At 33.7% G+C, this 144,179-nt stretch overlaps 14 protein-coding genes across 16 annotated transcripts; 6 read left to right on the top strand and 8 right to left on the bottom strand.

Annotated features, from left to right (window-relative positions):
* Positions 1-39,069: 39,069 nt before the first annotated feature.
* vnc (GNAT family N-acetyltransferase vnc) lies at positions 39,070-39,817 on the bottom strand. Its single transcript, XM_070110928.1, has one exon. The coding sequence runs from the start codon at positions 39,815-39,817 to the stop codon at positions 39,215-39,217; it is 603 nt and encodes a 200-aa protein (XP_069967029.1). The 3' UTR covers positions 39,070-39,214.
* On the bottom strand, positions 39,604-40,526 carry LOC106623946 (small integral membrane protein 13). Its single transcript, XM_014243583.3, has 3 exons — positions 40,318-40,526; positions 39,886-40,069; positions 39,604-39,826 (listed from the first exon to the last, which is right to left on the bottom strand). The coding sequence occupies exons 1-2, from the start codon at positions 40,394-40,396 to the stop codon at positions 39,933-39,935; spliced, it is 216 nt and encodes a 71-aa protein (XP_014099058.1). The 5' UTR covers positions 40,397-40,526; the 3' UTR covers positions 39,604-39,826; positions 39,886-39,932.
* Positions 40,527-42,486: 1,960 nt separating this feature from the next.
* On the top strand, positions 42,487-44,273 carry Dronc (Death regulator Nedd2-like caspase). The gene is made up of 2 exons (XM_014243579.3): positions 42,487-43,206; positions 43,268-44,273. The coding sequence occupies exons 1-2, from the start codon at positions 42,778-42,780 to the stop codon at positions 44,123-44,125; spliced, it is 1,287 nt and encodes a 428-aa protein (XP_014099054.1). The 5' UTR covers positions 42,487-42,777; the 3' UTR covers positions 44,126-44,273.
* Positions 44,274-44,537: 264 nt separating this feature from the next.
* Positions 44,538-48,025, top strand: LOC106623941 (NF-X1-type zinc finger protein NFXL1). Its single transcript, XM_014243577.3, has 11 exons — positions 44,538-44,811; positions 44,869-45,485; positions 45,555-45,713; positions 45,768-45,881; positions 45,944-46,060; positions 46,125-46,256; positions 46,345-46,556; positions 46,614-46,812; positions 46,887-47,087; positions 47,176-47,430; positions 47,492-48,025. Exons 1-11 carry the CDS (start codon positions 44,622-44,624, stop codon positions 47,912-47,914), a joined length of 2,619 nt encoding a protein of 872 aa, XP_014099052.3. The 5' UTR covers positions 44,538-44,621; the 3' UTR covers positions 47,915-48,025.
* A 170-nt stretch (positions 48,026-48,195) lies between these two features.
* Positions 48,196-50,491, bottom strand: LOC106623944 (solute carrier family 66 member 3). The gene is made up of 4 exons (XM_014243581.3): positions 50,052-50,491; positions 49,092-49,351; positions 48,520-48,640; positions 48,196-48,450 (listed from the first exon to the last, which is right to left on the bottom strand). The coding sequence occupies exons 1-4, from the start codon at positions 50,194-50,196 to the stop codon at positions 48,320-48,322; spliced, it is 657 nt and encodes a 218-aa protein (XP_014099056.3). The 5' UTR covers positions 50,197-50,491; the 3' UTR covers positions 48,196-48,319.
* A 921-nt stretch (positions 50,492-51,412) lies between these two features.
* LOC106623938 (RNA-binding protein 45) lies at positions 51,413-61,673 on the bottom strand. Its single transcript, XM_070111977.1, has 12 exons — positions 61,216-61,673; positions 60,961-61,155; positions 60,512-60,888; positions 60,390-60,453; positions 60,229-60,326; positions 60,052-60,158; positions 59,797-59,967; positions 59,670-59,738; positions 52,435-52,582; positions 52,305-52,376; positions 51,749-52,242; positions 51,413-51,683 (listed from the first exon to the last, which is right to left on the bottom strand). Exons 1-12 carry the CDS (start codon positions 61,548-61,550, stop codon positions 51,516-51,518), a joined length of 2,298 nt encoding a protein of 765 aa, XP_069968078.1. The 5' UTR covers positions 61,551-61,673; the 3' UTR covers positions 51,413-51,515.
* LOC138855593 (modifier of mdg4) lies at positions 53,150-55,529 on the top strand. The gene is made up of 2 exons (XM_070112054.1): positions 53,150-53,813; positions 53,885-55,529. The coding sequence occupies exons 1-2, from the start codon at positions 53,343-53,345 to the stop codon at positions 54,938-54,940; spliced, it is 1,527 nt and encodes a 508-aa protein (XP_069968155.1). The 5' UTR covers positions 53,150-53,342; the 3' UTR covers positions 54,941-55,529.
* Positions 56,380-58,176, top strand: eIF1 (eukaryotic translation initiation factor eIF1). The gene is made up of 3 exons (XM_014243582.3): positions 56,380-56,572; positions 57,103-57,260; positions 57,321-58,176. The coding sequence occupies exons 1-3, from the start codon at positions 56,545-56,547 to the stop codon at positions 57,465-57,467; spliced, it is 333 nt and encodes a 110-aa protein (XP_014099057.1). The 5' UTR covers positions 56,380-56,544; the 3' UTR covers positions 57,468-58,176.
* A 419-nt stretch (positions 61,674-62,092) lies between the features above and the next one.
* Positions 62,093-69,221, top strand: LOC106623948 (ribosome biogenesis protein BRX1 homolog). Its single transcript, XM_014243585.3, has 5 exons — positions 62,093-62,291; positions 62,351-63,146; positions 63,238-63,396; positions 67,966-68,139; positions 68,257-69,221. The coding sequence occupies exons 1-5, from the start codon at positions 62,178-62,180 to the stop codon at positions 68,736-68,738; spliced, it is 1,725 nt and encodes a 574-aa protein (XP_014099060.3). The 5' UTR covers positions 62,093-62,177; the 3' UTR covers positions 68,739-69,221.
* Positions 63,389-67,599, bottom strand: Ctl1 (choline transporter-like protein 1). Its single transcript, XM_036364403.2, has 10 exons — positions 67,540-67,599; positions 67,286-67,490; positions 66,200-66,582; positions 65,980-66,128; positions 65,688-65,917; positions 65,305-65,602; positions 64,694-64,973; positions 64,346-64,508; positions 64,064-64,285; positions 63,389-64,010 (listed from the first exon to the last, which is right to left on the bottom strand). Exons 2-10 carry the CDS (start codon positions 67,397-67,399, stop codon positions 63,786-63,788), a joined length of 2,064 nt encoding a protein of 687 aa, XP_036220296.2. The 5' UTR covers positions 67,400-67,490; positions 67,540-67,599; the 3' UTR covers positions 63,389-63,785.
* LOC106623949 (uncharacterized) lies at positions 68,758-70,471 on the bottom strand. Of its 2 annotated transcripts, none has more exons than XM_070111794.1 (5): positions 70,352-70,471; positions 70,016-70,292; positions 69,823-69,928; positions 69,032-69,146; positions 68,758-68,932 (listed from the first exon to the last, which is right to left on the bottom strand). In XM_070111794.1, exons 1-5 carry the CDS (start codon positions 70,469-70,471, stop codon positions 68,792-68,794), a joined length of 759 nt encoding a protein of 252 aa, XP_069967895.1. In that variant the 3' UTR covers positions 68,758-68,791. The 2 variants fall into 2 exon arrangements, with proteins under 2 accessions (XP_069967895.1, XP_069967896.1); XM_070111795.1 differs by having other exon boundaries at positions 69,835-69,928.
* A 67-nt stretch (positions 70,472-70,538) lies between these two features.
* Positions 70,539-73,287, bottom strand: LOC106623939 (phosphatidylserine lipase ABHD16A). The gene is made up of 10 exons (XM_014243576.3): positions 73,053-73,287; positions 72,936-72,989; positions 72,502-72,815; positions 72,280-72,440; positions 72,061-72,219; positions 71,719-71,981; positions 71,480-71,661; positions 71,266-71,408; positions 71,041-71,165; positions 70,539-70,978 (listed from the first exon to the last, which is right to left on the bottom strand). The coding sequence occupies exons 1-10, from the start codon at positions 73,110-73,112 to the stop codon at positions 70,868-70,870; spliced, it is 1,572 nt and encodes a 523-aa protein (XP_014099051.3). The 5' UTR covers positions 73,113-73,287; the 3' UTR covers positions 70,539-70,867.
* A 294-nt stretch (positions 73,288-73,581) lies between these two features.
* MED14 (mediator complex subunit 14) lies at positions 73,582-80,628 on the top strand. Of its 2 annotated transcripts, XM_036364255.2 has the most exons (16): positions 73,582-73,665; positions 73,813-74,152; positions 74,261-74,393; positions 74,454-74,753; positions 74,814-74,946; positions 75,003-75,506; positions 75,582-75,789; positions 75,868-76,027; positions 76,092-76,350; positions 76,437-76,702; positions 76,778-77,096; positions 77,754-78,058; positions 78,132-78,323; positions 78,388-79,629; positions 79,696-79,965; positions 80,035-80,628. In XM_036364255.2, exons 2-16 carry the CDS (start codon positions 73,986-73,988, stop codon positions 80,176-80,178), a joined length of 4,602 nt encoding a protein of 1,533 aa, XP_036220148.1. In that variant the 5' UTR covers positions 73,582-73,665; positions 73,813-73,985; the 3' UTR covers positions 80,179-80,628. The 2 variants fall into 2 exon arrangements, with proteins under 2 accessions (XP_036220148.1, XP_069967894.1); XM_070111793.1 differs by having other exon boundaries at positions 73,601-74,152.
* A 947-nt stretch (positions 80,629-81,575) lies between these two features.
* Positions 81,576-97,190, bottom strand: LOC106623937 (SEC14-like protein 2). Its single transcript, XM_036364513.2, has 8 exons — positions 96,019-97,190; positions 85,186-85,255; positions 85,075-85,118; positions 83,650-83,767; positions 83,260-83,550; positions 82,978-83,177; positions 82,161-82,470; positions 81,576-82,088 (listed from the first exon to the last, which is right to left on the bottom strand). The coding sequence occupies exons 1-8, from the start codon at positions 96,067-96,069 to the stop codon at positions 81,943-81,945; spliced, it is 1,230 nt and encodes a 409-aa protein (XP_036220406.2). The 5' UTR covers positions 96,070-97,190; the 3' UTR covers positions 81,576-81,942.
* Positions 97,191-144,179: the final 46,989 nt, after the last annotated feature.

Genomic DNA, 144,179 nt, shown 5'->3' with positions numbered 1-144,179 from the left:
AGGTGTGGCCCAAATCTAACCTCAATACACCACGAACCGAAAAGAAAAAAAGAAAATTTTAAAATGTGAGTTACTATAAGAGCACAAACAACTTTTCAACAAATATACTACGAATGATTGATCTCTAATTTACAATTATGTTGTATAGCCTGAAGTATTTGCAACATATAGCAAGACAGTTTATCTAAAGTGCTTTCCCAGCGCCAGCCAAAAAGACATAATTATTTCATATTCGAAGCATGTTGTGAAGATCTATGCCTCTGAAGTTGGCGAAGAAAAATTTCAAAAAGCATATGATGAAACGGTTGGGATATCAGGGTTATACGAAATAGCTAAGGCAATCAGTATCTACCTGTTTGTCGAATAAATGTGTAGGTACATTTTTTTAGGTAATTCATGGATGGCTTGAACAATGTTGCGACCCTAAAGTGTACTTTAAGCTAAAAAATTATTTTTCAAACCTAGGCTGGTCTAACATTTCTAGTTAATTAACAAAGATTCACTGTTTACGTTATACTATTTTAATGTAGTTTGAATCAATTCTAAAAAAACATTTCTGGGATATTGAATCAATGGTATATAGTGCGCACCGTAATTTTAACCGCCAAATGGATAGGGCGACAAATTTTAAGACAAGATTGTACAATGAATTTATTGAAAAGTTTTTATGCACTGAAAAAGGTACGGCAATGTCAGAGATCCTAAACATATAATATATAAATCAACAGTGTGACGAGCTGATGGCCATCTGTCCGCCTCACTGAATGGCTGATATCAGACAAATGTAGAATATTGCTTCCTTACAACTGTTTCGTCAAAATCAAGTTTCTATTTGAAAAAATTTTTTGTTTGATCAGATATCTTCACGAAATTTGGCATGGATTATTTTCCAGGGCAACGCTACCACTTTTAGAATAAATTTTTTAAGTCGTACTACTATAGCATATTTTCATACAATTTTTTTATTGATGTGATGTTTTGTTGTGATTTATATGTGGTATTATAGCCTCGGTGCAGCCGATGTTAACGTTGTATCTTGTTTTATTATATATTAATTATTGTTTCAGTAAAAAATTACATTTTATGAATTCACATTGAAAAGTATTTTTTCATATTATTTCCTCTTTTACTAATTTAATAAATTACTGTTATATTAAAATTTTATTTTCCTACAAATAGTTTAGAAGTTTCCAATTAATACTAATATTTTGGCTTCATAAGCGCATAAATACGAATGGTTTCATATATGGTATATGAGTGTGTATATGTGTATTCATACTCAATTAACTGTAGTATCCAAATAGTTTCATATTAAAGCGAACTATCATTAAAACTTTATTTGCTCGTTAAAGTGCATATCAAAAATGTTACCGCGCAATACAAATACAACAAAACAGCGTAGACTTCGCTTTAAGTGCGCAAATATTGTCAAACAAAGTAGAGAGAGCAGTTAAAAAAATGTCAGCAATTCCGACAAGTGCGATTTAAGCAATAAAAAAAACGACACACTTCAATTGAGATTTCCAAATTTGCGCTTTTGTTGTTATCCGTTGACTGCCGCGCCGCACTCAACTCATTCCCAGCGGAGGCCAAATTGAGCCACTCTACGGTAAGGCGCGGCACGACTCGGCACGGTGTGGCGCAAAAGTCAAGGCACAACACGGCTAAAGTGAACAACAACAACAACAACGGCAACAACGAGTAAGGCAAATTGAAGCGCGCGAGCATTCTATTCACGCTTGATTGCCTGCATATACAGGCATACGTGCGCTCACATACCCACACACACAGACATTCGCTTACATATACATATGTATATATATATTTTTGTACAAAATAGTATGTAATTTTGCTTGTATATATCGTTATATATATTACATGTATGTATGTATATATGGTAAACAACTGACTTGGCGCAAATATGTACCGTATGTGTACCGCCAACCCCTCTCCCCTCTTCTCATACGAGCATAGTGAAGCTAATAAATTTGCATATTCATGGCAATTCGGTGGAAATTGTTAAGTGTCTAATAAAGAATTCCATTTCAAAAATTTATATGAGCGCATGAGAATCGCATCGGCTTTACTTTCCCCGTTGTTGTTATTGTTTTTGTTGTCTTTTTTTAATTTTTTTTTGCTGTTTTCGGTATTTTCGAATTTCGTTGCTCGTTTAACTTTTTGGCGGCATCATCCACAAAACACACACAAACACACATGCTCCTGCATTTATTCGCACACACATGTACATAGACAAAGTTGTAAGTAGTTATGTAAAGCATTTAATAAATGAGCAAATAAACAAATAAATAACACGTTTACACATACTTGTATACTATGTAGATTACACATGCTTGCATGAATTGAGATGTGAGTATACACACACATGCATATATAAGCAATTTTGTATTTGTACCCATGGGACACCTTTGTGTTAATATTAGTTCATTTTTTTAGTAAGTGCAGTACGTCTATATTGTCTATATGTATGTGCGCTGCTGGGAAATTTATAATTTTTGATGGGCCATTCGGAGTCATTAAATAAGTATTACACTGAATTTAATTTCATTTCACTTATTTACAGGTATTCGCATGTACCACATGTATTTTACATAATGTTACGTTAAATTAATTTGAGGTTATGTGTTGGTTTATTTATTGAGTGGATTAGGGTTAAATACGATTAAAACATGTTGAAGGGCAAATTTAACTAGAAAGTTTAAATTAGATTTTAGGTGGATTTCAGTTTTTACTTTGAAACCCTAATGATAAATATTTAGTTTAACAGTGTTGCCAACTATTTTATAGAAACTTTTGAAACTGATTAAATTCCTATTTTCCAGAAATTGAATTATTGTTTGAGTTATTTTCAGAACAGATGAGCTTTTGAATATTCAAAAACCAAAAATTAAAAGTCAAAAATTAAAGATTAAAGAGAAATTAAAAGTTAAGAATTAAAGATTCAGGATTAAAAATTAAAAATTATTAAATTAAATTAAAATTAAAATTTAAAAACAAAGATTAAAGAGTTAAGATTAAAGGTTAAATATTAAGTATTAATAATTTAAGATTGACATATTACAAAAAAATTGTAAAATTAAAAACTTATATTTGAAAATTAAAATTTAAAATCAAAGATTAAAGATTTAAGATTAAAGATTTAAAATAGAAGATTAAAAGTTAATGATTAAAAATGAAAGACTAAATATTAAAGATTTAAGTCTGAAGATTGATAATTATTGATTAAAAAGTAAAGATTAAAATTTTAAGATTAGAGATTAAAAGATAAAAGTTTAAAAACAAAATTTTAAAATAAAAGATTATAGATTAAATATTAAAAATTAAAGATTATAAATTAAAATTTAAGATAACAGATTGAAGATTATAAATTAAAAATTTAGGAAGAAGGATTATACAAGTATATTATATATTAAAGATGATAAATTAAAGTCTAAATAATAAAGATTAAAAATTAAAGATTAATATATTAATATTGAAGATTAAAGATTACAGGTTGAAGATTAAAAATTTTAAATTTAAGAGTAATTACTAGAGATTATATATTAGAATATAAAGATAATAAATTAAAACCTAATAAAGATTATAAATAAAGATTACTGATTACAACTTAAAAATTAAAGCTTAACGAATAGAAATTAAAAATTTAAGAATGAAGAATAAACATTATAAATGAAAGATTAAAGGATAAAAACTAAAAATACAATTCAGTAAATAGTTAAAAATTAAAAAATTAAGAATAAATATTGAACATTACAGCTTAAAGATTAAAGAACAAAGAATAAAAAATAAAGATAAAAAGTAAGATTTGGACATCGCGCTCGCCCTATATTATCGAGTTGATAGTATTATCTTAAATTTTATAATATTTTTATTTATTTTTAATTTTTAGGTGACAACAAACGTATAATAAGATTGTAGAGTAAGCCAATTCCCATAACAACAAAAACAAAATACAAACACCCAAATACAATAAATAAATTAAATAGTAGAAATTAAATTCATAATATGCCGATTAACAGCTATAAAGTAATAAATGCTTCTGCAAGCTATAAAAGCAATTAATTTAAAAGCTTAATATTTTGATTGACTCATTAACACCAATGTTGCACATTTTACAAACAACCGCAACACTTAATCTGACATTTAGCCAATATCCACATGGATAATAGCAATTTATGCAGGCATTCACACAAATATGTGCTCGCACGACTTCTTTGTGTATGTGGCCATTTGTTTGTTAGTTGCAGCTACTGTCAAACGTTCAACACAAGTGGCAACATTGGCCGCAGGCCATAGCTGCAGCTGCCGCACACACAAAGTCAACTCTCAGCTCTTATAGGGATGTTGGTATTATAGTTAGTGTGTGAGTGTATGAGTGTATAAACGCACACATGTATGCTTGCATTACAGATATATGTTTGGATGTATGTCAAATACTCACCTATAAGGCACACAGAATGCAGTGAGAAGTTAGTTGCCGCATTACAAACGCTTTTTGTGCTTAGTGCAGTGCTATTGTTGTTGCTCGCACTGTTTGTTTTTGTTCTTGAGGCTGCTACTGCTGCCACTACTCTATTGTCCATATTGCCGTTGTCGCCGCCATTTGTCTTTGTTTCTGTCGCCTACTGCTGGTGTTTGTCCTCGCCAGCTGCACTTAAGACGACACGGCGCAGCAAAGGCATTGCAAGACGACCCAAATCGTGTTTCTTTTTTTTGTCGCTGCTGTTGATTCTTCACTTTGCGTCTCTTCGCATTTATGCAGCTTTGGCTGCTTCTATCTGCTCAAGCTTTTGCTGTAGCTCAACTGCCACTCTGCTTGAATTCCTTTCTTTTGCCATCCTATTATGTGTTTTTTTTTCATGCAGTGCACGCGAGTGTGTTCGTGTGTCGCTTTCCAGCTATGCGCTGCTTGGAGTGTTTGCGACTGCTATGCCTATGCACTTTTGACCCAATTTGACAGTGCGCTGGAATGTTGCTTTTGCTTTCATGACTTTCTTTCTTTTTGCTTCTAAATTTGTCTTTTGTTTGTGTTGCATCCATTTTTTTTTGTAGAATTGTAAGGTTGCGACTTCCTAAGTAGTTGTTGCATTCTTCAATTTTGCTTTCACACTCAAATGTGGTGGAGAATATTTATTGACACAATTTAATTTTTAAATTAAAGCAGTTCTAAGTAGAGTCTTCATTCTAGTGATTGGGTTTTTAATTATAAAATGATGTACTTTTTCTTCTACGCATTAAAAATAACCTCAAAATATCACATATTGTCACATAATTCTTGAAAATCGCACATCCGACTTAGTTCCCGCACGTGTTGCATAGATTTTTTATCATTTTTTACGAAATTCGTTCAATTTTTTTTTCTGTACCATCAACCGCTTACCACTGCATAGTCAGCTTTTGACAAACTGACCTTATATTATTGCATGCAAAATTTCAGACTCTTACTTTAAACACAATACAATAAAATCCCAGTTAACTCTGAGCATGCGTGCTCATTTGCTCTCACTTTGACTCAGTTTAAATATTTGCTGCGAGTCGACTGTTATTCCGATGCTCACCTATTATGTAACAAACGCTTAAGACTACTTGCTGTTAATTGCTAGCTGTTAACTCCGCTCCTTCTACTCTCTCAACAATCAGCTGTCTTAAACAGTACTCGGCTTACATCGTTATTATTCGTATTAGCTCCGACAATACATATAAAAAGCACTCAAGTGCAATGCAGGCTATATTATCTCATGTCGAACAAGCATTCCCAGTATTCTACAACAAAAAATGACAAAATTTGACTCTAAAGCTTTAAAGCTGTAAAGCCCGATATCTTAGATGACAAATAATTGGGTATTATTTCAGTTACTGTCACTTTAGCGCTTTCCTAGATAAACTTACCATGAATTTAAATTAAATCTCTTGCAATTCTTGCTACGCTGCTCATGCAAGTAAGTGAAAGAATCAAAATAGAGAGAAAGAGAGCGAGAATGTTGGCGTAAAAGTAGTGAGCTTACTCCAGTTACGCCTCTCTCTCTCACAGCATGTCGAAGTTATTTAATTCAATTTTATGCCAATTTAACAGCTGATTTAAGAAATTTATGTAGGTATGTGTATGTATGTATGTAAATACAGTGCTCCATACTCGTGTTTTGACAAACATGCTCACCGATATATACTTGCACACATGCCTGTGTGAAAATAATGCAATTATAGCACGTAGAGAAATCCTCTGCCTCTAGCAATTCGTGGAAGATCGAATCATAGCGGTCACATATGTTTAGTTTACGTAGATAGCCGGCTCTTTAGACAACATATATATCTGAATACATACATAGATATATATAGTATATCTCATACCGTTATTGCAAATTTCTTTCCATTAGTTATGGTTTATCATTTCACGGAGTGATGCTTTCGTATTTCCGATGAAGCAAATCGTTTTAGCAAGTTTGGTATATTATTGGGTTCATCGTACATCAGAAAAATTTCCCTCGAATTTTGTGGATAAAATTATATAAAACCAACATTACTATTAATAAATATTGCTCAAAGCTTTACTTTATTTACAGTACATCTTCCAGGAATTATATTATAATTTTGAACTGGGTTTTAATAAACCATCGTCAAATTTTTTTAACAAATCCAGTTAACTGAGAGATTATTATATAAGTTGTTTAGATTTTTACATTGGTGAGAGAGAGAGATCGTCCTTTTTTAAATGTTGTCCTATAATTTAGTGTAATTATTTGCATTTTGTGGTGATATTCCCAGCCACATTATTTCGTATTCAATCTGTCATTTTTATCGAACGCAATTAATAATTTTTATTTCGCGCCGAAACTTAGGCTATTTTTATTATAGTATTAACCAGAAGAAACTTCAAGCCACTACAACAACTGTAATAAGTCAATGAATGGGTATAAGAGTAAATACGGCAGCTGAGTATCTTCCCAATTAAATACCACACTACAACTTAAAGCAAGCAGGAATAGCCTCAAGAGAGCTCTATTCCAATTTCTGGTTTTCCCAAAAATACATATAAATTATAAGTAATAGACTTTATACATAAAATATGTAAGAGTATTTATACAACAGTTAATGGCAAATATTATTATATAAGCAGGAATAATATTTCAAGTAATATATGCATTTTAGAGCAGAAGCATAAAATGTGTTAATCGACCTTAACTATTCAATGACTTTCAAAATTTCTACCTAAACATTTAACTTAAAAACTGATTAAAGTTTTTTACTTGTGAATCACGTTACAGCCTGTGTCTTCTTTTTTGTGTTCGTGCGATATTAAACGGTTAATACTTCAGGGAGGCAATACGAGCTCTCTCATAGCAGCACTGGCAAACAAGTTTTTGAACAAACATAGTAACAGATTCACTTTCCATCCACTTGAGGACCTTGTTGTTTGCTTACGTCAATCTACACTACTATTAAAGAGGGAAGATTTGTGTGTATGTTTGTAATGAATAAACTCAAAAACTACTGTGCCGAATTCAGAAATAACTTCCTTATTGGAACACAGGCTATATTTATTGCTAAAAAAGTTTAGAACTCCTTACTAAAATTTAATTCATATAACCCAAGGTGTAGAAAAAAGTGCGCTAAAACGACTTTAGTCGCATGCGCTGCGTAAACTGTTGACAATAGAACAAAAGTTTGTTCTACAATATTAAAGGACATATCAATCATATCCAGAACGGTTTATTACTATTGAATTTGATTATATCAGGATTTTTAACCATTGTCATTATAAAAACACACAAAATAACTTATAGAATTATAGAAACGAATTGAACAGCGCGAAATCAGAACAGCGCATGAAGCAGAAAAAATATAACCATTTCAAATTGAGAATGTTACATTTTCACACAGGTATGTTTAATAATATAATAGGCACTCTTAAAGTTGGTATTATCATAATTTCTGTTAAATAATACTATGCTAGTGTATTTCTCAAACTCGTGTACCGTAATAGCTCCAGTACGCAACGATTAAATTACTACCGTCTGGTGTTTTCCAACAGATCGGGAATTCTTCGCTTTATTTTTAAAACAAGATTAAAAAAAGTTTAAACAGTCGTTCTTATGGTAAAATGTTGAAAATTGACCATAAATATGCGTATGCAATCGCAAATTAATGAACCAGCATAAATATATTCCGAACAATTGCTAGAAATTGTAAATGATATAGTAGAACTGCCGCCAAATACTCAATGTATTATATTGCCAGACAATTATGCACTGCTCACCACAAAAATGTATTAATTCAGAGTATTTTCCTGGAAATTAAAATTAATTACTTAGATCATATCAGGCTCAGTAATCGGGCTACAATAGCGGTCACAAATGTAGATGCTAACGAAATTTATTTCTAGATACAACAGCTGTTGGCAGGTGATCTGATATATTAAATCGATCGCTAATTTTTTTGAAGGCAATGAAAATGAAAAAAATGTCAAAGTTCGTTTCTAAATCCTACAGATATACCCGTAATATCATCACATAATCCTCGGTTGAAAATTGGTACACCTATTATTCCTTAGCGTAATTTGAATTCAACTCGAATATGCAACGGTACACGTTAATCACGTTGTTAATCAAAGAGATTACAGTAAACGTTATTGAAGCAACCATTATGACTGCATAAATTTTAAAGAAAAATAGTCCTGTTGTCGCAAATTCCAATCGCACTGTATCGCCTATAACGTTTTCGTCTTTATTTAAAAATACCATTTACTATATTGAATAGTTTGTAATAATATAATTTAATCTATACGTTAGCCACAGCAGCGCGTGGTCTGGTCTTTAAGTAATAAATAAATCAATTTGGTTATCAAAAGTATTTCCAATAACCCTTGCTTTAATATTCAAAGTGTATTTACCTCATTTATTATTGTAATATAATGTAATTTATTTTAAAATAATTTAAATGTGCGGTTTGTTACATAAATGAAGCATCGTAAAATTGTTAAACATATCCCATAGGCTTAGGGATTAATTTAAAAACTTTCTTCATAGAGTTTTATATTTTTATTGAATAAAAGGTTTGGGACCAAACAACACGAAGAATAACATTTTTTACTATTAATCTGCTTGGTGGAAAAACTAGTTTTTCTCTTTCGCCAAGAATACATTACTGATGAATCAATCGGATCTGTCAAAAATTTCTTTCAATTATAATACAGCTAAAAATTTTATAAATTTGTACTGCATTTAACGATTGAATTCATTTTACACTTTTTTGGTATTTGAACATACACTAGGGTGAACCAACAAAATTAATATCGAATTTATGTTTTAAAATCAGGGTTGCAATTTGTTTTATTTAAAAATTTTGGATTAAAAATTACGCTTTCATTTTTTAATTACCAAAATTTTTTATTTTATTTTTGAATCCCGTATTTGGGATTAGAAAACAACAAAAATGTATTTCAATTATTAATTAAATTACTTTTTTAATTTATTATTTTACTATCGTGGTTAAAATAAACTTATACACAGAGAAAAAATAAATATTAAGTAAATTATATACTAGAATACTAGAAAAAATATACAAATACACAAAGTTATAGCAACATTCCGGCGTCATAATAGCTACTTATAACACGCAATGTATCAAAAAACCCAAGTAATCGCATGGTAATTAAGTGTCTCAATGTTATTTAATTATAGTATATAAATTTTTTACAGCAATTTAATTTCTGAAAACGAAAGAACGCCACTTAATACCGCCTGCAAGCTTCAACTTCGCTGCACAAAAACTCTACACTTTACACTTGCAACACGTGCCACCCCACGTCAATCCCAACAATCGTAGCTCGCGCGTACCACGTGTATAAAAAATACACCAACAACAACAATCACTCCACCAACAAATCAACTCTATATGTATAGTATAGTACATTGAAGGTAGTAGGTAAGTAAAATACATAACTAGTTCTGTAGGTAAAAAGAATACCGTATACGGCTGATTAAGCATTGCCATCCATTAAGGTAATTAGAGCTAAATTGAAGCAGCGCATAAAAAGTGTAATCCCAGCTAACTTGCCGCTTCAAGTATGGCAGGTGACGACGGAAGGTGGATGGAGGTAGAGCAGTGGCAAAAAGTCCATTCCCCTGCAGTGGCACAAAATGCAACGGGAAATCGCATTCAGCGACGCCGACCAAAGTGCCGGAATGTGCCGAAGTGCGCCTGCGGGAAATTGGTAGCAATTGTTGCATGCCGCCGCCACTGCTGCTACTGCTGCTACTACTATCGTTGTTACTAATGCGGCACGAAAAAATATTAAAACAAAAAAGCGGAAATAAAACGGAGAATAGAAAATTGAATTCCCGCCTACGCGCCGCCATGCTTCACTCCGTTCGCCACGAAAATGTGCGTAAAGCATTGAAACTTTTTCTCACTCTATGGAAGTTGTACCCAGCGTATGTTAAAATGGGTTTTTTGAGATTTTTTTTACATTTAATGTAATAAATAAATTTATGTACTTTAATAATTGGTGATCATTTTGAAACATTTTAGTTTTTCTTGCTCACGTAGCCGATCTCCAGTATAACCTTCAAAGCAAGGATTCTGGCAATAAGAAAGAAAACTATCACAGACCTAAAAACCAAAAACACAGTTTATTAGTATAGATCAATACATGTAATGATCGAAATCCTAGTTTAAATTTTGATTTTGGTTAAATGACGGCTTCTTAAATAAAGTGTTTTTCGTATAAAAATTTACAATTCAGAGTGACTTAAAAAATTTAATTATAGTCAAAAATCTTATTTCTTCGAGCAATTTTTCACGAAAATGATTTATGATACGAAACATTTTCTTCTTCACTCAATTTTGGCTCAAATAGGCACTGATTACTAAACCATAATATTATTTTTGTTGCCTACCTTTAGGCGTATTATAAAAAAGTAATACCTTACAACGGAACTTTACTAAACATCTATATTTTACTTATATATTTCTGCATTATTTATGGTGATTACGCTTTACATTCAAATGAAGGTTATGGTAAAACCTAAAGCTCGTATATTTAGTAAACTTTGAAGTAATAGAGATTACTGATCACCTTAAAAAATATTTCTGAAATAAAACTAAAATTTCAGTTGACCACAAATACTAAGACTCGCTATCTTTCTACGCGCACTGAAAACTTATTTTAAGAGCAAAGTCATTACAATTATAATACCAACGACCGGTATTATCCACTGGGTATAATAGGTGCGCTTTCACCTAAACTTACATTGGTTTCTTTACTTATTATTTCTATTATTACTTATTTTTTGTGTGGCTCATACAATTCCAATTCAAACTTTGCGCTCGATCGCATTCAACATGCTTTTTGCTTTTTTTGTTGTTTTTTTAGTTGCTCTCTAATTTCTTTCTAATGCTTTTATAAATCAACGAAGTAGCCGAGGGAACGCGCAAAAGCGCGAGAGGGAGTGGGAGTTAAAAGCCAAAGCTAAATGTGGCAAGTGGCTATTGAGTGTGCGAGTTTAGCGTTACAATGAGCGTAGCTCATTTGTTGAAATTGTGGTTAAGTATCCTTTTACTCCTTATATACATACATACATACTGTATGGAACTGAATTGAATGTGTGTGCAAATGCAGAGGTAAATGTGAGATTTGTGCTTGTGTTTTTGTGTGTGTGTTTATAGGTGGCTAAGTTTATTCACTTTCCGCTTTGGATGCGCGCTTTTCACTTTGTGCATAATTTAATTCAATTCTTCTAGCCACTAAAACTATTTCTAAACATTTGTGGGTATTAAATGCTCTAAGTGATGGGCTGTTTAATTAAATGAAGTGGAATTTTCCGAAATATGGTATTACTAGTATTTGGAATTAAGCTCTTAGTAGCCGGAAATGAAATTGAGCTAGCCGAAAAAAGGCCGCTTAAGTCATTGTCACCGCTAAAATTTCATTTGGTCGAATAATGCGTTAATATTTAAATATTATGGAGATATTTTATAGAATATCATAGAATATTAAATTCCAACATAGCGCATTATATTTCGAATAGACTGACTAAGTGTTACAAATAATTTTAGGTAATATTATTAAAAAACAGCTACTTCCTTACAATGGTTCTGAAAGTATAATACCTTTGACGACGACTTGAATAATAGTTGAACTACTACTTGGCCCCCAAAAATATACTACAATGCTTAATCCGTACATACACTACACTAATCCAAGGAACAGCTTATATTGGATGGTTTTTGAGAACTAAACCAAAACTACTATATCAATTGTTGAATACTTCAACGGCACTAAAAAATGTCCTCCACTGCTCCAATGATTTCGGCTTCTCCGTAGATAATAGTAGAATGAACTACGATCGAAAAGTAACAAAATGGCGTCATTTATAAATAAAAATTTATTTTACGAAAATTTTTGGTTGATTTTGTGGTCGGAGTAATTAAGATCGGACCTCCGAGAAATCACTGAAGTAAATTTATAAATTTCAAAAGTGTAGTTTTGAGAAAAACGCTTTTTATGATATACTGATGGAGCTGATTGAACTGATCGGCTGCACTTTAGAATGCTGTAACACAAAACTATTAAAGATATCAATGTAAAATGTTCGTTATATGGAGAAAAGCGAGCAATCCACTTTTAGATGTTTAAGGATAACACAAAGGACAAACATCTGGCTTAGTGAGATTCATCGATTAGGATCAATCCTACGACCTAACCTAGTTTTAAAGCGATAACATATCGAATTATGAAAAAATTCAATTTTTATTTTAATTTCACACTTGGTGTGCCGCTTAAGTTTGTGGTTGCCACCTACTTCGAAAGACTTAGAATTGAAATATCACTATACGAAAAACACTATCATCTAAATTATTAGACTCTGAATCTGAACGGGTCTTTATATATACTAATATTCGAAAATTATTGTTGCTGTAAACTTATTTCTTTTAGGCTTCTGTGTGTGGTTGGAGTTTAATAGCCTCCAAATACTTTTTGTTCCCTATTTCATGAAGGAAAATTAGATTAACTTTTCTACTAAAAAAAAAGTTAATCAAAAGTTGTCAAATATGTCGATCCGCTAGGCAAATTGTTTCGTGTGAATTTTCAACAAGCTATTTTAAGACGTCGGTATTTGTTTAACAGCTACTGAAAGCATTATACGTTTCAACTTCAAAGAAAAAATTAGTCTTCTGGCGCACTTATTAAGAAAATCTTCAACTTACCAATATTTAAAAATAATAGTACAACATTGCAATAAATTAAAGAATGGCAGTTCTCTTACTTTTTACCTTGAAGTCAATGGCCTCATCTGCTTTTATAGTGATTTGACATGAATTATTCTTGACATTACAAAAAGGTTTCCTGCGCCTTTGCCACTTAAATTTAATTTCCTTTGACAATTTCGGTGGCAGGTCTTTTAACTTTACCAAGAACCTTTCACGGCAGCAATTTTTCAAAACTGCCATTCACCAATTCTACATGCCGGAAGGAAGTACTCGTAACTTGGTCGTAAATTTTAATTGTTAACCCCAAACATATGAGCGCGGCAAGAAAAATATTTTAAAAGACTGGTTTGTGCAGCAAATCATTAGTGCATAAGAAATTTATGGTGTCACCAAAGTTAGTATGTTAAGGTCAGGAGCACGAGAAAAGCGTACTTCGGTGAATGACTTCTACATATATTATATTACATTAAGATGAAGAAGAAAAAGAATAGGAAGCAGTAGTAGAAGAAGCAATAGAAGGAGCTGCAGAAGTACATAGCAGCACCAGTTGATGAATATGGACAGCCTCCAGTTTTTATTGCGAGCACCAACATTACTTACGCTCTTGCGGACACACCAAAATATGCTTCCTGGCAAAGTATAAAATTTACGCCCCCAACCGCAAACATACCCGCGTAGGCTAACAAAGCGGCGTCCTAATTTATATGTCAAACATGCTTGCCTGAAATAGTTAAGCAGCGTTGCCAGCCTAAATGTTCAAAGAATGCATGAAAGCCAAAATATACATACATACATCCTAGACCTTTTCGGTTGGTTGTTCTAAGCGTATTAATGGCGTACACGCCTCACATTCAACGCATTTTTCGACACTTCCCTAGGCGCCCCTAAGTATGCTACAGCTGTGGAGTTTTTCGCTTGAAGCCAACAACATGCGTGGATAAGGGAATTTTGCGTGGTTTACTGGCTTTATTTATAAGGTCCAGCCACTCTCCATTATCCCAGTGATATGTGTCACAATTGCGCTTTGTGAAAAGTGGTCATCACATAACTACGTACATACAAAAAAATGTAGCGACATAGTTTATGTGCTTTTAGGCGCAAATGCGTGTGCTTGTATATGGAATAGTGGCAGTATGTGTGTGTATCATCGTCTTATAACTCTAAAGTCCTGTGATTCTATATGCGTATAAACATATATATGTGAGTGTATGTGCATCTACATCTACCAAGAGGCAATAAAGCAATACATAAACAATGAAATGAATGTAAGACGTCTCAAATTGAGAAAAGATAAAATATTTAAACGGAAAATAAACGAAAAAATATATAAATTTAATGTTCGTTGAGGCGCAAAGAAAGCCATAAAATTAAGCCTAAACTGATTGCCATAGTGGTAACAACAAGCGAAGACCCTAAAAGTCGTACATTTGCCTGATTTATGTGAGGAATGATGCTATCGTGGTGAATAGAAATGCATAGCGAGTCGCAAATGCCAAATATGGAGCGCAACAAATAAGCGCACAGCCACACAAATATATACACACATACACACAATTGTATGGACATACTTGCGTAGCATCCAGATTTCATTTAAAGTTCCTTAGTAATAGTATTAAAGTTGCCAGACACATGACTGTAAGACACACGGTTAATAAAATTTAAAGGTCAAGCTATGACGGCTACCACTACTACTGCCATTTCACGCACACACGCACACACGTATGAATATAAATTCCAAACTGAAAAAAATAAATTAATAAAATTGCTTACTTTTTTTTCAAATTTTTTTAGTTTTGCCCACTTAAACACGTGCTTTCAAGTTATCTCTTCGCACAAATGTTCGCTCAACTCGAAAAGAGCGAGCACAAGTTATATTAATTTGAGCCGGAAAAATTAATTCAATATATTTACTGTCTCGTAGCCAAGGATATGTCTGTCTGTGAAAATATCTTACGAGTCTTGAATGAAGCCACGAAATAGTATCACCGCAATACAATGTAACACACCCAAAGCCGCTAAATGCGCTCGTATTTGTTATGTAAGAAGGTAGGTACATGGAATGTAGACAAAGTGATACGAAAATTTGAGTAGTCAAAGCATTTCTAGTGGAATTAATTTTCGGCTTTTCGCATTAAGTTACTAAGCTGGAATGTACTTGCTGAGAGGTGTATTGCCGGCAAAATCAAAAAAAGTACAATAAAACACAATGAAAATTGTGAAAAGCATTTATGAACTTTTGAAACGATTGAGTATAGTGGCACGTAGTTTTTAATATGAGCTTTTAGAGTGTGAAAAATTATGCCGATATTAGCTATATAACTCGCTTGATTCTAAGATTTTCTATATCTTGTTTACAAATTTATATTATAATCAATAATAAGATGAGGTACGAGATAAGTATGCTGAGGCTTAATATCATAAAAACTTCATTGCAAGCATTAGCAAATTAAAGACAATTTTAATATAATAGTTTCCAAACCTACTGATTACCAGCTCTAGGATTTAGGAAAAGCTTTAATATACGGCTACTTAAAGCATCTGAATATTAACTCTATTTACAGCTTTCAAACAAGTAGGAAAAGGCAAAGTTTGGGACTGCAAATGAACATCATATTCTCATAGATTTTTTAAGGCGTAGAAATACTTGTATTTAAATGGACCTACATATTTACTGAGTGAAATTTGAACTCATTGAACTCATTTTCGTTACCAAATTAACTTTACAAATAGAGCATTCCTACCCAGTTACATGGAAATACCTTACTTAATATCGGATATTAAATACAATATATGGAGTCAATTGAATACCAAAAATTAGTATATTAATCATATAAATGCTGGAAGAAGATATGGACTGTTAACATATTTTTGCCTATGAAAATATGCTCTCTTGATTTCATTAGAATATATGTCATATTAATTTATTCATACGGTATGCAGTCAACAGAGAGTTGGGCCGATTTCAACCACTTTTTATGGCAAATCATATCAACAGGATTTCATTGATATATTGGAAAGAAGGCCATACCCACGTTCGATAGTTAAAGTTTGGAAATATATGGGCCTTTGCTAAAATGTTGTTAAGTTTGGCAAAAAAACTAGAAGTGTCTATTTTCACAAACTTCTCTTAAGGCGAATTATTCACCAGCAAAAATCGTCAATTCTTAGTCGGCCACCATTTAGGCCGACTCATCGCGATTCGACGTCCACAGTTTTAGCTTGATTTCGGCGCCATAACCCATTTTTTATCATCAATAACCAGCCGTTTCGGAATAAAATCGTGTTTTTTGGAAGGTCGCAGTACAGATCTCAATTTATTCCAACTGTTAAAGCTTATCAGAAAACTTCCGGAGCAATATTCAAATAAAGCAATCATACAATTAACTGCAGACCATCAAGTCGATATGCAACTTGTCCACGTACATATTTAAGTTGTTTTCTTTTAGCAAGAATATCCTTCATTTTCATTTTTATGCTTTAATTAAACGTAAGACGAACGCATAAAATACATAATTACATATTTCAGCATAAGTACACGAATATAAGTGAAAGCCAATGACTTATCCGATTAAAGTTATCGCCACAACCAATATATGTACACTTACACATGCACATAGCACGGTTGCAAGTGAAATGGTGGCCACCGATAGAGTTATTGCTTTAACTTGCAACTTGCAGTTGGCAACATGTCAGCATCAGTGGTTCTTCAACGCCATCCAGAGTGAGAAACAATAAGAAACGGAGCGTGTGGCATACTGGCAGCCAGCAGAAGAATATAAGCGTAAAAGTATAAAAAGGATTAAGCTTTATTTCATCCTTAATTATATTTTTGCTTGTTTGCTGTTGCCCAATGACCGCGGCCCAATCAGCAGCGCCCGCACACAAGGTTCAATATATGTATGTGTTCTACTTGTGCGAATGTGTGTGTGTGTGCTTGCACGTAAGTAATGTAATGAATGCATCAGATAATTAATTAACGGTTTACAATTTTATACGTGTACACCGCAGATGAAGCGGAGGTGAGAGCGAAGTAAATAATATTGGAGTGTTAAAAGATAAGCTCTTCTGTGTCTTAAGCGGCTGCGACAGGCGTGAAACATACATTTATACTATGTATGCGAATGTATGCTACTGCTCAGACTTAATTTACGACTTGTCTATAAATTATAAAATATGATTAATGCAAGACTTGCGTGGAAGATGTTCGCTCTGCTTACATGTGATGGAGAAAGAAATTGTACTAGTATGGAGGGCAATTAATCTATTTTTCTCATCATAAAATATTTTTGTGGTTTTTGTAGAGTTTGTGGTAAAGCATATTTCAGCTACAGCTTAAAAAATAGTCAAGTATGATACAGTACGGCTAGCCATGGACAATCGAGCTTATTTCTATGCTTTCACAAAAAGTCGAGAGTTCAAATTGCTTTCGCTGTACCTCTACAGGCAACATGAAACCTTTAAGCTAATTTTTGTTATAAAAAATGTTCTCATAAAATCCATCAGCCGTAAATAGAGAGGCTGAAAACTTTTAGAACTCTTAACTTATAATATATTATTAGTATATATTCTCACTATAAATTTTGTATCATTACAGCTCCAACAAAATTGTATCTTTGTACTTTACTCTGTCGATATTTTTCAACCTAATATTCACATCTTTTCAAACTTTAGCTCGATTTTGTAATAAATATATTTATATATTTATATACTACACGCATACGTGAGTTCAACTAATTTCGAATTTTTATCATTTTTATATATGCTGCACATTCAAATATGCATTTATCATTTTTCTTTTCATTATTTTTCAACATCATCAATGCGTATGCGAGCATGTGTATATTTTAATGTATGGATATAAGAAATGAAAAATTCTCTTAACGAGGAACACATAACATCTTGGAAATAACACACATGTTAAAAAATATCCATTTGTAATTCTAATTTTACATTCTCAACTAAGAATTAATAATTTGCTTGAAATAGGAATATCTTATAGGTGCTTATATGTATATATAATACACATATATTAACCTCAACTCAATCTCAACCCCAACCTCAACCTCAGACCTTTATATCAAACTAAACCTCAACATCAGCCGAAGTTCAATTTCGGTTTCACCCCTACTTCAATCAATCTTAGCTTTAACTTTAATATGACTTCAATGCGAGCTGTTGCTGAATCTCAACTTGTAATACGACACACATAGAACACCTGAATCACGTGACTTTAAATATGCGTGTGTATGCATAAAATATATCTGTGTATGTACTCCAAAAATAAATACGCATTTGTATGCACGGAAAATAAGAAATAAAATCTGAATATATATGCCAAAACAAAAACCTGCAACGAGATCACAACTTCATGAATTTGTCGCATGAGCTACCGTTTGTGTGCACATACCACTCACAGCATTACATACTCGTATATCTATATGAGCGCATATTTTATGCAATTATGCTGACGTCACGTGCCGACTTTTCCCGTTAGCTTTACTTTTTCATTTCTTGTCTCTTCTTTTTCAATTTAAAGACACTTTATACCTGCATATCTACTTGAGGTTACAAATAAATATATATGCCAGCTGTACATAACATTTCTGAAACTTTCCCCTTAAAAGAAATGTCGAGTTGCATATTTTCAAGCACATAACTATATGTTGTACTAGTATATAAGGAGCATTGCCTTTATATATAACAATGGGATATTATTTTAAAATATTGTTATGGTAAAAATACCGTTATGCTAAAAGCAGTGTATTAAATTCCAGGATTTTCTCAGCAAGTACAATACGTTAAAAAAATATTTAAGTATTTAAGAACATCCTTCTTGTAATTATTAGATGCCATTGCGTATACGCAACCTCAAAATATTGCTTCAAACAGTAAAACGCAGAAATAATACAAAAATAAATATTTTTACATAAATTATAAAAATAATAATAACATCATGTACAAAGTCAAAGTTAAAAAACTTATAAAAAAATTAATAAAAATTAAATTATAGTAACACAATATACTTTATTTTCTCCTCATGTGTCGGTGTTGCAGAAGCCATATATTGTACAATCCATAGAAATTTAGTGCGAAAGTTTTCGATTATTATTAATATTAATCGATAATTTTTTCCTCTGCGGAAATGTCAAAAAATATATAACTTTATTGTAGGTTAATAATTTGATATCATCAGATGCCATTGCGTATACGTAACCTGAATTTACTTCAATGTAATGAACGGAATGAATGAACATATTATATTAGCTTAAGAGGTTATATCCAATTGTAAATTTAAAAAAAAAACGATTTTTTTTATACATATCGAATCTGCATATATTTGAGAATATTATTTTTGAAGTTGATACGCTAGATAGTTTTGCAGATATAATCGATTTTACAAGAATGTTTAACTCAGTGTCGGTGAGCAAAATTTCTTCGAAACAGCAGGGGCCGATAGTATTCTTATATATATTTGTCCGGTTGTGATCGAAGGAAAAATATTTTTGATGAGAATTTCGATTTTTCAGCCACTCTAAAGTTTACATTTTTCATTTTGACAAAATTCAAAACTTTGACTAGTCCTCCGACCATTGCCTGTATTCATATACAGTTTTAATACTTCTTTTTGAGGTTTCGAGTGTGAGATAATTTTAATCAGAAAAATCATCCTCACCGCCCGACAAATTCTCGGTGGCTCTCCAGGAAATCGGCTACGATATGAGGAGAACCCGAAATTTTTCAAAATGAATTGCCCACTTTCTTTTTAGTTATTTACTAAATAAAAATTATTTACTAAATAAAATGTCTCTTCCAAAAAATTCAGAAAAAACGCATTTTTTTGACTTGAAAGTGGATATAACCCTTTAAAAGGGTCGTCTACCTTCACACTGAAATTTTTGACAGTAGATTACAAAACAACTACACATTATATTTGCAAACAAAAAATTTATTTTATTAATTAATTGCTAAACTTGGATATAGGAAAAAATACAATCACTTTTTCAAAGCTTTGCCAGAACAGTACCAAAGCTTAAAAAAATAAAACAACACTGCTTTTGGGGAAAGCGTTTAAATAACTCTGAGCAACGTGAACATTCAGCGCGTCGCCTAATTTGGAACTCGATAATTCGTAAAACAACATGCACTCGATTAAATCGATTATAGGGCATGTTTTTAGTTTTGCCTAAATTATAAATTTGCAAAAAAATCAATTTTTTCAAACAGCGAAGGTACACATTCGCGGGCTGTCAACCATTTTTTTTAGTTTATAATGAAAATGTTTAAACAATCCATCCAACCAGAATGGCACGCTCACAGAACAATAATATTTTTGAATGTTTTTTTTACGATGTCCTAAACTGACCAAATCACCTGGGCCAGCCAACTCTTTTTTTTTTGAGACGCTCACTTCAGTGCTACGAAACAACAAATTTCAAAAAGACAAAAATAATTTTTTTCTACACTCTGAGATACTATTAAAACTATATTGCAGATTAAACTGATTGAATTTTATTTTTTCCAAATAAAATATTTCCAAAAAATCATTAAAAAAAATGCCAGACTACTTACTACCTTAAGAAATATTGATCAATTTGGCATTCATTTTTAATATATTAAGTTTAATAAATTAGTTGTGTAAAAAATTGTACGTGTTAACTGCTTGCTACTAATTTCAACTTGTACAATTTAACCACACAATCAAAATCAATTTTCCTTTCCTACATTTAAAATGCCATCAAACAAGGCCAAGGCGTGTTGTAACATGAAACATTATTACACACAAATACAAATTTGTTCACCTGCAAAAAAATCTTAAAAAATAAATAAAAACGATTTATGTGCAAGCAGCAGTAAATTTTTTTAAGAGCACATATAAATTATATTTATTTGCTACCGCGCTCCGGTGTAGTGTTGGCAAACATGCAATCATTATATTTCCCATAATTTTAAGTACCCGATGTGTAGTCAAATGCAAGCTTAAGGGAATGGCGAAATACATATGCAAGTACACATACCAGCAAATCACTCCACTAATATAACATATGTAATATAAGTATGTAAGTGTATACATCTGTATGGATATGTGTGTGTGCTGGAAATGTGCGCTACCATCGCCAGTCTCGTTTTCTTGATTGCCCGGGTGCTTTTGCCGGTTATTGTGCAATTTTCCAATTTATCATTTGCGTTAATATTTTCTTTCCTCTTTTTAGGTAACACGGCTGCACACGCACCGACACACACACGCACATTTATATGGCAGAGAAACAAGCATTTCTTAGTGCGCTTGCATGTAATGATATGCCAAGGCGTTATGCAGTTGTGTCATTTGTGCATGTAATTGCCACATTTGGCGCCGTTAGAGCTTGCCCCTGCAACCCACCCCCCCACTCACTACCCTCTAAATATATTACGTTAACCGCAAAGGCAGCAGATGTGTGCCGTTACTTCCTTGCCGCCTCGGTTTCTTGCTCTGTTTAATGGTTTGCACTTTTCCTTCGTCACAACTTTGACTTATACAAACTTGATGTGTGGCTTCAATGTCGTTGCATGTCGTAAGTGATTCACGCCCACACTTTCTCCTGCACACATTTATAGGTACATGTATGTTTTTCAGTTTTTGCTAATAGCGCGATTTTGAGCACAATTTTTGCTGCCAAAGTAGATTGCGCTTCAGATATGCTAACCTATATTTACGTATGTAAATATGTATATGTTATGTACATATGTAGGTGTGTGTTGTTGAAAATGAAATTGTGGCAATCTATTTGAAGGTTGATGCTAATTTTCACGTAGGTAGAAAACGAAAAAATTGTAACAAGCGTGTATCTATATCAATGCCTGCATTCAACCTGAAATTCGGACTCAAAAAATACTATTTAACATATATGACCTCTTATCTGATTATACAAATTATTTGCTCAACGGTTGAAACCATACGAGCTCGTCTAACTCCAATTTTTAATTTTTCACAAGTTGGGTGGATGCATCTCCGTAAACCATATGGAAGTGGGGCATAAGGCAAATTAAAGGACAACTTTTTATTCTCGAAACTTCAATTAATTTTTAAGTATTTTACTATAAATCTTTATTAATGCCTTCAAAAAAGATTACTGAGCTAATATAACCATGCCTACGTTTAATCCAAGTTGCCATTCACTTGTTATATGTATGCCTTGGCTATGATGGCCTTCAGTGATATTTGATTTTCTTTCGGTTTAATTTTTAGAGCACCGTTCACTAGATTGTTGATCTATTTTGACGTCGTATTCATATATTTCTGATGCAAATAAAACGATTTTCAAGGCCTTTTTTTTTACTTTTACGATGTTATCGGCATTAACAGAGGACGACTCGCATGAGGTAAGTTTTTGATGACTTGTGACAGTGATTCCATTGGAAACACAGAATTTTGAGCAAACTCGTTTTTTATTTTTATTTTTATGGGTTAAATCGCCATACAAACTTTTGATGCCGAAGCACAAACTAATTGACTTATGTAGACAAAACTTCACACGAACATGGACTAAGACCTATCTAGAAACATTTTTTATCCGGGTCATATTTGAACAGATGGCAATATAACCTTTAAAGATTCACCCGACGAATTCAGACAAAAAAGTTTTTAAATATCAAAGAACAATAAAAATTTCCATATTTATTATATGTATTTGAAGAAATCTCATTACGCTTCTCAGAATTTTTCAACCTTTAGTATCTTGGTATATGGTACTTTGCCTCGCCATTTCATATTGACTAAATAAAGGCAGTTGCAAAATAAACAATTGAAAAATGTGTCATAAAATGACATAATTTGATGTAACTAAACATAGCCCAATATAACAGAATATGACATAACATACACAGTATAGCAAACATAGCAGAGCAGAATATAGCACATCAAATATAAAAACTTATCATAACATACAATAACATAGAATGACAGACGTAACATTATGTAACTTAACATAGCATAGCAAAAATAACATAGTGTGACATACATAGAATTATAAACGTAGCTTAGCATAACACAACATAACATGACATGACATGAATCTACATAACATAACATAGTAGAAAATAGCATAGCATAACATAACATACAGTAGTAAAATAACATAATATAATATAGCGGAAATCTACATAACATAGCATGGTAGGAAGTAGCATAGCATAACATAACATACAATAGTAAAATAGCTTTGCATAACATATAATAGCATAATCCAGAACAACATATCATAACATGATATATATATGGTAGCATAATGTAACATAACGTAGCTTAACATAGCTAAACCTAGCATAATTTATCATAGCATAGCATAACAAAGTGTAACTTAGCATAACATAACATAACACAGCATAACATAGCATTTATGAAGATATCGTAGCTTGGCTTAACACAACATAGTATAACATAATATAGCATAACATAGCACAGAAACGCATTACAAAGCACAGCAATCACATACCCAAGCCATAGCTCAGTAAAGCTGAATATGTATGTATGTACATATGTATGTATATACGAATTTCGCATGCGAATGCAGACACTTTCACTTAATCAAATCACATATTCTATCTGCTAGAGCACTCACTGTGATTTACGTGAATTTAGCGCCATCAAATCAGTTGTAGCACTTTGTAGCTGTCTGCATTCTGCGTCACGCTTTCTTTCCAATTCACCTCGCACACACTTTTCTGTGTTTTTGGTGCAGCGATTTGCATAAATGCATTGCTGCCTCACTTACCGCAGACACAGACACACTTAAAACGCCATAAAAAAAAATTGCAACACTGACACACAAGCAAACAAAGTGTTTCAGCAAAAGAAAAACTACACAAACAAACAAACGATGATTTAACAAAGTCAGACACGATCACGTGCGAGTGCATAGTGTGTGTTTCCGAGTACACTTTCCCTCCGGCTACAAAGACGTACGTGTGTACACACCCACCCACAATGTGCGCATAAAAACAAATGCACTCGACGGTAAGCTACTTCTTTCACGTTAACAGACACACACACACACACACAGATAAATGCACACAAACGCACTATTATTACCGTTTTTCGTTTTTATCGCATGATTTATAATAAAATTATACAGTTTAGTAGGGCGAAAATTATAATGCCGCGCAGGCACACAACTTAAACACACACGCACACACACAAGGATTCAAACACTCGGAATACCCGCAAACACACACACACAAGCGTGCAAATCTTCATTCTTGCCGCGTAAACTGTGACTCAGAGGATTTACGAGTGTGTGCTGCACATGCAAATTGCACGGTGTGTCCTCATAATTGAAAAGCAACACACCTACCATTACGCACCTACAAGTACTATTGCTATCATTAGTTACATTGTTGCGAGTAAGTATATATATACTCGTTAACACACACATTGTCCGCGGCTCACTCGCTGTAATTTATGGTTAAAATGTATCGTGGCGTTTTCGATATTCATCGGTGTGAAATCAATTTGGTGGATTTGGGCGCTGATGGCCTGATTGAATTATACAGCGCAATATACATATATGCATTTCGAAACACATACATATATATTATATATAAAGTAGTGTGTAATTTTTGTAATTTTGCCGGCAAACCCATCACTGCACATACATATCTATAAATTGGAAAAGTAATAATTACGGAATTTACATTCATTATGGGCTTTATTGAGGGAGTTCAGGTTGAGTGATATATGTCCAACATCTAAAATTTGTACATTTTGATTAAAGAAGTCATTTCTTCTTAAACCTTAGTAGTAGTTGATAAAAAAAAATCGAAAATGAGTAGTATATATTTTTTAAATAGTATCTACTTTTGGTGTTGCCGACAGTGACTTTAACTCATGTTTTTAGATCTTTCAGATAATATGCTCGACAAAATCTGCTATGATAAGTAGGCTCATTCTAAGATATTTGAAACAGTTTCTATAATCAAACTTATTTTAGCAGGCATAAAGGTCAGTCGACATGCTTCACTTACCGAACCTACTTAAATTGATCAAGCATCTATCTAATTAAACTTGTTGTTTAAACTTTGTTGTTATTTACTTCTACTATAGCTACTTGAACTCCCTTATAGTTGAACGATGGAACTATAAAATTATTTCTACATATTTGACAGCTGTCTACATACACCGTTTTGTGTATCTCGATCTAAGTACGCCATGAACTTGAATGACCAAATATTTTGCCCCAGTCTCGAAACCTACTGTGAGTCACCATGACTTTTGACTTTATTTCGGTCTATTATTATTTTAATCTCTTCAATAAATACAATTTGCTAATTTTTTCTAAAAGCTCGCGTTACACCTAATCGTAACATTAAGAGAGTAATCGGGTGTTGCTGTCCATTATCGGAAATACCGTCATGAAGGCTTATTTCTCGACAGCATAGCCAAATGTGACTTCTTTTCCCAACCTTCCTATGAATGCCGATTGAAACTTGACTTTACTTTAATCGGTAAAATTTGCGCTGGTTTATATTACTGTTTTAGTATAAAATGTAAGGTTAACTTGCTTTTACGCCACTACGTCCATTGACCTCTTGAATAGCTTTGACGACAGTATTTGTATTCCCATGTAAAACAATAAACTGAGGAAAGGCACTCATTCCCAAGACACTCGGGTTTTACCTAACCGGAACAAACCGGATTTATATCCGGTCATAAACTGTCGATTCGTCAGAATTCTTCAAAATTATTTGTGAAACGTTTTCTGCCACTATAACAACAATAGACACCTTCCCTTTGACAATTTCCTTGCTGTCTTTTCACGCAATGGATTATAAGCCGCGCGGAGGTTCGCTTTAAAAGTGAACATGTGTTAATGGCAAACCGATTGCTCCCACCCAACAGCAATCGTACCTCTCGCTTGACAGAGTATGAAATTAAGCAATTATAATTGGACAGAGCTCTTCAAATTAGTATAAAACATTTATTTATAAAATATAATATGATATATGGTGTGTCTTCTGAGAAGATAGAAGGCTTTTTATAACTTCTTAGATAAGCGCAAATGCCAAAATAACAAACTGCCTGTGGCTATTTTTCCAAGTCTAATGAAACGAAAAGTTCTTTCACAGCTGCAGAGCAACAACAAACACACAAGTGCAATTAAGCGAAAATTCTCAACTCTGGCAACGTCAAGTAATAAACTAAACTAACCCAAACTTTGGTAACTCAAGCACAGCCCTTATCATACCACTCGTAACTTGTTTCGGCCAAGTTTGAACGCCACAGCCATGCTACAGTGGTGCCACAGCCATAAACTAACAACATATACTTACACAAACATACAAACGCCTTCATACATCAATTCTTAAGCGGACAATGCCGATTGTTGTAAAAACACAAGCACAGACCAACACACTTCCACACACTCAAACATATATGTATATGCATGTACAAATTATTTTGTTTATAACTGTACATGTGCTGTATTTGCACAAATATTGTACATACACATTTATGCTTTAATCGCTATAAGAAACGCATTTTCACCTTCTCATCCGGCACTTGCCATTCGCATCTTTTTCAACTCATTGGCTGCACTCGACCTTTTTCCGAACGATTGCATTTCGTATGCTGAAGTCGAAACAAAAGACTAGCCGGCCAGTGAAAGTGAATAAATTGGGTCGTTATTATTGAGCGAGAAACTTTCGAGTAGAGCACTTGTGTACGAAGAAAACCACTAAACCCTCGTGGAATTACGTTGTGTATCAAAGCGCGTCGAAACTGTAAGGGAAGCGAGCGGCTAGTGTATTTCCTATTTTATACCCGTATCTATAGTATCAATGCTGTCAATAGCAAAATATACAAGTGGCTGCGCACGAAATTCGAAATACCCACAAACATACAAACTTCTACTACACAAACATATTTACAAACAAATAAGTAAGCGCTAAATTCGGGTGTGACCGAACATTTTATACTCTTGAAACTTGCAAGTGTAGAAAAGCTTTACAAATATATTAAACTAGAAAAAACGTTTACTTCAGCAGCAACGAAGCTCTAATACCCTTCACAGGAACACTTCTTGTGCTGTAAAAGCGTATAAAAAGATATTTATCTTAAAGTTGATCGATCAGCTTGTATAGTAGTTATATGCTATAGTGGTCCAATCTGAACAATATTTTCATAGATTGTGGTGTTGCCTTGGACAACCTTGGGATGGAGGTTAATGACCCCATTGTTTACATTTTATGAGGTCAATGGCACTGTTGTTTACATTTAGCCAAGCCAACCACCTTTGTTTACATTTGGGTTCAATGACCCTTTTGTTTACATTTTATGGACTCAATGACCCCTTTGTTTACATTATGAGGTAAATGACCCTTTTGTTTATATTTTATGAGTTCAATGACACTTTTGTTTACATTTAGCCAAGTCCGCAACCTTTGTTTAGATTTATCCAAGTCAACAACATTTGTTTACATTTGGGTTCAATGACGCCACACATACTCTCACACATTTATTTATTGATTTATCGCATTTTTAGTAGTTTTTAACAAAACCGTTGTATGGAGAATGGGTGGGATTATTATTCGATTTTACCTATTTTCACACTTTCGTAAGAGGTGTCAAATGTATTTGTCCCGCGTAAGTTTGGATCATCCATTTACAATACCGAACTACCAAGAAACATGTATAATAAATTTCTTCAAGATATGTGAGAGGTTTTACCCAAGTTGCAGCTTGCACGGACAGACAGTCACTCGGACTTCAACTCGTCTCATCATGATAATTTATATATTCACAACCCTATATCTATCTCGATTAGTTTTAGGTGGAACAAACAATCGTTAGGTGAACAAAACAATTATACTTTATAGCAAGATATTGCAAGGGTATAAATACCTATATGAGATACTTAAATATTTGAGTTTCATCCAACCAAGCGATGGCGTCGACATATTCTTTTCAATTATTCATATACTACAACATCGAATTTCGAGTATTATTTAGAAAGTTTTCTATTACTCATGGCTGAAGTGGCGAATGCTGGATTTTATGTTTTATGTGCAAGTGTGTGTGTGTTGTTTCTGTTGTCTGATAACTCACATACAGAACCGCAAACAGATTCGAGTGCAAGCCAAAGATACTTTCGACTATTTACATTCAGCTCAAAGTTCATCAATTTATGTAGATGCACCAAAGGGTGTAACAGTATTGGTCTGTCAGACAGCCACTTGTATGTTACAATTTATACAGTTACATAGGTGCATTTGAACAGCTATTTTGTTGGAAAATTACAAACTTATTCACTTATAATTTTATAGCAGTTGTAATAGCGACGCTACTCCCCCAACCACACCTGTGACCACTTGTGGTGCACTCAATTGCTACCGTTTTATGGGCGTTTAAATATTTGATTGCAATTAAATCAATGAAAATCGTATTGGTGCAGCAATTGCAAGTGGCAATAGGGGTGTTCCTTTTTCGAAATATTTACTGTTTTTCCTAATGAAAATTTCAGAATTGTCCTTAATGGACAAAAGGGTTTTTGACCTACAAAAATTCGATTTTTTGTTACATCAAATAACTGGTAGGCCATTGTTTGGAAAACTATATATGTACTCACTCAAGTAAATTTTAAATTGTATTAAAATAGATTTTAAAATTTAATTGAGAAAATCACGTTTAAGGAAATTCCTGCTGACGGTTACTCCAACACTGTTTGAGACATCCATTTAAAATGTTAGTATTTTATTTTTATACCTTTTGAAAATAGAAAAAAAATATATATTTTTTAAATTCCTACACCTATAAAAACTTTAAAATACTATATGAGTATTAATGAAATAATTGATATCTTACGTTCAAGTGAAATTCTCAAGCCTTTTAGTTCTTATTGACTACATGAATAAATTTGTATAACTTTTGAGCTTGAGTATGAAGAACGAAGAACCCAATTATTAGATGCGGTTGTGTATACGTTTCTACAATCGTTTTATAGTATATCATTTTAATATATTCTAATATTATTTTACTTTAGATAGAATGAATTTCGTTACTTAGCTGAAAAGGAAAATGTAGAGGACACAAGCAGCCACTCTTAAGCCTAGAACAGGTGCCTCCAGGCATAACTAAACATTACTCAACATCTCGCTAAAGCTCAACCATTCTTTATTTGAAAATAATTGGCTGAAAGCTGGGCATTCTTAGAAGTCCTAACACTATGCCTATACTAGCTTATCACCAACTTTTTGAAGAGGAAACTTCAAAAATAGACATCTACCATACAAGGTTTTTGGAATTTTAACCAAAATTTTGATTTTTGGCCTACCAAAATTCAATTTTTGATCAGTTAGGTCATTGTATGGAGAACTATAAACTAAACATGCATTTGGATAGTGATTCCATAAACACTGGAATGGCTTCAACATGAAATAAGTAATTAGTTTGAATTGTGAAAGAAGAATATATGAATTTAAATTGAACATGCAAGTAGGGTAAAGTCAAGTGATATCCCATCTTATTATATAAATAAATATCATTTACAAATTTTTCCGCTTTTGTTCGATTTTCTTTCATTTTTAGTATAATGAATACCATATGTGAAGAGAGACTCCTAGTCTAAACACGATAGCAACATCGAAACAGAGACTAGTTAGTGCAACAATAATAACAATAAAAGTTTGCATTTTACTTTGAGTGGAAAACACATCAAAATTACAGCCCAAATACATGTATAAAGAAATATTTATAGGCACTTGCATAAAGATCTATTGTTGGGTACAATGTGCGCAGACATTTACACTTCAAACTAAAAGTCAACATTACTCACAACCATAGCTGGCTTTTGTAAATGTGTTTATTTGAAACGGCAGGCGATATTGATGTGCCATTCTGCAATATGAGAGAATCAATGGCGTCGACGACCTAAATTCCGCGTAAAATTTATGAACACCAATTCAGAACCAGGACGTTATGTCTGCGGAAGAGGCATTTTCTTCTAAATACAATTATGTCTTGTCGGCAAAGTTATATGTTGAAAATTGTATCGTATAAACATATTAATTTAAAAAAGAATGAAAAAATGCAATTTACAATACAAAACTTTACTGTTTTAAATAGAATAACTTCAATGTTGAATACACAGATCTCTAGATATTGCAATGTCAACAGAACCAACAAGGCTTTCAACAAGTTAAGAGTTACCAACAGACCTTATATATATTATATTGTATTTACTTGTGTACCTGTCAAAGTCATCTGACCATGTTGACCCATTTCTACAGGAATATTTTTCAATAAATTGGAATTCTTAGTCGTGTTTATACTGACCGATGAAATTATAATTCCACAAGAGGGTAATACAAAATTTTGTCACCAGTCACTGATTATCAGTTTTACCTATTTGCCAAAAATTAGTTACGAAACGATCTTCGTAGAGTAAAGAGTACCGAATTTCCATTTTAAAGTTTGTTTTTATAGATGTGCATACACTAATACATATCCATAAAGTTTGCTGGTTGCAATGGTAAATACTGCTTTTGAAATGCTCGAGCTCTAAATTATTACTCTTTTACATACATACTGTGTACGATTACATATGTACTGTACAGGAATTCTCCCCCAACTGGTAGGGGTCAGAATTTGCCCGCGGTAAGGCATGCCTGTCGTAAGAGGCGACTAAAATCCATATGCACTATATCTGTTTTTCAACTTTGCCAAGAAATATCATCATAGTTATGTCAGAAGTAGTGCTATAATACTCAGCTTGAACCGGTATTATAGACGTAGAATGAGATTCCTTCTAATGAAAAGACATTTGAAGTTCAAGCGACAAATGTCACCAGTCATTGAGTTTGATGGTAGCGCAACTGACTAGTCCGTAAAAAGTGGAAAACGATTAGTCTTTTTCTTTAACCTTTCGGTTATAAAAGTATGTAATTAGTCTCTTTATATGGCATGCTGGTGACAGAGTCGAGTATGGAGACCCAAGTTAGACCACAACTGCATTTGAGAATGCCATTTAGTGGAGTACTCCCATAGCATACAAATGAACCAAGTGGTCCAATAATTTCTCAATGGCTGTTGTCTATAGGCGTGTTTGTGTGTGTGCATTTAATTGCAAATGTGCAGCCCCTTACGAATCATAATTAATGACCTACAAAGGTACAAGTGAAACATTCCGCATTACAACAGCGAAAACGAAAATCGCAAAATGAAAAACAAGAAGCGGCTACATGCGGCACACAAGTGCACAAGTGCAACAGCTTTTGCAGCGCCACGCTGAACAATGTTCGAAATTGCTGCATTGCTACATATCGATCACAATGTGTGCTCCGGCGCCACTCCACTACGCGGTTCTCTGTATTTGCTGTTCATCTGCATATTTCGTTGTATGTGCCTACCACCGCACACACACACACACACACATCCCTTACACGTCTGTGTGCGTGTGCAATTTAGTGTCCACACAGCTGCGTGTGAAAATTTTCAGCTGTCAATATTGGTGGACACAGCATTGTAACTTTTTATTTTATTTTTGTTTTTATCCTTTTGTTGCTGCCTTGCTCGTTTTGTTGTTGCTTTTCTCGACAATTTGATTAAGTGTTATTGAAATGTGTTAAATAATTTAAATTGCGTGACTAACAATATTTGTCGTTTTGGGTTTTAGTTTTCAATTGCGAAGGCAAAGTAAATTATATAATACCGTTACATACATATATCTAGTGACTCACTATAGAATTTTTTAAATGAACATAATTGAATAAATCCAATTGTTATTGTATCCATTTATTGAAGGTATTCAGAACAAGTAAAGATTACGCTTTATTCTTCATAAATTGTCAACAAAATCTAGAAATGTATATTTTTCTAGTAAGCGTACAAAATATGGCGAAATTCAAAAATGTTTATTCACTGAAATATTTTGGTCTTGAATAGTAGCTAGCATATGTGTATACATACCTACATGCATATAAAGTATTTGTGCTATCATTCTTGCAATTAGCCTCAGATTATAGCGGTATACCATCTGATCAATCATTTGACTCGGACTGGTCCATTTAAACTGCGCGTGCAAACCGAATCGATAATTTTTTCTTTTAGATTGGAACACAATTTTTTTATATTCGTGTGAAGTTTGATTTCCATATGTTAATTAGTGTGTTTTTAGCAGTTGTCTGTTTAGGAAGCTGGTGATGTCATCGAAAATGTCATCCACCTCTGTTATTACCAATAACATTGAAAATGTTAAAGAAATAATTCTTGGAAATCGTCGTGTTGGTATCAAAGAAATAGCAGAAGAACTTGAAATCTCTTATGACGAGACTTGGGTTTACGAACATGACGTCAAAACTATCTAAAAACCGCAAAGTCAAAATTTGCTGAAGGTTCTGAATGCCATTCCAGCCGAGGCTTATAACAAGTGTATGGAAAATTGTATCAAGCGTTGGCATGATTTTTGGCTCAGAAACCTTCAAATCAAACCAGTCAAATTTGATCAGTATTATCCAAACATGTTTTAACATTGATATAATTTAACAGTAATTATGAAATTTGTTCTGCGAAACGTTCATAAATTTTCTCGAAAGATTTAATCTCATTTTTACTTCAGATTTTTTTTTTCTAAAATGCAGATCACAAGTATTTTTTCTTAAACTTTTGCTGCTGCAAATTACAACACAAATTACAACGCAATCGCTGATGCCGACTATTTTCGTACGTATAACGTGGGAACGTTATAATAAAACGTACAACACTCACTTACAAAATGCCTCCAAAACGTTTGAACAATTTCCATAAAACGAAACAACACCCAAATTTAGCACCTCACAACAACAACAAAAACACACATGAAAAGTAAAAGAAAAAGCCTTAAATAACAATTTAGCAATTTGTGTCAAACTCAGCCAACTGGCGGGCACATAAAATATAAAACGAACGACTTCGCAAAAGTTACACCCTTTCATGAGAATGTGATTACGGAAATGGCAGAAGGTGAAATTGCAAACGGCACCTGCAGTGCAACAATTACTTACGAAATAACTTTCTGCTGAGGTGCTCGGAGAAAAAGCTGCTTGACAACAACAAAAAGTCAAGTCAAAAAGATTTGTGTTTGCATTAGTACTTTTGTGCGTGTGTTGGTTAAAATACATAAAATATTGTGTTAACTACTTATTCAAGCTCTTGTGGGTAATGAAAGAAATAATAGTAATTGTTGGAATTAAGTGACTCATAATACTTTGATCTCAAAACTAACAGCAAAACCATATAACAACAACCAAAACAAGGAAAATTTTATAAAAATATATGAAATGTATTGTAGTTCTGTTCTCAATATTAAAGGGCCTCCAAATGAAGTCAAATAATAATAATAAGTTCATAATCCAAACTAAAAATGGAAATTTTAAGATATTTAGATAGTGATCGAAAAATCGGTTATTAATTAGACACGTGCCCCGAAAATGGCTACCGCGAAGATAACAACTTGATACCCATTGTTTGATGCATTTTTGCATTGTTTCGTGACTATATAATAACTTTTAGGCGCCAATACCAAGGAATATTTGATGAACCAATAATAGTCAGAACAGTAGATTACACCCAACGAATCCGCTCCAAAGCGAAGACTGTCCAGAAAAGTGATGAACGTTGCTTTCTAGGCTTGATAAAGTGTCATCAACATCGACTATCTGGAAAACGACAAAATAACGAAAAGCCTTTAGGCTATGTACTGCTGGCCCATCCACCGTATTTTCCAAATTTGATCGCGTGCGACTTCCGTTGGTTTCCAAAATTAAAAAATGAACTCGTCGAACAAAAAGTTAAAAATTAATTATTAAATTAATTAAATAAGGAACCATCTAGGAACCCTAATATTTGAACGCATTCAAGATGTTGGATTATATGTATCGACCTAAACGAATACTATGTTGAGAAATACCATCTGATCAATTCTGACCCAAATCCATATAAACAGCGCAAGCATACCGAATCGATAAAAAAATCTTAGATTGGTTCAACCTTTTTTTATATTCGTGTGAAGTTGGATCTAAATATGTCAATTTGTGTGGGTTTGGTAGCTGTTAGTTCACGACTCGAAAAGTTTGTCTGGAGATTTTTACCATGAAAAACAATTTCACAACGAGTTTGCTTGAAAGTTTGTGTTTCAAATGGAATCATGACTACGAAAATTATTGAAAATGTTGCAGATGTACAATCGTCGTGTTGAGAGGAAAGGATCTCAACATCATTTATGAATCGACTCAACACATTTTGGTTAATGTTTTGGGTATGAAGCGTGTCAATGCTAGACACCAAAAGGTCTGAATATTTTGTTAAAAGGTCGAGTAGAGGCGACAGAAAAGATGCTTAATAATGTAGCTGAGCACTCTATCATTACTGGGGAGAAGACGTGGACTTATTAACATGACTTCGCCAACAACAAAAAACCAAAACTCGTTGAAGGCTCTGAAGGCCATCCCTGGCAAAAAGTGTATGGAAAATTGCGATAATAAGGCTTTGTATTAGAATACGTGAAAATATATGTTTGTCAGGTTGGGCTAAATGTGTCAGATGGTAAACCTGCATTTCTTAGAAAATTTTATTTTATTACTAAATACGCTTTAGCTCTAACTTAGTCCGTTATTACATGTTATAGTTACATATTGTATATTCATTTTATTCGCCACCAAATTAATGTTCTATTTTTAGCGATTCAGAACTGTACATATGTATGTATCCTTATATTTAAAAACCTTAAAAACATAAAAATGTGCTAAAATACCACTAAATGGCTTCAGTATTGCTTAACTTGCTTTCTATTTTATTACATTATGAAGTCTTAGCCGCTTGTGTTGACAAATTAGCCCTTTTCACATTATGACATAACCTCACTAAATACATGACAGTGAGCACATGTAGCGTTCCATATATGTATGTATGTACACTATAACAAAACTACCTTTATGGGCTATTAATTCCTCACTACAACGAAAGCCAAAAAAGCGACTTTCATGTAAGAGTCTGCGTGTACACTTATAACTATGTGTGTTGTAAAAGTCAACCGTTTTACTTTAAATCAAGTGCAAATTTATACTATATACATAAAAAGTTTTCTGTGTTTGTGTAATTTTCAGTTTCATGAATTTTGTTTGGGTTTTCAAGTGTAAGTGAAAGTGTTTTTCCAAAAAGCTCAGCGCTCTGAAATGCTGGTGACTCTACAATATATACATGGCAATTAATGTTTACTTCAAGCGTAATGAGAAGTGCATAATTTCATGCACTCAAACACACATTCTATGTACATATGTAAGTATGTAGATATATCTGTATATGAGACGAATGCATGAAGTCAAAGTAAGCAAATTAAGTACTCTAGAATTTCAAACAATAAAGGCAGCTCGCATGAAAATAAAGTTCGTGAGAACTTTGTGAAGGAATTCTTTTAACATACATACATATATGTATGTACATATATAAGTGCACACGAACATACTTTTAAAAATACATTTAACAGGCTGAAAAGTTCATATATTTCTATGAGAAGAAGCCACTAAAATTTGAGTGAGGTTATACCTAACCTTTACAAGTCATGTGTACAAATTGCACAGCTGTTGGGCAATTGCTACGGACGAAAACATGAAATGATCCACAAAATGATTTTTTATGACAATAAAAAGCATGTTAATCGGAATTGCTGGCACGCTAAAATGGAGATGGATTTGGGCATCAAATTGCTTACGCATCCAGCATATTCTCAGAATCTAGTCTGCAGCGACATTTTTCAGATCTCAACAGAACGTTCGCTGCTAAGAAGTAAGGACTTTTTTGAAGCAAAAGATTAATGGGAGTACGAAAATATAATTTATGTAGAATCAAATTTAACCCGGACTGACAAAAAAACATTCTTGTATTTACGCATTTCAATACAAATCTCTATTATCGCCTACAAAATAGGTTCCTTTCAAGCCAATAAATGCCGCTCCAATTTTCCATAAACTTCTTTTAAGCCTGGGATAGCCTTCAGTGCTTCAAGCATATGTTTTGCGACCTCTACTCGACGTCGGTTCTGCAAAAGATTCCGGTCTTTTAGTATGAATCTAGCATTGACACGCTTCATACCCAAAACATTAACTAAAATGTGTTGAGTTGATTTATAAGAGATGTTGAAATTCTATGCTATCTCACTGCTGCCAACACGACGATATTCAAGTTACCACCTTCTTTGAATGCTTTGTGCCGCTCAAATACTTCTGCAATAAGCTTCATACCTTCCGCAAGACCCTCTGTTTCTTGAAATACCTATATAAAATACAGTGAGAGTATTTCGTCTAAAACTGATGACTTGCACTCATATCTTCCCACAGCTCCGTATAAACATATTTTGGAGCGAATCAAACAATCGCACACATTTTTAACGTTTTTACTCTGCTCTTGTCGCAAGTAACTACACTGCGTATGAGTAATGTAAATTGTTTAAATATTTTGTATGTGTGGGTTTGAATGTTGGAGTAAAAATTTAAATTTTCCACACAGTCTATAATAAAAAACTTCAATACTATCCTAAATTAAAAAATTCTGCATTTATATATATATATTTTTTTTTCGTCACTCAAAGTGTTCCAAATGATATTTATGTTTATATTTAATTGTAATATTTCCAACGTTACATTGGCAAAAATAAGCATAAATAAATATAAAAATTCACCGTCAAGTAACATTGCGACTAACACAACACTTATAATGTTACGAAAGTAGCTACAACCGCTTAACATCGTCATCCCACTTCCCCTGCGTTTGAACGGTGTCACCAAAGTGGCGGACAAACTTTTGCACAAATGCTATTAACATTTTTCGTTTCGTAAGCAATATAATGGTCATGTCCTGAGGCCAACTGTCAAATGCATTAATTCAAATGCATGCAAAGTAGAACGCAGAACGGTGATGGAGAGGACGGCGGCGCTGAGTGGCGCACATAAATGGTTAATCGGCGCGTACCTAGTCGAAACAAAACTTTTCGCATAAATTACTTGCGTACGCTTCGTAGTCAAAAAGGGAATTTTAAAAAAGTGTACAAGTCTACATTTAGTAGTTCAAATTGATCCACTTTTTTCTGCTTTTTGCCATGAGAAGTCAGCTTGGTGACAGTCTAAAGTTGAAATTAAGCGAATTTCCTGACATTTGCTGAGGGTATTAAAATTATATATTTATACATATTATATACATATTTATGTTATGTATATACATAGCGTGATTTATTTCGCTTTAGTTTCATATAGACAAGGAACAGCTGGAAAATTAATGATTAAAGACACGAAAGAACTTTGTCCTTCTTATTGGGCATAAAAAAAATAGCCCTCTATGTCGAATATCCTGAAAGCCCCGTAGATTTTTTTCGTAAAAGCTTAGAGCTTAAGGGAATCGTATATGATTCACCACCCATTGAGGACGAGCGCGAGTTGCTTCGCAAAAATGCTATAGCAGCTTAAACTCCTACTTCTGCAAAATCGACCCTGACATACCAAACATATGGCATACAAGGAGTCCCCGCATGATTCTAACCATCGCTAAGCTTACCTCATATATGGTACCCACCTAAACAGGGCGTAATCAGTATAGACCGATTGGTCCCTAAATATTGAATGTGTGCTCTTCCGCTGGAATAAAATCGGTCAATATTTAGGTCGTTTAAGGTAATGTAAGTAGATATATCAAAATAAGGAAAACTGAAGAACTGAAAAAGAAATTGCCAACATTGAATACCTTTTAAGTAAATATATATATACATTATTCATTATTTAGTTACGAACGTTTCCATCTGACTAATTTACCAAAAGTGATCTTCAAAAGAATCCGTGCTCATTGAACACTTTATGAATTTTTCAAGTAAATTTATTTATAACTTGTTGGTTGTGTAATATTATTTCTATGTATGTACTTAGTCTTGCCATAAATTCTGTTACAAAGTTTGCAATGCATGCAGCGAGGACAAATTCGCTGCAAATAGTGCCGTTATTTTTTATTATATTTTGTATGCAGTGTCATATACATATAATAATCAGTTCAGTGTTTGCTTTCGTTTCCTAAGATGGAGAGGGGAGCTATAGCAAATCGTAGTACATAAGATGGTCATTTCGAAATATATTTTGTACATCGTTCATGTAACATACATACATATGCATTAATAAATAAAATTAACTTTATTAAAAAATATGTTTTAATTTCATTTTTATAACGGCCTGAACTATTAACAGAACTTATGGCAGTACTAAATAATTGTAATACCATAAATGTGCGTAAACGGTGCATTCTTAAAAATTGATACTTAATAAACAAATTTTAAGATTCTTTAAAACCGTCAATGTTAATTTTACGTACAAAGTAATTCAATTCTAATAAACTTAGCTGCTATTTTAAATTCACTTGAACGTTTTCTTTCATTCAGTCAGTGCTGAAATTCACAAAGGCTGTGCTGCCAAACTATCAAAATGTTTAGTATTCCGGTGTATTATGGGGGCCAACTCTTATTAGAACGATCTGCATAATTCTTCGTGTAAACCAGAAGTAGTAGCGCCAGAAAACATTCTTGAAATAATTTCGAGGAATGGTGCCGCATTGACAGTCATATAACAGTTATCTAATTTCATTATAAAATAAAGTTGTATACAAAGGCGCTAGTTTACGTCATACTCGTTAACTTTTATTAAACTATTTTTAATCTGGTTATCAGTATTGTCGGTACATTAACCAATAAAAAATTTGCAAGATGTCTATCAAAGTGTAGTCATACACAGTATCACATGTTTAAAGTACTGGCCATATTATTAGTTACCGAAAACAAATTACAATACAAAATAAAAATCTATAAATTGTATATTACTCATATTTTATATTTATAAATCCATCAAGGACTATTACAAATTTATTGAGATATTAAAAATTCCGAAAAATATATAAATACAAAATTATACCCGAATTGCATAGGAACACCTTAAATTCTAATAACGCGTTGCTTTAGCAACAATGTCCATCATGCCCGCTGTGATCATGCGTGATTGCTTGCCTATAGTTGATTTTATCCTTTTCACCGCCATCTGCTGTATTAGCTTTGGAATCAAGTGCCGACTCCTCGGAACTTTCTTTTTTTGAAAATTCACTAAGATCACGACGCATCGCATATGCATCTTCGCCATCGGCATAATATTTCGGTTCGATTTCAATTATTTTGAATTTTAAAGAATCTGTGTAGAGATTGAGTGCGGCGCGATTGCTTTTACGCACATGCAGCGAAACATATTGGGCATCAAAACACTCAACCATCGCTTGTGAGGCTTGATTCATCAGCTTTTGTGCTAATCCCAGTCGGCGGTAGGACCGTTTTACGGCCAATGATGTAATGTGACCATGTTTACTTTCTTCACCAGGTTCAGGTTCCTCCATTTTGGCCAGCACATAGCCTACAATATTACCTTTGTCATCTTCAGCAACATAGCTGAGCTGCGGCCAAGTAAGCCCGTGATAAAAGTAATATTTCATTTGGTAATTTTCAGGCAGGCAGAGCAAGTTGCAGTGCTGCATACTCATCAAATCATCAGGTTTAGCACAGCGGATATTCATGTTGTAGCACTTTCAGTATAAATTCTTAGTAAGACTTAAAGTTATTTGATTAAGTTATTTTTAACTACTTTGCCTATTTTCGATTGTTCGTGGAACTGTTCACAGTTTACTAATATTAATCTCGGCGTATTTTTTTCGCTCTTATATGAGGTTGCTGCTCTATAGGTTGCACCTCATCACCGTTTTCTTGACCCAATAATTCACGTACAAGTCGGAATTTTGATAAAAATGCTTTCCAAATGAGAAACCAGCCTAAAATTATAAGACAAAAATTAGTTTTGTATATGCCACATATTGATTCATGTCATAATACAAAAAAAAAAGGAATCTAATTGTTAACATTTCTAATATTCTATTACTGAATAGGCATAGGGTTCAATGTACCCTGACAGCTACTAGGGGGTCAAAGTTTGTATGAACCAATTATTACGATTTAGTTGTAGTTTTTCTCACAAATATTAAAGGTCAATACAATACATAATCAGCTATATAGATCTTACCTAGCAAAATTAACACGGTTACGACGGAAACTGACCCTATAACAGTAAAGACTACTGCTAAAATTGTATGAAAATTCATTATTTCATTTATTTAATCTAAATATAAAATCAAAACCTTAACGAAATAGAAACAGAAAATTGTTCAGAACATAGCAAAACAAAACAACCACAATTCAGCTTTTTTTAACACCATATGTACTTTCATTGACAAATCAAAACGTAGTAATTTATTTCACGTCAAAATGGTTGATCACATCCACACACGCGTTTAACAAACTCATGCAGGGATGCATTAGGGAATACATCAGATATATTTGAACACTGAACATACTCCTTAATGAATATTGGAAAATTTTACTTTACATTTTGCATGATTTTAATGTTGATATTTTATAAATACAATTTAAATTTGTTGCTGAAAATTGCTCTTATCAGAATTATCATTTATCGCAACTGTTATATAGGCCAAATTCACTAAATAACTTCGAGGTTAAGCATCACATAGATGTCTGGTTTTAACAAACAAACGGTCATATGATGTTGTAAAAGTAATTCACATAAAATAGCGGTTGTGAGAACTTACAATAGTAAAATTATTTCTTAAATAATTTCAAAGTCTTATTAATTTTCTTCACAAATAAATAACTTGATGAATCTTGCACGCGCTACAAAGGAGAATTTGCCGATTTTCTTCCCCTTTTCTTTGACATTTTTCTTAGGGTTGCTAACGAGATTATGCTAACTATACACTAAAAGAATGGAAGGATTAAGTTGATATATTAATATTCATAAATTATTAATTTTTAACAAAAATAACCAATATATTTAGATCAACATTCATTAAATGTAGTAATTGAAACGTAAAAATCATTCAAATTTATAATAAACCAAAAATATTTGATAGTTGTCAAGAGTGAATCCGCCTTGAGTATTTCTGAAATTACTAGAGCTGCAAAAATATCGATAGTTCGCCCTCGGCAGTTTGGATAGTTTTTAAAAAATATATTTGATAGGATCGATAGTTTTTTCCTTAAAATTTACTTACTTTGCGCTGGTTTAAATTAAAAGACCTTGGCTTTGTAATCTTCATTTTTATAAAATAATCTTTGAATTTATTTATAAAAACAAAGCGTGAACAATAACATAGAACACACAAAAATTAATAAAGTTACATAGACAATTTTTCATGTTACTGCTCTGAGAGATCAACGTTTCGGTAGAATACTTTGTTCCTCAATAATCCATTTGTTTTTGTTTAAAAATGGTAATTTGTTGACGTTTTTAACCTTTAGTGCAGTTCTCCTAGCTGATATTAGTAATCCAGCCTGGCTAAACATTCACTCCGACTATGTAAAATTAAAATTAATTAATGTGGTATTCGTTTATTGCACTGTAGGCAGACTAGTGCTTTCGTGTGTATGTACATATATTGTGATATTCGAATGTTCACATAGTATGTTTCAATTTCATAACTTTACTCTCCAAAATCAGGAGTACAAAATAAAATGGAGTTTTCCTTACAATTATTATTTTTCCACGGTTCTTCATTCTTATTACAATATTGGAAACCCGTAGTGAAAAAAATTCTGAATTGCGTCTGCATGTATGAATAACTGAGGGTATGTGCAGCCATCATTGCAGAGCATTAGAAATTCTTACCTAATTTTAAATATTACCACAACATTCTTTCTACCGCATACAGCACCTAGTTAAATTATTAAAAATAGTTAAATTTAATAACTTGTATAATATTTTAAAATTTTTCTGTACTTACGAATATGAAACCAAGCCAAGAATAAAAAGATTATGTTGAGGCTACCATATCTGTTAAATCAACGGCTAATTAATCAACAGCGCTGTGAGAGATTCTGTTAAAGGTTCTATGAGTTTCTTTAGTCGCAATTGAAATATCTAACCGAAACTCTTGTGTACGTGTGATCGTTCATCTCTTTCTTAATCTCATCTCTGTATTCAGTTTCCGTGCGGACTTGCTGGGACTCTTCACATTTGGTATTACCTGACTATATCATTATATATATATATTATATACATTTATAAAAATTGTTGGTAAATATAATACAGGCATAAACCATCGATAGACAAAAAAAACTATCGATATGTGATGAAAATAAAACTATCGATAGTCCCATCGATTGTTTTGCAGCTCTAAAAAATACCATTGTGTAGTGGTGAAATTGTAAATTGTGCAGGCCTTTGTTGATCATAAAGGAGCAACATTTTATTAAAAAAGGATAATTCGATTACTGTGAAAAGAATATAACGAATTTTAATTGCAAATCATATTTGGTGCTTAATAATACAAACATTTTGCAAGCTAATATAGTCGAATATTCCCAGGAATTAGAGCTTTTTGTTCTAGGCCATTGTCATTGTCAACATTGCTACCATTTTAGCTGCTGACTAATTTAATTTCATTGTCAACCACTTCTAACGCGAAAAATGGATGATAAGCATCAGAAAATAATAAAAGAAAACATTAACAAACTTGTACAGCACACTGAATTGAAGCCTCTACTTCAAGCTTGTAGGAGGGAGGGTTTACTTTCCCAGCAAATGGTTTGTAATCTTCACTTGGATTCTAAAAGTATGGTAGATATTGGAGGATCACAAACTTTAGATCAAATTATGCACAAAAAACTTTTTGACAAAATTACTCACCGAGGTCCGGAAGCATTCGAAAAATTGAAGCAAATTCTTAAAGATTTAGACAATGTTGAAGCGCTTCAAGTTTTGGAAAGACAGAGAGAATTTAACGGTATCAGAGAATATCGCCAGAATTTGCCACAACCTATGCAAAGTATTACAGAGAAACCAATTGAATTAATTCCAGCGCAGGCGACTGACATACCTGATAGCGTGCACACAAGGGTATTCGTTAAAATATTTAAGTTATAGGAGTGAACTAATATATTCGTTTTTAAATTTCTAGGTTGATGAAAATTCTCCATCTAGCTTAACAGGGTTCTTGGAATCAGTTGATCCAAAAGTAAAATATGAAGTTACAAAAGCCAACCATATCAGTACATGTGAACGAATTGGAACGTATAAAATGCAGTCGAATCAAAACCGAGGAGTCCTTTTAATAGCCAATTACATAGAATTTGAGACGGATTATCGCAATGGTGCCTCAAATGATAGTGATATACTCGTATATGTGTTCAGACAATTGGGCTTTAAAATATACCGAACCACAGATGGTACTCAAAAGGGATTTTTCGATTTACTGGAAACGTTGTTAAAGTCGGATGTTACACTTAAAACAGAATCTTTTGTCTTAGCATTTATGAGTCATGGCGAACTCAACGATAAAAATGAAGAAATCGTGCTATTTAGTGATAAATCGGTCGTAAAAGTGCAAGAAGTCATTGATCGTTTTTCCAACCGAAGATGTCCCAATTTAATGCAAAAACCAAAGGTTCTTATATTTCCGTTTTGTCGTGGTTCTATGCAAGACAAGGGAATAAAAGCCAAAACAGAGACTGATACCATTCCTTTTACTTCAAATGAGAAACGCAATCCAGAGTTGTCGGATTTACTAATTTGCTACGCCACTAATAAGGGATTTAAATCTTATAGAGATCCGGTTACAGGTTCTTGGTACATTCAGAGACTTTGTAAGGCAATAGCTGAACATGCGCATGATACACATTTTGAGGATATATTAAAAATTGTACAGAGAAACATAAGTGAAATCTGTTCTGAAAACGGAAGTATACAAATGGGAAATTTCCGTAATATTGGTTTTAATTACAAATTATTTTTTAATCCTGGTTATTCGCAAGAGTAGCAAGAAGCAAATATAAATGTAACTGCTACATACCTACTATAAGTATAAATTTTGATATATACATAATGTTATATTTTATAAAAATTTTGTGTTATCATTTTTACACATATACAACGAAAATAAAATGTGATTTATATTTTATAGTAAATATATATTGTTTTTCTATTACGATACAGAGGTCTTTTTTAATAATTTATTACACTAAATATTTATCTCTATTAATTTGGATACTACGGAATTTCTATCAATATATATTATATAGAGATTTTGTTAAATTTAAATATAACATTTATTCCATGAAGCATATATTAATTATTATTATAACGTTTAAGCGTCTAAATTCATAGTTAATATTTCTGTTGGCAAATGAAAAATACCCTAAAAATTAAATATCTTACAAATTTCTGGTAACCTTGAAACGGCTCCGTAACAGCCGGTTCAGAAAATTGTTTTAATTCCCACGTCAGAAACAGAAAACTTCACAACTTCTAAAAAAATGTCTGTTTTTTCTGCTAAGAACGAAAAAATGAAAGGAGGCTCCAAGTCAAATCAACAAAAACCGAATGGACCAACTCGTTTTGAAGAAGTACATGCCAGAAATATAGCTGCTGCAAAAAAGATAGTAGAAAAATATTCTTCTAGCTCGGATGAAGAGGAAGAGGAGCTTAATGAATCAAAAATATTAGGTATTCTTTACTTATATTTCCATGAAAATACAGATAAAATACATTTATTATTGTTAGATTCCCTATTTAAGCATTACAAGTCTGACGACAGCCGTTTAGGTATACAACAAGCGCTACAACAAAAAACTGCTGCCTTCTTTGAAAACGCTTTGCACTCAGGATCAGCGACTTGTCTAATTTGTATTGGTAGCGTGCGCCGAGCTGACTCGATATGGACTTGTAAACATTGCTATTGTTTCTTCCATTTGAACTGTATACGACGATGGGCAAATGATAGTATCGCGCAGCTGAAAGCGTCTGCTGAACAAACAAGCAATGAACAGGGTTACTACAATAATGTTGGACAATTCGTACCGCCGAAGCGGAAGCGACCATTACACTGGAGTTGTCCGCAGTGTCGCAAAGATTACGGTTTGGAAGAGAAACCGGCCACTTATAAGTGCTTTTGTGAAAAAGAAGAAAATCCACGTCCTGGAGCTTTTATATTGCCGCATTCTTGTGGAGAAATGTGCGGTAAAAATTTGCAACCAACATGTGGGCATACATGTATGTTACTTTGTCATCCGGGTCCATGTCCGCCCTGTTCTCAATTTGCCTCTACCAGTTGTCTATGTGGTCAATCTCCCAAAAAATCTGTGCGTTGTATAGATAAACAGTGGAAATGTGACAGAAAGGTAAATACATAACACACAAAGCATATAGCATACTTTTTAAAATACAAAATACATTTCTGGTTGCAATAGTGCAAAGAATTACTGCCCTGTGGCGAACATCTATGTAAGGAAATATGTCATAAGCCCAATCAGTGTCCACCATGTACCAGTACCAGTTTACAACCGTGCGAATGTGGTGCTGAGACAAAGAAACGTAATTGTTCTGAACTTAAATGGCATTGCAAAAAGGTGAGAAAATTATTAATCTAAAATTATTGCCAGTTCTCAATTTAATTATACTAGGTTTGCGGTTCTAAATATTCATGTGGGGCACACGTGTGTAAACGCGTATGCCACTCGGGACCTTGCGGAGATTGCCCTTTAAGTTTACCACGTTCATGTCCATGTGGTAAAACCGTAAGTAAAAAAGTATAGTATACTATTGATTTGCATTTTTAACAAATTCTCTTTGTTAATAGCAAAAAATCGTACCCTGTATCGAAACCATTGATCTTTGTGGTGATACTTGTCAAAAACTATTATCGTGTGGGCTGCATACTTGCACGCAACGTTGCCATCGTGGCGAGTGTAATTTGGTAAGTTAAAAAGCAAAATGTATGCCGAAATCACGCATTTTCACATATATGTATGTTGTTGCAGTGTTTAATTATTACAAAAAAGAAATGTCGCTGTGGCATACATGAAAAGGAATTGCCGTGTTGGAAAATCTTTACATGTGAAACCAAATGCAAGCAAATGCGAGATTGTGGAAAGCACACTTGTAACAAAAAGGTGAATAAAAATTAATACCATAATTAATAATAAGTGTGCCTCTTAGTTAAACAAAATTATTGCAATTTATTTATTTTCTATATCGAAGTGTTGTGATGGCCGCAGTTGTCAACAATGTGATAAAGTATGTGGAAAACCACTCACTTGTCAAAAACACAAGTGCCAGTCGGTTTGTCATGAAGGACCCTGTTATCCTTGTAGTCAACAATCACAAGTAAATTGTCGTTGTGGAAAAACATCAAAACGTGTGCCTTGTGGACGTGAACGCACAGCACGCGTTATGTGCATGGAATTATGCCGGTTAGAAAATATCCATATTTTGGTTATTGAATTTTTCCTTTAACACTAGATTTACAGTATTCCTTCAAAATGTCACCATCCAATCAAACATCGCTGTCATAAAAACGAATGTCCTCCTTGTAATCAAAAATGTGGACAGGTAAATGATACCACTGGGTGTCTGCATATTTGCGAAGCTAAATGCCATGCCGCTGTTAAAGTTTTCAAACAAAATCCGCTTAACGGCGCTGCAAATGTGTGGCATCAAGGCAAACAGGTATATAATAAATAAATAAATTTAAAACTTGTATGTACTATACATATCTCATTATTATTTATTTTTGCACACAGTTTGAATTCAAAAAGCAACCGCATCCACCATGTGAACAATTGGTGAAAGTTACATGTATTGGTGGCCATGAAATAGCTGATTGGCCTTGTTGGAATTCAAAACCTACATCCTGTCAACGCAAATGTAATCGTGCATTGCGTTGTGGTAACCACAAATGTGGGCTTATATGCCATTCCGTGCCCGACTTGAAAGATATGAAGGTGTGACACTATATAGCACTCCACAACTTTCTTAGCCTACACATTTTTAAACAAAAATTTAAATAAGTTTTATATTTTTATTATTCAGGAGCAACTCGGCTGCGCACCATGCCAAGATGGCTGCAATATACCCCGTCCAGCGGGTTGTGAGCATGCTTGTCCTCGACCTTGTCACGCTCCGCCATGTCATCCATGTGACAAAATGATCAAAAACAAATGTTATTGTGGTTTAACACAATTAATCTACAAGTGTTCAGAATATTTTAGAGTCGAAGGAACCAAAGAGGAAATTGCTTTAATACAGGAACGCCTGAACAGCTGCGGAAATCGTTGCCTCAAAACGGTAAGCGTATAAAGATGACAATTAATTAATACCAAGTAATTATAAAATCAATATGTTTCAGTTTCCATGCGGTCATCGCTGTCATACACCCTGTCATCCGGGAAAGTGTCCAAACCCGGAGTTGTGTCGCAAAAAAGTACGTATATTTTGCGAATGTAAACGTTTAAAAGCTGAAATCGCCTGTGATAAGCATCGTGCTGGTCAAACATCAATTCCTTGTGATGAGTTTTGCATTGAGACACGCATCAAGTTGGCAGAACAGTTAAAACGGGAACAGGAAAAATTACGCCAACAAGAAGAGGCGAAAAATCGTGCAGAAGTTGAACAATTTGAGAAGAGATTTAGCAAACGTAAATACAAAGAACGTAAGGTCGTAGTAGAAAAAACAGATAGGCAGATAAATTGGAAATTATTAAGCATTTATGCTGGTATTATACTAGCAATCGTTTTAGCTATTGCTGTAGCTTTCTATGCCGATAGTTAATAAGTGTATTAAACAATATTTGTATATATAGTAATCAAGTTTTATATTTACGAAAATAGGTGACTTACGAAATAATAAATGTGCATGTATTGCGAAAATTATACAAAAATATTTTAGGTGAGTGTTTCAACTCCAAAATATATATGTACAGAATATATAAACGAAAGACTACGTAAATTATATAATAAATAAAATAAATATTTTCAAATATCAAATCTATTCAAAATGTTTTTTAGCGCTCTTTAAAAATAGTTAACAGACACTTTATTTATTTATTTTAATATAAATTTGATCTAAACTCTTTTATCCATATCTAGTTTTCATTTCACACAAGTAAAGGCAAAATTGCAGTTTTTGTATTTGCCAAATATGTAAACAAAACAACAAATCCTCCAATGGACTTTCTTATTCGGATTTTGTTTTTTTCTTGTAAATGCAAGCTGCAACAAATACTGACGAGCTTAAGAAGGTGGATATTAAGAAATTACTTAGCAGCATCATGTCACTTGATTGCACGTAAACGGTGTAGATCCGAGCTAAATGGTTAGTTTAGAAAAATAAAATAAATTTTAACACATTGATTTTTTCATTCTTTATGTAATTACTTAAATTGGTGAATCCTGATAGCGCCCAAGTTGTGCGACTGACAGAAGAAGCGTCCTTTGTTCGTAGAATTGCAATTAATTGTAAGACTTTACTTGTAGCACCGATTGGTGTACAAAAAGGCTGAAAACACACCAAGATTGAAAATTAGCAAACATTTAATAATGATGCAAATACCATTAAAAAACATTTTTACGACGCGCCCTGAAGTATGCTTTACTATATATTAATTTATTATTTATTTATTTTACGTATTAGGAACAGCTCAACAACCAGCAGTGGAGTTGTTAAAATATAAATACATGTTATATAAATATATTTTAACAAATTTGCATATAAAGTCAATTATATTATAATCATATTTTTAACACGAAAACTATAAATTAAAATATATTAGAATTTTCCAAAATAAAAAAAAACAAATATGCGCTAATATTCGGTAATATCATAATAAAACTTTTTGCAGTAAGTTTCGTTGGGTAAATTTCAATATAATTCACATATATGGCAATGTAAGTATGTTTTGTAATGAATCACAAAATATTAATCTTATCTCTAGTAATCTAAATCTTACCACAAGAAATGTCAGTATCAGTAGAGGGAACAGTTTGAAGTAAATCAATGTCGCCACAACAACATAAAGCACCGCCACTATTTGCGTACGTACGCCCAATAAATTTTGATAAAAGAAAGTATAGTAGATAAGCACATATTCTTGTAAGAGTAGTATGGGGTATTCCATATACGATAGAAAATCATAACCCCGACTGTAGTTATAAGACAACATCACGGTGTAACTGAAGAGTTCGAAGCAGAGACCGAGAACACTAATACCTTCAAAATATAAAAAATTAAATATATGCATTTTGTAATTATAGATATTGAATACGTTTATGTATGTAATTTTCAAAATTTTATACTTATAAATCTGTAATTATTTTGTTATAAAATTATTAATAAGAACATTTCTCTGCAACTGGTCTGCAAGAAATATATTTTTAAATCCTTATTAAATCTACAAAGGGAGAAAAAGTTTATAATTGTTTTTTTCTTAGTATAAAAATAATAAAAAAATTCAAAACTATAGAAAAAAGTAGTATTTCTTAAGGCGGGAATAGAATTCCAAGTTTTGAGTACTTTTATAAGTATTTTTATATCTTACAACCAAAAAGTGAAAAGTTTAAATTTTGAAAAACCCATCTTACTATAAAACACCATTAGATTTTAACTGTTTCGTTAAAAAAAAAAACATAAAAATTGGGAATTAACCCTACATCCCCTAAGATATATGCACATATGTTTATAATACATACATATATATGTATATACCACCATATACTGTTTGGTAATTTTTATTTGGATAATTGCATATAAACTATTTCCTTTTAAAATATTTACTAAAAACTTTTTATTAATCTAAACTAACAGAAGTACAGTATGTACATATGTATGTCAGCTTCAGACCAGTGAGAATGCATTCACAAATATTGCTATTATTTTAATAGTTCTGTTAAAATAAATTATTATTATTTACCCTGTGAGGACTTGTTTGCTCGTATTGTATTGATTTGTGGCACCTTAATAACCAAACAAGACGACACTGTTATCAAACTAAGCAAATCGGCAATAACCAGCACGATACCCTTCTCAAAGTAGTTGGTAATAGCTTCCATTGTCATTTTAGCACAATAATAAATTAACAATAAATAAATTTTCTACTATACTACAAGTAACTGTTTGTTTTTTTATTTCCTTCTTCATGTACAGATGTGTGTTTATTTATCTCAATTTTAGTTTAGATATTATTGCACAATAACTTTTATCACAACTGTTACTATTATATTTTTTCTTTTTGATTTTGTTTTAAGCAGATCTCAGCATTTTCGCTGCTTGCGGCTACAAAAATATTATTTAATCAAAATTCGCGTTGAACAATTGATGATCCCATGCCCATTTTGTCATTCTAATAATACTAATAAATAATTCATACTTACATACATATGTATATATAATTGAAAGAGCGTCCAAACAGTCTTTACAGAGAAATCACAACACCAATGCCTCTGTACAATTAATTCATATATACATATGTATGTATATATACGTTTACAGATATTTGTATATGATTTGTGTGCCGAGATAACAATCTAGTAAAATATTTTCGAAATGTGAAAACTAGAACCAGAGTAGGACTATCTAGTTTCCGCCCGGTCTTCCCGTTTGCTCTTCAGATCTTTTGGGTTGCAAGTAAAGAGTTCATCAATGCCGGTGCACACACATAAGCAAATACAACGTTAATGTTAAGTATCTATGTACATTGAGAACCTGTTAATATGAGATACACTATAGTATAGTGTATATAAGCATGAGCAGAGTTGCCATGACATAAATCGCAAATTAAATTAAACCTTTAGATTCATAGAAGAAAACATAATTTTTTAAAATTTATTATAACTTTAATAAGGACTGGGTCGAATAAAATTGTCCGTTACATTTTTTCTATACTGTGCAATTAAAAATTCCAAAAAAAAAAATGTTTCCCTTAATAGCTCTGAAGTAAATGCCAGAAAATATTATGAGTCCGTTATAGCCACTTTTAATTAATAAAACATAATTATTGTTTGCTTCTTCTTTTTCGAATCTAAAATAATTTTTTCAAATAAAATATTTTTGTTTATAAGAATCGGACTACTGTACGTATTCGATGCAGTCATTAAGTGTATACAAATTTGCATTTATAGTACAAGTATAAATAAATAAATTAAATGTGTCTCAATACTTTGAAAAAAATTGCTTTGATGACAATCCAGTCCGTTTAGAAGAAACTTTGTTCATATACATATCTGTATATAATATATAGAACTGCCAATCAACCCCACTTCTTAATTAAAACCATTTTATTCTTTGAAGCGATATATTATTTTACATTATATTTGGGTTACATTAATTCTGCATATCGCAACAATTTACAAGCTATGCCACATTTCAAATGTATCGTTTATTTTTTAGGAGTCTCTTGTTTGGTTTCTACAGTCTCGGCTGGTGGATTAGCATTACGGAAGTTTGGAAACTGTTCCCATGGTGCTGACAAATCGAATTTTCGGAATTCCTGCGCCAATTCTAATGGTTCACAGACCACACGTTTTTTCTCATCATCGTAACGCAACTAAATTATAAAAATTTGCAATTAAATCATAACTTCATAAAATTTTTTTGTTATATACAAAATACCTCCACATATCCGGATAATGGAAAATCACGACGTTGTGGGTGTCCCTCAAAGCCGTAATCAGTTAATATGCGGCGCAAATCGGGGTGATTTGCAAAGAACACGCCGTACATGTCCCAAATTTCACGTTCATACCAATTTGCTGCCTTAAAGACTTCATTACATGAATCTAAGGGAGTCAACTCATCAGTATAAGTTTTAACGCGTATACGTGAATTGAATCGCAACGATAAGAGATTATATATGACTTCGAAGCGATACTGTCTGCTTGGTACATCCATGCCGGCAATATCCACTAAATTACTGAATTGCGCTAAATGATTATCTTTCAGAAATTGCAGAACAGGTACTACACCCTCAGGAGCAATTAGAACTTCTAGTTCGTCACCAGCGGTTAGTTGCACTTTCTGAACATATTTGGGTAGGCATTCGGCTACATATCGTCCAAAATTGCTTAAGTTCAAGCGTGCTGCTTCGTTAGGTTTGCGGAAAGTAGCTGAAAGGATATACACAGAAAAAGTGTGAAGTAATTACTAAAATTCGTAGCAAATAACTCACGTTTGTCTTCTGCTGGTGGGGCAGGCGTAGTGCTGGAAAATCGGATTGCTCCCACCGGTTTGGGAGCAGCAACTGAAAACAGAATTTATAAGCAAATTATCCAGTTAAGTTATATAATTAAAATACATACCATTCTTAGCAGCAAAATTGCCGATTGCCCTGCAACCTATTCTCCTAATTATCGCTGCCATTTCACACTTTTTGATTAAGCAAATATTCCGATATTGCAACTTATTTTTTTGACAGCTGTTTATATAACAACATATAAAAGTCAAATACTAATGTCAGATGTCCACAGCATTGTTGCATTTCATACTGTCCACAAAAATATTGAAATAAATGAATAAATAAATATCCTGTAACAATAAAATAAGTATCCTATAACATTCGAGATATATAAATACTTAAATCTGTCTGCTTAGGTAACTTCAACTGCTTGTTATTTAATTTTATCTATTGGTAATTTATCATTCTAATACTTAATTGTTGTTATAAAAACTTGAAAATATAATAAGTTCTTTTATAGCTTTAAAAGTTTACGCTGGAAAATATTATCAATTTCAAACACTGTCAACGTCCATTCGCATTAAACTTCCTTCGCATTGTGTAACAATTCATACTGATACAACAGAGCGCAGAAAACAAAGGGTTTGCCACAATTAATGCTTACAGTGTTTCTCAGCAAAATGAGGACTGAGGCAAAGGGTAAAAGATACCTAAAACTTTTTATGTGAACGTACGCTATGCGCATCGAACTTTTCTGTCAAAACAGATGTCTGACACAAAGCAAAGTAAAAGTTCTATGTGAATTAACCATTACGTCTTTTGAAACGTCAAAAAAAGGTTAAACTAAATGCAACGCTGGCAAATAAATTCCAAAATGGTTCAAATTTCATTTTCGGACCGTAGCGTGTGTGGAATTAGCGAAATTTTGTCGATAGAATTTTCAGAGAATTTGACCAGAGAACTATTTGACGTTCCTAAATCTAAATTACTGAAATTAAAACACAACAAACATACTCGGCGAATCCGACTATAATGAATCATTTGAAATGGATGGGCCATTCGGCAACAATATTTGATATACAAAGAAATCTTCGCAATGATCCTCAAAGCTGTGAGGTGACACTGGTAGCCAAAGGTCATTCAGTGCGTGCCCATCGGTTTGTCCTATCATCATGTTCAGACTTGCTGCGCAATCTGCTGGTGGATGTTCCAATGGGGCAGGAAGCAACAATTGTAGTGCCGGATATAAAAGGGTCTCTGCTCGACAGTGTATTAGCTTTTATATACATTGGCGAAACAAGCCTCACATCGACTAATTTATCAGAGTTCTTGGAAGCTATAAATACCTTGGGTATCAAGTCAGCTATAAGTTTTGAGTGCAACAATGCAACGTTATCAGGTGGTGTCCAGACAACAGAAGCAGTTAAGACTATAAGCAATATACAAATTGCACAAGAAGAGCTTATTGAACAACAAGAAAATATTGCTGTCGAGAAGATCGAGGTGAGTAAAACCCAACCAAATATATAAAAAGTTACAAAAATATGTACTAATGCATATTATATATTTCTTAGACACAAAACGTAATACAACATGAAAGAGAACTGGAATTTTTAGATGTATATAACGAAGCTCAACATAGTAAAATTACTTACTCCATTGAACATATGCCAGTTGCCAGCGCAGCAAACGAATACATATTAACTGAAAATTCTGGAACCTTTACATTAACCCAAAATAATAAATTAGAAAATGGCTCCAATTCTGATACGGAAAAACTTGTTGAAATGGAGGATACCACGGAAGATGGTCACATCATAGAGGAATATAGCAGTAACAGCGCAGATCCTATAATTGAAATTACCACAAATACTACAGCGACAAGTACACCAAAAGTGACTGCCACAACAACAACTACTACGCAAGTGCCACAACCGCTAATTCAAATAAAACCAACGCCAAAAATGAAAACTATCAAAATTAAATCACAATCGTCTTCAGACACCGATCAAATACATCAATCAATGTTTACCACGCTTGACCCCACCGCAGATCCTATTTCAGTATTAAAGACTGATGATAATTTTACCACATTAAACGCCGCACCCGGTACTCAAGAAGATGCTCTGTTTTATGCCGTTCAGGCAGTAATAAATGAAGGTATGAGCTTACAGAAGGCTGCACTAAAATATGATTTATCGAAAACGGTACTTTGGCGGAGAGTGCGCAAGCACCCAAATTATATGAAAACTACCCGTGAAAATCCTGTTCTCACCATGGCCTACGAACGATTAAAAGGTGGCGACTCTTTGAAGAATATCAGTCGCGAATTAGATATACCAATGTCTACACTACATAGACATAAGGTACGTTTAGCACAGCAAGGACGTTTGCCAGACTATGTTTCTTTTAAAAAACGTGATGTTAACTCGAAAATTGAACTTAAAGACAAATTAACTAAAGCGTTGCACGCTTGTGTACATGAGGGAATGTCGCAAAATCATGCAGCAAATTTATTTGACATACCGAAAAGCACTCTATGGCGTCACCTTCAAAAGCGTGTTGCTGAAGCAGAACTTTCCCAGAAACTTGAACTAGGCCACATCAAGGAGGAAGTAATATTATCTTAAAACCAGTATTTATAATTAGTTTAATACACATATGTATGTAGATTTATTTCTAATATACACACTCAGTGTTACTCGTATAAGTTTCATTATTAATTTTAATGTACATTAACGTGAATGCCTTTATATAGGCACGATTAAATACTTGAAATTTTCATTTTCTTGTGGATATTACGTATTGTAAAAGAATCGTTTAAGTACTTTCTTTTAACTAATAGTAAAAACTATTCATTAAAACTATACGCCCAAGACGATATTTAAATATGACTATTAAATACTTTGTTCGCATAAGTTGAGATTGTTCTTAAGTATTTAAAGTTTAAATACTTCTTAGGCAATTTGAACAAAATATAATAAAACGTTGAATACGTTAATATTTCAAACAAATTGCATTACTTAAATGTAATCTAAAGTGTATCGTAAAAAGAACTATGAATGTTTATATGACATATGCATATGGTACATAAAATGCAACAACAATGCCGCTGCGGCTGATGTAACTGATCTAATTTCTACAAACGGTCCATATTTGACAATCTTGGTAATAACGACATTTAATTAAAATATATGTATATGGTCTAGTAAAAAGAAATATATTATTTTTGCATTAAATTAAGGAAATGTGGCCTGCCCTTATCCTGATTGAAGACAATTTCATTCCTACCCGGTAAAACTGGACAATCGAAACCGTGCTTACGTTAATTAATCAATTTTTATGCTTTAATAGTAATGAATAATAATTTCAATGCATTTAATCTTCTGGATTAATAAAACAGTGCTTGAGTAATCTTCATCCTTTATTACCCCAACTTGTAATCAAGGTTATCCTTCAATCTATTCAGGCGGCACCTATGTATGTTAAATCAGAGAATGTATAATAACGAATTAAAGAGAATTTATTAAAAAAGTAAAAAATAAATACCGCATTTGTGTAAAAAAATAAAAATGTTATCAATTTACCATCATAACAAAAAAAACTAGCACGCATATGTGAAGTGGGACTTTTATTTTTTGTTTAAAAATTTTTCTCTTTATGCAGGCAGACAGATTTTCTATATAAAAAGATCCGTTTAATGAACTTATATTTTTTGCCAGAGAACATTAGAAAATGGTGAATTCCCTACCTACGGTGTTAGTCGTCCAATCAAGCCATACAGATTCGATTTGCACCTTCCCGTTATTATACGTACTCTGGTTAAATATCAGAATTCAAAATCTCAAACAAATAACAAATTTCATACATATTTGATTGAAAATATTTTTTTTGATCTACATATTCGCAATTCATAATTTCTCTAATAAATCTGGCAGCAAATTTTTCAATTTATACTGAGTAATAGATTCCTTACAGATTTGTACGAGATTGCATCTGACAAATACCATTTCGTTTCGTTTCCTATCTTGGAAAAAAGTCGAAAGAACACGCGTTTCGTTGCCTTTTCAGACATTCACATCAGAGAACGTACGTACATTTGTTAATTTGGAGCGTTTCGAAACGTCGACCGTTTACTAAAAATACAAGTGAAAATTTTCAGTAATTCAACGCAATAAAAGTATCATTGCGAACGGTTTTTTTATTTTCAGCTGCGGTTGCTTTTTAATATCGTATGTCCATCCAGAATTTAAATACATTTGGTAAGTGAAAATACATGATGACAACTGTTAAACTATAAAAAATAGCTTTTGGAACGGCAAAAAATGTGAATTTGGGTTTTCTCGTTTCTCGACATTCTGAGGAGAAAATGGCTGCCGTTTGTGTGGAAATGGTTCGAAGAGGAGACAATATAAAGATTACATTGGAGTATGAACGATAAAAATTAGCAATAGAATGTAGATTATAATATTAAGATATTCCGTATATCTATTATTTAAGCTAGATAAATATGTTTCTTCATTTTGATGAGTCAGCATCGATGCTTCTCAGTTTTTGCTTTGTGCAACAATAAGTTACAGCAAGCAATGACACAAAGTTAACGCTGACGTAGTCACCGTCAAAAGCATTTAATATAAATGGGTGCAACAGTGGTCAATATCACGTTCTTGCAATTTGACATGGTATAAAATGGAAAATCATAATTTTCTGTATTCTTTCTATTATGCATATAAAGAAATATTTTTTTTTTACTTTTCTCATCTTTATTTCGAAATATATTTGTTCATTTTAGACCCATTTGCTGATGCAATAAAGGGGGCTGACGATGATGTTCAGGACGGTCTTGTACACATAAGAATTCAGCAGAGAAATGGTCGAAAGACATTAACAACTGTGCAAGGATTGTCGTCAGAATATGATTTAAAGAAAATTGTGCGATCATGTAAAAAGGTAAGTCACATTAATACCGAGTTAATGAATGAAGTAAATTTTGGTTTGTATATTTTTAAGGAATTTGCCTGCAATGGCACAGTAATCGAACATCCCGAATACGGAGAGGTATTACAGCTTCAGGGCGATCAACGTGAAAATATCTGCCAATGGTTGACCAAGGCAGGTCTAGCGAAACCTGATCAGTTGAAAGTTCACGGCTTTTAAATTAAGAAGCAAAGAACATTATTTTGAATTAACTAACCAAGTCAGCAATCAATCAACAGAAAGTCAAAGAACCAACCATTCAGAGGAATTATCAATTCATAGACCATCTGAAACAATAAGAACTACAATAGAAATGTGTGCTAGAATAACAATTACAACTGTTAAATTAAATTAAATCGAAAATGATCGTATTGTTCTTTAGCAACAAGAAACTTAGCACACTATGAAAATAATAATTTACATACAATAGTTATCCACAACAATGTTAATCGTAACAACCCGTTTCTCTTATTTCACTGCATCATATATTCGACAAAATTCACTCTACTTCCGAGTAACATAATTACATTTTCAACGAAGTCTGTTTTTTTAGTTGATTGAAATTATTATTAATAAAAATGTTAAAATCAGTGTATAACAGCAGACCTAATGAATGTAGTCAAAGTAATGCTAATAGTTTAATATTAATATGGGAACCCGTTTGGCGAGGGGAGAAACGAATTCTCCCATATCTACGCTAATGCACTCATTACAAAACTAAGGAAGAAGACTATTATTATTAAATTTGCAATTATATAAATTAATATGAACAAATGAATAAATAATTTAAAACAACTATATTTTTCATTCAAATAGGATATGATTATTTGTAAGACGAACATACGAAAATATCAATAAACCGTAGAGTAACTGAAATGGATAATTCGAACGCCGTAGCGTCTTGTTTATTTTATGGGACAAAGTTTGTAACTGTATATTTATATAATGACCACTATTACAATCGGTGTTTAGTGTCGGCTTAAATTTTGTTGTCCGTTGGATTTGCATAAAATTCCCCACATCACCATTCTATTCTCATAGTTAAATTTGTTTACTTAATTATAAAATAAAATAAAAACAATTTAAATTTTGATTGATTCAGCAAACAAATTATGAAATTTTACTTACCAGCGCTTGTGTAATACAGAATAAAACAACTTTTATTTGAGAAAAATTATATATTGTTTTATATATTTATAATTATCTGCGTTTAAAATAGTACGTACATATGTATATATATTTTTATTTTTGTATATATACATACATATTTATGAAATGCCAAACTTGTTGGCTATATTGTTGCAGAAATTTTTTGCATAAAACAGCTTGATAGCAGCGAGAAAAATGTTTAATTTTTCTCATAAAACTGTCAAATATAAACGATTAAATAATGAGTAAAGTCTTAACAGGCATGTACAAGTATGGATAGATGTTAAGTGTTAAGTTTCTAATTTTAGGTATGTAAATGTAAATTGAAGGGATACTCGAGTATTAAAGTTTACTGTGGTAAGGTTAATTCGGTTCTTGCTTCTTGACCTGCCCGTACATTATTTTTGTCCATATGGGTTTAGTTCAGGTTCAGGTTCAGGTTCGCGTTCTGGTTCTAGTTTAGGTTACGTTCAATTTTTCGCTAATTTCGTTCATTTATTCTTGTAAAAGCTCTTCTCAAATTAACACTCGTAATATCAATTTGTTTCTGTACTATAACTCATTGCAGTGTCCGTTGCGCTTCGTCAGCGGTTTTTGACTCCGTTTTAGTTTTGGGGTACTTGGTCTCAAATTGGTCATTGTCTATACAAGTGGCATTCTGTGGCATAATTCATATTGTGGTGACTATGACTGTGACATAGTGATTGTGAAGGTCTAAGTCGTTTTGTTTGGTGGTTTTGCTCATTGCTGAAGCATTTTACATATTCGAATGTAGTATATGCTTTCACCACCTTTGTGTTATCTTCGTTCTTATAGTATCTACCAGTTTCCGTTTTAACTCCGTTTGCGTTTAGTTTCCGTAAATGTTTTCTGCAGTCAGTTAGTTTCATTATATATCTTGTTTTATTAAGTAATGGAACGTTACTGTTATGGTTTTAATTTGGTTTGCTTTATGTTTTATGTCTGTGAAAAAGAAAAACAAAATACGCTCATTAACCTGCAAATATTAGTTCTAGAAACATATACTTTAAAAAAAAAAAAATATACTTAAATAATAAGACGGTCAAATATTAGTGATCAGTCTGTTTGAAAAATTTACAATTTTTAAATTCAAATGAAATTTTACTTACCAGTTACAAATTTTTGACATTTTCTGTCATTTGTTGAATTTTTTTTTTTGCAAAGAAAAATAAAATAAAATAAAATTACGTTCGAAAGATTTTCTTACGTTTAATTTCTTCGCAAGCGTTTCCTCCCATTATCATCGCCATCCCCATTACCTCGTTCTTCGGCTTCCATTACCTAAAATATAATTTCTCTACTTTATAAGAGTACTTATCATCAATTTAATGGAATCTACCTTAATTTTTGTGCCACAAATTTCCGCACCATTCAATGTTTGAATGGCTTTTTGGGCACTATCTCTATCCGCGTATTTAACGTAGCCGCAATTTTTATTCGGTAGCAAGTAAACATCGATTAAACCCTTCCAACAAGAAAAAACATTCTTCAATATAGACTGCGGAAGATTCTGTAATTAAACGTACAAATATATACACATGTATGTATAGTGGACAAACAAAAACTGGACTTTTTGTTTAATATTCAAACTTACCGCAGCTAAAACGATAAACAAACGCTGTGCTACTGTTGAATCGGGTGATACCATGGGCTGGGCAGGTGGCAATGGGACATTGCATATTGAATCCTTTTTAGTACGCTCTATTAAAAAAAAGAAAAATTTAAAATTATTTATGCGATTTCTTGCATATGTATATAATAGCTGGCATACTGTCTATAAAAGATGTGTCCATTCTTGCTGAACTCATTCCGGCCACTTTAACAATGATACGCTCCCCCATTGGATATTCTAACCCATGCAATTTGTCTCTGCAATTTTAATATCATATATATTATTTCATATTCATTTATAATAATACTTTTTAAACATACTTTGCATAAATAGCTGCCTCAGGGTTATCGTAAAGCACTATAGCTTCATTAGTTCTGGGCCCATCTGAAAATATTAAACAAACAAATAAAGACATACTTAAATAAAATGTAGCCGAACGAACATTCTCTGGTTATTTGGCAATAATCCAAGCCAGGTATTATATCAAATAATCGCCATAACTGATCCTGGTTCACGGAATGACTGGCAATCACTTCTAAACATGTTGGTTGTGGTACTGGCACATTCTGCATGCGGAGGAATGCCGCCATATCGCTATTGAAAGAACAATTCCAATCATTGTTGAAGTTGCCATTGTTATAAGAGCCGCTGCCACTACCTCCACCACCGCCACCACTACGTCCGGAACTAATAAGTGGGTTATCATCCGCTTGTCGACCATATTGATCTCTTTGAGATCGTGTTGAACCTTTTGGTTCAGCGAATACTGCTTTATACTTTGGGGGACAGTTTTCAAAGGCTACTGCAGCATGATAAAATCTAAGGGTATTAAGGTATGTTAATATAATATACGAATATCTCTGACACAACCAACTTTCTTGCAATGCTTACTTTGTAAATCGAACATAACCAAATCCTTTCGGAGATCCTGAGGATTTGTCTTTAACTATCGTTACATTTTCCACATCGCCCCATTGTGAGAATTCATTTCTGATTTCCTCTTCCGTTGCTGATTTCGATATAACTATGAATAAACGTACATACTTTTCCTGTTCATTCTCAGACTTGTTTGAACCTTGGTTTCGACTATAGGCAGATAAATAAAATTTTATTAATAGGAAAAGCGTACCACATAATTGAACTTACTTTGCTGCTACTAACACCTTCAAGGTACGATCCATTTTACCAATGGTTTTGCCATTCATCTCTTCTTGTGCCTTAGCAGCGTCCGAAGTTTTGGCAAATTTTACATAGGCTATTCCTTTGTTTTCCCCCGAATTTTTATCCTTTACCACCCAAATATCTTCGATATCACCATATGGAGAAAATGCATCACGGAAATCTTCCTCGGTATGTGCTTTATTGCAAATTATGAAGAGACGCGACATGGGCGGATCATCATCGCTCGAATAATCCCGTCCACCACCGCCACGTCCACTATCACGATGTTCATCCCGTGATTGTGACCGATAATCAGACATTACGAATATAATAAAAGTATTGGTTTTTACGTAAAAATCGCTTTTTTGGACTAATTTTTTAATTTTATTTTGAAAATGTTCGAAAATTTTAATTTGTTCTAGATAAAATGGCGTGGATAAAAGTATGTATACCGGTAATAGGAATGTGTATTATCAAACTAATAATCGATTCACAAATAGTGATTCAAATTTTATTTTATTCCAGTGGTGCTTAAGTAATTTATTGAATATTTGCGATAAAATTTTCTGCATGTATTTACTTAAACCAGTTTTTTGTATTTTTTCTTTCTTTGTAACATTTTTATGCTAATTTTCGCCAATAAAAATATTTTTATTTAATATCAATATACACAATGTCTATTCGTGAATCTGAACATTGCATATATGTACCGTAATCCTATGACAAAATGTAATGTAATAAGAGCTATAAAATCAAAGTAATAAATATCTTAAACTATTTTTCATTCACAAATTTATACTATTATATGAACACCCTCTATATTTGGTGGATTGTAGTTCAATAGCAGTATATCGATAATTTTATCTGTTCACTGTTGGAATCATTTGTTTTCAAAACTCTCTACACGTGCATTAATATTCATCAAAGTTTATTTATTTTATTAAATTATGGGTCGAAAGATACAAAATAAGAAAAAAGTTCAACAACTTGAGATTGTGCCTATGGATGAAAATCTTCCACTACCAGCACAGCGATCTTCGGAGCACGTCGTACCTAAAAGAGTAAGAAAACTGAATAGACCATGATGATTATTATCTGAACATAAAATATTATTTTGTAGGAAAAATGGATAAATAAGCAGCGTGTTCTAGTTTTTGCTGCTAGAGGTATTAATCATCGTGATCGTCATCTGCTGCGAGATATAAAAAGTCTAATGCCACATCATCGTCCGGAATCAAAAATGGAACGTTCGAAAACGCTATCTGTAATAAATGAAATGTGTGAAATGAAGCACTGCAACAAAACAATACTATTCGAAGGACGCCGAAAACGTGACTTATATATGTGGGTGGCTAATGCGGCTAAAGGACCCTCGGCTAAATTCCTTGTTGAGAATATCCATACAATGGCAGAACTGAAAATGACGGGTAACTGTTTACGCGGATCTAGGCCATTATTATCATTCGATACTAAATTTGAGGAAGTCCCACATTTGAAGTTATTGAAAGAGTTGTTTACACAAACATTCGGCGTACCTAACCATCATCCAAAGAGTCAACCTTTTATAGACCATGTCTACACGTTTACATATCTGGATAATCGCATATGGTTCAGAAACTTTCAAATTCTCTCAGAAGATGGTGGCTTAGCCGAGATCGGACCTAGATTTGTTATGAACCCCGTTAAAATATTTGAAGGTTCATTTACTGGCAATGCTATATGGGAAAATCCAAACTATATAAGTCCATCTCGTCAACGTCAAATGTTAAAGAAGGCTGCAAAGGAAAGATACGTGAATCGTGTAGAGCAGAAAGTGCATCAAGAAATTAATAGACCGAAGGAGGCATATGAAGGTTTAGAGTATGAGGAGTTGTTTGCAAATGAGGATGCTATAACCACAGCAAAATTATTAGCGGGTGAGTTATTATATAAATAAATAATACAGATTTCTTCTTCGATTCTTCGTTCAATATTTTTTTTGTACTAATTTACGTTATTTTTTAACAGAGAAAGCCAAGAAAAAGGTAGTTGTGGATCCAAGTAAAGATAAGTCATCCAAGTCAGCATTGACCAAGAAAATCAAGGAGAAACAACTAAAAGCTGCAGTTGAAATAATAGCGAAAAAGAAAGCAAAAGCTTCGAATAAGAAAGATTTAAATGAATTGTAATAAAAAATTTATTTGATCTTTGTTTTTTATAATTGGTTATTTAGATATGGTATATCTAAATAAAATGGAACATTATTAAAAAAATATTGTATCTTGTACGTACAATATTAACTTTATAAAATATGCATCGTAATTTATCTTAGTGAATGAAAAATATTACATTTATGGTGAATATTTTTTTCAAGAGAATACACGGTAATAAATATCTTATAATATAAATATGCGTTGTTATTTGCCGAATCGCTTAATTGAGTTTATTTTGCAAAGTTGAGGTATGTTTTCACTCAATTTTACTTTACTGCAATAAAGGCCTGTGCGTGATTTAGTCCTGTCGAATGGCTACTTTCCGACGCAACGAATGTTGATTATAATCATACTACAAATTATCTACTGTGTAATACCGTCAACAACATCTGTGCTCGGCATTCTGGTCATGCTGAATGGTTCCTTATTGATAGGCATCATTTCCACTACTTGAATTGGTGGTTCTTCGCCAGGTTGCAACGGTTCTTCGCCAACTAATTTGGCCAAATTACTTTGTGCCCAACGACCGCCACGCCCATTGATTGTTTTATCTTCACAAACACATAAAAATAGTGTGTCAACTACCATCTGCAAATAACATAATGAATTACTGCAAAATTTGGATAAAATTATTCACTTGCCTCAAAAAGTGTCAATATTATGTGTGCTATGAAAAATGAGAAAATTATTATAAAGATTACTGGAGCCATATAGAAATTTAGTCCAGGACGATCCTTCAGCACGAATATGCCAATGAGGCCACTAAGAGCTGCAACAAGAACTTTGCCCAGAAAGAGTATGAAGTCACCAATACTGTTGATAGTTGCCACTTGTAGGGCATTGGTTGCCATTGCATTCCATGCCTAAAAAAAACCACTCACATTAATTAACATTTACAGTTACACTCCGAAATGTAAACTTACTATGCCTGCTGCTGGGCAAAAATTTATAGATTCGATAGCAACAACTGTATAAGCGTTATGATTCAAGAAGCGTATGAATTTTTCGAGCAGCCAAAAACCACAAATGCAGCATTTGAGGCAGCAAGAGGCGCATTCGGAGCCTTTGTCTTCAGCCTTTTTAAATCTGCATACATAAAATGTGGTAGTAGACAATTTATTTAATATTCACTATTATATTTTATTAACTTTTTTTATTTTCAACAATTTTTTGAGCAGACCAACATTAAATTAATAATCGAATAAAATTAATTATAAATTCATAAAAAATAAGTTGGCGATAATAAGTACAACACACACATTAATACTTACTTGGCATAAAGATATGTTAGAATAAGTCGTGGTATTTTGAAAATCGTTATCACAAACGAACCCTTGGCCACGGTGCCTAAATGGTATTTAAGCAGCTTTCCGATAGCGTATGTAGTTGGAGTGGAAGTGGGCTTTTGGAAATACCAGAAAGCAACAGCCGCCGCAAGTGAAAATTGCTGACAAGCAAATATGAATTCAGTCGTCCAAATAAGACCAATCACATAAATCCAAAACATGCTTTTTATTGCCTTTGCGTCAGTGTATTCTACGCGTAAAATTGCTGTAAAGATAAATACAGTTATATTGGAAAAATAATTTAGCAAAAATTTTAAGAGCAAAAAAACAATAACAATAGTAATAGCTTAATAAAATCAATTCTAGAAAACCGGACAACTTACATTTTTAGCACAAATGACAAGGGAAGGCACGATTTAAATAAGGGAAAATATCAACCACATTAGAACGGAAACACAAAACATAGCTACGGTTCAATTAAACATGACAACCAATATAAAAATGAGCTAATACATATTTTCACATAATTATGATGCTTTTGTTTGTTAACACAAGGAAATATATTTTGTCATCACATTTGCATATATAAAACTTACTCTTAAAACTGGCATCTGTGGTGTTCTTCGGTGGAGTAATGTCGGTGGGAAATGGTTGTTGATGGGCTGCGGTGTTGTCAAATGGCGCGATTGGACTCTGTCCAGGTGCGCTTGCAGTTGCAATGCAAACTACCACCAATACCCAGAATACCAAAAACAAGGCTAACGCCGCAAACGCCAATAACGGAGCTATTAGTAAGCCCGGTAAGTTCATCATACATATGCCAGCCTCTTCAAAGAGCGCCGATAAACCAGATAGCTTATTTTTAAGGAAGTAAATAATAACAACGAGAACTATCTGAAAGTACAGTTATATACAAAAAGGAATGTATTATGAAATGAGTTTTTAATTATTAACTACACGGTAAATGCATTTCACTCACCAAAGCGATGGTGGCTAATATAGCGAGAATGTAAACGGCTTCTTCATTTCTTATAAATTCTTCCAACATTGAAAATTGAGCGTTTGCGTGTGACTTATTTCGTATGCTATAATATGCATACCACAGCGCAGCCGTCAAAGCCAAACTGGCCACAATAACCAGCACACAGATAAGCCATGAAATAATGCGCGACATCCAGTGCATTAGTGTAACCAATGCAATTGAGATTACTACAAACAAATACATTGGATAATTCCATATATCATATATTCAAACTTGCTTAAATACTTACATAAGGAAATACCACATATTATAGCAACAATGTGCCAAGTGGAATATATATCTGCCAAAAATTGTTGAGCGACATCCCATGAGTTAAGCAAATTGTATAATTCCTTAGCGTTGTTACCTTTCGGCATACAACGATGTAAAACCGGCGATCTAAGAAAATGAACAAAACGTACTTTTTTAAGTCAATCAATTTCACGTTCATCTATTCACATTTTACTTACTCCTCATAAATTGGAAGTTTTGGGCAAGGACCCAAAAAATTGAAATATTCGTCAATATTTTTTATATTTGTATTAAGAATTGTATCCATATTGAAGTCATAGCGGCAAAGTTTTGTATTTGTGTCCATGTAGTATCTGTAAAGTTCCTTTACGTCAGAGATATTTCTTGAAGGGCATTCTTTTACACAAATTTTAATAGATTGACGCGGATTTTTAAAATCAAAATAAAACAGTTGTGGTTTATCTATTGTGTTCATGCCGGAAAGTGGAAAATTCGTAAATTTTTCATTGCGCTTTACGCCACAAGTATTTCCGAATGAGTCATAACCGTTAATCACACGTAGTGGATTGCCATAAACGAAGGAAAATATCGCTATAACAATCTGAAAATGTAATAATAAAAAGTTGTATTCAATTAGCAGCAATATATTATATTTACGATTGCATTGTGGAATGTACGTATATACACATTGAGCTATAATTGGTTAATCATGCGTGTAGTAGAATTGCAATTTCTCATAATAAAGATTTGAGGAGAAGAAATAGTTATTTGTATTATCGTGATCCAACGACATGCGTATACATACATATACATATGTATAGCACAAATATTTCTATGTACATATATATGTATATTATGATGCGTTATCTTGTCTCCACAAACTAAAGATATAAGTGCATACCAACATTCAATCTTACAAATTTTGAAACCACGGCAACATAAACATATAAGAAAGTAAACCGCCTTTTAATCCCGAGTGTAGAAATGAAATATGAGCTCAAATTTACTTATGACATATAAATGAAGAGTATGCGAATATCTTATTTACAGTACATACATATCTAAATAATAATTATACATTTTGCTAGTTGCTTTAAAACTGTTAAGCGGCAAAAAAGAACAAAAACAATAAATAAAAAGTCTAAAACAGTGACGCCATCATCTTCGCTCATAGGTAATATATTTGCTTGTAGGTATGTGTTTAAAAAATTCAGTTGGCTAAAACTCAACTGACTCTCAACACTTTTCCTTTTATGACCGGTGCGTCTAAATTAATAGGAGTTAAATTTTATTCAATTACTCACCAGAAATAACCAAAATAGTATAAATGTAGCAAGCCAGAACGTATCTGTACATGTTCGGTATTTAGGACGATTCATTTGGGGCTCATCTCCATCCTTACTTTCGGCACAGCCCATTTTAATAGCTTACTTCCAATGTCGCCACAACAATGTTATATTCACTTCTATTTAGCGCAATTTCAAACGATAATTCACCAGAAACTCTAAGCTATCGAACATATCCAATATTGAATTAAATGAATTAAATAAACATATACTTTATAATGGTTGTCTGTTACGCAGCTTTCCTCACTACAGTGTTTTTAGGCTCTTCTCTTGCATCAAACAATTTCTTTGAGTCTATTTAACGCGCTACTAACGTATTATTAAACACCTTAAACATGGTTGCATTTATTTGCCCCAAAATAGTAAATTTTAGGCTGGTACTCTTACGCGCAGGTTAACTAAATTATAATATTAAGTATTATGTTATGCCATTTCAACAATTATTTTCATTTAAACTAATCAAAATTATTTTTTATATTTGCTTATATTGAATTAAAGAGGAAATGAAGAAGTTGTTTTTGGTAGTAAGCACATGTGTGTAAGAGGAGTGCTAAGAAGTCCACACGACAACACTGTTTTGTGGAACACAAATAGGAGTAGGAAGGAAATTGTTGAGTCTTGTTTACAACTGGCTTGAGTTGTGATAATTTGTGGAATTATATTTGTAAATAAAAGAAGGTTTTTTAATAAACAGCTTATAATGTCTATGCGACCAGATGATCATCGCCGAAAATGGGATAAGACAGAATACCAACGATTGGCACAGGAAAGGTTACAAAACCAGGCGGCTAAGGCAAATCCAAAGGATGAAGGTTATATTTTTTATATATATAAATTTAATGACATGTAGATATGTAAACACACAAATTCCTACAAAATAATTGCATTACTTGATACAAATTGGGAATAAAAATGTTTTAAACTTATAGAGCCCATACAACGCGAGAACCTAAAGCGGCGGGACTACAAAGTCGATCTTGATAGTAAACTCGGCAAAAGCGTTGTTATAAACAAGAACACTCCTACCTCACAATCTGGTGGCTACTATTGCAATGTATGCGATTGTGTCGTTAAAGACTCAATTAATTTTCTTGATCATATCAATGGAAAAAAGCATCAACGTAATTTGGGCATGTCCATGAAAGTGGAGCGCAGTACCGTTGATCAAGTAAAAGAACGATTTCAGGCGAATAAAAAAAAGATGGAAGAAAAACAAAAAGATTATGAGCTGGAACGGCGTCTACGTGAAGCTAAAGAGGAGGAAGAACGTTACAAGGAACATCGAAAAGAAAAACGGAAAGAACGTAAAAGGAAAGCCAGTGATACAGATCTACTGGGTGGCGGTTTGTCTGATGATATGGCAGCTATTATGGGTTTTTCTGGCTTTGGAGGATCCAAAAAGAATTCTTAGAAAAAAATCAAGAAGTTCGTAAATTTTTGGTTTTGTTTCTGTAATAATATTTGTTATTGCATTAAACATTGTAACATAAAAGCTAGTAAAAATATATAAACTTGAACAGGAGAAACGTGTGGGAAGCTTCTACTGCCACCATCTGACATCGGATTATTCACGTGTGGCAACGTAGATGACACCGGGCACTTGGACTATGATAGTAATTCAAAGATATAATTGAAATAGAAAACATATATTAATATTTATAAAACTATTTTATAAGTATTAAAAACAAAACTACCATAACTTACCAATAGCGCTTTGTTTATAACTTCGGCCGCAAAACTTCGAAGCAAACGCGCTGGCTTAAGACCGCAAAGCATTGCCGCTCTGACATAATCACAATTAATAATTTCGGTGAATTGTCTACAAAATGTTAACAAATAATTTCGGACTAAAAATAATGTTCTAGGATTTCGTAAATAAAATTTTCAAAAACGATTTAAATTCTCAAAATTATGCAGAAAGAGTAATAGGTATGCAACAAATTCGGACACTCATATGTATATAGGAAGAACGTATCGACTAGGTGAAGTGTATATTTAACGTTTGCATATAAAACTTACCGTAGAGAATAAAATATTGTAAAACATTATTTTAAATATATTTCAAACCTAGAATTTAAGAAAAATTAAATATTGAAAAACCTAATAACTTCTAAAAGATTTTGCACCAAAAAATATTTCTTATAATTTTATATGTATGTATATGACGACGAAACTTAACTTCATAGTCTAAAAAAATATTGCTTTTTAGCAAAATAATAAAAACAGTCACAAAATAAAAAACTAGTCGTCATCTTTATACAAAGCAATCAAGTCATAATTATAGTTAAAAAGTTTCACCTATCCCTAAGTATATTCCCTGATTCATAAAAGTTAGACTTTGCGTAGGCGATAGTGTTGGTATTAACCATATACACACATTAAATATGGTAATATGTTTAAACTATCATCTAAGAGTCTTCCAGTGTATTAGAGTGTACCTATGTGTGTAAAACAATTGCTATATCAACTGATAATTTCATTAATTGCATCATCACCTGCAAACATACGTTTTACTGCGTTTCTCAAACCAATCAGCAGGGCCCTCGCAATCAATTAGATCGTCGCGAAGTTCCGTTATGCAGCTGCGATACTTTTCTAAATCTGCATATCAAATAGAATATTTGTGTAGAGTTTTTATTTAATGTAATTTCATAATTTCATAGATGGAGACCATGTTGGTTTACCAACGTTTCGACTTGGTTTCAGCTGGGCCACACATTTGTCCATAGAAGAATATTAAAGCCCGATATAAACGCATATACAAATTCGTTGTTGGTAGTGGCACACAATCTGTTAGAGTTTCGTTTATGTGTTGCATCACACTGGATGTTTTAGTGCAAGCCTTAGGCAACGAGTCCGAGGTCAATAAAAGTAATATACGTTCGGGACTTGTCACACGAATGCAAGCCAGATGCAACATAACTTGCATCTCATCACACGCATCGGGTTGATCACATTCATCGTCCTGGATGTTGAGCAAAAATATAAGTCACAGAAAGGGCTTGCAGTGTAGTTGTAAAATACCTCTGCAACGTTTGAAAAACTATTTATAAAGTCTTCTATAACACGATTACTCCAAAAGCAGCTGGCTAATGAAACTGCCGATAGTAGAACTAACCACTTGTATATGTTTCTAGTATTCATATTAAGCTTGCAAAGGAAACAGATTACAAAAAAAAAAAACAAAATACAGATGCAAATAGAATATCGCTTTAACTGTTTTGAACCAATTTTTTTTTTGTTTTTGTCATTTAATTCGGTTTAATTTTTTTACATTATTTATTTTATATATAGTATATGTATACACTGACATTTTTATTAAAATTTCATTATGACAGCGCCCCAAAAAAACATTTTTGTTATTCATAGAAATTATATTGATAAAGTAAAAACTAAATGCCTTCACACTTATGGTATACAAAACCAAAACATATCTATAGACTAGCAATGGTCAACGAATATTTAGTACTTTTCGGCTTTGTGTACAATTAAGCATTTTGCTCAACCTCAGTCATGGCTACCACACATGCTTAAAGTGAATTAAGTAAAAACAAAACCGTTTTCAATGGGAATGTCCCAAGGAATGTCAAAGAGGTCTTTGGGTAATGGGGTGCAATGTGTAGATTTGTAGTCACGGAAATGTTTCCTCAGCTGCAACAAAAATAGCAAGAATTGGTATTAATTAAAAAGCAATAAATTTTTCGAGTACTCACTAAGAAATCAGCCATTTGGTCGCGAGTGTCCTCTGTATAATCCTCACCGATTAGCATTGGAAAAGATTTACCCTGATCGGAAGCATACGTTATGAGCCGTGACATGCAGAGATCATCGTTGTTTACTAAAAATTTTCAATGATGGCATATTATTGTTACAGAAATTCCTTTCGCGAACACAAACAGTAATCATAAATTTTATTATTTATAAGTACAATACATTACATGAAAAGCTCTTCGGATCCACAGGGCGTGATATGAGTTTCTTTATCCGTGTTAACTGACTAGTTTTAAAAATTAGCGGATAACGATACTTTAGTAGCGTTAGAACTAAGTAGTTGCCACGATTTGTCTCAATTCGATTATCTCTATATTATTTGAAATAGTAATTAATGAATATTAAACTGCAAATAAATGCTATCAACTAAAAATTACATACTCTGAAATAATTTCATCCTCAGTGCGGCGTATAAGAGATATTGGTCCATTATAATTTTGTATAGATTCCACATTATTTAAGTTGCAATATTCACGTATACCAAGTCTGACTATACCCGATAGGCTCTCAGGCATACGCGATTGAGCAAGGTACAATATATCATCGAATGTTGCGTCCAAAATCTACATAAATGTCAGCATGAACTTCACATAGTAATTGTATTATAGAATAATTCATACCACTCCTTTCACATCGGGATATAGATTTGATGCCCACAATGCGCTCACACCACCAATACTCCAACCGTACAAAATGATGTCTTCAACAGCAAAGCCAAGACGGTGAATTGCTAATTGGACAACAGCATCAATAGCGTTTTTGTCCTGCTCAGGATACGGTGCACCAGTGCTACCGGCAAAACCAGGATGATTCCATCCTAATACAGAATATTTTAGCGAGAGCGGTGTACTCATTATACCGATTTCATAGTACGCGGCATTTCCTTTTAAAAATTAAGTAAATTAGTATTATAACAAAGAGTTTTAAATTTTTATATGAAAATTATGAAAGTAGGAACAAACCTTCGGAGCAAATTACAAGGGTATTGCCATTTGTGCTACCGTTTTGACGGTTGTCCACAAAAATGCTATCGATCTCATTGAAATCTACGGTTTTCACTTTGTACCTCACGGCATTGTGGTCCTCAACCAATTTTGCTCGTCCTTCTATCAAAAAACTATCTGCAAATAGGGACAATAATTGTTTATGAAGTCTCCTTTTTTTTATAAAATATTACTTACTCAAATAGTTTTGCAATATTTTAATGTATCCTGGATAAATCATTCGTATGCCAAAAGTGTGAATGGCAAAATAAGCTGCAATTTTGCAAGGTAAATTGGCAAATCTTAATTGTCGGCTGTCGCGGCTACTGGCAGATATCAATTGTCTTTTCTTGTCATCTCTGAAATGAATATTACAATTATTTTGCTTCTACTCGTATGTTTCAATAACACTGCTCTTACCCTTGCACACTACGTGCATCGAAGTTTACCATCCATGAACGGAAATCAAAATCGAACTTTCGAAGTGCACGCTTTGTTTCTTCATCGGAGGAAGATAGCTTGGACATTTCAATTGCCTTAATCATTTTTACATATGATTTGGACTGTGTGCGACCAAAACCACGGATACATAGTGTTATAACAACAATAATACCAATACTGGTAGAGAACTTGGCGAACGACGAAATTGAGTCTGCCACCAAATAGCCTCTTTTATACAAGAAAGTCACTATAAACGGCGAAGTGTAATAACTGATATTCCACATTAACGAAAGCTGTAATTGACAAGTCATTATACTATATAAATGTAAATACATACATAACCTCTAGTTAATATTGGGTAAAATATGTATGCCTGAAGAAATTACCATACATGAAAGGCTGAGAAAACTTACCGTGGATATTATTTGATCACCAAGGCGCTCCAAGCCACCGGGCTCGTAAAGTTTCTAAAATCAGATTATGTTTACGTTTTAGAAAACTATAGATAATTTCTCTATGTATAGATATACCTTATCCAAGCCATACTCCTGATACAATTTCGGGCCAAAAACGTAATTCAAAAAACCCATTGCTACAAAAATACAAGGTCAGAGTTCACTTTTCAACACCACGGTTTGATTGCACAATTAGCAAGGCAAAATGATTTCAGTGAACTCAAAATAACAAAATCGGAAAAATTGTATTCCCTAATTTGTTTGCGCAAATGACATACCAAAAATTTTGTAACAAATCCAGCTGGTAGATTCAGTGTTGTCAATATTCCAAAATAATGTTTGTTATAGTTTAACAAATATTTGAGGGTAAAGATAAATTAATATATTCATTACAAGAGTACGTGTATTTTTGACATATGTATGCGATGTGCTCCATAGCTTACGCATGTTTAAGCAACATGGTGCTCTTCCCTTTCATCGTCAGCCTCTCTCTCACATAGTACCAGTTGCCATCAAAAAACTTTCCGCATCTGAACTTGGTCTAACTCATATTTATATTATAATTAAAATAGTCCGGCAACAATAAGTGAATTTTTTGACAGGTAGTAAAATGACATTTCAGCGTGCCTCGTATTAATTTTTGTCGCGTCTTGTGAAAATAATTTCAATTATTTGCTGTGATTATATTGTAAAAAAAAAATATTAGCTAGGACGTGATAATAATAAAGTGCACATAACTAATGAGAACAGTGAAACACAATAAAGCAACACCTTTATATTGATGTTCTCTTGAATATTGAGTGCAGTGAATATTTATATATATATTTTTTTTTAGTTAAGTACCGACAAAAGGAAACCAAATCATTCGTTTGGAAAGTTAATGATGCCTACTACATAACATACATAGTATAATTTTTTTCAGTTCACAAAAATAAATATATATTAAGCGAATAAAGTAATAAAGAAAAGTGCCAATTCTAAAGTTGTGCACATTATTTTAAATACAATATGGCACCGGCGCCCCAGCCCTTGGAGGGAAAATTTCAAGGTCCGATGGCTGGTTATCTACCCTCCGGTCAGGAGGGCGGTCCACGTATGAACACAATTTCACTTGCAGTACTAATTGATTTTATTATACAAAGAACTTATCATGACCTCACGGTACTTGCTGAATTGTAAGTAAATTTTATGACGGGTTAAATCTTCATTTATGGCGTCTTCCTATTCATATCTTTCATATACGAGTATATATCTTTAGTATCTAATTATATAAACATTTGCAGGCTTCCGCGGAAAACGGACATGGAGCGAAAAATCGAAATTTACAATTTCTCCGCACGTACGCGCCAGCTATTTATACGCCTTATTTCTTTGGTCAAATGGGCGAATTCGGTTTCGAAAGTGGATAAATCTGCCGTAAGTAAAATAATAACATTTCATTTCAATTTCTTTATTTATAGTATTTCGTATTGACAGAATATCATGAGCTTCCTGGACAAACAAAATATGCTTTTTATAGAAACAGCAGATATGTTGGCACGCATGTCTCGTGAGACACTAATACGTGCTCGTCTGCCAAATTTCCATATCCCTGCGGCTGTTGAGGTACTTACTACAGGTACATATAATCGCCTACCCACATGTATTCGCGAACGCATTGTGCCACCAGATCCGATAACTCCAGCAGAAAAGAAACAAACGCTTTTGAGACTTAATCAAGTGATACAACATCGGTTAGTTACCGGCAAGTTGTTACCGCAAATGAGAGAATTTAAGGTAAATAGTAATTTTGAAGGATTTAAATATGCATTTATATGTTGAAATTATTTGAATTAGATCAAAAATGGACGTGTGACCTTTGAAGTAAAGCACGAATTTAATGTTTCGCTAACAGTCATGGGTGATGGCAACAATGTACCATGGCGACTTTTGGATATAGACATACTTGTTGAAGATAAAGAAACTGGCGGTATAACGAAGTTTTATAATTTAATATTTTACATATCTTATATAATTATTTATTAGATGGCAAAGCTTTGGTGCACCAGTTACAAGTAAATTATATTCATCAACTTATTCAAGCACGCTTGGTAGAAAATCCAAATGCACTTAGCGAGGTTTACAATTGTCTGCACTATTTTTGTCAATCGCTGCAATTAGAAGTACTTTATACACAAACTCTACGGCTGAGTTATGAACGTTTGGATGACAACATTAATGTAGAGGAGTACGTACCTGGTGTAAAAATAACGGTATCGTATTGGCGAGAACTTACCAGTAAGGATTCAAAATCTGAGTTGGGCTATCGTTTAACCGTACAATCGGATCCAAATGAAGTCGGCAGACCACTTGCTGTTGTACATGTACCCTCATTAGGTGCAAAGGAGTCGGCAGAGGTGGCTGATCGTGCAGTACGTTCCGATCATCTCTCCATGGAGCGTTTAATTGTGTATACGGTGTATATACGTTCCGTTTCACGGCTCAATGATCTAAAATTGGAGTTTCAATCATTTTTGAAAGATGTCGACTGTGAGTGTAATTTCCAAAAATTTTGAAATATCTATAAAATAAACATATATTTATAATAATATCATATTTCGATAGTCAATTTACAAGGAACGCCAGCTATATTGACCGTGCCCGTGCTGACACCATGCTTGCGTGCTGAACAAGTGCATATAACTATTGACACACATACTGGTATGCTAAGATGTCACGTGCCAAAACATTTAGACTGCCCAATCATGCCCGAAATGCAAGCTTGCTTGAATGGCGATCGAAGTAAATTACAGCAAATCATGTCTGAGTTGAGGTAAAAACTTACATTCACTTCGTCTAAATGTTTTCATTTCGTATAAATAATATATAACATTGCTCTTCGATTATGCAGATTTTGGATAACTCATCGTCGTTGCGAAAAAACTTTACAACATTTACCGGCAGCTACCACGGAAACATTACCGTTTCTTACGCCGCCCGATAATCCGCTCATGCAACCAGGCCGACATAAAATTTATGTTAAACTGCATCGGCATCCTAATGTTATAATTGCAAGTGACCCTGTCGTTATACCTAAAAACTTCAAAATTACACTTTATTTTCGTGTGTTTATAGGTAGTTCAACTAAAGGAGAAATCCAATACGCCAAACGAAATGGAATACACTTTTCATTTGGGCTTTGTTGCATATCAGACCACTGAGGGCGACGTTACCACTGAGGAAGCGCAAAATTCACGTTTGGTTTCCAGTTCTAATCCGCCGCCACATCCACCCACTGTTAGCGCAGAGGTGCCTAAGGTTTATACAAAATTATTGCGTTTAATAGAATTCGACACCTTCGTGGCCACACATGGACCTGGAACAGATGTCGATGGTAATTACTAATTACATTTTTGAAGTTCATATATTCACTGTATATGGTATTTATTGGCTTGGTGCATTTCCAACTTCCATGCATAGAATTGCCACCACATAAGCGTAAAGCAAACAGCGAAATCGGCCCGCCTGCCAAACAGCAAAAGACCATTTATCCAGCTTACTTTATACCCGAACTGGCGCATGTCATTGCAATGTGTGATGAAAAGATACCGTTCTTGAATTTAGCGCAGGAGTTATCGCGTCGCGAAATACCGCATAGCGGCCTGCAAGTAGAGGCGAATGCAGCGTCGCTGGTGCTGAAAATTCTCGCGCTACCCATGCCTGGTCAGCAGCCACAAGATCAAAAGGTATTTTTGAGCACAATATTTTATAATCGAAATGTGTACTCATATTTTTTATTTTTTTATTTTTTTTTGCAACAGAATCCCACCAGCTCGTCATTGCCAGTTCTGGAGAAACCTATCATGAATGATCTATTGAAGCGTTTGCTCTCGATATCGATACGTTCGCAAATGAACAAATCGAATCAAATGCGCAATTGGGGTGTGGAGTTCGTCTTTTACAGCACACCCCTACAGAGCACGCATCAAAAGGAGCAAGGCAATCGCCGTACCGTTTATTTGACATACGAACAGGCTAATCATGATTTCGTGAAAACCGTTGACGATTTATTGCGCGACTGGTCGAAGATTGTTTATCTCTACACATTGGTTTTTAATTTCGCCGAGCATGTGAAAAACAGTGAGTACTTATAGTGTCTGTCCTTTTGTATATACGCGACGTAGTCACTCAGTTTTTGAGATATTGATCTGAAATTTTGTACTCCATCCCTTAGAAGCTGTTTATTTTTCGAAATCGCCGTTATCGGAATACTATAGCATACAGCTTTCATACAAACCGACCGATCAAAATCGAGTCCTTGTAAGAAAAACTTTTTCATTTGACACGATATCTTCACGAAATTCTGCGTAGGTTATTGTACCACGCAACGCTACAATCTCTCAGCAAATTGTTCAGATCGGACCACTACAGCATATAGTTGCCATACAAATTGACTTATCAAAATCGAGTCCTTGTATGAAAAATCTCTTTATTTGACACGATATCTTCACGTAATTAGACATACCATAGATTACTGTTCAAGTCTTTGTATAGACAGCTTTTAAATCCGGGTCCGTTTCGGTTACGTAGACCCGACTGATTTTTATTCGGCCAAGAACTGTCAACTCGGCAGAATTCTGCGGCTACAACAATAACAACCGAACAAAATCAAGTTAAAGATTGGTATACGCTTTTATTGTACAAGAAATACACCTGGGAGGATATTATAGCTTCGGTGCTGTTAAAGTTAACGTTTTTTCTGGTATTTAATACAATTTTATTTTCTTATGCTTCTAGAGCGTCTGAACCTTGCGGATATGGTTAGTGTAAAATCGTATAATTACATGAATGTTTTGCTGGGCTATGGACCGAAGAAGGAAGTTACTTGCAACATTTCTTGGTGCGCACAAACGAATGGTTTTCGTTTGATATACGTTGGTGGCATATCTGCTGTGAATGCACATTCTATGATGCGCGACCAGTTAGCCTCGCACTTGAATCGTCAACATAATCTTACGCAAATCGTGCAAATATTGCATGAAACATATACACCGTTAAGTTCGATTTCTAAGCTGCCCATCATACCACTGTTAGGCATACCAGTATGTATTTTTCGTACAATTTTATATTAATAATACAAATTTATATTGTATATACTTCGCTTCATATTGACAGCGGCCGCAAGTACCTATCTTGTCGTTTTGCATACTACCGCAATCGCCGTGTCTCATACGTTTGACATATCAAGCCATTTACTGCCTGGAGATACGCATGCGCAACGGTCGCTTAGTATCGATTCGAGATGGCGCATACTCACGCTTCGATCGCAATTTGATAGATGAGTTCACACCAATACAAGGATTGAAAGTGAGTGCATTAACGGTATATTGTATGATATATTACTTGAAAACGCGTATTTAAAATTTTTTAGGGTTTCCTCTTGAAACATGTCGATGAAAACGCCGTTTACCGTGGTCGTTCACAAAGCGAAGATGATAATCCACCCTCTCCTTTAGGTATGGAGGACAACTACTGCGGTCCTGGCAGTGTGTCTGGCGCTGGCGCCGGTGGTTCATCACCTTTTACAAGTGGTGGCATGCGTGGTCCACAGTCGCCACGCGACAGCGGTTTACGTTTTCCCGCACCACATACTCCACCATCCAGCTCAAATCCACACACGCCAGCTAGTCCACATCCATCCGCTAACGCCGGTGGTGGGAACAATCCAAATCATCCGAATTTCAATTTAACTTCACCACCCGCACATCACATGCCACATCCTTCACCCGGCGGTCTTATGCCATCATCACCATTAAATCCACAACCAAGTCCACATATGGCACATAGCCCCGGCCCGAATACGTTGTATATGCAAGGACATCAGGATTCACCGTTTACCGCTATGTCACCGGCTAACACTAATTGGCCCGGTTCACCAAGCATGCCGCGGCCATCACCACGTCCGGGCCAGAGTCCGGAGCATAAACCAAGCGGCAGTTCTGGCGGCAACACAGGCACCTCTTCGGCTATGTCACGTGTGCCCTCGAATCGTTCCTGGGCCGGTGCGGTGCCGACGGTGCTCACGCACGAAGCATTGGAAACACTCTGTCGGCCCAGTCCGCATCCTAACAAAGATATCACTGGTTCTGAAATTAGTCCATTGGAACGCTTTTTGGGTTGTGTATTCATGCGTCGCATGCTGCAGCGCCATATACAAGGTGATGAATCGATTACGCCACTCAATTCCAATGAGCCCGGCATGGTACTCTTCAAGGTGGATGGCCTCCAATTCCAGGTGATGCTAAATCAAATGCACATGGAATCGTTACATTTGAAGGCGCAGCATTTGCCGACACCACCCACGCCGGATGGCAAGCAACCATTCCAGTTGAGCGCCGATGATTTGCTAGTGCTGGAGCAGTTCTTTGATTTGCGTGTGGTGGCGCCACCATATCGTCCGAATGCTATGACTGCCTTCTGTCGCGTATTGAGCTGTCCGGGCCAAGTGCTCAAAGACTTCGTGCAAATTATGCGACTCGACCTCAAACCGGAGGTAATGGGCGATCAGCTTAAGTGGGCGTTACAATTTTGCATGCGCGTGCCACCGTCGGCGGCCATAATCCCAATCGGTACGCCGGGCATCTATATCTGCAAGTTAAAGATACTCTTCTTTGTAAGTATTGTGGTTTTTGCTTCAAATTATTGTCGTAATTGCAAAATCGATTTGTTTGCCTTCCAGTTGCAAATCACACGCATACCATACAAGGGTAAAGAGTGGAAAGACAGCCCTTCATTGTTGTTGCCAATGGTTTACGATCTAACTTCGAATATTACACAATTGGTTGAGCGGCGAGAGCAGGTGCAGTCACCGGCAATGAATGCTGCCAGCGCATTGTTACGGCGCTTCACCGAATTCAGCGTTCAGCATGGACAATGCTCGCTGTTTCCGGCGGTTTTGGATTTGCTAACCAATCTGCAACTGCCAAATGATGTGCCGCCACCAAATCAAGTGAGTGCTTAGTTGCAAGTTGTGACATATTCAATCTTATGCTAATCTCTGTGTATCTTTCTGCACTAGAATATTGGACCACCGGTGGGTCAAGTGGTGGGTTCCAGTCCAAATCCGATGATGCACTCGCCGATGCAGCAAATGGGTCAGATGGGTCCATCGCCAGTCGGTCCTGGTTACCCGCAAATGGCGCAAAATCAAGGTCCGCAGTGATGAAGGCGCAAACGCCGCACGGTAAACAAGAATAACAACTGTGCTGGCAGTGCTGGCGGCAACTAAAAAGCAAAGTTCACACACAACGCGCGTTATTTACTATACAAACAGATGGGACATAAATTAACCGGCCTTTAACTCGGAAACTTTAGAACATTAATGGTTTTTGTTTTATATTTTGGACATATTTTGAGGCATGAATGTGTTGCAAATCGGCGGACAATGACAATTTATACCAAGCACATGTTACAAAGATTAAGATACATGTACACACACACATATATATATATATATAAATGTTTGGAAATTAGTTACATTAATGATTTGACGAAAAAATGATATTTATTAAGATTGCTGAATATATTATATTATAATTACCGCAAATAACTGCAGTTTTTTTCTTCATACACACAAATAAAGTGCTAAATAAAAATGATATTGTAATATAAACAAACCAAAATAACTGTGTTTTAAAATGTTTCAATACTTTGTTGAGAAAAAAAATCTCAATTAGATGACTTCTTGTTAAATTTGAGGTTAGATAAGAATAGTTTTGTGAACGTTAAAAATTTCGGATACTACCAATTTACATGACCCATATATTATACTTGTAGATTAAGAGAACGCAACTTATTGTCAGCGTAAAGAAAACCAAACAAGAACAACCGTTAACTTCGGCAGCACCGAAACTAAAATACACTTCACAGGTGCATTTCTTATACCAACTACCATATATATATAACTAAATCTAAAAACGTAATCGGCTAACGGTTTGCATCCAACGGAAAAAATATTCCTGTTGTCTAAATAAAAAAAAAACGATCTTTTCTTTTGAAGTGAATCTTAGTTGACGTATATACAGTGCGTTCAAAAAATGACGTTTTACCTTTGCGCGAGCAATTCGCGGCAAACTGTTGTCACGTCGTGCCGTGAAAAAAGAAAAAAAAGTACTCAGTATAAGAAATGTTTTGAAGCAACCTTTCTAACGCAGCATCCTAAAGGTCCCACATAGACTATATTAAAAAACTGCAAAATATTTAAATAAGAGTTGTAAAAGAGTTTGTAAAGAGTTAGTCTGACCATTATAGAGAAACATATTTGAGTAAACTATTATATATATTGTTCAAACTCTTGAGACGTGTTTGGCTAGGAAAAGACAAACATTTATTAAAATGAGTTGCTGTACGTTTATGAATGCTTTTCAGCAAAAAAATAACCCCACTTTGGAAAACGAAAGCGTTGTGTTTTGAACGCACTGTATAGACGGACGCGCATAGCTAAATCGACTTAGTTCGTCATGCTGGTCATTTATATATAGTTATATGGTATTTTATATGGACTCCGACGTTTCCTTCCAGGTCTGACAAACACAAATGAAATTACAACAACACCATGAATATAATCATATATAAAGCTTATTTTTATTGATTCATGATTTTCCAATATACATACATACATACATACTTCTCATAACAGTTTTATGGTATTATTATTATATATTTTGACTATATTCAATAATAATTGCAAAAAAAGAGTTTTCTCTTAACATTAGTTTATGAATCTTTGTTTTCTTTTTTTTTTTTTGTTTTTTTCCCTCTTATTTGGCTTAGAATATTTGATACATTACTAGAAAATGACTCGATATACTGTGCGTGGAATCTGTCTGCATATATTTGGTTTGGTAGCTTAGATTTATCATATCCCAGCCGACTCTTCAATCTCAATGTTCGCTCACAACTCCATTTCTAAAATAACTCTGACGCTTTAAGAGCCATTCTTTTCCACAATATCGGTTTGTTGCACTTGCGCCGAAAGCTCGGTAATGTCGTCAACGTCCGATATTAGGTTCACACTATAGCGTAGACGTTTGCTGCGCAAGTAGCTGTGAGAGTTGTCGAAGACCACAGTGTCTTAAAGAGATATGCATATGGGGAGAGAGTGTAAGCGTCTATTTTTCATAAAATAATGACATAGTCACTTACATGTTGTATTGGGTCGCGTTGAGATGAAGCCCACTTCATCCATTTCATTGGAATAGACAGTGCCGAGCGCCACTTCGCTACGCTTTTCTCCAGACGACTTGTCAATGCTGTATATACCGAATTTGATGTCGTAGTCGAAGGTGCGAAAATCCCATGATAGCACTAAGTTCTCTTGCTTCTTTTCATCCACATAAAAATCCAGTTTTAGCTTGTTACCCTTATTTATTGTGGTCTCGGTATAGTCCTTATCGTTGTCTTCATTACCTTGCTCGACAAACATGTCTTGCGGAATTTTTCCACCCCAAATAATCTGAAAGTAGTGAAAAGTAAAATGTTTAGATTAAAACCATTTAATTATAAGAGACTTGGTCAGGAGAAGCTTAATGGTCTTGATGTTTGTTGAAAGTTTCAATTTTATAAAGAATTAACCAAGTTAATTTGAGAAGTAGGCGATACCATACTCCAATGGTTAGAATTTCATGAGGTGATTTACTTCCACATCATCTTTCTTAAGAAAAGAGTAAATGAGATAGCCGCTTTCTCATTATCGGAATTGATCTGAAGTTATTTGGTAAGGAGATATTATTTCCGCGATCTAACCCTGTTTATATAGTGGAACCGCAAGTTAGTTGAATTAGTCTAACAGACGGACGGACAAAGAGACATGACGGAATCAAATTGCTTCTTCACGCTGAACACTTTGTTAGATACTATTGTACTAGATGTATTATCTTATATCTATCCAGATTGTTTTGCGATGTTAAACTTTGTTGGCTTGTGGAGGTTATATATGAGATCGCATTTTTAATTCACCAACCTTCGATTTGCATTCTGGATCACCATTCTCATCGACATAATTGCCACCAAAGCATTTGGGAAATATATTTGGATCGACATGGGAGAACAGTGGTTCCTTCCACTTATCTGAGCCGGTCTTGAAGATTTTTATTTTACTCATTGTGTACTCGTCCAGGAACCTTTTGACGAAATTGAAAGCAACAGAGAACAGTTTGGGTGCTGTGAAATACAATTGGAAGAATATATGTGTATATACAGTTATAAAATAATTATATTTGTGGCAGTATTGGGTCTTCCTCACCATTGATTATGTAGCACATTTTCAGCAATTCCGGATAGTTGCTTTCGTATTGTTTTACGGTGGATAAAACACACTCGGCGCCCGGACGCCACGCATACTGCTTCAAATTGAAGTTGGCCATGTCGAAGAAGACAACTAGCTGACGTGCCTGTGGACCATGTGTTTTGCTCTGTTCATAGCCAGCTTGCATAAAACGCTCCAACAGCAGCACCAAGTAGCGTTGGAAGTCGAAGCGTGTGACGCAGTGTAGCATGCCCCAAATGTCAAAATTATAGAATGGGCAGACAATAACTGGAAGTAAAACAAAACAAAGAAAACGTACATACATATTAAAAGTCAACTGTGGATTTATTCTAAACCCTCAACTCATGGCAGAAAGTTGTTACTCACTTGGCGAACCTTCATTGTCATAGCCAATCAGTCCGTGTGGCATATATTCTCTGAGAGCGCGAGGCACATCCCACTTCTCCAAGTTGTCTACATTCCACATAGCGCGGGTCTTCAGGCTCTGTGAAAACCAAAAAATAAACGGATTCTAATTTCTTTGCAATTAAATTGGTGACGTGAGATGGCTTATATATTGCAAATATTCGAATTTCACTGGAATTTTGATTTTTGTTTTTAATCGAAAAATTCTCGGTGTTTCTGTGCATACTCGGTTATATTTTAAGTTGTCTGATGACACTCAAATTTATTTCGGTTTTCTTTATTAAATTGCTTATGAGTATAGGGTAGCACTTATGTAAATTTTGTAATACTTTGTTATTTTTGAAGTGATTGTTATGCTCCAAACAGATCGAAGTGTATATTGAGCAAACCGTCTCGTTAGATAGCGCCATAAAATGCCACATATGACTTCAATAAAGATCCAATGCGAATCCAATATCCGCAGCTTATTTGATGCTGTTCCATAAACTTAGTAAAAAGCTTGTTTTAACCCGAGTATATATTTTTCTTAATATTTTAACTTTTGTATGAAGTACCGTCTATCTAGGAACAGATCATCAATGTTTGATCAAGCTTTTTATTGCCTAGACCTGTTCTCCATTATACGATCCGACACTGTCCGATTTATGGTGGATCTTAAAATTATTTTATTTAGCCAATTACAAAAGAAAAGACAGATAAAAGATAACAAGCCGCTTTTTCAAATCAAATATAAACTAGAGGTTCCATATTGCACGCCGAATTTCAACTACTTTCGGAAAATACATATATACATTAGGGTGGTTTTTTTTGGACAAGAAAAAATTATTTTTGGCTTAAACTCTTTACATTTATATAAATATTACCAAATGTGACTATTTTTGACAAAATTTATTTTAACGCTTAAGGAAAGCATTTTGTTGTTTAAGACTGTTTTTTAAACTCCAATAATGACTACAAACATTTTTTTTTTAATTTGATAACTTTAAATTGGCCAGAAAGAGGACTCTCCTCAGCTTCTAGAACACTTATCAAAAATTTGTTACGAAATAAAAATTTTAACTCGAAATTTTACTTTAAAACTGAGTGGGTCCCCTCTAGATGTTAAACAATTTTTGTTTTGTCCAAAAATGTTCGTTTTTTATAATCTACAAATTTTACCCTTAGGCTAAGCAAAAAAAAGTATTTTTTTTTCGCTCCACCCTAATATACTTATTATATATGTTATGCGCGTAATCACTTTTTGCCTGGCCATGGGTTCGAAAACTATCTTAGGGATTTTCCATTTATAACATAACATCAATAACCACACCACAAATAGAAATATAAGTTTAGTGGAATTGTCAAAGTCCTATCTAATATATATTCTTTTCTATAGATATAACTTACCGCCCGCAACATTTCCTCAGCAGCCTCTGGATTCCATTTTCGTGCTTCATAAAAGTAAAAAGTAAATAAATACTTTAATAAAATTAATTTGATCATTTATGCCATACATACCTCGTAGCCAACGTAGAAGAAAATAATCATCATGGGTTTCATTGATCACGTCGGAAACACTTTTGCGGAACTGTAAACATATTTGAAACGTGTTTTAATTCTGTTGATATATGTAAAACTACAATTTAAGATAGGATTGGGATTATATTTTATAAACCAAATTTTTTTTGAATTTTAATTAACTAAAAAATTATATTTTGTTCTTCATTTTCTGTGTTCTCTACTTCAAAATTTAGGAACCAACTTCAAGTACAATACATTTGATCTAGTGTTTCCTTGAAAACTGTGAACAAGTTTTGATAATTATTACTATTGCTTTAAGTTCTATAAGACCCAGCTACCATCTTCATATGGACTTTTTTTTAATATAATTGAGCCACCTGGGATCGTACACAGTTCTCGATACTTAGTTGTCGGGAGCTCAATTTATAGACCTCCAATATGATTATCGCTTGTACATCTAATTTCTTTCACACATTCCAAAACTCAGTGACTAGGTTGTTGTCAAACAGGCGAACATGAGTTTATTGACACTGCTCTTCTTTCTTTGATGTGATATTTTCCAGGCCTTGCTGGTATTCAGAAACATAGATCCGAAGTTATAAGATCAGTTTACAGGATCAGGAGAAGCATACAATTTAAATCGATCGGAGCGCTCAGTTACAAAATACGGTGAGGCTCAACTTCAACCTCGTTCCCATTATCCGGAACTCGATTGTACATATTTTTGAAACTTTATCGCTTTCATAAATCTTCGCAATTTTGAAATATGCCATTATTAAAAGCAGGAAATGGAGTTTGATCTCCATTCTCAATTAATTATAATATAAATAAATAACAAAAAAAAATTATAAATATTAGAAGAGAGTTGCGATCCTTCCTAGTTAGTTGTATATAAGCATTTTATTGAATTCTTTTTTGTGCTCTTTTACAATATATTATGATTTTTGTAGGTCATTCGGATATGTGCATTTAACGAAGCAGCGTTACCTTTCTAAAATTTCACGAAGCTCTAACTAAGCCATAAGTATTTTGACGACTAATTGAACACCGATGAATATAAAATCTAACTGTTTTATTGTAAAAGTTACTGATCCCTTCGCACCCTTTTGCCCGCGCATATTATTTTGCTCTTTGTCCCACCTGACATTGAAGCGTTATGAATTGAATAGTAGCTGCTAAAAGCCGGTAATCAGCGCTAAGTTATTTAAGTTCCGCTAAACAAATTTTAGATTTTGTGAATAAAACTTATATTTAATTTTTTTTTTGTTTAAAGAAGTACCGACCTTCAATTCGATTTCGCTTTGTGCTTGCACCGCGATACGATTGCTTTGTTGGATTCAGGTTTCTGCATAAATTTTACTTAATCATTATTTTGACCGAAACGTACGCATCACAGTTAGTGTGGACTTGCCCACTGTGATTAAATCGACATACGCATGCGCGTATGTTGGAGCGCCGAAGTAACCCTACAAGAAACTGCTGATGGGTTTACCAATACACTCACACTTGTTGTGTCAGTACTGACAGTCAATTTACCCGGCAATTGGCTGTCACTGTTATTGTAAAAAGGTACCCTCTCGATTTATATTGCTTTCTATAGTTTTACATATGAACGATTTAAATAGCTGTATTCTTTAATACCGTCACCACTGACAGTCAAATGACTGTCAATGTTTACTATTTTTCCAAAAGCAAATTATGTAAACGTCGAAAAGAAACAGCAAAAGAACATTAGAATAGAAGTTTCGAGAAGATGCGTTTTTTGTGTTAAAAAATAAATAAATAACGGCAGGAGTTTTCAAATATAATATACGTAAGTTATTAAGTTTCAAATAAAATTATATTTTTAGTTAAGTTTCTTTTTTATTTAGACGTTATTAAATTTCGAAATATCCACGAACTGGAGAAACACGTACAGCAGAGCTTTTGAGAGGAGCAAGTATGGAATCAAGTGAAAATTTACTTTCAGAATTTATTAATTATTTATATTTTTGCTGTACTCCTTTTTTATGTTAATATATATTATTATAACTTATTTAATTAAAAGTTTTGAATTTATTATAGAAATAAAAATTGTATTATATACTGTGCAAAAGAATTTTTCACTTGTGATAGCTTTTCAGTCATAACTGACAATTTTCAGCTTTGATGGATTTATGATCAGCATGACTTAGGAAAAGGCAAGAGAGTGAGAAGTATAGATATATAGTGAATCAATTTCGAATATCTATGCGTTTGTTTACATCAGTTTTTGCACAAGGCTCTTAAGAAAATGATAGAAACTCTGTTTTGCGCGCTGACAAACTTTTTACAGCTGTGACTGTTATATTACCGGCCAAATCACTGCCTCTGTTCTTATAGGGAAGCTAACCACGAGTGTAAGCAATCGTATCGAAATCGTTCGATAATCAGCATTATTTAAATATAAACAATAAATATGAAAGCGGTGACTAATGAATCGAATCAATTTAAGTTCTAAGAAATTATGTATGTATGTACACATTAAGAATATATGTATATCTAGCAATAAGCTTACGTATATGTACATATGAATTACATATACGTCTATATTAATTGTAAAAACATATTTATAATCACTTTTAATTTCATATAAATTTTATTTACGAGTTATTATATAATTTACGTGGGATTCGTCGTGATTTGCTTGGAAATTCTAATCACATATCGTTGTCACATATACATGTATATGTACCATATATAATTAGGGCCAAAATAATAGTTCTTACCCTAATATTGAAAACCTTAACAATAAAAAAAAAACAAAAAAAATTCTTTCGTGTTTCAACGATGCCCGCAAGCGACCAATTAATACAATGGTCTATGGAATGTTATTGAAGTCATGTATCTTTGTAGCATATACATATGTACATATACATATATACAATACATATATACGTACATATCATGTTATTTAATTTTCTTGTCTATTTATACCTGTTCTGTTTTGGTGGCTTAAACATAGTTTCTACATTTTTTTGTCTAGTCAATAAGATGTGAGCTCTGCCGATACGTGGAACCTGGATACGAAGCTTAGAATAATTGTAAAAGCATAGCAACTATGTAGGATATAGCAAACTAACATAAATAGGATATAATGAATTTACTCTTAAATATCATGAAACAGTTTAGGTGATACTAAAATAATGTTTATCCTGTAATAATGTTTATATCTGTAGTTAATACGGCAAATGTACTGTGTCTGGCTAAAACGCAGATTGGCAGGTGTGGAGCTCGTTTCTAAATATCTTGGTATCCCCTACGATAATTAAAACCCACTTGTTGGAGAATACATGGCGAGTAGTAAAAAATGCTAACGGAGATGTTAGCTAAATCTTCAGCTCATTTTAAAACTAATGCTAGAGGACAATTCACTAACAATTTCGAAAATGGACTACACAATGCTAAAAGGAGGGGTACATTACTCAGTGAAAATTGTCCTCCACTCTCACTATTTAGGGTTCTAGCAGGTGTGTTATATTAATTTCGCATAGTATAAATAATGATAGAAATTGAGATGTCGATGTTTTCGTCCCATTAAGCGACGAAGAGTGCGTTTAAACGTGCAGTACATTTGTTCGTGATGTCATGAAGGAAAGGAGGATAATTATTTGCTTCAATTACTATAAAAGTTTGACATTTCGTTTACTATGACGTTGCATGTCGCAATATCATCTCTATCTTACAGGTTCTAATCTCACATCTCGAATATCTTACACAATTTAGCCATTAAAGGTAATGGATGTTGCTTATCAAGGAAGCCTTTCGATATTTCAATAATTTTCTGGTAAGTGATTCTATCTTGTGGTTCTACACTGTAGCAAATATAAACTTGCGAAAAACTCTATATTAATCTAATATTTAAATGACATTTATACCTGCACTTTGTACATGGTGACTGCCTTAATTAAGTAAGAATGTAATAGGCATAAAAATATATATATGCACACTTATACATATATACCTATATGTTTATATGTATATGAAAGCTTGATAATTGCTTTGTTTTACGCAAAAAGAGTATATCAGCATTTTTATTGTTAAATACTGACACTGATTTACTTTATTGCAAATAAGAAAGGCAAAGTTCGGCATGAATCGAAAGTTAGCTAGTCTTACAAGCTATTGATATAATCGTTTTGAGTAAAAGCATTTTGTTTTTACGAGTATACTATCAACAGGGTAAATTAAGTTTGCCACGAAGTTTGTAACATCCTGAAAGAGGCGTCGGCGATCCTATAAAGTATACATATATATAATATGAGGGTTGCTTTTTATATTTCGGGACTAGTGTACAAAAACAAACACTAATCATGGAAAATCGCTTTATTGTGTTTGAAAATATTCTCCATTAAGAGCTATACACTTTTGTATGAGCCAATTGTCAAACCACTTTTGCCACTCTGATTGATGTATCCCCAAAACATGCGTTCTGAACACATGAGCCCTCTCTTCAGGTGTCATAAAACGTGGACCCCTTAGCTTATTTTTTCGGTACGGGAATAAAAAGAAGTCATTCGGTGCCAAGTCAGCACTATACGGTGTATGCCTCATCAAACCGATGTTTTGAGTGCTCCAAAATGCAGTTGTTTCAGTCGAGTGTGAGAGCTCGCACTGTTGTACAGACTGATCCGTCTTCGGCAGTTGGTTTTTCTGATTATTTGAAAGATAATTGGCAAACAAATGGTTGTATACCACTCAGAATTTACTTTTTTGCGTTGTTCTAGTGACTGACAAATTTTGTGGTATTCAACGTAAGCAAATATTTTTACAGTCAAACGTTCATGTAATATTGAATGCATGCTGGTCCCACTAATGCCTATATTTGCCTCTAGCCCACGAAAGGTCACATAACGATCTTGCAATATCAGCTTGCTAGTCCGTATGGACGCGTATATACAGTCAATGGGTTGGAACACAGGCGAGCATGGCAAAATGGACTCACCTCGTCTTTAAAATCGATTATACGTAGGTTGTCTTTTATATTTCGGGATTTGGTAACCTTAGTGTTGCAATCTAGCAACTCACAACTTTATCGTAAAGTTTGACCTTTTTGATGACCGATTAAAATCACATTTATGTTATTTATTTGTTCTTATTGCCAAAGGCAACGCTATAATCTCTAAACAAATTGTTCAGATCGGCCCGCTATAGCATATAGTTGTCATACAAGCTGATCGTTTAAAATCAAGTTATGTTCTTTATGAACATAAATGATCTTTCTTCCGTATTAAGTAAACTTAATTCGACTTGAAAGTTTCATATATCAATTATGTATTTTATATATATCATGGTATATGTCATACTTTGCAAAAGTAGGTTTTGAAATCGTGCCTATCTTGCTAAATTGTGAAACTAGTGTTACGAATAAAATAATGTTAACTTAATCTTTTCAAGTCTGGTTATTGGATTAACTACATTAACGAATATTAACCGAATGGCCATACTATTCTGATCAGCGGTAAACGCATCTATAAGGGAATGGGGATACTAGGATCTGCGGATATCCCTAGCTTTAATAAATATTTTAGCAATTTTATTACATATAGTGTAGGGATTTCATACATTCAAATGTCAGATGAAAGTAAAATTCAGGTGGCAAAAATAATTTTTCTGATTCACATAAAGAATTATTTCATTCAATATTCATTTTAAAGGTTTACCCAAACGGTTCCGATATTCGAATAAGCGGATGGAGGCTAGACTAGTCAAAATCTTGCAATATCATCAAAGTATTCATAAGTTGCACATTTCAAAAAACCGTTTGTCGACAGTTTACTTCAATACAGAAAGTAGGACATAACCACTAATTCCAGCGTTAGAAATGCGTTCAGATTTATTACTATACTTGAACATATATTATTACTCAACAAACAGACAAATATTTTAATTAGAATGGCTTGAAATATGCGGCAAGGTAATAATATTTAGCATTGACATGCAAAACGGCATTGAACTTCAATTTCAACAAAATATTATAAGAAACTAAACGGTACAATTAATTTAGTTAGTTAAACCCTGGGCTACTAACTTAATTGCAAACTTGAAAAAAATACAAATATCACACCAAGATTTATTCTCAAAGCGCAGAAAAAAAGATAAAAAAAATACCAGACGCACTACCAAGTTAAGGAAATCTACTTAGAAAACTGGTTGGACTTGGAAAAAATTGAATGCGCACCGTAAACGTCAATTTAAGCGATATTAAGCACATTCATGCTCGCTTCAAGAGCAACTGGGCAAAAGAGCAAACCGAGTGCAGAACATAAAAGTTTTATTTGCTTTTTATTTTTGTTATATCTAACATATGTACTTGTATATACGAGTATGTATATAAAAATGTGTAAATGTAGTTTTACATCTTTGTATATATATATATGAAAGTAAAAAAGTAATTAAATATGTATTAAACAATATTAATTTAATTGTTGCTTTTAGTGTTTATAAAAAACCTCAAATCTAAAAAAGATGATTGATAACAGTTATACATACAGAAAAAGAACGAGTATTTAAATTGTGCATGCGGTAATGTAATATAAATTACATAGTGATTAAACCAGTTGTCCGTAGCATTTTCTGTTGAAACCACATTAAATGCTGTAATCATGAGTCAGCTTTTCGATTATTCTTTTTTATTTAAGAGCGTTCGACTTTGTATTAACTGTTTTATTAATTTATATTGGTATAGAAAATGCAATTTCATGCGTGAAGTTAGTAATACGTCTTAAAGCTCTTTTTATCTAATTATTCTTTGTTAATATCATTATGTTATTAAATGAAAAAAAAAACTCTTGTGTATTAACTTTCACTTGCAATATTATGTTAAAATAATATGCATATATACAAATTAGTATGAATATATTGTATAATATGCTGATTTGTCGTTTTTATTTCTGACCTGAAAAAGCTTCCACAAAATAACCACAAGTAATTCCACTGCAGTACTCTCTATTTGCTAGACAAGCTATACGAAATGTTGCAGAAGGTGATTGAACAAATATATGTCGAAGCGTAAGTGGCACAAAAATATATGAGATAATTGAGCAAGATATTTTTCATTTACCAAAAAAACAAAAAAAACACTAAAACTATACTATTTTTAAAAAATATGTTCTACTCAGTTGTACAATTTCTGTAGCGTTGACCAGTACAATTCCATAATATAGAGCAGCCAAGCCACTCTAATTTCACATGATTACCTACCATTTTAGTTTTGAAATTAGCATTATTCTAAGCATGTGTTTGCTAGCATTACTAAAGAGTTCTCTTCCAAGACATATCAGTTTGTTATAGCATCGGACGAAGGTTGCTTGTTGATTGATCGGCAAAATTTCATCAACTAATGCCACAATGAAAGCCTATCCGGATAATACCAACATTCATTCCTAAATTGTCGCGTCAAGTGTCAAAGAACTGTCAAAAAGTCTCATGCCAGTACAAATTGTATTACGCATCCCAGAAAAACTCTGATAGAAATTACAACCTTTGACATCGCAAAATGGCTTGTACCTGTATATCTTTATGAGCTGATTGAAGTATACTCATTGGCATTTGCATTCTACACATCAATTATTCGTCGTGACTATAGTTAGAGTATGTATCTACGTTTTTTTGCTCTTAAGTACAATACGACCAATTATTTCTCTAAATGGCAAGTGTTTGATTTTTAAAATAAATATTCATAAGTAAATTTTTTAAGTACTTGCCTATGCATGTACTTTGAACTAAGGCACTTTTCTGGCTGTTAATTTAAAAATCACTGGAACTATCTTAAGTATTGTATATATGTTAATTATTGACACTATCTTTCTTGTTGGTTTATGGGTTAAAACTAAACTATATGCAAAGAAAAAGATCTGTAGTCCTGGCAGGATTTTTAGTTTTATTTTAGAAGATGACGGTGAGCATTCAAAGTTTCAAATATAAAAAAATACGTAAAAAATCTGTTTTCATTTAAAATACCATAATTTTTTAACTATTTCGGATGATATATTTTATTTCGCATCGCTGATTATTTTAAAGCATAAGATTTCTTAAAAACAATACCTCCGGGAGATTTTTCCAATTCAAAAATCAATATATTTAAAAGCTTCGAAAAGTGAAAACAAATCAAAATGTCTATCTATTATGTATATATTATATATTAGGATGTTCTGTTATTTCAGAAGTTTAATTTTTTTTTGAAAACGCCTTTTGAAATATAACTTTTATGTGCAAAAAATAAATATCCAACCTAAACCAGCAATGTTTTCAATTTAAATCCTGCCTAAATGATATTTCTTTTTCCATGGATTTTGTGATCTTTCTCATTAAGCAATTCAATCTACTTTGAAAAAACTAAAAACTCCGCAAAATATATCTTAGTGATTTTTTCTTTAAAAACATCTATAAATGTTATATGCATTTCAAGTCATACATCAAATGTATAAAATATCATGTTTTTTAAGTTGTAGGTTTATTTGTTTTGGCGATAAAAAACTTATTGAAAATTATCAAAAAATCCCATGTTAAATACATGGAAAAAGAAATTGAATTTAGGCACGTTTCAAATCAAAAATTAAGAACGTGTTAACGTTAGATCCTTATTTTTCGATCAAAAACTGAAACTTCCAGGAGCGTTTGTAAAAAATAAAATTAACATGGGCAGTAACGGACACCCTAATGTAAATATAATATGTAAGGTTCATTGGAACCCATAAATCGAGAGCTTAGTTTTATGACTCCCTCTAATATGTTTTTGTGGGTGTAATTGTATTATCCGTGGTCCGTTTTTTAAATTCTATTCACATACATATGTGTGACAAAATGTTTTGCGACAATACGGTACAACATTTTACATACGAGAGGTTAAGTGTTTACTTATGTCGTGCTAAAATGTTGAAAAACCCATTCAACTGTTTTAAGAAATATGTAATAGTTGTAAAATTGCTAAGGGTCCAGTGGTATGTACATATACTTATGTGCATAAAACAACATTTAATTTCATGAGTTAATGAAAGATGCATGTTGGCACACTTAGGGTTAACATTTATTTACTTAAATGTGTTTTATAAAGTTAACTTGGCTAGTGTTTCTATGTGACATTACTCTAACATGTCTGTTATAGCAGAGAAAAGCATTATGTCCTTATAAAAAGTTATTATATTTAATGACGGTACTACAAGTCCCTTTGTTCTTGTAATTTGGTAAGTAAATATCACTCGCTTAGGTAAAAAATATTTCGGGAGTATTAAAATAATGATGAGACAAATGAACTGATCATCATAGTTCTCCATACAATGACCTAAAAATTGTTTAATATAATAAAAAATCGAATTTTGCAGGCCTAATTATAGGTAAAGCTCAACTTTTTTAAATAACTCTGCCTTTTGTCATTTTGTCAATTCAAGTAGAGAATTTTTTTTAGGTTTCAACCACGGAGTATGTGCCGAAGAATCACTGCAGCAGTGGAGTACCTTTTTTAAACGCTGTTCAACTTGAATAATATTTTATTGTTTTCTTCATATATTTTTCTTAAGGTACGCATGCATATTCCTAAATTATGTAAATGAATTATCTTTATTTTATAATAAAGGCAAAAGTTATACAAGCATTTAACCATTATGATGGAAGTTGTGTGAAACTTTCCTCACTTTTCAAGGTGAACCACTTGTTGATGGTTATTAATGTATTTGAAGAAGTAGGAAGGAACTGTCAACAAGCAAGCAACTATTGGAATTAAAATGTTTTTCTTAATTGACTGCAAAAACTAGTTTAATTCTTAAGCATACATTTTTTTTAAATCTAATAAATATTTGTTTTTTTTTAGAATTTAGAACGAGTGTTGCATAATTCTCCAAACTGGACAGACGGGCGCCAAAATGCTAATGGCGTGCATATAAACGCAAACATATTCATGTATATATTAATTAATGAAATAGAAAATAGATGAAAGGAAAACAATTAAAAAATAATGAATAATTCAAATTGTTATGCATGCAACATGCCATGCGAGTATTTGCAATAAAATCAATGACACTTGAAGTGTATGGAAATGTACATTTGTTTAGCTGACTTATAGGAATTAATTAATTTATTATTCTTTAAATTTATTTATATTGCCAGTTAGTTGATTAATTAATTATTGTAATATTATTTATTAAATATTATTTACAAGCTTTATTTGAACTTATTAGAGTGATGAAACTAGTCCTAGAGGGATAGCTGTCAAAGTAAACATATGTATTTGACATTTATTTTCGGTATACATTGACATTAGTTCATGGAAAACCTAACATCGTTACGACAATCAATAATTATGGAAATTCTTTTCCAAAACTCGCGTTCTGTGAAGTAAATTTATATTTAGCTTTTGCCCTATTTGTTTACAACACGACCTGGCGACCTAGTATTATATATTTTGAAGAAAATAAGTATAATTCAATTTCGAATCCAATCCTACGATTTGTCTCCGTTTCGATTGAAATAATAACCTTATCTACCTAATAAGTCTATAAATGTCTTCAGTCTATACCCCTAAGTAGGAGTAATATAATCGCAATTTCAAACACCAATAGTAAAAATTAATCACCAATCTGTAACCTCCGATTTCCCTACATGGTCTATACATATATGTATATTATTTATTATTATTTACTCAACAAGTGTTTAAGACAACATTGAACGCGCAAATTGTTCATACGAACCCACAGTAGTTTAATGTGTTTTACAAGTACAATCTCATTCGACAATCACATACATAAATACGCTTATAAATCTATATTTGCGTTTACTAACGCTTAATAATGTTAAGCAATCAATCGATTTACTCACCTGCTTCAAGGCAGTTTCCTGTGCATCGTTAATATTTGGCATGTCGGGCATGGTGATTGTACTGTCTCCTATATGGTACTTGTAGTAATCACAGTTCTATTTAAGTATGTGTTTATGTAAGTACGTAGATATTCGTAGGTACTTTAGTTTTTGACCCGTAAGTGGCGTGTAAAAATTTTAATAACAAATGTCTCTACGTTTTGTAAATATGTAAGTATGTAACTGGTAAGCGTGTTGTTCTCTAAGCGCATGCACTTGACTCTTGGAGCGCAAAAAGCTAAATGATCAAACTGGTTGAAATGAGATTCTTTTTGTTTAGCCGGTCATTGGCGGGTTGCTCAACGCTCACGTACTATGAAATTGTGCTGCTTTTTCTTTCTGGTTGTTTTGGTTGTTTAGCACTATTGAAGTATGTACGTATGTTTATTCTAGTTAGCTTTTGTTATTTTTGTATTTTTATTAATTTATTTTGCATTTTATACAGGTACTTCTTAGAGATATTGCGCTTCGCAATTCTCGTCGCGTGATTTTTTTAAATTTTATTTTTTTATTTATTTTTCTTTGTTTGTCATTGGGCTTTTTCGTTGAATTGCCAAATTTAGGTTTCACTTTGTCACATAGTATGCATATGTAATAAAGGTCTGTAGACTTTTTTGTTAAGTACTTATGTATCCATGTAAGTATCTTAAAAATGCGCAATTGTTTTGCGAGCAAAGCCAATTTTCCCTCAGTTTCTGGTAATTTTGCTTTATTATGCTGCGGAAGCAATGGGTAATTTACCGTAATTTCGTGTCTGCTCTGTTATTGTCATTAAATGCAACGGTCTCTGTAATAACTTTACCACACACACGATTTTACGCGTCAAATTGTCTCAGCATCTTCTTCACTTTTGTTTTCGAATTTTGAGTTTCGCTTTCGTTTACTGAATTGTATTTCTTTCCGTATAAACTTCCACTCGCTTCGTCAAATAATGTTTAACAATTTATATTCTCAAGTTTGTGTTACAACTCCAGAACTCGTTTGGCTACGCGCGTCTTTAGTAACTAATGCGGAACTCGGCTATGCATCGGTATATAAAAAGTCTATGCTAAATGCTGACAAGCATATAGTTTATAGTGAAATTGTCTCTTGTCTCTTGGTTGTTGGCTGTTGGCTGTTGACTGTTGGTTTGTTGACTAACTACAGCTGAGTTGCCGTGAAATGCGCGAGCGCGAGTCTTATCGGACACGGTGGTTGGTCCCAAATGTTTAGGCACTGTAGGAATTTTTTTAGTGATTAATATGGTAATTTATTACTACTATAAATATCAGATATAAATAAAAATAAGTGTAAGTATATAATAGTATAACACAGAAAACCATAGAAAAAATATCAATCTACAATAAAGCAAAATGCTCTAAACTATATGTAATTTTTATTGAAATATGTAATTTATATTAAAAATATCAATAAAGGAAAAAAAAATTTGGCTTAAAGTACACTTTAGGGTCCTAAAAATATTATTCAATTGGTAGAAAATAGCAACAAATAAAAGTTTCTCTTTCCAAATTGCAGTTGTGTCGAAGCGTTAAGTTTAAACGGTGTTTTTTTTCGAGACCGCATTAATGTAAAGTTGGCAACATATGCACTTTACTACCACGCCTTATACACATATATTAAGATCCCGTTTGCTATTTTGTTTCAGATGACAAGAGTTCTTAGAATCGCCGAAAAAGGTAATTCCAAATATTGGCCTAGTAGCCGTCAACATATTTTTGTTTTATTTACCCAAATACATATTTAGTAAAGCTTGATAGACATATGTATATTAAACACTTTTATCTTTACTCCTAGAATATATTATTGAAGTTAGGCCTATTTAAGCTTCTAAACTGGACAAACTCCTTAAGTGCACTTTCGTTGTGATCACAATATCAAATTTCCTACAAGGTATTAATGTCATTTGTTTGTAGTTCACATTTAATTTTTTATAGAATTATTTTAAATAGAGGGCTGCCATCTCACTCATTTAATATACAAATGTCTATAAAAATTTGAGAAATCAAATAACTTTAAGCTTTTTTAGGTTCAGAATGCTGAAGCAAAAGTAAGAAATACATATATTTGCTTTCTTATCGCCGGATAACAGGAATTGTGATTGCGAAGGTAATATTTATTTAGATTTATAAATATAAAATATATATTTATTTGAAAAAAAGGAAGTGTGCAGTGGCAAGTTGCAGTAACTATTATGCAATTAAACCATTAATTGCGAGTTTTTTCAGTTTTCCTTCCGATATACAAGTTGACCAATTATGTTGTCAATAGATAAAAACATACAAGTATATTTAAAAATGATCAAAATCTCGTAACATTATTCTATTTATTTCAATAAGATTTTTTCACTATAAACTAATAAATTAAGTCTATTGCACGAATTAACAAGAATGCTTATGCTTTTGTTTACAATTTACATGCTGTTCTATGCTTCCTCTTCTCAACTCAAAATAATTACGAAACAAAATGGCGGTTGGTGTAATCTTAAATTCTATCATTTTTGCTGTTAATACCGTTTTTTTATAAAACTTTAAAATAACGATAATTTGTAATTATTTACAGCAACTTAAATGAAGTTAAGTGAATTGCTATCTTACTTTTAGAAAATGATATGATTAAAAAAATATCTAAAGATTTTGTAAAACAAGAAAAAACGTTAACCTCGAATGATCCGAAGCTATACTACCCTGCATAATTAAACAATTTTTGTATGGATATGGATCGATTAGTTTGTATGGCAGCTACATATATTTTATAGTGGTCCGGGTAATAATAAATACATATCTTATGATGACAAAATAACAACCAATGTTTTGCATAAAATAATCATTATCACATTCCGTATTTGATAAATGTAATCTAAACCATAACATACATACATATTTATTTACAATAAATTTCAATACAATATATAAATAAAACTCTTACAAGATGGCAACTCTCTTTTATATATATAATTTTAAAAAGTTCTTTGCATATTGCTTCATAAATATTGTGCTCTCAATTTTCTGCGCTCTCACTAGTTTAAACGTCTATTGCGGGCATGCGCATACAATGAGTAAATAAATAAATAAATAAGTATATTTGTATATATGTATGTATATAGATTGGTAAGTAAGTAGTAATGCTAACATGCATTTAGGTCGAGCTTTATATTTATTGAAGAATTTGGTTAACATCTGCATTGGAAAGTGAATGTCTACATCTGTTGAAAGGGTATACATATGTTAATGGCTATAAATATAGAGAGAGTAGATGATATATTTGCGTAGATGCCAACCAAAAAGACGATTGAAAAATTAAATTTTTATTCACACTTTTGTACTTTATTGTTCTGTAAATATGATTTAAAATTGTTTTCTGTTAAACTTGAAGCTGTAACGACCGTAAAGTTAAACGGCCTTAAACTGTTACTTCAAACAGACAAGTGTCTTTGTTGGTTTATGTGTGTAAAAAGTCAATATGAATTATATTTGTAAAGTCTTCTTACTTCTTTTTTTATTTACCGTAATCAATATTGTGGGGCTACAAGTGCGCTTATCTTTATTGGTTGGTATAATCTCAATTTCATAAAACATTATTTGATAACTGCTAATACGAGAGGGATTATATATTTACATACATATGGACATATGTACATATATGCTTTATTGTTTATAATAGCAGTGCTGTTAATAATTTATCAAGCAAACAATGCAATTCATAAAGAACCCAAAACAAAGAGTTAAGTCGAAGAGTCTCAGCAAGAAATTGAGAGCAACGCCATTCAATATTTACTTGTTTGTACTTTGTAGGCAAGCACAAAGAACTCAGTCATCATGTAGTTCAAGATCGTATATTATATGTTGGTTCATATAGTATAGTTCTGATAAAATGCCTTTTGAGCTCGGCTGTTAAGATAAGAGCAAATCTAGTATATCCAGAAATCACCAAGCTCTCGACTCTTCGGCTGGAGATCGATCCAAAATTAAAAGTATATGTACGAAATGTGTTCAGAAAATAACGGGAGTTAAAATTTAAATTTTTGCGGTTTTGGATAGTCCAATTGTAATTTTTTTTTATTATGTTGATATATATGTAAGTATATATACATACATGCCGCTGAAGTACGATATAATTTTCAGCTGTATTCATTGCTTATCTTGTCTGTAGCTCGCTAAAGTTAAACGTGTTCTTTTTTGAGCTTAGCGATTTTCGTTTTAAAAGCACAAAAATAATACTGTAACGATGTACCAGCCCCCATATACGACAGACATGGCTCTGTGTGACTTTTTCCTTAGACAATCTTAAAGGGCGGTCGTTTTACAAGATTGATGAAAATCGCTGAAAGAGTCTTTCAACGATTGGAAGAAGCGCTGGCATAAGTGCATCATATCGAATGGGGAATATTTTAAAGCCAATAGCAGTAATGTAGACGAATGAATGAATATTTCGATTCGATATCTGCCGATTTGTGTGAACCGTCAGATGTTCAATACCTCATTAACATCCATACAGTTGATTAAGTTTTATCTCTTATTGATAAAAATGTTTTGATACAAAAACGCATTAAATTATACATATGTATCTACAACATTTTCGCGTGTGGTGGATGACCGAAGTCACTGAAACTTTTATTTCAAATAAAAAAATAACTCTGAATGATTGAAATTGATAATATTTCGGCTTTATTAGTTCGCAATTTGTATGGCCTTTGAATAAAATTGCGGGTATATAGTCACCTCGAATTCATCATATGAAGATTACCCTATCGGTCCACTTGGTATCACTTTTTCAGTAATAGCCAGCTTTACTTCGATTATACTTCAGTACCAGTCGGTTGAAGCTGGTTTATTAACATTAAGAACCAGGTTGAGGTACCTTTACAAAAATAAGTCTAATAGCGTCGAATCATATAACTTAAATGGTCTATTGACAAGTCGATTTCGTCATTAAAAGTGTAGTTTCAAGATGGCGGGGATCACACTTATACTGCTAAGTACAGTCGTATGTCAAACCTGATAAAAAATTGGACATTATTTCTCAACAAAGCGCCTTGAACTTATCACAAATCTGCTTAGGTTCTTTATTTCTATATCCACTATTTATGTCTAAAAGTATGAGCGACGGGTATTTTAGTCTTGATCCGACAAAACATGACATTTAAGAAGCAAATCTTGAGATGATTCTATTTCATCCTCCTTCAAGCAGTTTACGCAACTGGCGTTCGGTAAAATTTCCACTCTTATCGCATGAATCCCAAACGCATAGTGTCCAATTAGAGCTTCTACAACTATTGAAAGGTGAACTTTTCTGAGTTAGAGGTCTGAAGGACTTTGCGACTGTACAGTTATTAGTAGCTTACCAGCGCTTATAGAGCTCGCTTGAGACCCAACCAGCCACTACAAGAAGTCAGCGGAGACCCAATCCGTTTCCCCTCTATAACTAGTGAGACTCAAGTACTTGATGTACCAAGTTCTTTAGCCTTACAGTTTCCTGCAATTCCGCTGTGGCCAAGCAGCAATACCAGTCTTATCATGAAGTCATTCGAAACCAGAGATAAGGACATCCCTTCATTAGTCTCGAATATACAGTGTCAGCGAGCTCAACGTTAATATCACCTCTCTATTATTAGAAAGGATAATCAACACTCTGAAGAAGCCTGCGCTGCGGAGCAATACATCTACTGCTATCTGAATGGCATCCTATTCCGCTTTGAAGACCCTTTAATGGTCAGTAAGCCTGAATCTGTAGTTGATAGATGGTTACCGACAGTATACTTCTCCACCAAGTGTAATTCTCTAAAATAAATGTACTAAATATAAATATTAAAAACATATTTTTACTTTAACTGAAAAAAACTGACTGAAAACATTTTCTAGAAAAACGTAGAACTGTTCATTGTAGATTGTCAGTGTATGAAATAAGTAATAAAATATTTACAAATAAAACATCGACGCCTCTTGTGACACTGATTGTATTGGAAGCCGATATCTCAGGCAGGAAATGTTATTTACTAGAAAATCCCATGCTCCATTTATATTGCGCTCTAACAAATATTAAACAATATTTAAGTCAATTTACTCATATCTTATGTTCATTTGTTTTTACGACTGTATACTGCTGGTATAAAAATCAATTAGATTACCTCATTGTAAAAAAATTTTCCTAGTATTTGTAACTCATTACCATATGCTTTAATAATAAATAAATTTTGTTATATTAACAAACAATTAAAAGCGTGAACATTTTTGTGAGCAATTGAAACTTTGTTAGCCAAGATATAACCTACAAGTATTGTGAATCAAAAGCTTGTATCAAAATGTGGTTTTGTGCTTTTAGGTACACATAGCGGTTGCTACAACTTGAAAATACATGAACCACAATGACGAAAACAGTGGTGTTATAGATAAAAGATACCTTTACATATTGCATTGCTTTTACAGTTATGGTATTTATCAAAGTTTCACACCAATAAGTTACATACCCATTTCCGGTAGGTGACTAAACTAGTTTTTTCTCCGCTTGTCATTTATAACATTCTAATTTTTGAAATTTCGTATTTTTATAGATATTTTCGTTATTTTAAATGAACGTAAAATTATTAAATACAAATAAATGATAAATATGAATAAATGATGAGAAAATAAATCTGGAGAAGCTAAACTCATTATATTAGGAATATGGGGTTTAGGGAGAAGTTGTGGACCGATTGCATTAGCTATTGGCATTACTCAAGTATACTCAAGAATATAATTCCACGCCATTTTGTGAAGATAATTCTCACACCGACCGACATATTTGCCATAAAGTCTACTAGAGTAACGAAAACCATAATGTGTATTATGTACATATACTTACGTATATGGTAAAACTGATTGTATGTAAGTTTGCTAGTACATATTATATATTGACCAATGACACTCTTGTATTAGGTATATGAGAGCTAGTGGAACTATTGACGCGATTTGATAAATTTTTGCCTCCACGACATTTTATTACCAGAAAATGACGCTCTCTGTGTTTAAAAAGTCAGTCGTAGACACAAAGCATATATTCTAAGGACTTGAAAAGTTATGGTCAGATTCCGACAATTTTTAGAAATGTGCAAACCTATCTTAAAGGCACCATTTGCGAAAATATTTATTTCGATAAAATTTATTGCTGCTTGATTTATACACCATAAAATGAAGTAATCAGAAAAAATTGTTATGTATGTAAAGTAGTGTGGTTGTAGTCCGATATCGTCCGTTTTATAATGTTATATAAGAATCTCATCACAATGTTACGTACCAAATTTGGTTGAATTGTTCCTAAGGTATGATTTCATCTAAGCGTGGACAGGAGGATGTGAAATTTTTTGCTTCGCGCTTATGTTATATGGGAGTGGTGTAGCAGTGCGGCTATCATGCGATTTCACATATTTTTAAACCGTCTAAGGAGGTGCCAAATATATTTGTTCTGGGTAAGTTGCGCGTTTACTCTCTGTTGCAACATATTGTGAGAGTATATAAATAGTCAATGTAGCTAATTTTAGATACTCAGCTCTGAAATTTTAAATTATGTTGCAAACTGTTTAGCAAGTGAAACCTTAAAATATTGAATTTCTTTGTTTTCTTTGTTACAGACTCCAAAGCTTGAGCAAAGAACGTACAGGTCCATGGACATTTGTCTGGAAGTAACACCGTTCAATGTTGCCACTGCTAGCATAAATACTTGTAAGTATACTATGCATTAGTAAAGGATACACATATGTAATGATGTAAGTACGTAAATAAATATACTGAAATGACCACATCGACCACAACATTGCGGTTAATCCCCAATCCTTAAAATTCCGACAAACCTCATTTGCAAATCCTTTCGGGGTCACATTCCATGGCTATTTTCCATTGTTAAATGACGTTAAATATTTCAAAGAGTAAATCTTTTACATTACCATCTGCTGCACCCCTTTGCCGCCATAACATAAGTTTATGTTGTGTGTGTATGGATGTATGTACGCATGCATGTGTGTGTGTGTCCATATAACATGTGTTCGTTTACTGTACTTTTTGGGTTTTAGTTGCTTTGGCTTTACAAGAAAATGTTAATTTTTTACACAGAATCTTAAACTGGACTATTGTGTTGCTTTTTTCGTTGTTGTGCGAGTAGTGGTATATGCCTTTGCGTAGAGTCTGCAAAAGGGTCAGCGGTAGGTTTATGGTTTGGTAATGATTTGTTTTGTTAGAGTTGTTGTTAATATTGTGTTCTAACCCCAAACTGGCATTTTATGGTTAATTTTGTTGTGTTTGCGGTAACAGCAGGTTTGACTGGTTTAAATTATCTATACTCTGTACACATACATACATAAACATGTGAGAATAGACATACACATTATAAACAAACAGTACTTATAATATTCTTTAGAAACTTCTAAAATATTTGAAACAATTTTGCAATAGGGTGATAATGTATTGCTAAAGTTATAAACGCTTGAGACACTTAAAGCAGATATTTTAAATAAAAATAGCCTGGCACTAATAAATAAAAATACCAATGTTTCAAGTATTTAAACATCGACATCTGTTGAAAATTAGGTTATGGCCAAAAGTGTTAAAGTAACTATTTACTGAAGTTGGTTCAATTAAGTTTTCAACTCTTAGATTTCTGTTTGAATAAAGTAGATAACCAATAAGTACCTACGGATATGTAGTTCACGCATATGGTTAGATTTTTAGTAACAGATTAATGGTACAGATTATAAGAAAATACTCAGCAACTGCTTCCTGCCAGAGGTTTAAAGAGTTTACATATAACATTATTGAATTTATAGGAGAATTATATATTTTAACCTTCTCCTCTACTTCTTAGCGGAGGAAAAATATCTTTTGAAATTCTTTTTTCGGTTCAAAATATTTTTTCAAAGACGTTTTATAAGGGTTGTATTATATAGATTTTGAAGGGAAAAAATTAATGTGTTAAATATTAAGTTAAGGTTCTAAGGAGTTCAAGTGGGTATATGTAAAATATATCGTGGATACCATCAGAAGCACTTTCAAAATAGGCTCCTTTAAAGCCAATACAAGTAAGTAGTTTAATCCAAATTTCCATATACTTATTATAAGCCTTGGCTGGGACGGTCTTCAGTGTCTTCAGCGAATTTTGTGTTTTTTCGGTTTCGACTTAGATAACTAGAACTAGATTTGTTTGATGCCAATACGACGAGTTTTAAGCACTGCTACTGTTAACTTTTCGGATGTTTTCGTCATTAACAGAAGTGGATGAGGGACTAGCATGCGTTAAGTTTTCGATGACTTCACGACCTTCACTGAATGCTTTGTGTCATTTAAATACTTTTGTTTGTGATAAAGTAGACTTTCTAAAACACTTCTGTTTTATATTCAATGATTCCGTAGTCGAGATTTCATTGGAAACTCAAAAACTCGTTGTTCAGGACCAACATAAGGCTCAGCGTGATATCTATTGGTTGCAAACTCTCGCTACTAAGTGTGTTATGTGCGTGACTGACTCTCTGGGTTCTTGACATACTTGTACGCACTTCATATCCGTCATTTTCTAGCAAAAAAGGAGTGCATAATAGATCCCAAAAGCATATGCAAGTGTTGGATGATATTCAAATATTTATCAATATAATTTAAAAATGACTCAAAAATTTTGCGAATGGCACGCAAAGAGGAACCAAAGACGAAAAAACATGTCGGTAAAAAACGCTGAGTCAAACGCTGAATTAGAAAGAACATTTGGGAGATATAAAATAAATAAAAGGAAAAAAAATTCTGTTACGTTTTAATTTGTGGATAGATCAATCATAGAGATTTGCCTACCAAAATCTAGCGCCACTTCTGAATATGATTAGGCTATCCCTCAGCCTCTTAACAACCAGATTTAGCTGTCTTTGGCTTTATCGTTTTCAGAAAACTTAAACGCTGTCATGTTTCGGTTAAAGCTTTGAAAATAAATTTTCGGAAGATCTGATCTTTGTTCGAAAGTAACCAATTTTAATTATATACCATATATAATATTTCTCTCTTTATACTGTTACATAGAAAGTCTGGAAGTCATCATCTTTTCGTTCTTATTGACTGACAGTATTATGAAAAAAAAGTAATAAATTAGGCTATCAAAGATTGCTTTGTTAACTTTAAAGATTCAAGTCAGTGATTTATCTTACAAAAATGTAATTAAAAAACTCAATATTTTTTCTAGCTGAACAACCTTCTAACAAGTCTCAGAGGAAATAATGTATCGTTTTCACATTTAAAACACCAACAGCTTATCTGTGTACCACATCTTTTCAGCCACCAAAAAAAATCACCATCACAAAATTGCCTTAAAATCTTTAATAAAACACTCACTAATTGACTTTGGGGCAGCGAAAAAATTGCTAACGGTAAAAAATTTTCAAAGGACATTGCTTTCCTTGACTTAGCACCTAAGGGAAAGAAATTTACATTTAAATGCATTCGATGCTGTCTGGACAGGCTGTAATGAGTACTATTAAATTACACACTACCAACGCCGCAACAACAACAACAATAATGACAAAGACTTTTCTACAAAAACAAAATGAAATTTACATTTAACTTAAGTACATAAATATACGTATATGTAAGTAATATAAAAATGTATGTGTGTGTGTGTATAAAAATCTAAGCGAAATCATACTTAATTGCTATTGGGCGACAAAAAGCAAATATCACGAAAAAATACAAAAAGTGCGAGGGAGAGAGGGAACTGAAAAAAGCACGCTTTCAACAACGGTAAATTATGCTAATGAATTAATTATCCGAGTTGTGCGCACGCCGTGTAATTTACAAAATAATCACCTTTTGTTTCATGCCACAATTACGAGTTACTTTCCATTTACGACCTCTTCACTTCCTAACCTCTTATTCGCATTGTGTTTTGCTTATCCGCTTAGCTGTTTTCTTTCGCTGTGCGCTGTGATTTGTTTCATCGTTGTGCCTTTTTTCCTCCAAGCGGGTGTAACAACACTTAAATTTATCAGATGCACGCATTGCAAACAATGGAGAAACACAAAAGGATGTGAAAAAGTGGAGACTCACGTTGCAAGAGCGATGGTTTGTTGTTGCTTTTTTATCGCGTTAAGATGGAGTAAGCTTTCTATATATTTGTTAATGCTTTTTTTTGGTCTCGTGCAAATCTGAATTTTAGTTTATAGGTTTCAGAGGAGAAGAAATATGTAGATCTGTCCCAATTAAAATGTTATTTGTATGAGAATGCTTTTCCGATTTGAATGTTTACTACTATATGAGTTGTGCCAAAAATGATCTCTAAATTGATTAAACAATAATTTCTATACAAGAACTTGATTTTGATCGGTAATTTTGTATAGTATGTGGTTCAATATAGTATTGTACATATATACCCCTCCGTATGTACATACAAGCAGACGGACATGGCTAAATCGACTCAGATGGTCACGCTGATCACCTATAAACATTGTTCATAGGGGCTTCGACAATTCCTACTGTGTGTTAAAACTACGTGGCAAACCTAATATATATACACTGTTCGGAGTATAAAAAAGGAAGGGTTGCTGTGAGTAACTTTTTAGGTACAGGCCGCAGCACAGGCCATGATCAGTGGCGTAGACCTAAACTATCAAGTCTGCATATCTAGATGTAGTTAGTAAGAGTCTTTCTATATTGAAACCTGCGTATATTATTTTAAGGGCCAAGGTTTTTAGATACCTCGCTGATGAATGAAGGTCATAACCAAATTATTTATCTAGGTCTCTTATTTACTGTAATCAAAAACTGTAATAATTTTGCTGATAGACTAGGGAGTGCTGGAGCGCAGGAATACATTTATTCCAAAACTGTTATATGGCTTAAAGGTAGGTAAAAGTTAACATAACGTAGTAACAAAGGTCATTTTCTTTTATGAAAAGACTCTCAATACGAGAAAAACTCAGTCTACTTCAAAGCAATTGCAGGCTCGAGTTACCTTGTGCCATGTGGGTATGGTTCAAGGAATAAGTGGTTAAAAACTGATATATTTAAAAGATGATTATATGGTGTAGTAATTTCATAGAAATAATATCAAAATTAAAGTAGCATACGAAGCCAAAGTTTCTTCGATTTTGGATAAGCAGCTGTGGAATTGTGTTCTTATATACCATCTGATCCAATTCGACCCAGACTGGTATATTTAAACTTGAATTAAATCGATTAACATTTTTTTCCTTGAATGGTATGTTCGTGTGAAGTTTGATCTGCATATGGTTTACAACGCAGGTGACCTATATTCCTTAAACGCATCATTATTGGAAACGAGAAATGGGATTATGAATACGATGTCTAGCGAATGGAGCTCTACAAATGAGCCAACCGAAAAAACGAAAATTCGGAGACACTGAAGGCCATCCAAGCCGAGATTTATAACAAGTGTATGAAAAATTTGATTATATTGTCTCAAAAGAAGCATATTTTAAAAGTGAAATTAAAAACTTGGATTAAAATACATGAAAATGTTTTTTTTTGTTGTAAATTTATGTCAGTCCGGTTCAAATTTGATCATGGTGTGGGCTTGAGGGGGGGCTTGAAAAATTCAATTCTCCCCAAATAGGACGACAACTTTTCTCTATATGTACATACATATGTATACATGCGATTCAAAACTACTCAAATGACTAAAGCAAATCAGCAGAAGAGACCAAGTTAATATCATATGAACTCCCCTGGTGAATAAGGGGAGCTACGTATACGAAACTGCAGACGAATGTCAACAGTAGAGTTCATTTATATGGAAATTTACGAAATTTACTACAAAACGCTTTGGATGTTAATGACACGTGACCCTCACCGTTACCGTTACCGTTACGTGTAAACTGACTACAACGAATTAACGAAACAACAAAAACATCTAAGAATAAAAAAAAAGAAACAGCAAAGAAAAGCACATTTAACGTGCAACGATGGATTACCTATTTTGTTTGCTCAGAACTTATTCTCTTCTTCTTCTTTTAATTCTTATCCCAAAAACTAAACAGTTAAAAAAATTGCAAAAATAAGTACAGCTAGTATTTCACAGGTGTGACAAAAAATTTTTCAACAGAGTGAGAGCGATATGGAGGGTAAAAGCTAATTTAAATTTAATAGGCATGCTCTCAAGGGATTCATTTAGTGACTTGTGGGATTTTTTCTTCGCACTTCAAGACGGACTTTTTTTTAGCTCTTCAGTGACATCGATGGCTTTCTTTTTGTTTAAAGCTGTTGGCAGTTTTGGTGAATTTCTAATTACATTTGCTTGTGAAATTTATAAAAGCTCAATATACATATATTTTTATATATTTTATGCACATATACACATATAAAAGAAACTTTGTAATTGGGAAGGGTAAAAAATTTTCAAGACTTCACATTCTAAGTTGGTTTAAACATTTTGTATAATATGTATTTCAAGCCCAAAGTAGTCCCTTTATTATACCCTGAACAGGATATACATAGTTTGCCAAGAAGTTTTAAGATCCAGAAGGAAAAGTCCGTCTGTATATACGCGAACTTATGCGATAGATACGCAGGTATCTTCACGAAATTAGATCAGAAGCAAGTTATTGTAAGGAACCTTTGTATCCTTGAAGGGTATTATAGCTTCAACCGAAATTAACGTTTTTTCTTGTTTTTATGTAATTATTAAAAATTGAGAACATTGCGTCTTCTACATATATAACGATCGATTAATTTTTTGGTGCTTATCCCCACCACCTAAGGGTAAAATTTTCATACCCTCGCATATAAACGGTCAACCATTATTGGCAGAGAGCGAAATACAGAGAGAGAGAGAGAGAGACTAAGGGAGAGTTCCCACATATTTGCCATTCAATAGATGCTAAGTATTGCTCGATGTTTTTCATATTTCTCAGGTTATCTAATGGTCAATGAGATTAAAATTTGCGTTTTATGAATAAAGGTACGGTCGAGAGACCATTTTATAGCTATACTGAGAAGAGGCATTGCAAAGTTATATCCTACAAATGGGTCAAATTACTAAATTTGTCTAACGCCTGTAATCCCTGTAATGAACTGGCTGCGTTTTGCAGCTTCCAACAGAATGGTAGGATTGGAACCGTAAATGCTGTAAAAGAGCTGCTCCGCAAGGAGGAACAAGTAGGCATGCCATGTTGCTAATGGGTGGTTATTACCTCAACAGGTTTAAAAATGTAATCAATCTTCTAAGAAATAAATTACGGCTACTTGTCGCATTCTACACTGGCCATTGCAAACTCAAGAAGCATTTATACAACATGGGACTGCCTTGCTTCTCGTGCAAACTGCTGGTTGCATGGACATGGAGCCGGAAACCCCAGAACACCTGCTAATGGTCTAACCGGCAGTCGCAGGATCCTTTGGATTCATATTTCTGTATGGGGATCATATTGACTCATTAGTTTTTGATTTAAAATACTTTAAAGAAAAAACATGTTCCTCACCCCTTTGCATCATTTTTCGGATATCCTCCTGAAATCAATTAAATCCAAAATTCGTCAAAATTAATTACCGATTAATAAAGTATAATAAATTCTGTTGATTATTATTATTTCTATATTCGTTTTGAATTAAAATATTGCTCAAACGAGCTTTAACGGTATCGTATTTTTTGTAGTTTGATTGTGTGACTTCTTCTTATATTATGCGATGATAAATATTTTTTAGTTCTTTAAAAAAATGTGGCTTTACGAATACTTTCGAAGATTCGATGTATATTGAGACATTGAATATCCTTCCAAGTCAACAATTAAAACGATTGCATATGCAATTTTAATCTCACTTTCATTTGTCTCTTTAATGAAATATGTCAAAATAATTTCCGATTTTTTAACAGATGACATATACCTTCACAAAATATACACTATAAATGTACATACATATGTAAATGTATGCTCTCAACAAAGTGCTTAAATAGCTGATTTAGTACAAATTAACAACTACACACAGGAGAGTAATTTCATATAAAAAATTCAAGCGATAATTTGAGTGTGACAATATAACTAATTTGCATAGCAAAGCGCACTTGTCCTTTGGTGTAGTCTGCTTACAGGCGCTTATCCGTAGCATTTTGCCATGTTTAACTTATGAGTAGCGCACAAATTACGATTGTTTGCCATTATTACCCGTTATCTTTATACATATACACGCAAAGTCGTATAACAATTGCATTATCAGCAACGTAATTTAGCCGCCTTTACAACAACACATTCGCTGGAATACAAATAAAATGGAGCTGAAAATATTTAAAGTCGTAAGAGCTCTTAAACCTCAACTGCAACAATTTGCGGGTAATTTTCTGCAACACACTGATCTCATGCCACCGTATATTTCAGGGCATTGATATTTATCTGAGAGAAAATATAAAATATTCTTCTTTCGCATAGTTTTCATTGCCATTCAGCAACAAAAACAAAAAAAAAAAATAACAAGAAAGGAATCTCGCATTGGTGCATTGGTGTGGTAGGGCGGGAGCAAAAGTCGCCGGGCTTTTCAAGTGGTGAAGCAGACAGGCGGAAAATCATAACCGGAGTTCGCAGCCAAGTTTTATCATAGTTATCTATTGTTGGATTATTTGTTTGCTTGTTTATATGGGTGTGTATGTGTGTGTTTGCGTAAAGACGACAAGATAACGCCCCACGGCTATAACTGTAAAGTTGGCTGCACTCGCTTCTACAGCGTTGCATTTATTGAAACTCACAGCCGAACGCAAGCACACCACTCAAATACTTTACCCCCACCCACTTCTCCACTTTGTCACCTCAAACTTGCCGCACTCATTGTTCAAAGGACAAACGCATGCAAAAGAATAAAATAATTTAAAATAAAAGGACATGATGAGAAAGAAAAAAGAGCCGATAACAAGGAAAAATATTTTCATTTCATTTTATGGCTGCACAGTTTCTCATTGCTCTTTTTCTCTTTGTGTTGCCATTCCGCATATTACATGCTGTAATTGTTTTTATTGTTGTAGTTGCACAGTTATTATTATGGTTGTTGCGGTTGTTGCATTTGTAGTTCTCAACTATTCTATTATCATTATTATCAGCATACTCATTGGACATCGACGGTGAAACAAAAGGGTCTGCATAGTTTACGTAGTGCCACCACCGCCAACCGCACACACTTCTTGGCCCCCGCAACTTCCACAACTTAACTCCCGCAAGAATTCTATTGTGCTGTTGGTGTCTCTCATGTTGTTTGCATATATCCGTACATTTAGTTTGATAACTTTTGTTGTAGGACAGCAATGACAATGACAGTTACAATGTTTTAACTGACTTCGCGGACGCCGAAAAGTATACAACAATTTGCGACATGGCCTTAGTGAAGTCCGCTGAAGGGCGCTCAATTTTTTTTCATAATTTTTAACGAATTCACAAATACACTTACACGCTTACGAAGTGAAAAAAAAGTACTCGGTGAGTGAGTGAGTGCTGTTAACTTCTGCTGTGACCAGCAGATTGCAACCTCAAATCAGATATCAGCAATAATAAAGTTGAAAAAGAAATATGCTGCCGCCTCCACTTGGCTTAGTTGGTTTTTATGAACGAAAAATTCAATATCGATATACATAGCCAACTAAAAGAGTGAGTTGGGTTGCAAATAGACATACCATATATACCTACATACATACATACAAGTATATACCATATAGAGTAGCAAACGCTCGCTTGTAAAATGCTTTATGCCACAAAGCATAATCGCTGTATTCACTTTTATTCTTATTTCGGATTTTATGAATTCATTACACTTACTAGTACTGTACCCACCACAACAACAAAAGCGATTTGATTTTTAATTATTTATATTTTAATCCGCTTGAAGCATCATTCACTTTTATTAACTCTCTCTTATTGCTTTGTGGGCAGATTAGTAGACTGTTAGGTATGCACAAACGATTATTTATTTTCTCCGTTTTAAAAAGAAAAGATAAAAGAGGAAATGTTTTTTTGTGATGTGAGTGGATATTTGTTAACAGAAGTCTGAGATTTTATTAAATATCACAAGTATAATATACCAAGAAGTCTTACGAAATTTCTACACACATTATCACCTCAAGCTACACAACTGTTTTAATGCATCATAAGCTGTCAAATTGCCAGATGAGAAGAAAATATTATTTCCAGATGCCCGTGTGTAAACAAAATACAATGCAATAAGTAATATGCGACACTTAAGCACCTTAAATGACATAAAGTAAAAAAAAAGGTATAATAAAAGAAAACGAAACAAGTAAGAAAGAGCTAAGTTCGGGTGTAACCGAACATTTCATATTCTTGCAACTTGTAAGGAAAAAAGGAGGAACACCTTCAGGTTTTGGCAAAATTGTATATCAACATAAGGAAAGTATCGCCCTGGTTTCATACATTTATAGAAAAAGGATACACTGTTATTAAAATAAGATTATTTCTGAATTGCATTAAGTTTTCTTACATATTGACCGCTTGATGCGGTATAAAATGAGTCGGAGGTTCAAAATAATTTATGTTAGGTATATGTGGGCTAATGCAAGTGCTGAGCTGCTTTTAACCATTTTTGGCACAAGTTATAGTTGGATTTCGACAATTTTTGAACGTGAGATGAAATATCTTGAGAGCGCTATTTGTGCAAAGTTTTATTCTGATAACTTCATTGATGTTTGATTTGTATACTGTAAAGTGAAAGATTCAGAGGGAATTTAAACGTTAACTGTCTAAAAAGAACATTTGGATGACCTCACACATCAAATTTGGTTGAAATCGGTCAAGTAGTATCTGCGATATAGGATTTCACCTAAAGGTGAGCAGTGCCAAGCCAATTGTTAAATTTTTATACCAGATCCTATAAAGCCCTTCCTTACTATCCAGGATGTGAAATTTATTGCTTGTGGCGCATTTATATAGTGAGTTATCGTACTTTTTAGCAAATTTCAATATCATCGTTATATGGGAGTGTGGGCGTGGTTATTATCTGGTTTTACTCATTTACAGCATTTTTGAAGAGGTCATAAAGTAACTGCTTCTCAGCAAATTTGTTTGATATATTTTAAGCGGTTTGGAAGATGTGTACATTAAACCATTAAGGGGCGAAGCCACTCCAACTTTTTAAAAAATTGTAGTTCATAGGTGTCCCTGACTTCTGCGATCTCCTATACCAAATTATATTGACACATGGCGTTTTGTGGACGTGACAATGTACCCATTTGCAATATCAACTTTCCTTAGTTACCAAAAAAGATGTGCACCAAGTTTCATAAACACATCTCAATTTTTAATCAAGTTATCGCCTGCACGGACAGACGGCCCAACAGACGGAGAGACAGACAGACATCCGCATTCCAACTCGTCTCGTCATCCTGATCATCTATATATATAAAACCTTATATCTATCTCGATTAGTTTTAGGTGATACGCAAAACCATTAGATGAACAAAACTATTATACTCTGTAACAAAATGTTGCAAGAGTATAAAAATGAAAACCAGTAACGCCTGAAATTTATTATTCTGCAACGAGGCGACATCACAAAATGTGTTAATGAGTTTGAGAGATTAAAAATGGCCCAACTCCTGCAAACAAAAGTATATATATATAGAGAGAGAGAGAGACCGAAAAAAATAAATTATATTGAAGTGACAAGCGAACAAAAGGAGGATTATGCTTTTAAATGTTTTCGCAAGCGGATGGACAGGTGAGTCCTGGTGAGAATGAAATGCAATTCGTTCACTACAACTAACCACTGGCCAAGCAGGGAGGATTAAAAGTACAAAAAGTTCTGAAAGTTTTGGGTAAAAGTAAGAATAAATGAGACAATGATGGAGTTGAAGGCATAAATGCGGGTAGAATGCAGTCGTGTTGGTGTGTAAATGTATGTGTGCATATGTGCCTGTGAGTGTGTGTGTGTAGTAGTAGTGGGAGCTGTTGCGCTGTCACCACATGCGAATGCGCTTTGATCAAATGGAAACGCCGTAGGACATGAGCACCAAAACATATGTACTATACACACACAAAAACACATAAAAATATACAACCAAGCGAAAACAGTTGTACCGTTACTATATTTAGTAGGTGGTAGTGTTAAAAATAGAATTGCATGCGGTAATTGCTCGAGGCTACATGACAAACGAGAAGCAGCAAAACGAGTAAAAAGCATTGATGGCAAGCAATTTCGCAAATTTTAAAACACGCTGAATGTTTTAAAGCGAATTGTTTATATTTTTATTTACATTTTTCTTTTTTTATCATCTTTTTTTTTAAATTTCAGTGGAAGTGGGAGCTAAGTATAGATTTTTCAAATTTTCTTCGCTTTTATTTACGCGCATTCCTACATATTTAACCAACTTTTTGAGGCGGTCGAGGTTGTAACACACATACAAACACACACATACACGAAAAATGAATAAAAAATTGAAAGAGCGTAAAGTTTTTAAACAACCGCAGGTCATTTTAATTTCGCCTGGTTTGGTTAGTCGCTAGTCGCTTTGAAAAGTCTGTTTGTAGTTGTTGTTGTTGTTGTGTTTTTTTTGTTGTTTATTTGCTCGCAGCACGTACAAATAAAATATGCGACAGCAAAAATATTTGCATTTCATAGATAAATTATTTGCGTAATTCTTAATGTACTGCTCGGCAGCATATTTATGGGAATTGCAACATTTGGCGATGCCAAGAGTAATGGGTTTAAAAGCATAAAACAAAGTAAAATGGAGTTGAGTTGAAGAAATGGCATTTGGAAAGTACCGAAAACAAAAGAAATTTTGTAACAGTTGTAAGATATAGCATTTTAATGAAAGCAAGTATGAAGTTTTTGTGGCACGTCTATAATATACCCTGCACAATACTCTCTTAACTAAAGTAAAAGTTGCTATTTGACATCTCTTTCATTGTCATAAAGCTGATGTAGCAATTTTCAAAAGAAATAACTATTCTCAATATTAATATTTAAGCCTTTAGTCTTCTTGGTTAAGTAAAAGTTGTGCGTTTTGCGACCCATTTTACTGGCTGGGTATAAGAAAGGAGTTAAATAAGGACCTTTTGGAATTCTCGCCTTATTCAACTTCGTTCCAGAAAACTTGGACCACTCTGCTGTAGAGTATATCATTATAAAGCAGCTAGGAGCGATTATAATGGAGTCGGGCTTTTAAACTAACCTATGGCTGGACATAATTTAAGATATTTGTTCGTCTTTCTTTTTGGTCAACTATTTAAATTCAGTCAAGTGGAAAAAAATTAACCACAAATAAAGATCTATACTTTCTGCGTACTCACCGTGATCAATTGTTTTAGGAGGATTGATAGGGACTTAGTTTTGAGCCGGAACTCACTAGGTGATTGCATGTTGGCTTACTACTATGTATGTCGGAAGTTGATAACTAGTTCAAGATATATAATATTATGAAAAAGCTTACTTTTTTAATTATTTTTACAAAAGTTGAATTTGTTTTTACAAAAGTCAACTACTTTTTCAACGCACTGTTTCGAAATTGGATTCACTTGATGTTTCCTACATAAAGCTTTCTGAATACTGCGATATCTTTTATTGCTTCGAAAATTAGTTTTATGAGGCTGTGATTAAGTAATTACATGAATTGATAATGAGTCAACATATATTTATTCGCAGATATCTAACTACACTCACTAAAAGAATAAATGCAATTTTTATTATCGAATTATACCAGAAACTACCATAAAGGGTATAAAATAATAGCGTCCTGCTTGCTTCTGCATTTTCGGTTTCAACTATTGCATATCAATAGGCGCACGCATTGTTCGCTATCTCCCAACCAACATGCGTACACAATTCAGCTTGCTGCCGCGCGTACACACAAAAATAACAAATCCAGTGGGATACGCAAGTAGTCAAGCGTTCTGTCGAAAGCGCAGCGTCAGATGAGGCTACTGCAACTGGCGACTAAACACACACACACGCATGCATCCATTGTAGCGTGACGTTACTCAAAATATATTACACTTTAATGGCTTTACAGTCAAGAATGCAAGAAAGAAAGCAATTTATATACAAAGGAGTCGTGGAAAAAATGAAGTAAATACAAGAAATGCTTCGTTGCGCATCCCAACCTGATGAGCATTGAAGGAAATCGCACACACACACACACACGCACGCGAGCAAAAGATGAGAGCAACAGCAAATAAAATAAGCATGAAAAATAATGAAATAAAAATCGCGTCGAAACCGCAAAAGTTTGCGCAAAGCTGCACGAAACGCACTTGTAGCGTTCGAAAATACATACAAACATATATACAAGTGGACGTTGCGTACACTCCTGTATTGCATATGAGCGCCCGCTGCGAGCCGCATGCTGACGCTGTTGCATTACCCAAGCAACACAATGCAATCAACATAAAAAGCTGCTACGCCACAAGCGCGCTTCACACAGGCACACACACACACATTGCGTAGCATACGTTAGGGCGCATGGCAGCGTTATGCGAGGCACGCTCGTGGTGTGTGTGTGGCGAACTTCGTGTAAAAAATCTTTCATATATATGTGTGTATGGCAGCTGTTTTGTATATGTATGTGTGTGGTATTTATATTGTCATGTGGTTGTGCATAAATATACATATTTGTTTGTATGTGTGTGTGCAGATTTTAATAATATATTGCACGATTGTCGTATAAGTCTTGGCAAGCTTTTGCGGGTTTTTGGATAACGCGTGTTGTTTGGCGAATACCAAAGGAGTGTGTACCGTTATATTAATGCAGAATCTTGTGGTTTCGGTAGCTTGCATTCTGATTGCTTTTGTGAGCGTGCATTCGTATGGCATACTTACATATGAGTATTGTGTTATACATATAAACTTTTTAGAATGAAATCCCACTTAGCTTTTGATCGAGGAAACGCTTACTTAAAAATCGTTTACATTTAGCAAATAAATCCCGATATGGATTTATAAAATAGAACTTTTAATGTAAATTGTATTCAACCATGAATGGATATTTGTATACATATCTCAATTTTTTACCTGTTGATAAACAAACTCTAATAGAAGAGGTGGTTTTAAAACATTCAGCATTGCAACTACTATTACCCAATAGCCCATTACCTCAATATATATGAAAGTCATATTCGATAAAAATGCCAGAGCTTCTAATAATTTGAAGATGTAGAAATTTAGGTCAGTAATGTCTCCATTACTAATGTTGCCAATAGCTTAATAGTTCGTAAACTCGAGCTTCAACGACACTTTTCCACTTTTTTAAAAATGCTTTTATAACATAGTTTGTTCATAGTTCTGAAGCGTTCGAAATTGTTTTGAAACCCATTTGTAATACTATAATTGATGTGATCTATAGGACGTTGGCCTTTTTATTTTCTTCTATTCCTATATGACGGGTCACCAAAATGATGTTCACAGAGTTTTCCAAAGGAAGTCGAATGATTACCTTATTCCATAAGCTAGGCTTTATTGCTGCTTGGCTATCCACAAGAAAGTTGATTTACTTGGCGGTTAGAATCGAACTTGGCGCTCTCTGTCATCATAATAATGTCGGCTTGAAAGACTGAATTATAGTCATTTAGTTTGAAGCTGCGCTCTGTCTATGGACTCCTACAGGAGAAGACGCCTGTTTGTGTTTCCTTCTCTGATCCATTGGTAAATATATGACGCTTTTGTGCATTATTTCCTACTAATTTTTTGGATTTCTTTTTCTCGGTCAATTGCCAATTTAGTCCGAGTTCTGTAACAAGAAGGACTTAATATTAGCTGCCTTCAGTTCGCCAAACGTTATAGAGTAGTGAACTGACAAAGCAGTTTAAACACGTAATCTTTCTCTTTCAGTTATGAAAATAATTTGCCGCTGTAGTCCTTCACAATAACAAAATTGGTCTAAAATGTGTAAAACAAAACTTGTTATCATTAAGCTATTATACCACTTTATTGGGGTATCCGCATACTCTCTTGTAACTTTGTTGTTGCTTTTTCATGTAAATTTGTTTGAAAAGAGAGAGCAGTGCTCAAAGATAGCGAGTGAGAGAAATAGCGAATCGAATACGGCCATTTATTATTACGGTGATTTTGACTATACTCATCTATATATCTACATAATATAAATAAAAAAGGAGGTTTGTATGTTTGTTCCTTATAAACTCCTAACTGGCTGGACCGGAGAATGGCTCATCGAAAGATACTGAAAAGTTTATTGACAATCGAAAATTTAAAAATAAAAATATATTTTTTTTAAATGTCAATGACATTTTTTTACTGTCTATATGCTATTATTGTTATTACATAATTTTGTTGACACGTGCGTCGTGTATATTTATGTTATTTAATTAAAGATATTGAAGTATAATGAACGATATTGAAGTACAAACAATATGACCATCATGGTAAGTTAACTAAAATAACCGCGAAGAGTGCGCCATTACTAACAGATAAACAAATAAATACTATTTACAATCGAATTAGGCTAATTGTTGCTCGCAACGGTAAAATATGTCCTGCCAGATAATTTCAACACTATGGTACACGGAAAAAATAATTAATTGACAGTATTTTCCCAGAAACACAAACTAATTACTTAAATCTTAACTGGCTCGGTACCCGGATTATATTGACCAAAAAAAAATGCCGCAATTAGTTTCGATAATAACATTTTACTATATTAAACAGCTAACTCAAATATAATTTATTTATACCATAACCGCAGCAAAGCGTGGCCAGGGTCTGCTAGTTCAAAAATAAAATTTTAAGGAAAATGAAAGGATAATGCTAAAAGATTAGATTTGCTTACTGGGTTTCAATGTATACCGGTACCTCCTCATGTGCTATATGCCCAGCACATCTGTGTTCGATGCATTGTTTATGCTTTCTTGTATCCATCTGTCTTTTGTGTAGTCACGTCTCTAGCGACGCCATTGCAATTTGATTGCAGCAGTGCAGAATTGTAAATTTAGAACACCGAAGTGCATTTATATATGTATGAAATAAGCAGCAGCAAAAACTGTAGAGCTTTTATAGGATTTACATAAATGTATCTGCGGTATATAATGCCATAAGTATCGAAAAATTTATTGTTTATGAGAAAATAGTTGCATTTAAGTTAAAAGTTTTGAAAAATTTTAAAAAGTTTTTAGTTATTGCTTATATAATTATTTAACAATATAGAGAGTATAATCCATTATTTAATTTTTGTAGAATAAATTCTATGTAATAACATTTGTTTTTGTAATTTTTCCCATGAATGTTTGTTTTAGCCGATTGCCAACTGATTGAGTGAAGCCGTCATGCAGCCAGTGATTGCATATTTAGTGAGCGCTATCAAATGTGAACGATGAAAAGCAATATTGAAAGTAAACATTATCAGCTACAATGTAAAAAATCAACATATAAAAAAAAAACAAATATTTTATAGATAAACCAAGTCAGACGAATGTTTGTTGCAGATGGAAAAAATCGCTTTTGCGCAATTTGTTTGTTGCAACATGAGTATGCTAATATAAGCTACTGAGTGTAAGTAACTACATGCTCTAATGTACTTTTGTAAGTATACAGTATGTTTATCAACGTATATAAATATGTTTATGTATATGTATATGTGCTTGTCTGACTTTTTTGTTTACACTGTTTTGCGCTTCCACGTTGGAGTGAAATCGATCAAATAACTGAGGCACTGTAAATATTTAAAAAATTCTTATATATATGGTATATACTCATATGCCGACATATTTATAAAGCAATGTGTTGGTGAGACTAACTGTACCATATAAAGATGAAAGCAACTCGAATGTCAAAACCATTACTCCTGTGCCATGTTGCTACTAATGAATGTGTGCCAAAAAAGCAAAATCACTGCCATATGTCAAACCATTTTTTACGTATTGGCACTGGATTTAGCCAACGGGAAATTATTTTTGTGTACTAGCACAAAAATTGGCTAGAGTGACCTCCCAATTTCTCATGACTTACAAAAAAAATACTAAATGAGCCATTATTTTATCTATTCATATACCGTTACTTCGCATACTCTGTAACAACCTATGTATGTTAAAAACAAGCAAAGTTTTTGCTTGACTTCGAAAATGTTTAGCCGAAAATAAATCAATTAAGAGCTGGGCTTTTATAAGTGAGTGTCCATTGAATAGCATGTGGCTAGCAGGAGTAGTTAGTAAAATAAAAGTTTACACGATGTCTCTGTACTTGAACTTCTACAATCGATAACGGACACTGAAAGAATTAAATGCAGGATCCAAAAAAATATACCTTATATTTTCCAAACATTTAGATACTAGAGTGAGGTGGAACCATCAAGGCACTTTCTCCTTCAAACATAAAACATTTCTGTAGTCTTACCTTAGGCGAACCAGAAGACATAGCCGAAATGCTATTAGTCGTCTCAATAAATTTATGATAGGCTCAAAGCGCTTTGTTGATCTGTAAGGTTCCTATGGTTCAGCTTTTTAAGAGTTTTAGGTACGCAATGGACCGGCATTCAAAGCTGTCCAAGTAAGACCCTTCTTAGGATCGACCTTTTAACTTAACCTAACTGCTTGAAGCAAACCAGGCCCAACAGATGCAAGCGGCTTCAGTGACATGCGGTCAATGGCCATGAAAGTATCCTTTTTACAGATGAAACAATTTTCACTGTTGAAGGAGGTTTTAATAAGCTAAACGTCAAAATCCACACAAAACTTCACAGACGCAAAAAAGTTATTCTAAGGATTTAAAGGGTTCCCCATCCAGCTATTGTAATGGTTTTGTAGGGAGTCTGCAACTCTTCAGTTCTGTGAGATAGGGGTTAAAACTGGGGTATAAGTGTACCAGCAGGATGTTTTAGAAGGCATGGTAAGGCAGTTAATCAATACCCTTTTCGATGGAAAGCATTAGGCCTTCCAGCACACAAGGCAAAAACCAACTGCAGTGGCTTAAAAGCAATATTCCTGGTTTCATAGCAACAGATGATTGGCTATCTGGAACTTTCAGATTGAAATGCATTGGACTACAGTTTGTGGTTAGAGTTGGAGACCATGACTTGTTGAATATTTCACAGAATTTTAGAGAGTCTCAAAAAATTTTGTTCGAGCAGCGTCGTCAATACCAATAGAAACTGTGCATGCTGCTATTGCTCAATGGCCGAATCGCTTGAGGGCTTGTGTTAAAGCAAAACATAACCATTTTTTACGTGACTCATTTAATACAAACATTATCAAATTAAATTTAATAAAAAATGTATTATAGTTTTTTTTTAAACGACCTGAACCTGTAACAGAACTTATGGCAGGACTAATTATATAGTCTTCTGCTCGTGTTTGACCAATAATTCATGCACAAAACGATTTACTAGTACTTCTATTTACGAGTATTATCACTTGAATGGAATGTCTTTGGGTGTCCAAATATCTTGCTGGTATTATTTATTGTTCTCATGACTCCCCGAAATGTATTTTCGCTATATCACATCACCATAGAATAGATATGGATTCAGGTATTCACCGCGACCTATGGTCTATTGTGCCTATCACATCACCATAGTAAAATTAAAATAATCTCTTTTCGTATGCATCTTCGGTGATTTTATCCTATAGCTCTTCAAATTAACGTAATATTACTTTCAGCTAAATTTTGATACACACATTAAATGTATTTTGCTTATTATGAAAACATTCATATTTTGAGTTATGCATCTTTTTAGTGAAAATATTTGCTTACTTGTGGTTGTTGCATCTGAACCCATTTCCAATATTTAGAGAGTCATTTGCATGTATTTAGCTCACTTCCTATTTCGGTTTTATGTGTTTCGCAATAATTTCGCGTCGTGAAACGAATAACAACCAAACTTCATTGCAAATAAAACATAAAGAGATAAATGCAGCTGAGATGTGCTGCTCAAAAATGTATGTAGCGCCTACATAAATAACATTTTAACCCGTTTTATTGACATTTGCGCTGACGCAACTAATCCACGATTGGAAGTGCGAAGAGCAACGAAGTGCTAAACACTCGTTTTGATATGCCAATTCCACGCCACTGACGCTCCAGCTAAATATCTGTGCTGTGGCTCATTTATTATGAAAATCGGCAAATTTATATGCGACAGTTGCAGTTGTAGGCTTTGTCGCGGCAAAGCTGAGCACTCATCATACGCTTACACATGTAGTAGTAACTAGCACACAAACACATACGCATGGAAAGGTGCGCGTGTGTGGACGCACGCATCAAGCCATAAAAGTGTCATGCGAAATGTGAAAAATGAAAATTTAAATAATTCAATGCATTCGCCAAATGTATACACTCACATACATGCATACATACAAGTACTTATGTGTGATATGCGAATTTCGGCTGTGCTTGTGCGTGCATTGGTGTTTTACTAAGGCATGTAATGCCGTATTGATGGCAAAAGCGGTGCACAATCGCTGTGTGTGCTTCTATGAATGTCTATGTGTGAGTGCGTGCGTGTTTGTGTGGCCTAATCCATGGCAATTTGAAGCGTGCGGCGCGCGACTACTGCAGTAATAAAATGCCTGCCGACACATGCCTACATACCCCTGTATACGTTAATGCTCAATGCATACATTTGTATGCGTGTGTGCTCATATGTGTACATGTGTGCGTGTGCATATGCAAACATGTGTGCGCTAACGCTAATCTAAGCGCCGAAATCGTGCAGCGCCGCATAATCACGTAGCAAAAATGCTGACAAATGGCAAATGGCGTAACACAATTTCGATAATTCGCCGCGAAAAAGTGCAAAAGAACAAATGCTTCAAAAAACTTGTTTGCAAACAAAAAAAAATAAGTATTTTATTAAAAAATGTTTTGGTATTCCATTGCGCGCGGCTAAGTAATCCGGTCAAGCCGAAAATTTGCGATTTTTACAGCGGAAAATATTTAAATCACATATTGCATACTTTACAGCGCTCGGTTTTGGTGGTGTTTGGGGCAGGTGATTTTTAGTTCGAACACAGGTGCATGCATCAATTTGAACTTAAAACTTTTATTCGTTTGTATATATTTTTTTTTAGGTATTCTTTTTTGTTTGCTCACTTCCTCCAAAAATTTCCATAAAATGCTTGCGGAGAAAAATATAAGGGATATTCCAGGAAAAAAGGTGTAAAGAATAAATTACAAAGTTGTTACTGGCAGAAGCATAATATTGCTTGACTTTAGAATAATCCTATAGTTTCAGTGGCATCCCCTATACATATATTTCGACATCGGTAATTAGAGGTACTTAGAAAAATACTATTGGAGTTTTAAAAAGCACTGCAGTCTATCATATTTTATTGCTTCATTCTCGTAAATTTCTGAGTGATTCTAGAAAAAGTAATGTTAAAACATAGCTTGAACAAAATACATTTTCTTAGAAAAGGCAATAAAAGCCCAACTAAACAATTCAAAACTGCTTTTTTACTGCTGCTGTCTTTTTTTGCGTTTACTGAGCAAATTTACCATAGATTTCAGCAATCATAAAGAATACTTACATTTAGAAAAAACTAAAATTTTGATTGAAAATTAGCGATTTTTTTCGATACTAGGTCAATATAAGGGGAAAAAAATATTTTTTTTAATTAAAAAAAATATTGCGTGTTTGGGACATTAGACGGTAAGTTTACACAAAATTTCGTGAAAGAAAAAAAAATTTTCACAAGATAAAAAGAAAAAACCCAAAAACAGGGTTATTTGAATTATGCACATACATTTTGAGATTATGTGAAAAAAATCTACACACAAGAGTAATAGATTTTTTTATTATCTACAACATTGCTATTTATGTTTTTTTATAGGACTCGTAGTTTTGACGAAAATCGAGATAAACCGTTTTTAACCCTTAAAAATTCAATCACACCACTCCCGTTTTTTTCATGATCTAAGATCGGAAGCAAATGTGTTATTCTTAAATGTTTGTTAGTTTATCTTTCGTTTTCGATTGGTTTCAACCAACTATGAACTTCTTTCTTTATTTTGTATCATTTTCAAAGGCCTTAGTCTAACAGTAATGTTTGTACATATTTTCCACCCCATCAAAAAGTAGAGATTCAGCAAAGAAAAAGTATACCCACTGAAAATGACGTTTTTTAAATAAGTAAGTTTTAAAATTCAATTAAAACAAAGTGAAAAAATAAATATTTTCAATCAAAAAAAAATTATAACATATTTGGCACATTAAAAGGTTCTTTTAACCTAAATTTTATGAAAGGAAATAAGTTTTTGTTTAAGATAAAAACTAAGAACTTTATTTTTTGATTTTTCACATATATTTGTGGCTATGCGAAAAAGGTGTTAATGTAAATGTTGTAGACCTCAAGATAGGTCGTTTTTGAGCCTTAAAAATTTAACCACGCCATTCCCCCTCCTCTTCCTTCATCACCTATCGTTACATAATTTCATCGTTATTCTCCTATTATGATTTTTTTTGCTTTCAAACGTTATCTAGCTTGGTCTACACATTTGTCACGTAATGATAGAAGGGATAATATTTGTAATAATAATTTCGATTTTTAAGCCCTTCTGAAGTCTAAATGTTTTTATAAAAAACAACTTTTTGGGAAACCGCCATTTAGTCAAAAATCAAAATTTTAATTAGGCCTTCAATCACTAGCTGTATTGGTTTTGAGTTAATTTTAAGTAGAAATATCTACTTCACCGCCAAACACCTATTTTAGGAGGTTCTTTCGGAGATCGGCTATGGGAACAAGGGTTCCTCTCAGCTATGAGCTTATCAAAACAGCTTCAAATGCTTTTAAACCTTTTACGGAGGTCGGTGTTTTTTAGGGTTTTCTTTCTGAACTTATCAGGTTCATAAAGAAGTTCTCAAATAGACGGTTTAGCCATGGACAAATGAATCGACTATTAAATTGTTTTATAAGTAATAAATCTCAAAGAGATTATACCATAAAGACCGAAACTTGGTAGCAGTTGGCATGAACGATCTAGAACCCTCAAATATTGGCATGTATTAAACGAGTAATTCAAATACTACGGAGATTGAAATTGGTATGCTTATAGGACATCATCGAAAGCCTTGATAAAGAAAAGTATTTTACCTGATTTTACTCACTATTTTCCGTTAGTTCCGAAAAATAACAAAATTATGCGGAGGTAAGGGTTACTGGTTCTTCCTAAGACATTGCACTATACCACTAGCTACTTGTATGGAAAAAAGCAAAATATATACTAATAATATTTTAATAGACAAATAATTATAAAACTCAAAATTTTATTAACAATTCTTCAACTACAAGTATTTTTACCAACTTTAAATAATTTGGCAACTTAAATATTCTACCAGGCTTTACTGTAAGTTTCTGACTTAAAGAGCTGTAATATATTTAGTTGGTTGACTAAATCAAATTTTAATACAATTTGTTCCAACTTAAATGGACTTTAGCTTTTTACAGTTATGTAAAGGAAAATAAACTTCACCTGAGTGGAACCCTCAAATCCTTGAACATTTACATATCTATCAATATATGGCATGTAACGAAGTTTTTCCGAAGAAATATTAAATAATTTATATTATTATTTTTTAAAATAATTTTACTGATATTATCCAACAGAAACATTATTCATTTATATCGTTAAACTTGGAATATGCCTTCTTAGGCCATTTTCTATTTCAGCTTTTCTTCATATCGGTTCATAAATTCGTTGCCTGTCATAAATTCACTAAGCCTAGCCACGTTTTTCTTTAACGCCACTACCTTTCAACCTCCAACGCCACTTCACCTTTGCAGAAGGTCACGTTAGCACTATGAGCGGGGTTGTAGTCAAACATGTACACTACATGGCGTATGAGTAACATCTCGGCTGAATTGTTTGAGTGCGAATATATGTGTTTTGAACGCTAGGTAAGCGTTTTATAAATATTTATTTGCTAAAAAAGTTGTCCTTATGAAGTTTAAACTTTACCAATGAAGGTGTTCCGCTGCCCACCGCCTCTATCTGCCTTTGCTTCATACCTTACGGATTTTACATGTCATTTAGTACACGTATGTAGGCACTCATACACACACAAGCAGAGAAGGAGGGCGGGGAGGGGGTCGTGTCGCGTTATGTGTAGTAGAAGTTTTCAAACGTGTTTTTGTCATACTTAAATTCGTATTATTCACAAACAACGCTGGATGAATGAAATAACCATAACAACAACAAAAACGAATTACTTGCAGCTTGTTCTATGAGCATAAATATATTTATATATGCTTGTTTGCATATGCGAGTAATGCATACGTTATGCTCTAAATTCCAACCTACGTACACATCTGTCATAACCTTGTAAGTTCTTTTGATTTATGTTCATATTTTTGAAGAAGAAAAATTATAAGAGAAACGGGTTTCTACCAACAAAAAAAAAAAAAAAAATTAATATAAAAATAAAACATAAAATGGCTTCTTACCGAAATATGTAAAGTTTTGTGGGAAAAAAAACACAGCTCACATTCATCATTTTCAGGTGAAAATGTTACCAAAAACTTTTGTTATTTATTTTATTTTTACACACAATATTTTATTTATAGTTCTCAGTTGTAAATTAGTCGCATCAGAACCATAATAAATGCATTAATAAAAGCTTTTAAATACTAGTAATGGCTCTCACTTACTATTAGTTGCATTCGAATTATTTATATGCCGTTATTATTTATCAGCTTCATTTTGCTTTGTTCCTTCGGGTGAAAAGCTGGCAAGGAATAATATTGTCGGTGTTGTAGGATTCTTAAGCACTCGCCTATGATATATAAAATGCCCAAACAATTTATTATTCCCACAACGGAGAAAACAGCGCATGTGGAAGGAGCTATAATTCCTTTTTATTTACAGTTTACATATGTTTTGGGGAATAATTTAACGCTGAAATGAGCTCTTTTGCAAGAAAAAGAGAGTAAAATATTTGCCTCAGAGTATGTATACTCTATATTTCTTGTGGATAATTTGTGGAAGTAGTAGTTTTTGGCAAAATAGGCAAATATACTAGATATATATGTATGTTTATGAAAATATATTTTATTTTTAGTAAGCGTATTTAAGGTGGACTCCATATATATGCCATATCTGTAGGAACACACAAACCCAGTTTTATTGATTTGTAAAGCCTACAAATGGATTAGTGAAGAGAGTAAAATATATTTTCCAGTGAGAATAATAAATAACAACAAATTCCCTAATACCTTTTTTTAACCTTATAACAGAGCATTCAAACTCGAATTTTGTTAACAGGATTTACGAGAAAATGAGGATTACGAAATCGTTGAAAAATTGGCTTATATGAGTATCCATCTCCGTTAACGCCGATGACAAAAAAGTGAATGAGAGAGAGAGATAAAGAGATTGTAGACTCTTTGTTCATTTCTTGTGGATCGATTTAACATATTTTCGATAATACGATTGCCTCGTCTTTCGTGTAGCTTACTTTTATACCAAAATACTCGATTTAAGTCAGTCTAGCATCTTCAAAAATAAATTTATTTGAGCCCGTTCATTAGTCCAACAGTGTCTATCCTTAGCATCAAGGTACTTTATGATCACTCTGGTTTGACTGACTAGTCATAGGTAGATTACACCGAATTGGGATCGAACTGGGTCTCCGTTGTCCTCTTGCATTCTAGCGCTGGACCTCTACACTTTACGATAGCTTATCAGATGTTGGTCAACAACTAGCTCCTGTGTAACTGCAAGATCCTTCTAGCCTATCCTCTTTTGATTCGAACTTCTAACCTAACCTAATCTGAAAGAGAGAAATTTGTTTCTCTTTACATTTTTTATGTGTTTTTCAGGGGTTCTAACTGTACTTAGCTCATAACGTACCATTAAGAATATACGTTAGAACGTAAAGCGCTTAGCAAAAAATAAAGTCAATTAATTTTCAAAGTTCAGATTATTAGTTGATTACATATATGGTTACATATAATATATATATGAAATGTCTTGGTCACCAAGTTTTCATGAGAGAACATGATATAGATTTCTGCAAGTATATAATAATAATCGTAAAATACAAGGATAGAAATGTAAATCGTTCGGTTAATATCGATAACTGTCGAAAGACGAATGCTTCCAAAATTCTTTTTTACAATTCTAAGGAGCGATGCAATTTTGAGCTAGGGATATATCAGGTAGCTACACTTCTCATAGTAAATAAAATGTTAAGCTTTGGCACTTTCAGTGAAAAGTCAAAAAAAAAAAGAAAAAAATAAGATTTGGGGCAAATTCGTTCTAGAAATGACTAAAGAATGCAACAGGAGCTTCATTAAAAATATATTTGTATACACATTCTTTTAGTGGTGCTGCTGAAAAATGCCATCAGAAAGTGGTATGGCAGCCATCTTTGCCCCGGTTGTAGCAAAGTCATCATGCAATAATATTCAGGTCAAATCAATTCGACACCACAAGTCAAAGTGCAAAAAATGCGGCTGAATGCACGCTCTACAAGCATGACCCACCCGTTTCGCCTGCGCCCTCTTGCACATGGCAAAGGCATTACGATTTTTATACCATTGTAGAACACTCCTTTTGGGACTGAGCACCCATGTCTTCATTATGTACGTGCCACGTGCCAACGTATGTAGGAGACCGGGGGAGAAAAATGAAGAGTTCACGCTTCAGCGCTCAGGTGGAACTGTTCGCTCGTTCGTCTAATGGATGAACGGTTGGCTGGCTGACTGCTGGCTTGGTTGGTCTCTCGGTCGGTCGGCGGTTCAGTTGGAAGCAAAGGTGTTGCACGTATACACAATACTGTGACATTTTACTAATGCATCAAGTGAACACACACACACGCTGGCACTTATTCACACATCCACATGTGTGTGTATTTATTTCGTTGCATATAAGCTGGCAGCTCACGTAACGGCATGTTTGAAACATTACCACGGTTCCGCTTCCGTTTCTCCTTCCGACTTGCACTTTTCCAATTGCTGTTGCACACGTTATTGCTTTATTGTTGTTATTACACTTTGCCGTTTGCGTTCTGGGCTGGGCGTTCCTGACATTTAATGGCTGTCGATCGTACGTTCATTCATTCGTTCGTTCAGTCGCCGCATGGTCGTTTGGCTGTTTGACTGTTTGTTGTGCGCTGCTCGATTGCTGAATTGCTGGATTGCTGCATTCCTGCCTCGCCCGTGTGACGTGTTGTTGGCATGCACGGTTGACCCGCAGCTGGTGAAATTGATTGTACAATGTGATACCTGCTGCACACATACACACACATGTATGCATATATTGACTCATACACATATACAAATACAACACAGGTTGGTTGAAAAGTGGATTGGTCTCACCAAGAAATATGATTACTAGCTCCAAATTTTTTTTATCAACTTGGTACATCTGTCGTGACAACACATGCAAAGTTACAAGTTATTTCGTCAATTAATTTTTTGTTTACAAGACATTTGAAGTTGACGTGTCAGAGTATTTTTTAATATGGAAAAAATTGAATATCGCCCAGTGATTAGATTCTTTGTTTTGAAAGTTTTACAATCAAAGTAAATTTATGAACAATTGTTGAAATGTATACGGAGTCCTCACCTTGAAACTGCACCGTTGTATTTTGGGCAGGTGAATTTAAACGTGGTCGTACTAGACTTGAATACGATCCACGTGAAGGACGACCAAAAACTGCTACCACACCAGAAATCATTGAGCAAGTTCATAATAGTGAAGCATCATTGGAATAAGTCTATTGAAGTTAAGGGAGATTATATTGAATAAAAAAATCTATTTCGTACGAAAAACGGTATTTTTTTCATTTCGAGCGTAGAAGCTTTTCAACCAACCTGTACACGACAACAATGAATTGAAACGAATTGAATGAGGCGTGAAATCATGTTGCCAGCAAAAGCTTGAGATTGCAACTTTTGAGTTCTGTGGTCCGCCCAAAAATGTCTGCATCGCTGCACTCAAGCAACACACTGAATTGTGATTGAGTGATTTTCTGCGAAATAAATTAAATTATCACTACACCTTTGTTCTGTTTGGCCTTGCTATTTCCATTGCACAAATTGTTTATCATCAACGTGGAGAAATTCTAGAAATTTAATAAAGTGAGCCAATACTTTTTTCACAAATCACATATTTCTAAACGAAGTCATGTGCACCTATTTACGTCGTTTTAGTCGAGTGGGTTAGGTATGCGAGTACTACCCGTTTGGTTGTGGGTTCAAATCCCAGGCGGTGTAAAAAATAATATTATGAAAAAGTTTTCATAAATGCTTAAGATAGTGAAGAAGTTCGACTTAGGAACTAGCAAAGAAATTTTACATGTTGCTTTATACATATAGGATAGTCGATATCTATTAGAACGTATTTTTATACCCTGAACTATATATATTAAGGCGGAGATGCTATAAAGTGTATATAGATAAATGATCAGTGTAACGAGCCGAGTCGATTTAGTTATCTCCATCTACCTGTACGAAAATCCGTCTGTATATACGCGAACTAGTCCCTCAGTTTTTGAGTTATCGATATGAAATTTTGCATATGTTCTCTTTTCCCCAAGAAGCTGCTCAATTGTTGGAACTGACGGGTACTATAGTATATACATATTTGTCATGTAAACTGATCGATCAAATTTTGACAATATATCTTCACGATTCCGATTTGGAATGTGCTTTTGTCCAAGCCAATGATATAATCTACGAACAAATTGTTCAAATCAGACCACTATGGCATATAGCTGCCAGGGATAAAGATTTTTATTCCCTATTAAGTTACATAAATTCGACTTAAAAAATAAAGAAAACATTAATGCTTTTTTTGAAATTTCAAACATATTTGAAAAGCATTCTGGTTCTTATATTGATCCGGCGCTTGCTAAGAACCTACAACAAATTCAAATACGTGAAAGCTTATTAATGCTGAGTGAGAGTGCACATAAGTTCAAAGGAGCGACTAGTCGAGAGCTCTCAATTTACTCTTGCTACAGACTGCCAGATCACTATAGTGCCTTTCTAGCAAAAGTAACAGCCATTAAAGTAGCAGCAGCAGCAGTTTCACTTCGTTGCAGGCTTGGACGCATAATTAAATATTGATTAAGTTTTAAATTTTCACGTGATCGTTTTTCAATAGAAATCGCATATATTTCTTGATCTCGCTAACTCATATTGTTATGAAAGAAACTGTCATCTATCCTAAAATCACAGTTTTTCTTTTTTTCCTATATTTTCTGCCTACAGTTATTCCATTATAAATGTAAAGCAGCAAATTGCAATTTGAGTAAAAACAAAGAATATAACTGTAAACATTTGAATTTATTCATCAAAGAATGCGAAAACTATAAATTTTCCGAGCGCAATTCGTACAGCATCAAACCGTTGGGGGAATTTAATAGCAGTGCCACACCCTATTGATTCCCTTACGTCGCTGCATATGTACACGTGTGTGCAACTTGCAGCAAACACACACTCATTTGTGATATACATATATATAGGTATACAAGAAAGTCTAGAAAAGTTCGCTGCAAGCATAAAAGTTGTGCAGGAAAAGTTGTGCACCATAAAATTGCAACGTTCCGCAAAAATGTCTCAATGGTACGTAAATTGTCGCCATTTCTTCCACGTTCTCATATTTAAATATGTGAATAAATACGATGAACTTGTGTGGCTCATGTCCGATATGTACTTGTATGATATTTTTCTCATTTATTTTCTTTATCATTACCAGCAATAGTCTATCTGTTGAACAGTTATGTAGTTTTGCTGCGATGCGACTGGGTTTTATATCTTTATACTAGTAACAGAAGGAGTGGAGTAAACGGAATAAATAGAGAAAAGTTCAAAAACTAGCTTTTCATGTCGAGTGTTAAGTCTGAAAATCTAATGAAGAATCATCCTTGTAAAAAAGTCTCCACGAGAGAAAGTCATGTTTTGTAAGTTTATTATATGGCAGGTACAGTATATATAGTTTTGAAGTGTTGTAGCAAAAATATAATAATATATGTATATAGATAGTTATGTGTCTTAGACCCCAGCTTTAAGCCCAAGTCTGACACTGGCTTAAAGCTAGTGAAGCTTGAAGAGCTTAATGATTATTCTGGTTCAGAAAGCTTCACTAAAAAAGTTAAAGTTATATTAAATTTAAATTAATATTTCTAAAACTGTCGGTTTTAAACTGACGCTAATTCTGTTTTTTTTTTTTTGTTGTTAACAAAGGAAAAAAGGGTGATGTTGGTTATGATATCATAATTTTGAAGTTGAGAGGAAAACGAACAAATTACTAGTGCTCGGAGGAGTTATGTACAATATATAAGGATGGATTATTACTGCACACTTTTTCCATTAGACATTCAGAAAGCTGTTAAAAATTGAATACAAACTTTCAAATTCAGAGAAAATCATTTTATTTTGGAACACTGTTTGTTCCCAGCTTTCTGAAGATAATTCAAATAATATATTTGCATTGAGTTTCGTTAAATGTTTTGGACTATCGGAATGAATATGTATACCTTTCAGGGTAAAGAAAAGTTCGCCTTCTTTTCAGTCCATCTCTCAACCTCTCACCACATTTTTTCATTCTCAAGGTTTATGGATAAATAGATCATTGGTGCTACATACCTTTTCATTTAACCTCAAATATTTATCTAGAGAAGTTTTCTCTTACTCATTATCTTTCTTCTTCTTTTCACTCTTTCATTCTTCGACTATCGAGTTCACATTTTACCAACGATGGAGAGTTTCTGAAATTCACTGAATTATCCAACTGCTTTCATGAATGAATCAACACACAGGTAACTCACTTTAGGTATAAGAGATGAGAGTTATCCATATTTTTACAAATCTATTGCCATCCCCTCCCCACTACTTTTGCTCACCATATACGTCAAAGCGTGCCTTTCTGCGATGAATTGCAAATTTGTTGCGAAACTCACGACAAAGAAGGCGTCACCACATATCGCACATACTTGTATTTACACATGAGCCCTCTCCATCGCCTCATGCAAATTGTACGTGCAGCAATTGAATGCCACAGTAGTACTTGCGTGCACCAAAAGGAAAGAACTCGCAAATTGAATTGCCAAGGCGTAGAAAAGTGCCGCAAAACTGGCGATAGCGAGCTCAGCGGTGCAGAGAAAATTACTCGGAGATGAACTGTTAAAAGTGCACAGATTTGCCGCCTGTTTAATTTGAAAAGTTTCACATTTGGCAATGAGATGAATGGAATAACCCGCAAATGCGAGTGCACAAGAAATGCCAGAATAATTTCGGTAAGCTAGTGGAAGAAATGTGAGTTAAACGTTCTCGCTTAAGGAAGCAAAAAAAAAACAGAGATGGAAAAATTACGAAATTGTGAAGTGCGTGTGTAAAAAAAAAAAAAATGGCAACGCGTCAGTAGAAATGAAACGTGGCAAGCGCGTAACAGTACAGATTGTAAGTGTTGCAAGTGGAAGAGATGAAGAGAGTGATGAGACTCATCTAAGGAGAGGTTAAAATCTAGCGAAACCGAAAATTATTAGTGAATATAAAGCTGTATGGAGAACCGAATAGTTTTAATGCAATAATTCTTGAAACGGAGGTATAAGTGGAGACTTCGTATTTGGTCAAACTCGGCAATAAACGAAACTGTCGAACTGCACAATGGAAGTTTATAGCGATTTTGGAAAGTGATCAGGACTATTTTCGCAGTCGTTTTGAAGTTGTGATCGAAGTTTAGATTCTAGATCTCAGTTGGCGCTGACCACTGATACCGGCAAAACTGATCTGCAATTTCCACTACTTTTAATACGCTGAATATACGCTGCTTGGTATATTGAGTTTGCCACGAAGTTTGTAACATCCAGAAGGAAACGTCAAAGATCCTATAAAATATATACATGCCCGTCTGTATGTCTGTATATATACAAGTAGTTTTTAAGTTATCGATCTGAAATTTTGGACCTGTTATTTTCTCACTAAGAAGCTGCTCATGAGTCGCAGCAGTCGATATCGAACCAATATAGCATATAGCTGCCATGCAAACTGAACAATCGAAATAAAGTGCTTGCATGGAAAACTTTTTCATTTGACGAGGTATCTTCATGATTCTACTTACCTATACTCGTATATCTAGTTGTCAATCACAAACAACTATTTCGGTGCCAAGAAATTTGGGTCAAAACTGGAGAACAATTAGGATCATGAGATTGAAAAAGGCATTCTTTTTAAGACATTGAAAATTGTAAACGATTTGAAGGGGGGAAATGGAAAAGTGTAAAAGAAAGACGTGGAAAAATTCTCCCGAACTAAGGGAATTGAGCGGAGGAAGTAAAAAAGTCTTCCGTTATCCGTTTCGTATAAGGAATAATATTTAGAGAATTTTCATTATGTCTTAACATCATAAAGTCTCTTTTCTGACCTTGGAAAGATAAGTTAGCTAGTTTTTTGAGGACATAAAAGCAACGATGGTTCAAAAGCGGGTTTCCATCTCATTCTCTACAAACAACCGTTACTTTTACAAATTTATAATACTACACTCGTAACACGTAGCAACACGTTGAACTCTGGTACAAAGATATCAAATAAACGCTATCCCTACTTACATATATGTACAAGTACATATGTAGGTAAAAAGAAAGCACGAAAAATCAAGAAAAAAGGTACCATCAAAAAGTTCACTGCAGGGGCTTATGCTTCAAGTGCGAATTTCGAAATTGAATTTCGGTAACTTTAGCTCTTGTAAGTTTTGCTTCATGCGCTAAACTGCAAGAAGTTGCATATTTACAGCGTAAAAATGCAAAACTGTAAATTTGTTGCAATGCGCGTTATATAATATGGTAGTAGGGCCGTGAGAGTACCACACACTTACATTCATATATTTATATTTCGTTACAGTTGCACAATAGTTATGCCCTCAATAAAGTTTGTAAAGACTTAAAAATGCACGCCAGATTATTTGAACGCTACTTGCGGCTATGAAGCCTCACGAAGTGTCTATGTGTGTGTGTGCATTCATACACAAATTGACACGATTCGAAATCTATTTTGACGGCCATTGCATTACGGCTTACTTTTATCTTTTATCTGCACATTCATGATTTTTCAATGGCCGTCAACTACTTTACTTTACTTTTGAAAAGTTGGAAACAATTTGTGTAACGGTACATGCGGATTATCGCTATTGGCAGGAATGTGCTATGCAAACGTAAAACTTGCGCTGATATGAAATTTAATTTTGCGCAATTTTTTCGATAGTTTCGATATAGTTTTCAAAAAGTTTACTTGAAACCAGGCAATTTAAGTATTGAGGTCGCCACAACTGTGGATGGACATTTAAGATTATAGAACTTTTTTATCTAGTAAAATTTTTTTGAAGGTAATCCTTTGTGGCGGGTAAATTGAAATCAGTTTAAAACAACAATAAGGTGGTTTAAGGATGTGAATGAAGTGTAACTGATTTAAGCCAGGTTGATTATACATATATTAAGCTATTCAAAAAAGTACGACTAGGAGGGGAAAATAGCAACATGAAAGGTGGCTAAAGTTAGGTTGTGGTGATGTAACTAACCCCTGCATTGGTTACTGCAACTGGTTTCGAACTGTATTTAAAAACAAAAAGTCAAACCCTTGATTTCGATCATTCAGTTTGTATGGCAGCTATATCCTATAGTGTTTCGCTATCGACGTTTCCCATAAATAAGCAGCTTCTTGGAGAGAAAAGGACGTGAGGAAATTTTGAGAACGATATTTCAAAAGCTGAGAGCCTAGTTCATGTTAAAAACAGCACGGCTAAATCGACTCAGATCCTCATGATGATCATTCATGTAGGAGTATATACATTGAGTACATCTCGAAATTAGTTAAATAATCGAAAACAATACTTACTTCGAAAATAATACTTAAGGTATCTCAAGAAGAAGTAGAAGGCGTTGTTGCTCAAAATTAGTTGTGAAATGTTTTCGGCTGCTAAAACAACAAACATAAGGACATGAGCAGAAAAATTATAAATATCCTCTGCTATGACTGCAGTAAATAAATTATGTACTTGTAATTTATTTGTGCGGTCTGTTCAGTTATTTTATTTACGCTGGCACCCTACTGGAGACCTAAATAAATCATTGTGAGATCTTAGATTTTATTAGACCTCTTGGCAGATTCAGGATAAAAATGGCAAATCACGCAAGATATATGTTATATAGAGCAGATACTCACCTTCGCTTGTTCCATTTTATTTCAGACAATGGGTTAATCACTAAATAATAATACACAGTAAAAGAGGGAGGTACTTCCTAGTACAAGCACATTCTGTAATCTAATAAATAACGCAATAATATAAGGTGGATAATTTAAAAGCTTAACCCTTTTGTACTACGAAAGAAAAAAAAAACAGAAAATAAACATCACTTTGAAATGCTTAGCGTGCCAGCAGGCCAAAAATTGACACTTCTGTCAAAGTATTGCAACACTTTCAACCGAGAAGTGCGCCCTTCACCTCAGCATAAAGCTGCGGCATCAACACGACGCGCCCGACCTGCGCCATCATTACACCATTATATACGTACACACATTTTTGTTGGTATGTTTTTGTTGTTGTTGCTATCTTTTATCGCTGGTTGCCGCCCTGCGGCAAAGAATGTCAACAATTGTGTTAAGTAGAAACACCTGAGCGAAATTTTCACCCAATTCCTTTGGAGATGAACGAAAGCTTTGCTTTTTACTCTTCATACTCGCTCTGTCTGTTGGTGTTGTTTGTGCTTTCTGGTATTGCCAACGCAGCGTAACGTTGTGCATTTATATGTGTATGCGTGTGTGTGTGTGTTGCTTTGGTGGGCGTTATGCTTAAGGCGTTTTTTTCTGCTCGTTTTCACCTTTTCAACAATTTGAACCGACGCGACGCTCAAGTGTCGATCCAAGCCAGCTTCGTTTCTGCCGTAGCTCTTCGCATCCCGCACGCTCACATCGAGCTCTGAACCGTTTTTGCGTTTTGCGCGCAACCTTTTTTGCGGCTTAAATTACGTTAGACATGAACGACATAACGGTACGTCGTTGCTGGCGCTGCCGTTGCCGCTGCCGTTTAAGCGTTGGATTAGTGAACTAAGGCAGCGGATTGTGTTGGTTATTAATGCTTGTAAGCCTATCGGTGTGTGTGTGCGGTGTTGCGTGCTCCAAAGTGTTCATTGCAAACTTAAAACGCCCACAAAAGTGGATGCTTGCGGGCTTACATAGCTGGAAACACATCGAAGTGCCACTTCAGCAGTAGGCTCAAGTGTGGCGGTGAAGAGAGGCGAATGATGGCGCTGCTGAACGTTTTCGCCTTGATGCTACAGTCGCGCTGCCACACAGCTTTACTTGTTATCTGGATATCAGCCAAGTAACATTTTACGGCACTCAGAGGCTACAAACAGCTTCAAAAACACTTATGACCGTTGTTTACATACATACGACGAGTATATGTAGCAAAATTTTGTTATGTACCATACATAGGAAAATTTATTTAAAACGCGTTTTCTGGTGGGGTTATATACCTTATCTATGGTATCCTTCTCTCATTCACATTACCGAATTTAGATTTGGTAAGTTAAGAAATCTTAACATGGCGACGGCGTTGATGCGTCCACCTCAGAACCTTCATGCCTCTGTCGACCAAATATTCATATTTTTGTTGTTTATGTGTAGATTAGCTTGAGAAGCCCACAGGTTTGTAGCCAGTACTTTTTCCTTTTACTTCATCTTTTCGGGCTCTTCTTTGATGGTTTGTGGACCCACCGCTTCCTTGTTACTATGCCGATAAGACTTGGCAAGCACTTTAGGATTATTGAAAATTTCATTTCTAGGATGAGATTACTTAAAGTGGCGCTTGTCTATCACTAAAGATGACGTCGTATTCTTTACGCTAGCTGCGATGATCTCAGTATAGCATTGAGAGTTAGCTTTTGGCACCTACTGTCGAACTATATGAACTAGTCCCTCAGTTCATATAACTGAAAGAAATGGTTTAGATCGTAACAATGTATTCTCCGAAAAAATTGTTCAGATCAGATCACTATAGCATATAGCTGCCATACAAATTGAATCGATCGGAAACAAGTTCTTGTAAGGAACCTTTGTACTTGTGAAGGGTATTATAGCTTCGAAGCAACCGAAATTAATGTTTTTTCTTGTTTTAATTATGTATTATTATTACGTAATTAATTACAAATTTGTGTAAATCAAAATAATTATAGGGAAACATGAAAATGTACATATGTTATGCTCGCATAGTCAAAATCTATCTCTTGCACAGGCATACATACACGTACATAAAATGACGAATGTGCAATCTGTTGAAAAAAATTGACATCTTTCTTTTTTACTTTTCATGGCACATTTGTCTGAATGAAAATTCAATTTACTTAAGTAAATAAACTGCACTGGTTTAATTTATTTTATCAAATTTTCCCATTAACTGCAAGCAAACAGAAGGAGAGAAGGCAAAATTCAAATTATTTGAAAGCAAATAGGAGTTTGCCACACCCATGTACATACATATATGCAGTAATACATATATAAGTAATGAACATACATATGTAACATATGACAATAAATATATAGACGCTCATTGAAATATCAGCGGCGAGTAAAAACTGTTAAATACGGCATTTACATTAATTTTAAATCGCGCAATTATCCTGAAGTGCTTTTATTTTAACTGTTATGTGTTACTTACACATGTATGTAGGTTGTTAATGAATAACCTTAAGGCTTTTGCCTATTGCATATTTCATTTCAATCTATATATTTCGTGCGAAATACTTACGAGCATTATTTGAGCACAATTTAGAGCTTTTAAAAATGATAAAAATAGAAAGAAATTCATTAAAGGTTGAAACTCATCGGAAACGAATGATAAAATAACAAACAGGTAAGGAAAACACATTTACTGGCGATCTTAGATCGGGAAAAGGAAGAGGAGTGGCGTGGTTGAATTTTTAGGGGTTAAAAACGGTTTATCTCGACTTTCGGAAAAACTACAGGTTCCATAGAAAAAAGTTATATGGCAATGTAACGAAAAAATGTATAACTTTTGTATATTGACTTTTTTCACATAACCTCAAATAGTATGTGAAAAATTTACATAACTCAGTTTTTGGGTTTTTTATTTTTATTTTGTAGAACTTTTTTTTTTTTATTTGACTCCCGCGAAATTGCAAAAGCTGTAATAACTCAAGTCGTTCAAGGACGATCTGGAGAAGTGCGTAATGCCGCCCTCGACAATATCACGAAACTTACAAACGGCTTCGATCATTTAATATCAAAACTGAATAGACGTGCACGCTGCCACCAATGTGGCGGAAAAACTCAGTTCTAAAATCAATATCTCCAACAACTACCGAGATATCTACATTAAAAAATAGGCAAAAAACAAAATTGGGTTTACAAATCCGCAAAGCAGACTACCGGTAAAGCAGAACCGTTTCCACAACAGTAGGGTCTACGTACGGAGTGTATTTTTATTAAGATAACAAAATTAATAAGAGAGATCTTTTAATATCGTAAGAAGGTATTTGAACTATGCATTTTAAATCTATAAATAAAGCACAAGTAATGATATTGATCAAGATGTAATAGAGTTTATTTTATTGCTCAAGAATTATGATTATCCCATTTTGGTTAAAACTAAAGTCTTTCATACTAACTGATTCTCAGCGGTGTACAAACGGATTATAAGTTTGATATGTCTGGGGAAATTAAATGCTTTTTATCTTGAATATATGTACAATAAAATAACCGTTTCTGCGAATAGTTAAATCGAGAGTTTTTCCACTCACTGCTTTCACTTTGATAAAATGAATGCATTTCGGGCCCACTGTTGTCGCCTGAGAAAAAAAGATTTTCTTTAACATTGCCTATGTATAAATGACAGATCAGCGACAGTTTTTGCTTGAGCCGCTGTCAGTATGCGTTCATGGGTGAGTGATGCATATAAAATGTGTCTCGTGCACCGTTGATGATGGCGTTATTGCTTGTTATTTTGCTTCGTTGCAGTTGAGTGTAACAATTAAATTTAATTTCACAATATATTCACTTTGCCGCATGCGAGACGCAACGCAAGCAATATTACCCATGACAATTCGCACACACACTTATACACGCACACACGCACGCACTCATACATGTGCAATAGTTGTCGGTCGCATCGATTTGCTCAATCATGCATGTGAGGTGTGTATATTTTTATGAATAAATGAAGGGATATACATATGCATCGTATGCCTGTGGGTCTTTCAATCTGCACACATTTACGGCGTATTTTACAAACACACACATATGTATATATGCATGTGGATGCCACTTGTTATTATTCCCGCCATCATCATCAGCGAGTCACTTGTGTGTATCAAACGAATATTCATTTATTTGAACCCATTTTTATTCTATTTTTTTCACTTTTATTAATTTTATTAAATTTGCGCTCTGTTCTCCTGCCCCTTGCTTGCTCTCTTCGAAGGGCGATAAATGTCGCGCCTTATTGCATTAGCGACGTATTAATCCAGCTGAGTGGCCGTGGCGCATAAACGGGTTAAATGCAACAAGGTTGTAATAATAGTAATAAAAACAATAACAACAACAACAAAATCAAGTAACAACGTGCTGCCAGCAAAAAGCTGTTTTTCGTGCAAATTTTTTCTCACCATTATTTTCACCTTTTCCTCTTAGCGGTTCACACACGCGCAAAGGCGCAAAGTCAGCGTTAACGCTGTTGCTTCACACAATTTTCATATCCTCTTATATGCTTACATACATATACATACGTATGCACACTGTTGTGATGATCCAAAATAAAGTATGTATGTGTGTTGTTTTTATTTTTCTGTTTTGAAAGCAATCATCCTAATAGACTTGTTGAGTTTCGCCACGCTTTTAAGCGCATGTGCGTGTGTGTCCGTGTGTTTCTAACTGAAATTGAATGTAAGCAATTTTTCTGGTGACTTTGCTGAAAGTCGACGGAAATTGCTTAAATTGAAAATTGCCGCCTTCAACAGCAGCAGCAATGGCACCCTAATAGCGTCAGCCAACATTATTTGCCAACAATTCGCCGGCCCATCGCCCAACAGCCTTGCATTGCTGCGGCTCGCTCCGCCCCCCTCGCACGCCCTGCCACGTTTATATGTGCGCTGTCATTTCACTTGCACGCAAATTGTTTTGTACTGTTATGTTTTGACATTTCTCCAATTTGCTTTTTTCGCGTCATCGTTCGCAGTAGTTTTTTCCCCATACATGTTGTTGTTGTTGTATTTTTTCTTACTTAAAAAGGGTTTCTTTTACAAATTGAAAGCATTGCCGCACACTGTCGGGTGTGTAAAGTGCTTGTTGTTGCTGTTGCAGCAATTTAAAAATTTGTTCATGGAAATGGCAATTTCCCTAATTGAAAGAATTGTTTGGCGAAATGGATTTTTCGCACCTACAAACATTATGCTCGTGTATAACATGTTCGGTTTCTTGTGAAACGCTGTACCGTTAGTAATTGTGATGTTCATAAAAGTCAGAAAAAATTTATATACCACAGTGGTTAAGAACTAGAATTCTAACATTTTGAAATAGAGTGGCAACTCTATTTGTTATATATCTTATGATCTTAGTGAAGTTAGACCCGACCAGAATATATTATATATTTGTGATAACTCGACGTACGAGTGTTTCTACTATGGCTCAAAAAAAAATTAGAAGGTTGCCAAATATCTGAAAACGTGAAGTTACAAAACTGCAAAATTTAAAAAGTATATTACGGTTAACAAACTATAGAGATTTATGAAAATTCATAAATGAATACACTTTGGTAAAGGATTGCCACGTGTTTATATATCTTAATTTCAATAATGTTGTTTATAAGAGTTATTTCAATATGCACATTAAACTAAAGAGCTTTAAAAACCCGTACATATTTTCGTGGAAGTGGCAACTAACCAATTTTGTTTTGTAATTTAAAACGGTAAAATAAATTAAGAAAAGTTTCTACGGGAAATTATTTGGTGGAAGGTTGCCACCTGTTTATATATTTAAATTTAATAAAATGTGTATAAGAAACAAATTGCTATACTATAATATTAGTATTCAATTAAACTAGGTTTCGAAGGAACAGTAAAAAATACTTTTAAAAAGGGTTGTTTGGAAACTTTAATTTAGTAATAATATTTATACATTGTTAGAATATTGGTTCGGACGCGAACTTAAGACACACTCCCTGGGGAAGCTCGATTATAAACGCTAGTGGTGAGTCGATTTTTGGTTTCATTATTAGCGAGTACCTATTTATCTCTAATAGGTAACTGAGGGGAGAAGTCCTTGACTTCATCTTGGCATCAAGCGAGATTACAGACTCTCAGTGAATAGAGAGTTCTCAGTTACCTTCTCTAATCATAGAAGTGTTAGTTTTAGCATGAACGGAGCGGGTTTAGTTAATTAACCCTACAAGAACTTTAGGAATACGGATTCTGACCTTTTATGGTAACTAACTTCGAACAACACTTCCGGCCGCGCAAGGTCAGGGCTAAATGCTATCTAGCAGTACGTTTGATGAGTGTGTCAAGGCCTTCAGCTCTATATGTTCAACAAAGTTTTTAATAAAATGAGGTCGCCCTATTTAAACATTTTTTTGAAATAAAATATTTTATAAATATTAATTTCGTATTTGTTTGTAATTTTTGGGTTATTTTTAGTTTCTTATTTTCAATCCAAAACATAGCCGTGAATATGTAGAGATCTGTGACATATAATTCAGAGTCTGACATAAAGATACAAAAACACACATATATCCTTAGTTTTAAACTTCACATTGGTCATGTTTATATGTATTTAATCGTTTCCAAAGCATCTAAATTGACTTCAAATGCTGAAGTTGTAACTATTAAATAGAAATTGTCCTACATTTACCACAATTAGTATCCATAAATCTAATCATCAAAAACACTCTACATACACACTTATATTTGTTCTATTACTGCTGGTCATAATCAAAAGTATTCATGCCAACTACAACAAATTGCTCAAAAAAAGTTTGATAATTGCTCTTGTAGATGTCAATCAAAGATTTGTATGCAGTTAAGTGTGTCACTGAAAATTGTCGGGGAAAGTAATTAGAATGTGGTCAAATGGAAAATTAAATGTTGTCTTGTTTAGTGTAAACGAATTGAGACAACGAAGTATACAAGGTTGTTCAAATAGATGCAGATAAGAATCTAGGAAATTCTGTATTGGAAAATAGTACCCTATATTTGGAAAATAGCGTATTACGATCATTAATCCCTTT

Source organism: Bactrocera oleae, chromosome 6 (assembly GCF_042242935.1).
Source record: "Bactrocera oleae isolate idBacOlea1 chromosome 6, idBacOlea1, whole genome shotgun sequence".
NCBI classification, from domain to species: domain Eukaryota; kingdom Metazoa; phylum Arthropoda; class Insecta; order Diptera; family Tephritidae; genus Bactrocera; species Bactrocera oleae.
This window is presented reverse-complemented; position numbering and strand designations above follow the sequence as displayed.

Excerpts from the sequence above, each read along its gene's own strand:
- vnc (XM_070110928.1), bottom strand. The coding sequence starts at position 39,817 with ATGAATATCCGCTGTGCTAAACCTGATGATTTGATGAGTATGCAGCAC.
- LOC106623946 (XM_014243583.3), bottom strand. The coding sequence starts at position 40,396 with ATGAATTTTCATACAATTTTAGCAGTAGTCTTTACTGTTATAGGGTCA. Across the intron at positions 40,070-40,317 it reads AACCGTGTTAATTTTGCTAG|GCTGGTTTCTCATTTGGAAA; the intron begins GTAAGATCTATA and ends TTATAATTTTAG.
- Dronc (XM_014243579.3), top strand. The coding sequence starts at position 42,778 with ATGGATGATAAGCATCAGAAAATAATAAAAGAAAACATTAACAAACTT. Across the intron at positions 43,207-43,267 it reads CTGATAGCGTGCACACAAGG|GTTGATGAAAATTCTCCATC; the intron begins GTATTCGTTAAA and ends TTAAATTTCTAG.
- LOC106623941 (XM_014243577.3), top strand. The coding sequence starts at position 44,622 with ATGTCTGTTTTTTCTGCTAAGAACGAAAAAATGAAAGGAGGCTCCAAG. Across the intron at positions 46,257-46,344 it reads AGCACACTTGTAACAAAAAG|TGTTGTGATGGCCGCAGTTG; the intron begins GTGAATAAAAAT and ends TCTATATCGAAG. Across the intron at positions 46,557-46,613 it reads ATGTGCATGGAATTATGCCG|TATTCCTTCAAAATGTCACC; the intron begins GTTAGAAAATAT and ends CTAGATTTACAG.
- LOC106623944 (XM_014243581.3), bottom strand. The coding sequence starts at position 50,196 with ATGACAATGGAAGCTATTACCAACTACTTTGAGAAGGGTATCGTGCTG. Across the intron at positions 49,352-50,051 it reads AGCAAACAAGTCCTCACAGG|GTATTAGTGTTCTCGGTCTC; the intron begins GTAAATAATAAT and ends TATATTTTGAAG. Across the intron at positions 48,451-48,519 it reads ATCAGGATTCACCAATTTAA|CTCGGATCTACACCGTTTAC; the intron begins GTAATTACATAA and ends CTAACCATTTAG.
- LOC138855593 (XM_070112054.1), top strand. The coding sequence starts at position 53,343 with ATGAATCATTTGAAATGGATGGGCCATTCGGCAACAATATTTGATATA. Across the intron at positions 53,814-53,884 it reads TTGCTGTCGAGAAGATCGAG|ACACAAAACGTAATACAACA; the intron begins GTGAGTAAAACC and ends TATATTTCTTAG.
- eIF1 (XM_014243582.3), top strand. The coding sequence starts at position 56,545 with ATGTCCATCCAGAATTTAAATACATTTG. Across the intron at positions 56,573-57,102 it reads CCAGAATTTAAATACATTTG|ACCCATTTGCTGATGCAATA; the intron begins GTAAGTGAAAAT and ends TGTTCATTTTAG. Across the intron at positions 57,261-57,320 it reads TTGTGCGATCATGTAAAAAG|GAATTTGCCTGCAATGGCAC; the intron begins GTAAGTCACATT and ends TATATTTTTAAG.
- LOC106623938 (XM_070111977.1), bottom strand. The coding sequence starts at position 61,550 with ATGTCTGATTATCGGTCACAATCACGGGATGAACATCGTGATAGTGGA. Across the intron at positions 52,583-59,669 it reads GGAAACGCTTGCGAAGAAAT|TATTTGACTTTTATATGTTG; the intron begins TAAACGTAAGAA and ends ATCTGACATTAG. Across the intron at positions 52,243-52,304 it reads CCCACCAGCAGAAGACAAAC|CTACTTTCCGCAAACCTAAC; the intron begins GTGAGTTATTTG and ends ATATCCTTTCAG.
- LOC106623948 (XM_014243585.3), top strand. The coding sequence starts at position 62,178 with ATGGGTCGAAAGATACAAAATAAGAAAAAAGTTCAACAACTTGAGATT. Across the intron at positions 62,292-62,350 it reads AGCACGTCGTACCTAAAAGA|GAAAAATGGATAAATAAGCA; the intron begins GTAAGAAAACTG and ends ATTATTTTGTAG. Across the intron at positions 68,140-68,256 it reads GGCAAATCCAAAGGATGAAG|AGCCCATACAACGCGAGAAC; the intron begins GTTATATTTTTT and ends TTAAACTTATAG.
- Ctl1 (XM_036364403.2), bottom strand. The coding sequence starts at position 67,399 with ATGGGCTGTGCCGAAAGTAAGGATGGAGATGAGCCCCAAATGAATCGT. Across the intron at positions 64,974-65,304 it reads CACAGATGCCAGTTTTAAGA|CAATTTTACGCGTAGAATAC; the intron begins GTAAGTTTTATA and ends TTATCTTTACAG. Across the intron at positions 64,509-64,693 it reads CTAACATATCTTTATGCCAA|ATTTAAAAAGGCTGAAGACA; the intron begins GTAAGTATTAAT and ends TTATGTATGCAG.
- LOC106623949 (XM_070111794.1), bottom strand. The coding sequence starts at position 70,471 with ATGAATACTAGAAACATATACAAGTGGTTAGTTCTACTATCGGCAGTT. Across the intron at positions 70,293-70,351 it reads GTTTTTCAAACGTTGCAGAG|GACGATGAATGTGATCAACC; the intron begins GTATTTTACAAC and ends CTCAACATCCAG. Across the intron at positions 69,929-70,015 it reads AGCTGAAACCAAGTCGAAAC|ATTTAGAAAAGTATCGCAGC; the intron begins GTTGGTAAACCA and ends TTTGATATGCAG.
- LOC106623939 (XM_014243576.3), bottom strand. The coding sequence starts at position 73,112 with ATGGGTTTTTTGAATTACGTTTTTGGCCCGAAATTGTATCAGGAGTAT. Across the intron at positions 72,816-72,935 it reads GTGATCAAATAATATCCACG|CTTTCGTTAATGTGGAATAT; the intron begins GTAAGTTTTCTC and ends TGTCAATTACAG. Across the intron at positions 72,441-72,501 it reads GATGCACGTAGTGTGCAAGG|AGATGACAAGAAAAGACAAT; the intron begins GTAAGAGCAGTG and ends TATTCATTTCAG.
- MED14 (XM_036364255.2), top strand. The coding sequence starts at position 73,986 with ATGGCACCGGCGCCCCAGCCCTTGGAGGGAAAATTTCAAGGTCCGATG. Across the intron at positions 75,507-75,581 it reads ATTTTTGAAAGATGTCGACT|TCAATTTACAAGGAACGCCA; the intron begins GTGAGTGTAATT and ends ATATTTCGATAG. Across the intron at positions 77,097-77,753 it reads CGCCGAGCATGTGAAAAACA|AGCGTCTGAACCTTGCGGAT; the intron begins GTGAGTACTTAT and ends TTATGCTTCTAG.
- LOC106623937 (XM_036364513.2), bottom strand. The coding sequence starts at position 96,069 with ATGCCCGACATGCCAAATATTAACGATGCACAGGAAACTGCCTTGAAG. Across the intron at positions 83,178-83,259 it reads AATGTGCTACATAATCAATG|CACCCAAACTGTTCTCTGTT; the intron begins GTGAGGAAGACC and ends TGTATTTCACAG. Across the intron at positions 82,089-82,160 it reads AACGCGACCCAATACAACAT|ACACTGTGGTCTTCGACAAC; the intron begins GTAAGTGACTAT and ends TATCTCTTTAAG.